At 44.2% G+C, this 144,179-nt stretch overlaps 2 protein-coding genes across 2 annotated transcripts; both read right to left on the reverse strand.

Annotated features, from left to right (window-relative positions):
* Nucleotides 1-4,737: 4,737 nt before the first annotated feature.
* Nucleotides 4,738-41,075, reverse strand: lpcat2 (lysophosphatidylcholine acyltransferase 2). Its single transcript, XM_078400374.1, has 14 exons — nt 40,917-41,075; nt 36,957-37,099; nt 25,933-26,153; nt 23,992-24,104; nt 23,822-23,882; nt 20,660-20,718; nt 18,543-18,577; nt 12,369-12,423; nt 11,636-11,718; nt 11,231-11,356; nt 10,602-10,755; nt 10,159-10,257; nt 9,159-9,300; nt 4,738-7,071 (listed from the first exon to the last, which is right to left on the reverse strand). Exons 1-14 carry the CDS (start codon nt 41,073-41,075, stop codon nt 6,884-6,886), a joined length of 1,638 nt encoding a protein of 545 aa, XP_078256500.1. The 3' UTR covers nt 4,738-6,883.
* A 22,853-nt stretch (nt 41,076-63,928) lies between these two features.
* mmp2 (matrix metallopeptidase 2) lies at nt 63,929-100,409 on the reverse strand. Its single transcript, XM_078400375.1, has 13 exons — nt 100,044-100,409; nt 95,664-95,890; nt 94,303-94,451; nt 92,038-92,166; nt 90,605-90,778; nt 84,293-84,466; nt 75,873-76,046; nt 74,429-74,584; nt 72,821-72,947; nt 71,330-71,466; nt 69,862-70,021; nt 68,549-68,658; nt 63,929-65,849 (listed from the first exon to the last, which is right to left on the reverse strand). Exons 1-13 carry the CDS (start codon nt 100,194-100,196, stop codon nt 65,746-65,748), a joined length of 1,974 nt encoding a protein of 657 aa, XP_078256501.1. The 5' UTR covers nt 100,197-100,409; the 3' UTR covers nt 63,929-65,745.
* Between the last annotated feature and the right edge of the window lie 43,770 nt (nt 100,410-144,179).

Genomic DNA, 144,179 nt, shown 5'->3' on the forward strand with positions numbered 1-144,179 from the left:
TTGGAAAGGATTGGGGATGTGCAAAGATTGGAGGGGTGGGGGGTCAGTCTCAGTCTACCCCATGACAGAAGTTGTGCAGTTTGATAGCCACAGGGAAGAAGGATCTCCTGTTGCGTTCTGTGTTGCATCTTGGTGGGACCAGTCTGTTGCTGAAGGCGCTCCTCAGGTTGACCAGTGTGTGATGGAGGGGGTGAGCTGTATTGTCCAGGATCATCTATATGCACTGTTGTATCTGCCTTAACCTCCACCCCCAGCAGCAGGTTCTGGGCACTTCCACCCACTGTGTAAATAAAGTCGTCCAGCAATGCTAAAAAGCATCCAATGTTAGGAATAACTGTCTCTTTATTGGAGATAATCAGCAACCTGCACTTTTAAAAACTTGTCATTCACCTGCCCGTGCCTGAGTATTGTTGACATTGGATTGATTCATTTGCTGAGCAGATGTGCATGGGATTCAACATCACGCAATCATGAACACAGATACCTGCTTCTGACATTGATGGAAAGCAGATTATTGATGAAGTAGCTGAAGGTGGGCGAAGACACTTTCATGATATTGAATGCCTGCTTTTACATTTGCTTTTAGATTGAATCAATATCTGGATATTCACCAGATTTCATTACAACACAAATCGCAATACAATTGCATATCTGCGCCTGCTTATTACTGTGGTCTTTTCATCTGCTTATATGAATGTTGTAGCGTGGGATTCTGAATTTCGCATTGCAATCTCAGCCTGGGGCTCTTTTAGAACTGTTGGAAAATAACTTATCTTTAAGTCATGTTTTATACCTAAACGGTATAGTGGCATGGAGCGGTCAAATTACTAATCCAAAAACCTGGACTAGTAATCCGGAAACCATAGTTCAAATCCTACCTCCACCCCCAACTCCCCTTCATTGGCTACAGTTTAGTTTAATTTCAGTTAATAATCAGGAATATAGAGAAGGGGGGGGAATTCTAATAATGATAACCATAAAATAGTTCAAAATGTTAATTCATTCATGTTCATCAGGGGTGGATGTCTGAAATCTTTACCTAGTCTAGGATAGATGTTTCCTGAATGCTCTTTGAAATGTGAAGAAGGGAACTGCAGATGCCGGTTTATATGTTTCAGGGCGGGAACCTTCTTCAGACCCGAAACATTACCCATCCTTTTTCTCCGGAGATGCTGCCTGATCCGCTGAGTTACTCCAGCATTTTGTGTCTGTCCGCTCTTTGAAATGGCCAAGCTAGCGTTTGTTGTACCTTGAGGATAGACACAAAATTCTGCAGTAACTCAGCAGGACAGGTTACGTTTCCGGAGAAAAGAAATTGGTGATGTTTCAGATCGAGACCCTTCTTCAGACTGAGAGTCAGGGGAGAGGGTGACTAGGGATATGTAAGAAGGGTAGGTTGCCAAAATGACAGATCAAAGCAGGCGATGATAAGGACATGTAGAATGGTTCATTGTTAGCTGAGGTGAAGGTGACAATGAGGCATACAATGAGTTATATTTATTCACAAAATGCTGGAGTAACTCAGCAGGTCAGGCAGCATCTCAGGAGAGAAGGAATGGGCGACGTTTCGGGTTGAGACCCTTCTTCAGACTGATGTCAGGGGGGCGGGACAAAGGAAGGATATAGGTGGAGACAGGAAGACAGTGGGAGAACTGGGAAGGGTGAGGGGAAGAGAGGGACAGAGGAACTATCTAAAGTTGGAGAAGTCAATGTTCATACCGCTGGGCTGCAAGCTGCCCAGGCGAAATATGAGGTGCTGTTCCTCCAATTTCCAGTGGGACTCACTGTGGCACTGGAGGAATCAGGAGGACAGTAGAACCCGTAGAACCAAGCAAAATATGAGGTGCTGTTCCTCCAATTTGCATTGGGCCCTACTCTGGCAGCAGAGGAGGCCCAGGACAGAAAGGTCAGTGTGAGAATGGGAGGGGGAGATAAAGTGTTTAGCAACCAGGACATCAGGCAGACTGAGCAGAGGTGTTCAGCGAAACGATCACCGAGTGCTTGGTCTCGCCGATATGTGGTGTTCCTTGACCACCATGTTTAATTACCAGGCAGCGACCTTATCCAAGATATTCAATGCCATTGCCATCTGACTTCACCATCATTAATATCATGTAGTTCACCATTGACCAAAAACTCAAATGGATTGGCTACAAAATCATGTACCTGCAAGAGGTCAGAAGATGGACACACTATGGAGTGATTCACTTCCCAATAATTCAAACCTTTCTACCCTCTAGTCACGATTCAGAAGCACGATGGAGTAGGTGACACAATGGCACAGTGGTAGAGTTGCTGCCTTACTGCATCAGAGACTTGGGTTCGATCTTGAACATGGATGCCGTCTTTACGAAGTTTGTGTGTTCTCCCTGTGATCCACGTGGGTTTTCACCGGGTGCTTCGGTTTCCTCCCACACTCCAAAGACGTACAGGTTTGTCGATGAATTGACTTTGGTGAAATTGTAAATTGCCCCGAGTGTGTAGGATAGTGATGGTGCCCCTACTCCATGGGATACAACTGGTGAAGAGGTGATTGATGGCCAGCGCAGACTCGGTGGGCCGAAGGGCTTGCTTCCACAAACAAAAGCATAAACTTGCCAAGATGAGTACAGCATCAGTAACTTTCACAGAGCTTAATACCATTGAGAACAAAGAATCCTACTTGATTATTGACCCCAGTCCCATCCCCCAGTCGAACACGTGCGTATTAATTTCCATTATCACTGCCTAGTGGTTGCAATCGTACAAAACACACAACCCTACTCAACTGAGCTACTCGGGCAGCACCTTCCAAATCCACAACAACCAAATAGGGCAGGAGTAGCTGTTCATGGCAACACAACCACCTCTGGATGCCTTCTCAACCACCTCTGGATGCCTTCTCAACCACCTCTGGATGCCTTCTCAACCACCTCTGGATGCCTTCTCAACCACCTCTGGATGCCTTCCCCTCCCAGTCATATACTACTCTGACTTGAAAATATATTGCTGGTCGTTCATGATCACTGGGCATAAAGGTCATAAGTGACAGGAGCAGAATGAAGCCATTCGGCCTATCAAGTCGACTCCGCCATTCAATCATGACTGATCTATGTCTCCCTCTCAACCCCATTCTCCTGCCTTCTCCCCATAACCTCCCCCACCCGTACTAATCAAGAATCTATCCACTTCAGCCTTAAAAATATCCACTGACTTGGCCTCCACAGCCGTCTGTGGCAAAGAATTCCACCGATTCACCACCGTAAGTACCAGAATTCCCTCCCAGAATTCCAGTGCCTTCACTGGAAGGTCTGCAGCGTTTCAAGAAAGTGGCTCACAAGCACCTTCTCCTGCACAGTAGGAGATGGACAACAATGCTGCCCTGATAAATGACAGCTAGATCCTAAAAATAACTTAAAAAAAATAATAATGTACACAACCGTAAGCACATCAACAGTAGGTAATACTTAACTTTCACAAATATGTTAAAACTTTCACTTTCAAAAATGTCAGTTTGAGTTTGCTCATAGATTTGCATCACATGAAGACTCCTCATGAATGCCCAAAAGTAGCGGTAGATTGAAGATAATAAGGTATTAATTAGGCTGATTACATGCCTATCTTTGATGTCCAATTAAACAAGAAGATTTAAAATCAAACCTAACTCTAAATAAACTAATTTCTGGAGTTAAAGATGAGAGAAAGCTAAGAGGCACAGACGTCTTTGTAGAGTTAGTGTTCATTAAATCCGATCAACATGAAGCAGTTGTTAACAAAATAGAATTTATAATTACACAGCTAAGAGTGTAATATTATTCAGTAGCATTTAGGTTCCTCATTCAGTAAGTTTCTTGCTCTGCTGCAATAATGAACTGACTTTTTTTTCAGACTGTTACAGAGTGTATTTCATTAGATTATACACTGTGACCCAGGTTAACAAAACATACACCTGCAACAATTTAAATGAATACACATCCTCATTTAGTGTCAACTCCCTGTGTTACGAATGAACTGACAATGCAAATTCTCCCATACAATTGAAATACGTCAGAAATAATAATACGTTTTGTGGTATTCATTAATAACCGGATACAGTAAATATTGCATTAGATTGATTATTGGTAGTGTTTGGGCGGTTATGAAATTAAATTATAGAAGATGCAAAAGCTTAAAAACACCACATTCAAGATTAACCTCTTCCCTGCTGTCAATAGACTCTTGAACAGACTTCTCATAAGATAGGATAATCTTTCCCTGATCTTCCAGTCTACCTGTTTTGAGGCCCTTGCGCTTTCTACTTATCTGCGCTTTCTCTAAAGCTGTAACACTATTTTCCCTTTTGCATTACCTGGTGTACTCAAGCAAGGTATGATTTTCCTGGAGAACATGCAGAGCTTTACACTATTTCTCTACAATAACGCACCAATATCATTACCTATGTGTAGAGCGATACGATATGGTTACAACAGAAAATGGACATTTCTTATTCTCAGAGAGATCAATTTATGGGCAGGTCCCAGGACTAGAACCCTTCTGTAACATGGGGACTACCCCTACTGAAGGTTATAATTGAGTTTGTTACCTTTCAGATACTATATCAGATTCCAAATCCTTGTGATTTGCTGACTTTCTTTTCCCACACTGTTGCATTTAACAATTGCCACCATATCTTTAGTAAAACTGAAAATTACATAAGGCTCTGATCCACCAATTCAAAATGCAAGAATCACACAGTGAAAATTTAGAGTAAAATATCCAAAGTATTTATTTACATTTAAAATCATATAATATAGCATTTTTCCCTCAACTTTAAATATGTGCAAAGCAACATCATCACACTTAAAAGCATGGCAAAATCATCCAAAGAGTCGTCAGCTGTGTTAACTTTTCCAGTAAGAAACCTTACATTCTTTGGTAAAAATAGTCCATTATGCATCATTTAATATTGTTGCATTCCTTGAAAAGTCCCCTTGTTAATTATATAGATTCAACATCGCATACAGAAGCTTTCCCATTGATACACAGCGATTTAAAATTGAAATAGAGATACAATCTGCTTTTGCCACACTTTTCCCTTCAAAAACTAGGACAGTAAATTCAGCTTGATTTAACCAAGTATCCAAATTACAAAAGCATTTTGACCAATGTGAAAAGTTCACTCAACATTTCTTCAAGATTAAAAACATAAGAGAAAACAAATGTTGATAAGATAAATGGTTTGGATGTTAAAACTTCCCTTGCTTTAAAATACATTTTTTTCCCTGTCCTTTAATAAGTCTTCTCCAAGTCTGCACAGATAATGGCTTTGTGTCCGAGACTTCTCGGGACTTACAAATCAACTGTTTACCCAAATATCTTTGGAGATGTAGTTACTTGGAGAATCTAGCAGCCCAATTAGCGTTCAATGATGTTGTAACCAGTGTCCACAGGAGAGAAAGCATGTTCTAAATCTGAGACTATTTCAAAAATGAACGAGTCAAGTCAAACATGGTAAACACTATGGGATAGCTTTGTCAATCAGTATCTATGAGAGTTAGATTTTGGAGATTCTCCAAATGACAATGCGATAAGGAAAGCAATGAATCAACAAAAATATTCTTTATAACTTTTCGAATAAGAAAAATTATGGTGTGTTGATGTACAGATTCTGTGTTGCAGCGTTAATTCAGATGCACTAGCAGATTCTTGGAAACTTCACTATTTCTGATCATTTTACTGATCTTAGTAAGACCAGCATTGGATTTTAGTAGCACTATGCTCATTGGAAAATATAAATATACCAGTGATCTGACTTTTGGCAGCTTTTGTGAGAGCCAGGCTGGAGATGTATGCAGATGTAGAAGTCTTTGGTTGCAGTACTCTCCAGATTTGAACAGCTTTTTGACAGAAGACTCCTCTTATCTCCATTTCCCCTGTCCCCACCCTAGTCTGGGTTTTGAAATCCCCCCCCCATCCATGAAGGTAATTATATTTGAAAAAGTGTCAGACAACAGTGTGAGCTACGCCTGGCAAATCTTTTCAGGATGAATCTGAAAGTATGGCCGATATGAAAATAGAAGTTGTCTGCACACAGTTGATCTTTTTAGTCTCCAATCCAAAAAAATATGGAGAACTGAAACAGCTGGCAATGCATATCAAAAGCCACTGTTAGAAATACTTCTGACCTTGACAGTCGACTTTAAACTTACATTGAAATTAGTTTATTGCTCATTTGTGTCATTTACCTACAGTAATTTGACTTTTTTTTTGCAAAGTTAAAGGCACAATATCATTACAACTGAAATACTATCAAATTAAAACATCAGAGAAAAGTACGTACACGTTTCACTTGACTTAGCCTGGCCTACTTTTATTCATGGTATACAATCTGGACTTGTTTTAAGTCATGAAAATGCTGCAAGTCTGCCAAAGCTCAGCAGTAAGAATATTTAATTTGTATGTTGGCTCTTTCCATCTACTGTTGGTCATTTGGAAAGCCTCACATTGCCGCAGCACTAAACAGTAACACCCTCCTGAAACACCTTGCTTTACTTCCCCACCTCTAAAAGCCTGCCAAAATATCGGTGAAGCCATTCATTACTTTTCCTAATTCCCACCCAGCATTTATTTCAGTATTTATTTACTGGCTGAAGCACTTTGGAATTTGTTAAAATTATTGTATAAAATGCTGATTTGTTTTTAATTTAAATACAACAACATTAAAATGCCCAGAATCATTTTATGGACATTTGTTTAAAAAAAAATCAAGATAAGAACAGTATGAAGCATCATCACACACAATGCCTTTATATTTAACAAAAAAAAAAGCTAGCGGATTTCACTCTAAGACTCCATCAATTCTGCCTGGGTATGACAGTGAGTACTTTTGTAACTCTTCTTCGGAATATAACACAGTAATTCAAGCTCAGTCCTCTTTTTTGTCAGAGCTTTCACAGCTATCTTCACAAATGTTTGATCCCATTTTCTGTGGTTTTATCAGATCCATTTCATCATCTGTTACTGACTGCCATGCCTTATAACGTTGAAGGTCTAGGTATGTAGTAAACAATTTGGCATACTCCGGGTGGACCAGAGCAAAGTCGCGGAATATTTCTAGGATTAAAAATAAATATTGCTTTAGCAGATAATGACTTTCAAGTTATTTCACAATCCCTGGCAAACATTTATATGAAGAGGCTTCACACATTTACCACTGCTTTGTCCTCAGAAATCTCACAAACATAGAAAACTGCAATTTGTACTATGTTGATTGTACCTTGCTGAGACGGAACTTCTGCTGTAAAATGAGAGCTATTAAAACAGAAGTATGAATCCAAGCCCCAACTGCATATTTCACCATTAATGAGGCCGATGTTTAGCTTACGACAAAATATTATAGTGGCGGCATGGTGGCGCAGCGGTAGAGTTGCTGCCTTACAGCGAATGCAGCGCCGGAGACTCAGGTTCGATCCTGACTACGGGTGCTGTCTGTATGGAGTTTGTATGTTCTCCCCGTGACCTGCGTGGGTTTTCTCCGAGATCTTCGGTTTCCTCCCACACTCCAAAGACGTACAGGTATGTAGGTTAATTGACTGGGTAAATGTTAAAAAAAAATTGTCCCTAGTGTGTGTAGGACAGTGTTAATGTGCGGGGATCGCTGGGCGGCACGGACCCGGTGGGCCGAGGGGGCCTGTTTCTGCGTTGTATCTCAAAAAAATAAAAATTATTGTAAGAGACTCTGAAAGGCTCGAGAGATGCAATACTATGAGAAAGGTTTATGATTTTCAGAACTTCTTTGAAGCATTGATCTCAGGTGAACATTTTGATGTGCCACAAAACGAGGTGGTTTGGGGGTGGAAGCAAAGATATGCATTCAAGATAATCTTGATATAGCAATGGGACACCCTCGCAAACACTCGGAATCTGCCCCTGACAAAATTTGTCTGCAGGAGATGAATTTGCTTCTTTACATTAAAAACTTTACAAAACAGAATTGAAATTATTTTCCCCAAATGGTTTGGTCAATTCATCATTTGCAATGTTTTCAAAACAATAGTTACATTATTTTTCCAGGTTAGTTTTCCGTTAATCCTGATTTAAAAAAAATTATGACATTATTGTGTAGGAGAATAACTGCAGATGCTGGCACAAATCGAAGGTATCACAAAATGCTGGAGTAACTCAGCGGGACAGGCAGTATCTCTGGAGAGAAGGAATGGGTGACGCTTCGGGTCGAGACCCGAAACGCCACTCATTCCTTCTCTGCAGAGATGCTGCCTGACCCGCTGAGTTACTCCAGCATTTTGTGACATTATTGTTATATTTTGCAATTCAGCTTATATTTGTATTATTAACAGGAAGAACATTTATAGATACCAAGCTAATTGAATTATTTTAATTTCAGGAATTTTTTGTTCATAGAAATCACACTTTCTTTCTGTTTATTTGGAATAAGGGTGATTAGTGGTAAAATAAAATTATATTTAGTTCAGTTTAGAGATACATCATGGAAATAGACCCTTCGGTCTACTGAGTCCACACCGACCATCGATCACCCGGTATTAGTTCTATGTGATCCCACTATCTCATCCACTCCCAACACATCAGGGGCAATTTTAGAGAGGCCGGTTGTTTTTAGTTTCATAGATACAGCATTGAACAGGCCCTACACAATGAGGGAAATTAATCTACAAACAGACACGTCTTTGGGAAGTGGGATGAAAGCAGAACACCTGGAGGAAACCACGTGCTCAGTGGGAGAATGTGCAAACTCCACACAGACAGCACCTGAGGTCAGGATCAAATCTGGGTCTCTGGCGCCCTGAGGCAACATCACTACCAGCAGCATTGCAGTGCTGTCCTGTTTTTTTAAAACAGGTTTCATAAAGTTACGCTTCAGCACTAAGTGAAAGGAACAAGTATACGCCAGTTCTATCAAAGTGATTGAGCGATGTAAAAAATTACACTACCTTTGAATAAAATATGATGAAGTTTGATAAAGATATGGATTAATCCATTTGGCTTAAATAGATAGTAAAACAAAAAAAAAAGCATTGCTGCCACTGCATTTCTCATCGGTGGTTTTAAATCTTGCTGATTGACAGCAAGTATAGTATGCATAGGGGAGAAAGTAAAACTAATCGGAGAGGAATAAAAATATTATCTTAACATTGGAAGATGGAAAATTCACATCCACTCACCATATGAAATTTTTCCACTACCATCTGCATTGATCGTTTTGAACAATTGAGAAACATCAAGATCATGTAAACTGAATGCAGATCGCAAGAGAGAAGAGAACTCATCTTCAGTTATATATCCATCTTCGTCGATGTCAAACATCTGAGATATGAAGAAAGGTCATTCTAAAATATTTATCATGTACACATGAATGAGTTTGCCTTTCTTAACAACAGAGCTGTGAAGATAAATTTTATCCAAATCATGATGAAACCTGACAACATAACTTTATAGAAAAAGGAACAAGAGGGTGGAAAGTAGCACAAATATAGTCAAATTAAGATTTTGCCCTGGGCTTCATAGTGAATGAAAGAAAAATGCTTGCAGTTGAACTCAAAGAAAACTATCTAAAAAGAACTAGTGTTCTATGGAATTTCCTATGGAAAATCAAGATATGATCAGGATGAAGCATCATAGCACACAATGCCTTCATTCAATGGAATGACCTATGGAAAAATGATAAAGAAGTACAAATTGAAGATTGACACATACGTATCAGAGGAAGGTAGAATCTGAACTATTGGATTTGAAGACACAGGAACTGCAGATGCTGGCTGATGAAAAAAGACACAATGTGCTGGTCAGAACATGGTCGAGGAGCAGGTGAACAGCAGGAATCACAGAGGGAGGGCAGTGAGAAAGGTCTCCCTAAAGTCCAGTCAGAGAGAGGAGAACTTCTCCAAAGTAGGCATATCTTGAGAAGATAGACACAAAATGCTGAAGTAACTTAGCGGAACAGAAAGCATCTCTGGATAGAAGGAATGGGCGACGTTTCAGGTCCAGACCCTTCTTCAGACTTCTTCGACCCGCTGAGTTAATCCACCATTTTGTGGTTATCTTCGGTGTATCTGCAGTTCCTTGCTTCAGAGAGAGTCGAGTTGTAAATCTCCTAGACATGTACACGAAGCAAAGCAGCTATCCTAAAGAGATTCGCATCAATATGTGCTCTATTACACCTACCTGAAATGCAAACCGAACAGTCTCCTCTGTGTTGGCAGGACTACAAAGAATCACCAGACCAATCACATATTCTCTGAAATCTATGGTGCCATCCCCGTTCTACAAAGGAAAGAATCAGTGCACAAAGATTATTACCTACTAAATATTATCTACCTTTACAAAATCCAGCCAATTGCGGTTAATTTATGGCTAACTTGCACAGATCGAAGCCATGACTTGGATATGATTGTATATGAAATTGTTTACAAAATTACAGTATTGTGTGAAGAACATAGTCATGTTACAAGTATGATTTTTAACATAGATATGATGGATATTTCATCACATTGATTGAATCACACAGAAAAAATTCCAGTTTAATTACTATCGCACATAATTGTCAAATTACTTAAACTGCTCAGTTATTCTTAAATTATAATCAATCCTTTAAAGTAAACACTTGCCCGATCAAAAAGAGCAAACACCTCCCTCAGTGCAGGCGAAATTGGCAGTTTCAAATGATCCGCAAATTCTTCAATACCAATCCTTCCTCCTTTGGATTTACCGGCAATTGCAGCAAAACTGTCGAGTTGTTTTCTTATATTGTCCCATTTCAGACTGTAACAGAAATATAAATGTTTGTCCATAGTAAGTCAAAACAGTTGAGTAAGCTAAATTTTAAATGCCAAGGATTGCATTCCTTGGTTCAGCAATTGCTTGGAAAAATCGTGTAAGAAGTAACTGCAGATGCTGGTTTAGACCATAGATAGACACAAAAAGCTGGAGTAACTCAACAGGACAGGCAGTATCTCTAGAAAGAATGGGTGACATTTCGGGTCGAGACCCTTCGTCAGACCACAAAAAGCTGGAGAAACTCAGTGGGACAGGCAGCATCTTTGGAGAGAAGGAATGGATGACGTCACCCATTCCTTCTCTCCAGAGGTGCTCTCTGGCCCGCTGAGTTACTCCAGCTTTTTGTGTCTATCCTTGGAAAAATAGGCTTCATCAAAGGATTTGCATTCTTATTTAAAAATTCAACTTTAAACATAAATCAGGTTTCTACACTGCACCATAAAAGTTAATGAATGCATACTTGAGTTTTCTGCTAATTTTGGTAAACTCCACTAAACCAGCTTCCATGGGCAGAGTCAGTTCACCTGCTGAAATCATCAATCTGCAATCTTCAAACGTATGGTCTGTCATTGGCACGTTCAATGCCCTACAAAAATAATAATGGATAATATAACACAGGATCAAAATGAATAATACCATGATACCATAATACCATATTATTCCCTCCACTTAATATATAATGATTAACATCCCCATTATCCCAAAGGGATACTGACAACTATGAAAATAAGAGGGGATTGCTGATAAGACAATAGCATCTTTTTGAAGTTTTATATTTTTCCATTATAGAAAAAGTAATATCCCCTCTGAGAATAAGCACCAAAAAATATTGTGTAGGGAAAACAAGGAGAAGTAACCCACTTACGTTGCCATAGTGCTCCGAACCCTGCTGGCATAAAGGAAGGGATCGCTACGTTCTTCAGCATTCGGTACATACACCGGCAAAAACTGCAAAAGTTAATTATGATCATTTTACATCACCCAACTCTGATTTCAAAGAGACGTCAAATATTCCAAAGACAGACTAAGCAGCAACCATTTATTAAATCAGAGCCATGCAGAAAGCACAGAATTAAGGATTATTGTTGCAGTGATAGCCAAAAGGTAACATTTCACATATTTTCTTCATATACAGTTCAACTTTGACAGGAATTTTATTTTTAAAAGTGACATACGCAAGGCTGGCATTTTAACCTATTATTTATGCTCTGTTCTTCAGTAACCTAAAATTCTGTGTGCCCTTTAAAATTGTCCTTTCATCTGCCGAGCTCCACAAAATAAACTTGTGCACTTTTAACTTTTTTTTAATATGGAAGAAATATTCTTGGCATCTAGAATTTTGACAAATCTGTGCACTACTACCCTTTTACGAAGACATTTTCATGTTAGAAGCCACTTTTGAAATGACTAAATGACTTATGTAGGTTACTGTGATTCACTGACCAGCTACCCGTTTTGGATCAGATTTATCAAACACCTTTCAGCCTTTCAAACATCTTAATCGTATCTTCTCTAATTCTTATCCCTCCTATGAGATGCTTATTCAAATTAATGTTTAATCATTGCAGGCAGATTTGCACAGTAATTTACACTCTTACCTCAACTTCCACATTTGTGTACGGTTGACATAATGTCAAGAACGTAAGCATTGACCTGCAAAATAATAAATTGTGTAATTTGAAATACCAAACATTAAATGATTCTTCAGATATCTTGTCATTTGAGATTTCCCTCAAAAGTGGCAAGGTCGAGGTCACTGGTTAAAAACAATACACTAAGTGGTGGCATCTATGGGACGTACAGGAAGTGGCGGCGCTGCGCAACAGCTGCGGTTCGCCTGCAGTCCGTTTGTCTTTTGTGTTTTTTTGTCATAATTGTAGTGTTTGGATGTGATGTAGTGTTTTTTGTGGTTGTGTGGGGGAGGGGGGGGGAGAAACTATCAAAATTGTCTCATCTGTATGGAGACGCAAACTTTTTTCTGGGTCGTGTCTCCGTTCCCGCTGCGGCCTACCATCGGCCAAACACCTGGAGCTGGCGGCCTCCAGCTGGGGCCACCCGGGGCTCTGGTTCGCAGAGCCCGTGGACTGTACTCACCACCTGCGGAACTGGCTGCCTTTGGAGGCTGTGGTGGCGCTGCGAGTGCGGCTGCGACTCGCCTTCGGAGGCTCCGGAGGCTTCAGCCGCAGGCCGCGTGGACGTTGGAAGCTCGCAGGTCCCTGGGTGGGGGCCGACATCGGGAGCTCTGGCAGCGGCAGTGTCTTCGCCCGCCCCGAATCGCGGGGTTTGGGTCGGCCCGCTGCGGACCTTTCACTGTCCTGCGCGGCCTGGAATAGGTCGCGGGATTTTCTCAGCCTGGCGGGGGCTTCAATGTCGGGAGTCCCGACCGCCCCGACGAGGCAACTTCAATAGCCTGACCGCGGGAGAAGACGGCAGGGAAGAGAAAGACATTCTGGCCTTCCATCACAGTGAGGAGGTGATTGGAGGAGACTCACTGTGATTTTTTTTTGTTTTATGTTGGTTTTGTGATTGTGTGTGTTATTGCTTTATTTTTATTGCTCATTGTTGGACTGTGGGTAACGGAATTTCATCCAAAAACATGTTTTTGGATGACAATAAAGGCTATTCTGATTCTTCTGATTCTATGATGTGACATCTGGTCTTGCGATACATGAATGACAACCAAAAGACTCTTCTGGCAACAAGAAGAACAAAATAAATTTGCAGGAAAAGAGCATAATGGGAAAGACAAATGTCAGAAACATCACTGACAACGGGCACTTTGTATTGTTAGATGGTTACAAGCAAGGTCCAATTGACCATCCTAACTTCAATTTAAAGAGCCCCCTAGTGGAAATTCAATTGTTTTAAAAAAATGATCTTTGCATGATTTTTACTTGGCCTAAAAGCTATAACTTTAGTTTAGTTTAATGAAACAGCGCGGAAACAGGCCCTTTGGCCCACCGAGTCCCAACTGACCAGCAATCCCCGCACTTTCCTACACAAACTAGGGACAATTTAACATTTTTACCAAGCCAATTAACCCTGTTATACATAATGTAAAGTAATACATTAAAAAATTCTTGTAAGAGATTAATCTTATTCATTGCTATTTTCCTACCTGCAGAACTATAATGCATGTCTTTTTTTTAATTCACAGAGTTTGTAAGGTAAAACTGAGATTAAAAAGGTGCTTCCGTGTGAGGCCACACACGTGACCAGTCATATTTGACCTCTGACCCTAAACAAACGTTGTCAGCATAACATATAGAAATTTCACTTGATAAACCTCAATATGTATTTGTCATTATATACAGTATAAAACAATATACCTGTAACGCTTTCAGAATTAGAAGAGATGTATTGCACAATTTTTCATATTTTTGGTCACACACGTGACTAAAAATGGGCCTAAAGTGCACCAATTTAACATTAATGCTGACCATCAGATAATAATGGAATTATTTAACATCTAAATCCCAAGGTTTTTAAAAAGGCCTGTTAATTAGTCCTACTTTATTGCTCTTTCTATTTCGCTTGGTAAATGCATTCTTCCACTACTTATTTAATTACCTTTTGAAAGGTATTACTGGATCTACTTCCGATTATTTTGAAGCCACTGTATTCTCGACCATAGCAATCTCCTAAATAAAAATGATTTTCCATCTGATTGTTTTATCAATTAGTTTAAAGCTGTCCACCCTGGTTATTGACTCTCCTTCCTTGAAACAAAATTATCTCTATTTTTTTTATCATTTCCCACCGAGGTTTCCAACATCTTTCATAAATCTGTCCTTAATTTTCACTTTGTGGCAGAAAACTCAATTTTGCTGACCTCTCCATGTGCAATGGACGAATACACGAGGGGATAATAATGGGAATCGTGCAGAAAGTGCCAGCCAAGATGTGCCAAATGGCCCCTCTCTCTACCATACCTTTCCATGAATCTAGTGGAGTCTTTAATCCCTTGTACAATTCTAGTAAATTGTGAGTCGTGCAAAGAGTCAAATAGTTTAAAATAACAATAACAAGCATGTGAGTGAGGTAAAAAAGAGGAAAAGCTGGGTCAAAAAATCAGATTTTTTTGGAAAATTTACACACAAAATTGCCAGTTTCAAGCCTCAGTGCATTTCAAAGTAAAAACGGACATTACAAAATAATGTGAATATGTCACTGTACACTAATAACACTTTGAAGTAAATTTGCACATTAATTGATAATCAGCCCAAAAAGGTGGTAATTGGCTTTTCTGCTGTGTTTTATATTTTAACCTTAATTAATTTAGTCTTAATTAATTTAGTTATATAATCTTGCACATAAATGTAATATTTACGCATTACAGTTCCATCACTGATTTTCTGGCACTCTTGGTTCCAGAGTTTTGCTGGTTTATCCAGCAGGCCAAGGAAGTCAGCGATGGGGATAGATTTGCTGGCTCCAGCTGGGCTGGAGTTCCAGAGCTCCGGCCGCAGGTTGCAAATTCAACCCACCGATCGGCCGTGGAAGTCCCGATGAGGTCGAGATTGGCTGCCTTGCCCAGCCGAGGTGCCACATTTTCGGGCAGACATCCACGGCGCGGGGGATTTCTCGCGGAACCTCTAGCGACCTCTAGCGGCCAAATTGCCAAATTGGCCATGGATGTCCCGATGAGGTCGAGATTGGCTGCCTTGCCCAGCCTAGGTGCCACATTTTCGGGGAGACTTCCAGGACGCGGGGGGGGGGGGGGGGGGGGATTTCTCGCGGAACCCCTAATGACCTCTAGCAGAACCTAGTGTTCATTACAAGTCTACAAATCGTTTATTATTATTTTTTCTTTCTTTTTTAAAAATCTGATTTCCCCGTTTATTTGGCAGTGAAAAATGCGGAAACCACGCAAAAAGCGCGGAAAATGGATTTTAAAAACGCGGAAATCGTGGAAAATTCACATGTCTGCAGTATAGAAAATTAAGAAACTGCAGATTCTGGAAGTATGAAATAAAAACAAAAAAAAAGCTAGATAAATTTAGTAGGCCGGGTAGCATCTATGGAAAGAGAAACAGTTAATATTTCAGACCTGGAAACCGACATGATAACTGGGAGAGAGGGGGAAACAAATTAATTTTCAGAAAAAGAGAAATGACCCACACCACCCTGGCCACATTATCATCTTTCTGCTACCAGGAGTAAGGTAATACAAGGATCGGTGAACCAATACCCCTTTGTTCAAGAACAGTTTCCCCATGAATTATCAGGCACTTGAACAATTCAATACAACCCTAACAACAACCCTGCTTTAGATTTTACACTATGACTTGAGCTGTCATGGTCTGGTTTACATAGAATAACTAATCATTTATTATATATTTATTTGTTGTGTTGTTGCATTTAACGTTCCTGTAAAGCTGCAGCAAGAAAGAATTACTTTGCTCTGGTACCGCTGCAGATGATAAATACCCACTCTTGACTCTCGGCTTTTTTTTTTTACATTAAATTGCAACTATCATATGTTCTCACAGCAAATCGAAATCTAAGAGTCATATTCAGAGGAATAACTTCCAACTAGTGAATAAATTAAGGAGCATTTTCAGGACAAACAATCTTACTCACAGAGTAACTTAATGCAAAAATACCAAATACCCCCTTTTTCAAAAAAGTGAAAATATAAATGAAAACCATCGCCTTTAGTTTCAACAGGAAATAAAGTAAAGCTTTTGGTTCTTTGGCACTTCCTTTGGTGTAAGATAATCTTAAAATAGGATAGCACTGTATGCTTTCAAGCACTAAAATAACAAAATATCCACATACGTGAAACCAGCTTCATCACACCTCCTTCTTTGTAAACTAGCTTTATAAACTAGCTTTGTAATTTTGCAATACAACTCTCTTGCAAATATAGCTCTTGAGCACTAACCAAAAATGGGACGATTGTTATCTGCAGATCAAATATTTTCCACTCGCCTCAATTAGCAAGATTTTGAATGAGTCATACTTGCATCTATACACTGTACACTCTAAAGGCTGCTTAGAAAATTAGCATTAAAATAACAGATATGCTCGTCTCTAATAAGACATAAGGCAATGCAAGGTGCACTGATTAATCTGCCATTGAGAGAATTTGAATTTAGTTTATTGTCACATGTATCGAGGTACAGTGAAAAGCTTTGATTTGTACCAGCAGATAGGAATGTTGTAAAGAGCAAATGCACCTTAGAGTGGTAAGATGAAGAGTACCACTTTAGGATCTTTAGGGATAATTCTTAATCTCTGTAATGTTGTTTCAAAATCAGCTAGCAGAGACCAAATCCTTAATAAAATAAAACAGAAAGCAAACTGCAATAAATGAAAGTCATTTCTAAAACGTACTAGCATCTGGTTTCAGAAAACCATGAGATCATATCCAATCTGGATATTTTAGGACAAATTAACCTTTAAAAGGTGTGCAAACTGATCTGATTGAATGGTTCTATTGAGTGTTTTATTTTGTAAAATATTTTCTTAATTTTATTGGTATTATTTCATTACTTCAGACTGAAGATGCCCTATTTGGGTTGAGAATAACTTTGTTGTCTAAATTAGTTGCCTTGGTTGATGCGAGGTAACCCATGCTGTTTTATTCCTTCTCTGTTTGAAGAAGTAATAGTACAGAAGGAAAATAACTGTAGATGCTGGTACAAATCAAAGGTATCACAAAATGCTGGAGTAACTCAGCGGGTCAGGCAGCATCTCTGGAGAGAAGGAATGGGTGACGTTTTGGGTCGAGACCCTTCTTCAGACTGATGAAGACATACATCAGTCTGAAGAAGGGTCTCGACCTGAAACGTCACCCATTCCTTCTCTCCAGAGATGCTGCCTGACCCGCTGAGTTACTCCAGCATTTTGTGATACCTTCGAAGTAACAGTGGTTCGCTGGTCCACTTCAGGAAGCATTTAAGATTAACCCACAAGGGGTGGATCTGGTTTGGAATAACAAGTAGGGCTGAAAAGAAATTCTATCCCGTACTATGCAGGGAATTAGTGAAGCAGATGGGTCTTGGTGCTAGGCAGCCATCCTTACTTAGATTTGTTGGTGTTTCATCCCTCCCCCTTCCACATTGCAGACTATCAAACTAGAACTCTGGTCAAGTACCATCACTACAGCCGAGCTAAACTCTGGTCTCTAGATTGTTTACCTAGGTCTCTGGAGTCCTTTGTGGGAAGGAACTGCAGATGCTGGTTACACACCGAAGATAGACACAAAATGCTGGAGTAACTCAGCGGGAGAGGCATCATTTCTAGAGAAAAAGAATGGATGACAGTCTGAAGAAGAGTCTCGACCAGAAACATCACCTATTCCTTCTCTCCAGCGATGCTGCCTGTCCCGCTGAGTTACTCTAGCATTTTGTGCCTGTCTCTTGAGTACTGGTCAGGTAATTTCATCATTGCGCCAATACTGTCTCCTATATACATACATTCTAGGAATCAGGTCAGTGTTCAACAACATATATGCCCACAGTTATAATTTAATGACAATCTCATGACATTTACTGAAGAACCAAATAAAGGGAACAAAGGAAAGGACTTTCTGATAATAGGGTTAGAGGTTTGAATAATCCAGTCCAGAAAGACAGAAGCAGATGTTGTGGAAATGTGGCTTCAGCAATATCGCATTTAAACTGGGCACACAATAACTGAATTCAATGTGCACAGTTGTGCTTTATATATCGCCTTCCTGAATCTTCAATGAAAAAAAAAATTACTGAACAAACCAACAACAGCTTTATTCCTACTTGCAAATTAATAAATGCAAAAGAACTTACATAGTGTGGCCTTGCCATGTCCAAGTAACTGTATCCTGCGAAAAAAGTTGCATAGTTAATTTAAAGTCTGAAATAGCAAGTTTTTCTACATATTTTTACATATTTGTACATTTTTGTATCATCATTTCTGTGGAAAGAAAAGCTTAATTTCCAAAATAGCAATGTTCAAGATGTAACTGATTAAAAATTTAAACACAACTTCTAAAAATATTAAATCTGTCATTAACAATGCCAATTTGTCTAAAATGAGAGAACTATCATTAAACTGAACTGATACAGAATTAGGCCATTCAGCCGATCAAGTCTACTCCGCCATTCAATCATGGCTGATCTATCTCTCCCTTCTAACCCCATTCTCCTGCCTTCTCCCAATAACCCAACACCTGTACGAATCACGAGTCTATCTCTCTGCCTTAAAAATTTCCATTGACTTGAGTGGCAGAGAATTCCACAGATTCACCACCCTCTGACTAAACAAAATCTGTCTCATCTCCTTCCTAAAGGTGTAATTGACAATTCTGAACCTGTTCATTCAGATTAGTCTATGTCCTATACAACAGGGCGCAACAAATGTTTTTGCTTATATGAAGCTTACAGAGTAAACAATATACATACAATAGTGATAATCATGTAAAAATGTTGTGTCAAATCAGGGCAATGCTAAAGAATAATAAAGTACAATAACAGAATGGAGACACAATAAAGATGCTGGAATCTTGAGCAAAAGGGTGCTAGAGGAACTCAGCAGACAAAATGTGTAGGAAGGAACTGAAGATGCTGGTTTAAACCGAAGATAGACACAAAAAGCTGGAGTAACTCAGTGGGACAGGCAGCATCATTGGAGAGGAGGAATGGTTGACGTCTTGGGTCAAGACCCTTCTCCAGGCAGCATCTCTGGAGAGAAAGGATAAGCGAAGTTTCGGGTTGGGACTCGAAACATCGCCTGTCCATTTCCCTCCACAGATATCTTTTTAAATGAAAATGGAATATCCAAATGAGTTAAAAGTTAGAGCCATGGCAGCATGTCTGGGAATGGGCTGTGAAGGAGTCAGTTAGTAGTGGGACAGAACATTATTGATATATTAACTGAAATTCTTCCTTAAGGAAGAACCGGCCTTGTGGATAATCATTGCCCTGGTTTTTCCAGCAGCAGCAGAGTAGACCCAGCACTCAATTAAGGGCAATGCAGACTTTAAATCTGTTTAAAATATGCTTGATTGTTCAAGGCGATTCATAAGCCCTGAAAGGGCAGTAGATTTTTTTTGCACGTTAGCTGTTGACTTACAGATTGATTAGTTTCAATGTGAATCTTCATGCACAGAATCGTGCAGCACTGAATCAGGCCCTGCAGCCCAACATTAAACACCAACCTGCACTCATGCCATTTTATTCTCCCTACATTCCCGTCAACTCCTCCCACATTCTATTGCATCAGTAGATCAGTAGGAGGAGGAACCTGAGACAGCAGAAGGAAATCCAGATCATTACAACAAGAGCATGAAAACTCCATACAATTTTCATTCTTGCTTTATGCTTTTTTATAACAAACATTAAATCATCTTGACAGCTGGGTATGCTTGGGGGGTGGGTGAGGACATGGTTTATCTGGCCAGCATAAAATCGTATGGCAAGGGTTTGCCATTTACAATTGAAAAAGATCTGTGGGCGACATGGTGGTGCAGTGGTAGAGTTGCTGCCTTACAGCGTCGGAGACCTGGGTTCGATGCTGACTATGGGTGAGTTTGTACGTTCTCCCTGTGACCGTGTGGGTTTTCTCTGGGTGTTCCAGTTTCCTTCCACACTCCAAAGATGTACAGGATTGTAGATCAATTGGCTTCCGTAAACTTAAAAATTGTCCCTAGTGTGTAGGATAGTGTTAGTGTGTGGGGATCATTGGTCGCCATGGACATGGTGGGATGAAGAGGAAGTTTCTGCACTGTATCTCTAAACTAAACTAAATCTGCACTATGACAGGCTTTGCAAATCTCTTTGTAGGTATTTACACAAAGAATCTTGTGTTGGGTGTATCTGCTTCGAAGGATGCTCAGGTGAGGCTCAAATCAGTTTTTTTTCTGAAGGAACATAAAATAGAACCATGCAGGCAAAAAAACACTCACCAGCCTATTTGGGTATCGAACGAGTACTGGCTGAACAGGAACTCCTGGAATAAAAGCACCTGCAAGGATACAAGAAAGAGTTCATATTTTGTAACTCAGTCAAATGTTTATACCGTCATCTTGATTTACAGATTAGAGGAAGTATTGGATATAGTTCTTGGAGCTGAGCAATGTACTAAGATTTGAAGCCGATGCAGGAGTAAAGGAAGAAATTAGAAGGGAAAAAAAGGCCATGAGATGAGATATCTCTGGCAGATAAGACAAAAAGAATTCTATAAGATTCTATATGTATATTCAGAGCAGAAAAGGAAGTAGGGTGAGAGTAGGTTCCTCTAAGGATCTGTGTGACAATCTATATGTAAAGCCACAGGAAATGCATAAGCCGTTAAATAAATACCTCTTGTCTGTATTTACCAAGGGGAAGGACATGATAGCTAATGAATTATAGGAAAGGAACAATGATATTCTGGAGTATATCCGGAATAGATGGAGGTGATGTTAAATGTGGAGCAAGGAACTGCAGACTTCTTTACACCAAAGAAATCTGAAGAAGGGTCTCGACCCCAAACGTCATCCATTCCTTCTATCCAGAGATGCTGCCAGTCCTGCTGAGTTACTCCAGCATTTTGTGTCTATCTTAGGTGATGTTAAATGTCACGAAATGCATATAGATTGTTAAATGGACAAAATCTGATCTGGTGTATCCTTGGATGTTATGGGAAGCAAGAGAGGAGATTCCTTGAGTCCTGGCTGAGGTTTTGTATAGTCTTTAGGCACAGGTGAGTTACTCGAAGTCTAGAAGGTAGCTAATATTGAGCCTTTATTTATGCAGGGCAGCAGGGATAAACCAGGGAACCACAGGCCAATGAACCTTACTTCATTGGTGGGAAAGTCATTCAAATGTCAATCGGTAGTAAGCAAGGCAAATTCAATGCTCGCATTTGTATCAAGAGGACTGGAATACAAAAACAGAGATGTAATGCTGAGGTTCTATAAGGCGCTGGTCAGTACTGTGAGCAAATTTGGGCCCCATATCTGAGGAAGGATGTGCTGCTTCTGGAGAGGGTCCAGAGGAGGTTTACAAGAATGATTCCAGGATTGAGTGGGTTAGCATATGATGAACATTTGACAGCACTGGGCCTGTACTCGCTGGAGTTTAGAAGATTGAGCGGGGACCTCATTAAAACTTACAGAATAATGAAAAGCATAGATAGGGTTGGTGTGGAAAGGATGTTTCCATTGTGGGAGAGTCTATGACCAGAGGTTATAGCCTCAGAATTAAAAAGTGCTCTTTTAGAAAGTAGATGAGGAGCAACTTCTTTAGTCAGAGGGTAGTTAATCTGTGGAACTCATTGCCACAAAGGGCTGTGGAGGCCAAGTCAGTGGATATTTTTAAGAGATAGACAAATTCTTGATTAGAACAGGGGTCAAGGGTTATGGGGGGAATGCAGGAAAATTGAATTTGGAGGCAGAGATCAGCCATGATTGAATGCAGTAGACTCGATGGGCCGAATGGTCTAACTCTACTCCTATAACTTGTGAACTTGTGAACAGGATTCTAAGAGACAGGACTTATACACATTTGCAAAGGCAAACACTGATTAGTGCACCTTTGTGTGGGAAATCATGTCTCATAAATTTGATTGAGTTTTTCTTAAGGAGATAATCAAGATGATTGCCAGGGACAGGGTAGTATACATCATCCACATGGACCTTAGCAAAGCCTTTGACAAGTTCAAACATGGTAGACTGGTCCAGAAGATTTGAACAAATAAGAACCAGGATGTGTACAAAATTGGCTTGATGACAGGAGGAAGGAGAGTGATGGGATGTAAAATTATGAGAGTTTTAAATAGGATAGATAGCTAGAGTAATATTTCCCTTAGTAGAGATGACTACAACTAGATGGCATAGGGAAAAGATTTTCTATATACATCAGTTGGCACAGGAAATTCTGCAATAATGCATGTTTTCATAATGTGAATGGGATATAATGCTATTGTTAAATTAATGAACACTATTAGTATTATACAGGCTGAATTGCTTATAATGCAATTTCTATTGGAAACTAGGAAGCCACTTAAAAGTTACCTTGGAAATTGACAAGCAGAAAAAAGCAGTCTTGGAAGGAAGCAGTTGAGGGAAAATAAACTGTTTGCATTTAATCTCCCCCTCCCTGTAGAAATCAGACACCATTGTCCCTTAACATCGTTTCATTATGGGTGGCAGTTGAAATTAACAACCAATCACTTTTATTAACACATGCAATTAAACAATATAACATACAACCTTTAGTAATTTTAGCTTGCAGCGACAAATATAAATTTGTAGCTATGAAGAAACTGGGTCCAGCCTCCCCTACACAGGTTAACCAAGTGAATTCCTTCTTTCTGCTCCTACACCAGACTCAACAGAGGTCAACATTGAAGCAGTCAGCAACCTGCTGCAAACAGTTGCTACACCTTTAAGCCTTGAAAAATTCTCGACTTTAAGAGAAATTATGGAGGAAATTATCATGGAGGAAAGCAGAGGCCAATTAACCTACACGTCTTTGGGATGTGGGAGGAAAATGGAGCTCCCGGAGGAAACCCATGCAGTCACACTGAGAATGTGCAAATTCTACACAGACAGCACCTGTAGTCAGGATTGAACCTGGGTCTCTAGCGCTGTGTGATAACAGCTCTACCATCTGCGTCACTGCGCGCCTGTGAATTTTAAGTTTCATGATTACATTGATCAATTGAATTAATCAGAAATCTGACAAAAACTAATTGAATACATTTGAATTATATTTTCACATTTACAGGAAACTTACTTTTTATCAAGCTGTTGAACTGTGAAAGGGGAGAAGAGTTCCATATCTACTGGCATTCTGTGCCAAACTTTTCAGCAAAGTTCGCCACAGACATTGTGGACACAAGGGCTTGTTCTTGTGCAGGGCCTTTCTACGTCCAATCTTCATTAAATAGACTGACTAACTTACTGAAGTGATGTTTTTAAAAATGCCTCAAAAGACAAGGACATGATCAATTCAGAAAAAGCTCTAATCTAACTAAACTTCACTCAACTAAATTTCCATTTCAAGTTTCAAAGCTTCTTTGGAGAGTGTTTATCAGAAGAAAGACTAAGAGTATAAAAAATCAATTAGGAGAGTTTATTCACCTGATTTGAAAGTGATGAGGCAGGCTCGATTTGTACAGGTCCCTTCTGGAAAGATCATAAGCTTGAAAGAGAAAGAGTGCAATTTCAACAAAACAGACTGCATACTGTACTACAGGTTAATAAGATTGCGGAGCCTAGACAATCACGCCTAGTTAGACAGTTCCAAATACCTGGGGCCATTTCCCTTTGGATGTTGCACGCTTTGTAATCTCTTCAACAGTACTCTTTCTGGACTCTGTATCATCACGATACACCAATACAGGTTGAGCACAACGCAGTAAAGCTAAAACACAAGATGCAGATGTAAATTAATAGCATTACCTGAAAAATGATTGGTGGTTGATAATAGATGGATATTCTCCACAAGGCTTTCACATTAAAAGAATAAAGTTGATTGATACAATCTCAGAACCTCATTTATTAATAAGGCTTGGAAATCTATTCCTTGCTTGCGTTAAAGCATGCTGCACTCAGAGACTACAGGTTTGCCTTGAATTGCTAACTTCTGTGCCATAGATAACTCATTCCACTGAATGCATGCTGCAATGTGCTTTTTATAAAGTGTTTCACAATTTTTTTCAAGTTTGCCTTCATAGTCTAGCTATAAAATACAGTTGTTTCAGAAATGCTTTCTGCTGAGTACTTTATATATCTTTCAAACGTGTAAATTAAAAGAATTACTCAGAGGTAAAAGAATCAAAATTGTGAAAAGAAATACTTTCCATTTGAAGCATCTTGTCTAAGCATCAATAATTCTCATAGATATATCATCAGCCAGGTGCAGAATAAAACAGTTTGTGCATTGATCTGGTGCTTTGCCTTTGAAGAAGCCCCTATAAAGCAACACTTATAATACCTGCCCATACTAACTGATGGAAATTGTAAATCCTTATCAAAAGATTTTAATGCTATAGGCAAATAGAAATAGGAACCAGATAAAGCTCTACAAACTTATTTTATTTGGATCAGCATAACATCACTAAAATTTAAGTATTCATACTACTAATCTATTCTGAATTCAAAACTAAATTATAATACAGGTGGCACAGTGGTGCAGCGGTAGAGTTGCTGCCTTACAACGCCAGAGTCCTGGGTTCAATCCTGAACAGGATTTGAATCTGTACAGAGTTTGAATGTTCTCCCTTTGACTGTGTGTTTTCTCTGGGTGCTCTGGTTTCCACCCACTTTCCAAAGACTTGCAGGGTTGTGGGTTAATTGGTTTCTGTACATTGTCCCTAGTGTGCTGAACTAGCATACGGGTGATCGTTGGTCGGCGTGGACTCAGTGGGCCGAGGGGGTCTGTTTCCACGTTTTATCTCTAATACAAACTATATATTAGCATGGTGATCTTTCATAGTTTAATGAAGTGTTTCTAGCTAAAATTCTTAGAAAAAGGAAAAGGTTACAAGCTGTTGCAGAAGGAACCAGTTACCTCGGTAACATACAAGAGATTGAGATGGTTAGAAAACCTTAGATACTAGATGTCAATTAGATACCATATGCAGCCTCATGCACCCTTCTCAATGTGTTAGAGGGTGTTTCATCTTAGAGTGCAATTCCTAGTGGAATTGGAAACATACCATCCACTCTTTCTTGTCTGCCAAATGCTACACGAGAATATTATTTGTCTTTCTGGAACATGGTGCAATAATCTTGCTAACAACAGTATTTTATGAAGTTTGGGGGATGGGATGGTGGTGAGAAAGATGGAAATGATAAAAATGTAACTGAGATGTGCAATTTGTACAAACAAACACTTCATAGCCACAATGCTATTTGATAAAATACTATTTTTGGGATGCTAATTACCCATATTAAACTTTTAGAGTTAATAAATGAGCTGTCCAGATTAAACATAAATCTGCCACAATATTGATTACTGGAATCTTCAGCTCCCCAATTTTATAAGCCCTCTTCTGGTCTCTCAACGGTTTTAGTATAATTATATGTTTGAAATGTTATATTTCTACATTTTCTCATTTGTTTCAACATTTCAATATACTTAAAATGCTACACATTAATACCTCATTTAACAATTGATACCCCAAAAATTAACAACAGCTTAATGCAAGGAAAACAGTGAAGCAGTAACAATGATAAATAAAACTTACATCCTAACAAAGGGACATTATCATTCTCAGCTCGTGAGACAACTGATGGTACCTCAGCCACGATATTCACAACTGCATCAAAGAAGGTTGAGTGAGGAGCAACAACAAGAATTGGTGCCTCAGTCGTTTCAGCTCTCTTCCCCGTCACTTTAATTTGTATGAAACCCACACAAAAGTAAAAGGCACGTCCCAAGACTTGCAACATAACTTGCGAAACACGGCTGTAAATAAAATTTATAGGCATGTGAAATTAGCAGTTTTCTCCAAGTTTAGAACATAACTTTATTTCACAACAATGGATTGGGGCAGGGGATGACTTAGTTGAAGGTCAGGAATACAATGCAGCTCCATGAAAAGTTGTAATATATTTGATTGCACTGTGCACATCTGCATTAACTGGGAAAAAATAAATACCGGGATTTTTAGGTGGACTTAAAATGATTTTTGAATAGGACCAACAATAGTGATTCTTGAATAGAACCAATATTGATTTTGGAGGTCTCTATGCTACCAGGAGTGGAGCAGAGGCAGCAGAAGTTCACCCACCATTTAGAACCAATAAGATATTAATTCAAATAGTCTCTTCAAATGAAAAATTTAAAAGAATGAAATAATTATCAATAAAATCAATTTGAAATGGAGTAATGCTATCTGATCTCAGAAGCAAACTCAGGCCTGATCAGCAATGAAAAGACCACCTCTTAGAAACTCTATGTGCTGTGGGCTTTGCCTGATATGATGAGCACATTGATATGATAAAAACATCTACAATACAAAAGCATGCTGCAGCGTACAAGTTGTGATAAAACTATAATCACCTCGATATTGAGAGAGAAGCTTTATCATTGAGATTGTTAATTTGCCATGGTGCTTGTTGATCATGCAAGTCAAATGGCTTTCAGCAGACCAAAGGTCCAGGCCTTAAACCTACAAATTATTGTCAAATTACATTTTTGTTTCTTCAAAGTATCACAGAAATGTATCACTCCACAGACCATTGCGCCCGTTTTCAACCTAATCCCACATTTTAGCTTTAAGACTAGGTTCATAGTCTTGGACCTAGTTTGATGAGGATTTCTGCATCACCCTTTCTAGTATGGGTTACCTAATTGCCAAAATCATAGGAGATTGGGTGGCAGTGTCAAAAAAATTCACTCCCTTCCAAACCATATGGTCACTGAAATGAATTGCCTCAATATTGATTCATATCAATATTAACCTGAGAGTGGGGATGAGAGTGCAGAAAATGCAGAAGCTTCCATTCATTTATTCATAATCAAATTCCACATCAGATCACAAAGGTTTGGTCATATCTGGAATTTGAAATCTATGCAAATTATTGACGATGGAGAGTAACCTTCCAGTCTACCCACTGATTGGGTTCTCTGTTTGCCCACCAAGCACCATCGTGATTACTGACTCAACTTCCAATGTTAACATAACCTAAAACATTCGACTCTTTCCTCAATAATGAGGAATTGTGTTGACTAGATTTTCTCTTTCCACTTACAGTGCCCTCCATAATATTTAGGACAAAGACCCATCGTTTATTTATTTGCCTCTGTACTCCACAATTTGAGATTTGTAATAGCAAAAATTCACGTGGTTGAAGTTTGGGGGATGGGGCACTTGGCAGATTTTAATAAAGGCCATTTTTATACATTTTGGTTTCACCATGTAGAAATTACAGCAGTGTTTATACATAGTCCCCCCATTTCAGGGTGCCATAATGTTTGGGACACATGGCTTCATAGATGTCTGTAATTGCTCAGGCATGTTTAATTGCCTCCTTCATGCAGCTATAAGAGAGCTCTCAGCACCTGTTTTTTCTTCCAGTCTTTCCATCGCCTATGGAAACTTTTATTGCTGTTTATCAACATGAGGACCAATGTTGTGCCAATGAAAGTCAAAGAAGCCATTATGAGACTGAGAACAAAGAATACAACTATTAGAGACATCAGCCAAACCATAGGCTTACCAAAATCAACTGTTTGGAACATCATTAAGAAGAACGAGAGCACTGATGAGCTTACTAATCGCAAAGGCTGGCAGGCCAAGGAAGATCTCCACAGCTGATGACAGAAGAATTCTCTCTATAATAAAGAAAAATCCCCAAACACCTGTCCGACAGATCAGAAACACTCTTCAGGAGTCAGGTGCGGATTTGTCAAAGACCACAGTCTGCAGAAGACTTCATGAACAGAAATACAGAAGCTACACTGCAAGATGCACACCACTGGTTAGCCACAAAAATAGTATGGCCAGGTTACAGTTTGCCAAGAAGTACTTAAAAGAACAACCACAGTTCTGGAAAAAGGTCTTGTGGACAGACGAGATGAAGATTAACTTATATCAGAGTGATGGCAAGATCAAGATTATTAAGGGGTTGGACATGTTAGAGGCAGGAAACATGTTCCCAATGTTGGGGGAGTCCAGAACAAGGGGCCACAGTTTAAGAATAAGGGGTAGGCCATTTAGAACTGAGATGAGGAAAAACTTTTTCAGTCAGAGAGTTGTGAATCTGTGGAATTCTCTGCCTCAGAAGGCAGTGGAGGCCAATTCTCTGAATGCATTCAAGAGAGAGCTAGATAGAGCTCTTAAGGATAGCGGAGTCAGGGGGTATGGGGAGAAGGCAGGAACGGGGTACTGATTGAGAATGATCAGCCATGATCACATTGAATAGCAGTGCTGGCTCGAAGGGCCGAATGGCCTCCTCCTGCACCTATTGTCTATTTTCTATCAAACTATGGAGGAGAGAAAGAACTGCCCAAGATCCAAAGCATACCACCTCATCTGTGAAACACGGTGGTGGGGGTGTTATGTCCTGGGCATGTATGGCTGCTGAAGGTACAGGCTCACTAATCTTTATTGATGATATAATTGCTGATGGTAGTAGTATAATGAATTCTGAAGTATATAGACACATCCTATCTGCTCAAGTTCAAACAAATGCCTCAAAACACATTGGCCGGCGGTTCATTCTACAGCAAGACAATGATCCCAAACATAATGCTGAAGCAACAAAGGGGTTTTTCAAAGCTAAAAAATGGTCAATTCTTGAGTGGCCAAGTCAATCACCCGATCTGAACCCAATTGAGCATGCCTTTTCATAGAGTCATAGAGTCCTACAGCACAGAAAGAGGCCCTTCGGCCCATCGTGTCCGCGCCGCCCGTTACCAAACACAGTCTAATTTTAATCCCATTTTCCCACATTTGGACCGTAGCCCCGAATGTTGTAGCATTTCAAGTGCCCATCCAAATGCCTCTTAAACGTTGTGAGTGTTCCCGCCTCCACCACCACCCCAGGCAGTGAGTTCCAGACTCCAACCACCCTCTGGGTGAAAAAGTTCTTTCTCACATCCCCCGAAACCTCCCTCCCCATACCCTGTATCTATATGCTGGAGAAAACTGAATGGGACTAGCGCCAAAACAAGCATAAGCTATAGATGGCTGCAATACAGGCCTGGCAGAGCATCACCAAAGAAGACACACAGCAACTGGTGATGTCCATGAATCGCAGACTTCAAGCAGTCATTGCATGCAAAGGATATGTAACAAAATAGTAAACATGACTACTTTCTTTTACATGACATTGCTGTGTCCCAAACAATATGGTCCCTGAAATGGGGGGACTATGTATAAACACTGCTGTAATTTCTACATGGTGAAACCAAAATTTATAAAAATGTCCCTTATTAAAACCTGACAATGTGCACTTTAACCATGTGATTTCTTTCTATTACAAATCTCAAATTGTGGAGCACAGAGGCAAATAAATAAGTGATGGGTCTTTGTCCTTAACATTAATGGAGGGCACTGTATCTCTCTATTTTTGTTGTCCATGCCCACATCCTTCGTTCCACACCATTCCACCTCAGGCTATAGGTTTCTATGCATTTTTATTACAATAATCCCACAAAATCTATATACTAAAACTCTCGTTTGTTAGTTTGTTTGTGATCGAACTACAGCCAAAACGGTACACGATAGCATGACAATTTTAGCCCCACCTTACTCACCGTCATCGTTTTAATGGTAATGCAAGTAGTTTTATTGAAATTGGTGTTATATTCATTATTAAAAGTTATTCACATTTTAATGTTTAAATCTATCTCCCAGGGAGGGAGGGAGGGGAGGAGGGAGGATAAGGGGGATTGAGGGGATGGAGTGGGGGGAGGGGGAGGGGAAGGGGAGGAGGATGGAGGGAGGGGGAAGGGAAAGGAGGGGGGGAGGAGGGAGGATAAGGGGGATTGAGGGGATGGAGTGGGGGGAGGGGGAGGGGAAGGGGAGGAGGATGGAGGGAGGGGGGAAGGGAAGGGAGGGGGAGGAGGGAGGGAGGGGGGTAGGAGGGGGAGGGACAGGGTGGGGGAGGAGGAGGGAGGGAGGGAGGGAGGGAGGGAGGGGGGAGGGAGGGGGGGAGGGAGGGAGGGAGGGGGGGAGGGAGGGGGGAGGGAGGGAGGGAGGGGGGGAGGGAGGGGGGAGGGGAGGGGGGGAGGGAGGAGGGAGGGGGGAGGGAGGGAGGGAGGGAGGGAGGGAGGGAGGGAGGGAGGGGTGGGAGGGAGGGGGGAGGGAGGGAGGGGGAGGGGGAGGGAGGGGAGAGGGGAGGGGAGAGGGGGAGGGGAGGGAGGGGGAGGGGGGAGGAGGGATGAGGGGAGGAGGGGGAGGAGGGAGAGGGAGGAGGGAGAGGGGGGGGGAGAGGGGAGGAGGGAGAGGGGAGGAGGGAGAGGGGGGGAGGGAGAGGAGGAGAGAGGAGGGGGGAAGGAGAGGGTGCTGCACCAATGCAAAAACGGGTCCACTTGGTCTAGTAAACACTATTCCACAGCACAGTCTAGTTAATTTATCAGAAAATATTAGTGCAGGATCACAAAAGAAGGAACTATGTACAAAACAATGTACTTTATGTTGACAAGTCCAGTATTCACGGAAGTTCTAACCAACATATTTTAATGTTTTAATGCCGGAAATTGGAGGAGCAGCACCTCATATTTCGCCTGGCAGTTTGCGGCCCGGTGGTATGAACGTTCGACTTCTCCAACTTCAGATAGCTCCTCTGTCCCTCCCTTCCCCTCCTCCTTCCCAGATCTCCCTCTATCTTCCTGTCTCCACCTATATCCTTCCTTTGTCCCACCCCCGACATCAGTCTGAAGAAGGGTCTCGACCCGAAACGTCACCCATTCCTTCTCTCCCGAGATGCTGCCTGACCTGCTGAGTTACTCCAGCATTTTGTGAATAAATCGATTTGTACAGCATCTGCAGTTATTTTCTTATTTTAATGTTATTTGTTTATGGTAGAGGAGGGGAGAAGGAAATGAAAAGACGTTGGTCAAAGCAGTATAAATGTAATCAAATTACGTATGTACAACTAAGCAAAATCTTCCAACCCATCATGGTTAATCTGTTAATCACATTCACTGCATGAGCTTTCTAACCATCTGGTGCAACCAGTTGATAAATACTGACCTTCACAACTTCCAGCCAAGGACTGGGAGGCTAGATTTTCAAATCAATGCCGGGTTTAACACTTTGAAATGTGACATAATTTTTCAATGAAAGAAATGGTTAATCTTAAATGCATACTTAAATAAAAGATTAACCCTCTTGATCACTGGAACTTTGAGCGACAATGGTAAATGCAGTCACATTACTAAAATGAATTGATGAACTGTTAACCAATGCACAGTATTGTTCAACATTAAACTTTGTACCATTTCAATAGTACAAGGTGAAATTAAAAATTAAAAATTTGAGGAATTAATCCACTCCATGCAATGAAGAAAACATTTTTTTGTGGTGTTAAAGTGTGTATTTAACAGACAATAGACAATAGACAATAGGTGCAGGAGGATGCCATTCGGCCCTTCGAGCCAGCACCGCCTTTCAATGTGATCATGGCTGATCATTCTCAATCAGTACCCCGTTCCTGCCTTCTCCCCATACCCCCTGACTCCGCTATCCTTAAGAGCTCTATCCAGCTCTCTCTTGAATGCATTCAGAGAATTGGCCTCCACTGCCTTCTGAGGCAGAGAATTCCACAGATTCACAACTCTCTGACTGAAAAAGTTTTTCCTCATCTCAGTTCTAAATGGCCTACCCCTTATTCTTAAACTGTGGCCCCTGGTTCTGGACGCCCCCAACATTGGGAACATGTTTCCTGCCTCTAACGTGTCCAACCCCCTAATAATCTTATACGTTTCGATAAGATCTCCTCTCATCCTTCTAAATTCCAGTGTATACAAGCTTAGTCGCTCCAGTCTTTCAACATATGGTAGTCCCGCCATTCCAGGAATTAACCTAGTAAACCTACGCTGCACGCCCTCAATAGCAAGAATATCCTTCCTCAAATTTGGAGACCAAAACTGCACACAGTACTCCAGGTGCAGTCTCACTAGGGCCCTGTACAACTGCAGAAGGACTCCTTTGCTCCTATACTCAACTCCTGTTGTTATGAAGGCCAACATTCCATTGGCTTTCTTCACTGCCTGCTGTACCTGCACGCTTCCTTTCAGTGACTGATGCACTAGGACACCCAGATCTCGTTGTACGTCCCCTGTTCCTAACTTGACACCATTCAGATAATACTCTGCCTTCCTATTCTTACCACCAAAGTGGATAACCTCACACTTATCCACATTAAACTGCATCTGCCATGCATCCGCCCACTCACACAACCTGTCCAAGTCACCCTGCAACCTCATAGCATCTTCCTCACAGTTCACACTACCACCAAGCTTTGTATCATCTTTGTATCACCTAAATCTACAGGTTAGAGATTCTGAGAAACTTCTCGATCGATCTGATTAATCTTAAGGGTTCTCATGCTGAGTAACATTTTGGTTACAAAAAACAACTATTAGGAATTCCAGTAATCAGACTTTTAATTAATTGAAGTTTTTTTTTAAACTTTCAAAACCAGAGATAATACATCTTGAAGTTGGATCAGTGGTAGTTTGCTTCTCCGAATTATAAGGATGTGGATTAAGTCCAACACCGGAAACATAATTTAGTTTTATACCACAGAACCAAGGAGGAACTGTAACAGTGGGATTTAAAAAAAGAGGTCTGTCTACTCTAGCAAGAACTACAAAAGAACCCCCAAGCTCAGTTTAGAACATAAACTAATACAGATAATTTCAATTGCTGTTTCTAGGATCATTCTGTCCAACATCGTTACTGACAAGTGGACTACATTTCAAAGGTTTGGCAGCAAAGCATATAAAAGCCTCCTCAGCATTCACATAGTTTTATATAAATGTAACTCGTTATTTTATGATTAAAGTTGTTATGAAAATGTTTTGTTATATTACAGTGTGATGTCAATTATTTTAAATTGCTGCTATCTCTGCTTTCATAACATTTCAGAACCAAACATTCAAAAATATTTATCCTATTTTCACATTCTTTTGACTTTGAGTCTAAATTTTGCAAGATAACTTCATTTGCATCATGCACAAAACACAAAATGTTTACAAATTAATCATCCAGAAAAAAAATCATGCCAGGACTTGAGGGCCTGAGCTATAGGGGAAGGTTGAGCAGACTGGACTCTATTCTCAGGAGTACTGAAGGATGAGGAGTGATCTTATAGAGGTGTATAAAATCACAAGAGGAATAGATAGAGTGGAATAGGTTGCCTAGAATCTCTTGCCGAGAGTGGGGGAATTGAGAACAAGAGGGCATACGTTTAAGGTGAAGGGGGGAAAGATTTTATAGGACTCTGAATCTAACTTTTTCACACAAAGGGTGGTGTATGTATGGAATGTGCTGCTGGAGGAGGTAGTTGAGGCAGGGACTATCGCAACGTATAAGCAATAAGACATGGATAGGACAGGATTGGAGGGATATGGGCCAAATGCAGGCAAGTGGGCCTAATGTAGATGAGATGTGTATTGGTTGGTGTGGGCAGGTTGGGCAGAAGGGCCTGATAACACACTGTATGACTTTATGACTAATTCTGTCCCATTTACTAATTTGAGTTCTGTTCAAGTTTTATACACCAGGTAAACTGGAGACCATCTTTGGACTGTGCGTGGCATCATGGTACCACTCATTGTTTTTGCCCACTTTGCCACAGGTAAAGCAAATGAATCTGTGAAATTAACTATTAACTGTGCATCGAAAGATGTTCTGGTGCAAATCCAGTCAAAACCTTCTTAAGAGTTGTGGCTCTATGCACAAGAATATTACAAATTTGATACTTACAATTTTTAAGTTTAGTTAGTAACTATTTTCACATTTAGGTGACCAAAATATTTGTACAGGATTAACCAAGACCTAATATAATAAAATATGCTTATGTTTCCAAAAAGGCATCCATGAGTGTGTGGAAGGGATTGGTGAGTTGGAAAAGTCTGAAGAAGAGTCTCAACCCGAAATGTCCTCCAGAAATGTTGCCTGACCCACTGATTTACTCCAGCTCTTTGTGTCTCTTTAGTGGGTTTGAAAATCATGTTCTTCAGGATGTTGGAGAGAAATCTGATTTAAAAGAATACATTTTCAGAGGATGATTGTGTTGAATTATTGTCTGTAATTTGAGGTGATTACAAAAGCTCAGATGACATCTGGAACCTAAGGCCAGGATTACTGTATTTATGGTTTCAATTTTATTAGTGAAAATGACAATTGGAAAAAAACATACTTTTTTGCATTTAAAATCTTTACTGTTTTTCTTTCCTTTCCCATGCAATTAAAATCTTATCTGCAAGATACAAACAAAACTGAACAGATTACAACAGACCTCAACGTCCTGCTGACTGAAATTACCGGAAGCAGACAACTGAATAGGAACAGCTAGTTCTCTAAAGATAAAATGTGAGGAAGTACAAAAGGTGGTGAAGACTATGATACAAGGGATAGAGGCATTTTACAGCATGCACACACTAATGCTGCAGACATTTTTATTTCATTGTCATGGCTACCACTTCTGTAATTCACGGCAAATGTTTAAAGAAACAAGGCGCACAGAGTGTCACCTCTACAAAGGAGAAATGGGATGGGATGAATACAAAGACATATGATTGTCAATTTAAACACAACAAAAACTATTGTTGTTGCTGAGCGTGATAATACGTTGGAATTCATATCTAATAAATTGGAAATTCACATTTAGAGTTCAAATATATAGCAATATCCAGGTGTGCGTAAATATTGTGTGCCAACCTACTGAAACTGCAGTATCAGTCTACAGGATCAAAATTAGCATGGAAAAGACAGTCAAGCAATCGCACACTGACGGATTAGATCAAAGCTCGGTAGCCGTGCCTCATCTATTTTGGAATTGTAAAAGACAATTAAGCAATTTTGCACACACTGTCCAGCGAATGAAGCAGTCAACACCTGCATGCAAAGGACACGCCAATACATTGACATGGTCAGACAAATGGCATCTCAGTTCCTTTCTACACAGATGGAAAGAAATGTTCACATCACACCAGTCCCAATCAACAACCAGCTACAACAAGTTAGCTACCTACATTTGACATTCAATGGCTTTGCCAATACCCAAATCACATATTGTCAATGTCCTGGAGGGGATGGGATTAGGGGGTGGAGTGGTCTCAGTTGGCCAGAAACTCAACTGATTCAGCCACATAATTACACTGTCAGCAAGAAAAGGTCAAAGGCTGGGTATATTCTGGAAAATGACTCATCTCTTGACACTCTAAAGTCTTTCCACTATCTATTTAGTCTCCAAGCTGCAACATTTTGCCAGCTAATGCATAAACATATCTGTTACAAGGTGTGGTGACATATACACAAAAACATTTACTTGGATCATTCTTAAGATATTTTACATATTTTCCGGACACTCAATAGGCACCTCATGGGAATAGATCACATGAGCGGCATTCAAACAGACAAAACAGAAAGACCCGCCTTCACTCCTGGCTCAATCCACAACCGGAAAAAGATAACTGTAATTACGACACAGTACCAGGCTAACAGAAGAACAGGGACATTGTTTTCCAAAAACTGAGCGAGATTCCCAAGTTTCAATCATTTCAATTGTACACTGGAAATGTGGCTTTACATTTCCATGAGACTGAAGCTCCACTAAGTTACGTCAACCCTAAGGACAGTCTTCAAACAGATTAAGAAATGGAGATTACCCATTCAAGTTAAATTCTATAGATTGGTATAGATTGAGTGTAACCGGGCAGTTCAAATCAGCTGCAGACTCGGAGTGCCGCTTTCCATGCTGCATAATACTGTGACATTAAATGAAGCAAGTCTGAAGAAGGGTCTCGACCCGAAACGTCACCCATTCCTTCTTTCAGAGATGCTGCCTGTCCCCGCTGAGTTACTCCAGCTTTTTGTCTATCTTCGGTTTACACCAGCATCTGCAGTTCCTTCTTACACAAATCATAATTATATATTATATATAGATATAAATTTACAAAGATGACATTGAGTTATGGCTGATTAACGTGAAAAAGCAAGACTGCAACCAGAATTTCAAGTCCCAAATGGCCTTCAAGCAAACTACAAAACAATCCAAGTAGGTGCTTCCAAGAGGAGCTGACCCAGCAGAAGTGCTGGTCAGATGTAATGGCACGCACTGGCCCATGTTGATTACATGGAGGACTAGAATCAATCCATTCGAAAAAAAGAGCTTATGCCGACGCCGCACTTTGAATAATTAAAGCTTAATATCAGAGAATGTTTCAAAACATAATGAACATTGTGCTGCTATAGATTCTCAAATGACAATCTTATTCAAATTAGCCAACTATAAACGAGGTCAAAAGCAGCACATTACAACCAACAGATCCCTGTATCAGATCCTATATCAGATCTCTTTGAAAGACAAAGGTAACATTAAGTTTGCCATCCACCTCTATTCTCATGGGCACTGAATGCATAATGATGGACAGCAAAGGTTTAGAGGGATAATGGGCAACACACGGGCAGGGTGCGACTAACATGGATGGCGAATTGTGGTTGGTAAATGCAGGGTGGGCCAAAGGGTCAGTTTCTGTGCTTTATGACTCTATGTACAGAACAGAACAGAAATAACAAATAATTACCGTTTCCAGTTTGGATATGGCTCCCGATTTCCATAGGTGTAATAGCAGAGTCGTCCAAAAAGTGAGCATGGCCAAGCAAATATAGCAAGGACAAAAATACAGGCGACACGCAAGGGTACAAGGGTAATGCTGGCCAGAACTATCTGTGAAAACAAAACACAACAAAATATAAATGTGACTACCAGCTCACAGCATTCACCACAGTAATGTTTTTTCAAGAAAAAATAACCCACATACTCGCCACTCTCACACTTCTCGCCACCCCCACCCTGCAGTGGAGACACACTACTCCCCCCACTCTACAATGGGGACCCTCCCATTATTTGCCCATCCTGCTAACCATCACATCACTCCCTGCACGTATCGCAGAACAGCAACATTTTGTTTGTTCAGAACCAGGCACAGACCCTGCAACAACGACAATATAACCTTACTATATTGGCAACTCACCCTGATATTAAATCAATACACTGCAGTAATAGCATCACCAGAGCCCTTTACATTTCCTCAGACTCCCACTACCCTCAATCAAGTGCATTTTATTCCTGCCGACAGCCTGCTTCCGATCCTCGACTTGAATTTGCATTTTGTAATGTGCAAATGAAAACAGAATTTTAATTACAGAGGCACACGAGACTGTTGGAATCTTGAGCAAAACAAACACAAACTGCTGGAGGAACTTGTTGGGTCAGGGGGATGGAAATGGACACGAGCCTCTACTCTATCAGTCTGAAGAAGGGTCCCAATCTGAAATGTGATCAAATCATTTCAAGTGTCAAAAGTGTTCAATTGTCATATGTACCAGCAAGGGAACAATAAAATTCTTGCTTGCTGCAACTTTACAGGCCAAATAACAAATAAATACATAAAATAATCAAAAATAATCAGTAATATTAAGTAACCAGACCAAAAGTGTGCAGAATCAAAGTACATATTGCATCCAAAACAAAGTCCATAGTCGATCAAAGTTACTGAGGTAAGGTTGTGGTTAGTGTTTTGCAGCGTTCAAGAGCCTGTTGGTTGTTAGGAGAGGAGCAGTTCTTGAACCACAAAGTCATGGATCTCAGACTCCTGTACCTTCTTCCTGATGGTAGTGGCGATGTAACAGCATGGCCAGAGCAATGTGGGTCTTTGATGATATTAGCTGCCATTTTGAGACAGCGCCTCTTTTAGATCCTTTCGATGGTGTGGAGATCAATAGCTGTGATAGACAAGGCGTTATCTATCACTTTCTGCAGCCTCTTTCATTACTGAGCGTTCGAATTACTAAACCAGGCCACGATGCAACCAGTCAGTATGCTCTATAATGTACATTACTAGAAATTCGACAGCGTATTTGGCACGTACCGAATCTCATTCCCCACTTGGTGAGGTACACTCACTGGAACACCCCACAGCTCTCATGAAGCTCGCACGTCCACCCACCCAGCCCTTCTGAAGCAGAGCAACCTCCATCTCCCTGAAGCCCCCCCCCACCCGCCAACCCTCTGAGCCCAGACCCCCACACCCCCAGTCCCCATGAAGCCCATACGTCCCACATCCTTGAGCTCACACCATACCAATCTCCATGAGGTCCACGTACTCCCACCACACAGAAGATGCCTCACCCTGCCAAAGATGCCTCCACCACCACCGAACTTGTCACCGTCATCCTTGAAGATGATCCCACTACCCCTGAACTTGCCATAACCACTCTTGAAGATGACCCACCACCATGAAAGTAACCACAACACCCCTGAAGATGGCCTCGTCACCCTGAACCTGCCACCGTCACCCTTGAAGATGAGGCCACCACCCTGAAGTTAACCCCAACACCCCTGAACATGACCCCAACTCCCCTGAACTTGCCACAACCACTCTTGAAGATGACCCACCACTGTGAAAGTAACCACAACACCCCTGAAGATGGTCTCATCACCCTGAACTTGTCACCGTCACCCTTGAAGATGAGGCCACCACCCTGAAGTTAACCCCAACACTCCTGAAGGTGCTACCACCACCCTTGAACATGACCCCACCACCCCTGAAGGTGCCACCACCACCTCTGAAAGTGCCCCCACCAGCCCTGAACTAGACCCCACCACCCCTGAACTAGACCCCACCACCCCTGAACTAGACCCCCACCACCCCACCACCCCGAACTAGAACTCACCACCCCTGAAGATACCACCACCACCCTGGAAGTAGACCCCACCACCCCTGAACTAGAACTCACCACCCCTGAAGATACCACCACCACCCTTAAAGTAGACCCCACCACCCCTGAACTAGAACTAGAACCCGCCACCCTTGAACTAAAACCCACCACCACCCCTGAACTAGAACCCCACCATCCCTGAACTAGAACCTACCATCCCTGAAGATAGCACCACCACCCTTGAAGTAGACCTCACCACCACCCTTGAACTAGACCCCATCACCACTGAGGGATGCCACCACCACCCTTGAACTAAAACCCACTACCACTCTTGAACGAGACCCCATCACCCCTGCAGGTGCCACCACCACCCCTGAACTAGACCCCCACCACCCCTGAAGATGCCACCACCACCCTTGAAAGTGCCACGACCTTTGAACTAGACCCACCACCCTTGAACTAGACCCCCGAGCCCCTGAAGGTGCCACCACCACCCCTGAAGGTGCCGCCACCACCCCTGAAGGTGCCGCCACCACTCCCGAAGGTGCCGCCACCACCCCCGAGGGTGCCGCCACCACCCCCGAGGGTGCCGCCACCACCCCCGAGGGTGCCGCCACCACCCCCGAGGGTGCCGCCACCACCCCCGAGGGTGCCTCCACCACCCCCGAGGGTGCCACCACCACCCCCGAGGGTGCCACCACCACCCCCGAGGGTGCCACCACCACCCCCCAAGGTGCCACCACCACCCCCGAGGGTGCCACCACCACCCCCGAAGGTGCCACCACCACCCCCGAAGGTGCCACCACCACCCCGAGGGTGCCACCACCACCCCCGAGGGTGCCACCACCACCCCCGAGGGTGCCACCACCACCCCTGAAGGTGCCACCACCACCTGAACTAGACCCCACCACTTTTGAAGATAACCCCGATCCTGTGCTGTAGATGACCCACCAGCCTTGAGAGTGACCCCCACGTCCACTCTGGTGAAAAACTCCACCCCCCCCCCCACCCGGTCGCCAACGGCTGCCCCGCTCCCTCAGCCGTCGTCCACCGCCTGCTCCCCTCTCCCTCCCTCCCTCCATCCCTCTTCCCTCTTCCCCCTCCCTCGATCGATCCATCCCTCCTCCATCATCCCTCCCTCCATCATCCCTCCCTCCCCTCCACCCCTCCCTCCATCCCCCTCCCTCCATCCCCCCTCCCTCCATCATCCCTCCCTCCATCCCCCTCCCTCCATCCCCTCTCCCTCCATCCCCCTCCCTCCATCATCCCTCCCTCCCCTCCACCCCTCCCTCCATCCCCCTCCCTCCATCCCCTCTCCCTCCATCCCCTCTCCCTCCATCATCCCTCCCTCCATCCCCTCTCCCTCCATCATCCCTCCCTCCATCCCCTCTCCCTCCATCCCCCTCCCTCCATCCCCCCTCCCTCCATCATCCCTCCCTCCATCCCCCTCCCTCCATCCCCTCTCCCTCCATCCCCCTCCCTCCATCATCCCTCCCTCCCCTCCACCCCTCCCTCCATCCCCCTCCCTCCACCCCCTCTCCCTCCATCCCCTCTCCCTCCATCCCCTCTCCCTCCATCATCCCTCCCTCCCCTCCACCCCTCCCTCCATCCCCCTCCCTCCATCCCCCCTCCCTCCATCCCCTCTCCCTCCATCATCCCTCCCTCCCCTCCACCCCCCCTCCCTCCATTCCCTCTCCATTCCTCCCTCGATCGATCCATCCCTCCATCATCCCTTAATCCCTCATCACTCCCTCCATCCCCTCTCCCTCCCTCATCCCTCCCTCATCCCTCCCTCATCCCTCCACCCCTCCCTCACACCTCACCCGCAGCTTGTCGGTGAAGCCGAGATGGACGTGGTAGATGAAGGGGTTGAGGACGGTGGGCTGGTAGAGCGAGGACTGCCTCTCCACGGGGAAGACGCGTCTCCAGCGGCCCCACCGGCTCCACCGACCCTCCTTCAGCGGCCTCGGCACGGACGACATCCCCCCCACCCACCCACCCCCACCCACCCCGCGCTGCCGCCGCCCCCGCCGCCGCTCGCGCCGCTCCCGCTCCCGCCTCGACCCGACCCGCTCCGGACAGCCACGGGCACGCGCGCCTCCACAGCGGCGGGAACGCGCGCAACGCGGGTGGGCGGGGGAGCGGTCTCGCTGAAGGAGGTAGAGTCACTCTGTGTGTGTGTGAGGGAGGGAGTGAGTGTGTGTGAGGGAGGGACTGAGAGTGGGGGGTAAGATAGTGAGTGTGATGGAGTGTGTGTAAGATAGTGAGTGTGAATGAGGGACTGAGTGTGAGACTGAGTGTGAGAGAAGGATTGAATGTGAGGGAGTGACTGTGAGGTAGTGAGGGACAGAGTGAGGGAGTGACTGAAGGAGTGTGAGGGACTGGGTGTGAGGGACTGGGTGTGAGGGACTGGGTGTGAGGGACTGAGTGTGAGGGACTGGGTGTGAGGGACTGGGTGTGAGGGACTGGGTGTGAGGGACTGGGTGAGGGACTGAGTGAGGGGAAGGGTTTGAGGGGAAGGGTTTGAGGGGAAGGGTTTGAGGGGAAGGGTTTGAGGGGAAGGGTTTGAGGGGAAGGGTTTGAGGGGAAGGGTTTGAGGGGAAGGGTTTGAGGGGAAGGGTTTGAGGGGAAGGGTTTGAGGGGAAGGAGTGACTGAGTGTGAGGGAGTGACGGTGCGAGGGAGTAAGATAGTGAGAGTGAGTGTGAGGGAGGGACTGTGTGAGGGAGGGACTGTGAAGTAGGGAGGGACTGAATGTGAGAGAGTGACTGAGTTTGAGGGAGTGACAGTGTGAGGGGGTGACTGTGAAGTAGGGAGGGACTGTGAGACGGTGACTGAGTGAGGGAGGGACTGTGAGGGAGTGAGTGTAAGATAGTGAGAGTGAGTGTGAGGGAGGGACTGAGTGAGAGAGGGATTGAGTGTGAGGGAGGGTCTGAGTGTGAGGGAGGGACTGAGTGTGAGGGAGTGAGTGTAAGATAGTGAGAGTGAGGGAGGGACTGAGTGTGAGAGAGGGATTGAGTGTGAGGAAGGGTCTGAGTGTGAGGGAGGATTTGAATGTGAGGGAGGGACTGAGTGTGAGGGACTGTGTGAAGGACTGAGTGTGAGGGACTGAGTGTGAGGGACTGAGTGTGAAGGACTGAGTGTGAGGGACTGAGTGTGAAGGACTGAGTGTGAGGGACTGAGTGTGAAGGACTGAGTGTGAGGGACTGAGTGTGAGGGAGGGACTGAATGTGAGGGACTGAGTATGAAGGACTGAGTGTGAGGGACTGAGTGTGAGGGAGGGACTGAGTGTAAGGGAGTGAGTGGCTAAGTGTGAGGGGCTCACTCTGTGTGAGGGACCCAGAGAAAGGTCTCTCCCACTGTGAATGAGTGTGAGTTTGAGAGGGAAGGGGGTTGGTCACGGTGTGAGAGTGACCCAGAGAGGGGGGTGATCACACTGAGTGAGTGACACAGCGAACAGGGGTGGTCGTACTGTGTGAGGGATAGTGACACAGAGATGGGGGGGGGGGGGGGTTATCATATAGTATGAGTGACGCAGAGAGGGGTTCACAGTCTGTGAGTGAGTGACCCTAAGTGGGTCTCACACTGTATAACATCATGACCCAGAGAAGGGGTCACATTTTGTTGGGGAACGACCTAGAGAGGGGGCTCTCACTGTGTGAGGGAGTGATCAGGAGAGGGATGCACACTGTTTGAATTTGACTCTGCGAGTGGGCTGTGGGTGACCCAAAGAGTTTAAGTGAAAAGCGGAAATGGATCATGGAAGAGTTTCCATAGTCTGATGTAGTGACTGAGGGATTGGTCCTTTTGGCCTTTGAGTGACTGGGAAAGGACCTGACTCTACTCAACGATGTGACACCGTTAATAACATGAAGATAAACTAGAAGGTTTAAGATGGAGTGGAATAATTTGACCTACTGAGTTGTTTGACAAACAGCCAAAACTGAGTGATGTGCTGAATTGATTCCATGGATCCCTAAACAAGGGATATATTTAGGAAAGAATGGCAGATGCTGGTTTAAATCGAAGGTAGACACAAAATGCTGGAGTAACTTGGCGGGACGGGCAGCATCTCTGGAGAGAAGGAATGGGTGATGTTTCGGGTCGAGACCCTTCTTCAGACTGAAGGGATATATTTATTTATATGTTAGCTAATTATGAATCACTTTTTATTACACAGTGAGGGCAAAGAATGTCAAATTTTGTTATTTAAGGCTAGTCAAAGGTTTCGAATGTCAAAATTTACAAAGGAGTGTTTATGTCAACAGTGCTTTTGGCTTAGGTGTCTTTGTTAGAATTTGGGAGCGGAGAAGTTATTTTGTCAGGCTAAATAAACAGAAATATTAGTTTAATGGTACCCAAGATACCCAAGATAATCATTAACTATGAGCCCGTTATAATTTCCCAAATAAAGTTAGATTAGAATATTGTAAGTACATTACAAGTTCAACTCAAAGGTATTTATTTCACAAAATGCTGGAGTAACTCAGCAGGTCAGGCAGCGTCTCAGGAGAGAAGGAATGGGTGACGCTTCGGGTCGAGACCCTTCAGACTTATAAGTTCAACTGTTACTTTGAAAGACTACTTCTTCCTTTGCTTTAAAAGATTGACTTTGTCAACTTCTCTCATATCCTGGAGGTGCAAATGAATGGTTGCTTCACCTGAAAGTGCTGTTGGAATCTTTGGCTGGTGGGAAGAGATGAAGTGAAATGGCAGATGTTGTACCTCCTTTGGTTGCCTAAGTGCCTTGAGGAGGCAGGAGGGATGAGGGAGGGCAGAAGGTGGTTGGTAGAAGAGTCACACTGGGGGAATTGTCCCTTCATAATGCTGAGGAGGACTAGAAGGATGGTCTGGCGGTGGAATCCTGTACAAATTAAAGACGATGCCCTGTAGATTGTGCAGACCGGTGGGATGGAAGGTGAGGGCCAGAGGGAGTGAGAATAGGTATGTTGGAAATTGAGGAAACACAATTGAGAACTGAAGCAGAGGATAAATAAAAATGAAGACATGACAGAGGAGATATCCGCATAGTGCCCAGTATTCACAAAGGATCGCAAGGGGTAATGGAAAAGAGCTTAAGTGAAATCCATTATTGAGAGTGAATGAAAACAGAAAATATGGTAAGTACCCAACAGGTTAGGTAGCATATGTGGAGAGTTATCATTTAAAGTCAATAATTTCTCATTGGGATTATTGATACTTTATCACAACTGAGAGTATCTAAGAATTGCATAAAGTAAATAGAATGTTATTAATGTACTAGAAGAAGTGTGCCCGTTGGGCCCGTCCTCGTAGGGTTTCCATTGTAACCGGGAGGGGAGTGGGGGTAGGGAAGGGGGAGGGAGGGAGTAGGGAGGTGTGGAGGGGGGAGGGGAGGGGGAGGGAGGGGGGGAGGGGAGGGAGGAAGGGAGGGAGGGAGAGGTGAGGGAAGGGTGTAGGGGGGAGGGGGAGGGGGGAAGGGGAGGGAGGGGGGAAGGGGAGGGGGAGGGAGGGGGGGAGGGAGAAGGGAGTGAGGGGGGAGGGAGGGGGACCTCCCCTTTTCCCAGTACCCCTCTTTCCCCATTGGGCCCGTGCTCGTAGGGTTTCCATTGTAACCGGGAGGAGGGGAGGGAGGGGAGGGGGAGGGAGGGAGGAGGGAGGTGTGGAGGGAGGAGGGGAGGGGAGGGGGAGGGGAGGGGGGGAGGGGGGAAGGGGGAGGAGGGAGGGAGAGGGGAGGGAGGGGGGTAGGGGGGAGGTAAGGGGGAGTGAGGGGGGAGGGAGGGAGGGGGATCTCCCCTTTTCCCAGTACCCCTCTTTCCCCGTTGGGCCCGTCCCTGTAGGGTTTCCATTGTAACCGGGAGGGGTGGAGGGATGGTGGAAGGAGGGGGGAGGGGGAGAGGGATGGAATGGTGGAGGGAGGGGGGAGGGAGTGGGGGAGGGTGGGATGGAGGGAAGGAGGGAGGGGGGGAGTTAGGGGCTGAGTGGTGATGGAGGTTGGGATTGAGGGGGGAGGGAGGGGGGGAGGGAGTGGAGATGGAGGTGGGAAGGAGGGGGGAGGAAGGGGTTGATGGGGGAAGTGGGACCTCCCCTTTTCCCAGTACCCCTCTTTCCCCCACCACCAAGCCCCCTCCGCAACGACCCCTGTTGTCCCCAGTCCCCATTCACAGACCCCCCCCCCCATTCTCTCTCTCCCCATACACACTCTCAGTGCTTTTTTCGAAACACTTGCCCCGGTGGCCCACGAGCATATGGGCCCAATGCTGATCTGTGTATGTTAAGTGACTTGCAATAAAAAAATATACTTTAAAAAGAGATAAGTGCTTTTTAAGTGCTTGTTTTGAAACATTCGCGGTCACATAGTGCTTCTCACTGTAGCACCCATCTCAAGTGTGCCCGTTGGGCCCGTCCTCGTAGGGTTTCCATTGTAACCGGGAGGAGGGGAGGGAGGGAAGGGGGAGGGAGAGAGGTGTGGAGGGAGGAGGGGAGGGGGAGGGAGGGGGTAGGGGAGGGGAGGGGGGGAAGGGGAGGGGGGGAAGGGGGGAGGGAGAGAGGGGGAGGGGGAGGGAGAGAGGGGGAGGGGGAGGGAGGGGGAGGGGAAGGGCGGAGGGAGGGGTCCTCCCCTTTTCCCAGTACCCCTCTTTCCCCATTGTGCCCGTCCTCGTAGGGTTTACATTGTAACCGGGAGAAGGGGAGGGAGGGAAGGGGGAGGGGGGGAGGAGGGAGGTGTGGAGGGAGGAGGGGAGGGGGAAGGGGGAAGGGGAGTGGGGGGAGGGAAGGGGGAGGGGAGGGGAGGGTGGAAGGGGAGGGCGGAAAGGGGGGGAGGGGGGAAAGGGGGGAGGGGGGAGGGGGGAGGGAGAGAGGGGGAGGGTGGAAAGAGCATTCCTCTCCCCATCAGAACTGCCCCCTCCATCGACTCCTTTAAGTCCATGCTCAAAACCTATTTCTACTCCCTAGCGTTTGAGGCTCATTGAGGAGGCGCTAATCAGATGTACAGCACTTTGGTCAACGTGGGTTGTTTTTAAATGTGCTGTACAAATAAAATGGACTTGACTTGACAGCTCTTCGCAACAATGTAGCACAGGGGCATTGTGACATCACACGCTGAATACCGCTGGGGGGGGGAAGGGGGGTCAGCTCGAGTCCATCTCACAGGGGCATTGTGACATCACAATCCGCACCGCAGCGCCCCCCTTCTGTCAAAACTTCGATAAATCAGGGGGGGCAGCACTTTTAAACCTCTGTAACTTAAAAAATATGCGTCCGAATTAAATAAAAATATAATTTTCCAGCAGCGAACCGCATGCTGATTAAGGCGGTACAAAAATCGTGGCGCTACGGTTCACCGTTTTGCCGGAATTGCCGTCTTCAGCCGACATCAGTGGGATATATATATATAGATACAAGATCTGAGTTTTAATAGTATATAGATTGCTGTACCAAAAACTACTGCCAGTAGGGTGCTGATTATCTTAGATAAAAAGCTGTTCTCCATAGTTCCATTCTTGTGGTAATTAGTAATAAACAACACCAAGAGCCAGTAGACTCTAGAATATCAGAAAAGTGATTAATCTAAAATGGAGGTTCTGCTTCTTCTAAACATCCTGACTATTTCCGACTCCTTCTATTTTCAGGAACTCACAAACAGCTTCTTCCCCTCTGTTGTCATACTTCTGAATGGTTCTCCCAAAAACTTTTCCACTCAGACAGTTGTGAAGCTGTGGAACTCTCTGCCTCAGAAGGCAGTGGAGGCAAATTCCCTGGATGCTTTCAACAGAGTTAGATAGAGCTCTTAATGATAGCTGAGTCAAGGGATATGGGGAAAAGGCAGGAACGGGGTACTGATTATGGATGATCAGCCATGATCACGGTGAATGGCGGTGCTGGTTCGAAGGGCCGAATGGCCTTCTCCTGCACCTATTGTCTATTATCTATTGTCTATTGAGTCCCAATCTTCAAACCAACCTCATTGTGAACATTGGACTTTTTCACTCAAACCGTTATGCTACACTGCTGAAAGCTATATTATGCACTTGGTATTATTTTTTCTTTACTTGTTGTATTGTGTATGGCGTGTTTGTTATCATATAAAATATTATCTGATTTAATGAGTAGCTTGCAAACAAAAGCTTTTTGTTGCATCTTGTTACACATGTCAATAATAAACCAATACTAAACCAGTGCCAATACCGATACCATTTTTATTTCAGATTTCAGTAACTACAGTATTTTGCTTTTGCCTTTACAGTGTTAATAATAACATCATTTTCATGATCAAACTGTGGTCAGTTCTGTTTTTAAGCAAATGGTTCCCACTTTTAAATTGCAAACATTAAACAATACTGAGGAAGTGGTCTTAAAGTTTAGCAGAATTTCAGGGAATGCATTTGGTTAGAAGAAATTGAAAATCAGATGGGATGCTTGGAAATTAAAATAGGTTTTGACAAATAGTAATAAGAAAAGCTAATCTCACAGGTTAATTGGCTGGTTTGTAGGTTAATTGACCTATAAACTGACTTCAAGTAACCTGCCTATTTTATTTTGTGTAAATCTCTGAATTTCTGTAAACTCCTTTCTCTTACTTTCAAATGCTTCTGAAGGAAGGGATAATCCCAGCAGAAGAAGTTGCATTGTAATCTCGATATCCTTCACTCTTGATTTCCATCACTCTATCACCAATTTCCCCATTTCCAAACATGGTCATTCTTCTTTACATGGGGAATGCTACATCCAAGTTATCCACAGAAAGGTCCCACTAACTGCAGTGAGAAATCGTTGTCATTAAGCATCAAAATAGTTGCAGATGTTGCCCGGACGTGAGGGCCTGAGCTATTGGGAGAGGTAGGGCAGGCTCGGACTGCATTCCTCGGAGTGTAGGAAGCTGAGGGGTGATCTTACAGAGGTGTGAAGATTAATGAGGGGAATAGATAAGGTGAATGCACAAAATCGTTTAACCAGGGAAGGGGTATCAAGAACCAGAGGACATAGGTTTAAGTTAGGAGGGGAAAGATTTCTCTGCCACAGAAGGCAGTGGAGGCCAATTCACTGCATGTTTTCATGAGAGAGTTAGATTTAGCTCTTAGGGCTAATGGAATCAAGAGATATGGGGGAAAAAGCAGGCACGGGGTTCTGATTTTGGATGATCAGCCATGATCATATTCAATGGCGGTGCTGGCTTGAAGGGTCAAATGGCCTACTCCTGCACCTTTTTTTCTATGTTTCAGTGTAAATCAGCATCTGCAGTTCCTTCCTACACAGACCATTTTAGATGTTAGATATCTGAAATGTAATAGTAAATGTTGGAAATAATTAGAAAATCAGACAGCATCTGCAATGGGAGAAATAGTTAACATTTTGTGTGGATAACTTGCATTTAAATCTCCCTCAAATATTTCTCCTTTGTTGATCAGTTGGATAGACTATTGATTGGATGGGCGGCACTGTGGCACAGCGGGAGCATTGCTGTCTGATGGAGCTGACAGCACCAGAGACCCGGGTTCGATTCTGGCTATGCGTGCTTGTCTGTACGGAGTTTATACGTCCTCCCTGTGACCTGCATGGATTTTCTCCGAGAACCTTGGTTCTCTCCCACACTACAAAGACGTACAGGTTGTAGGTTAATTGGCTTGGTAAATAGGTAAACATTATCCCTAGTGTAGAATAGTGTTAATATGTGGGGATTGCTGGTCGGTGCGGATTTAGATTTAGAGATACAGCACAGAAACAGGCCCTTCGGCCCACCGGGTCCGCACCGCCCAGTGATCCCCGCTCACATTAACACTATCCTACACCGACTAGGGACAATTTTTTACATTTGCCCAGCCAATTAACCTACATACCTGTACGTCTTTGGAGTGTGGGAGGAAACCGAAGATCTCGGAGGGAACCCACGCAGGTCACGGGGAGAACGTACAAACTCCGTACAGACGGCGCCCGTAGTCAGGATCGAACGTGAGTCTCCGGCGCTGCATTCGCTGTAAGGCAGCAACTCTACCGCTGCGCCACCGTGCCGGACTTGGTGGGCCAAAGGACCTGTTTCCACATTGTATCTCTAAACTAAACTAAACGTGCCATTTCTGGACTGTCTTCTTTCCATTGCATTGTAACCAAATAACCTTCTGCAATGATAACCTAGACAGCCACTTTCAGGGCTGGGCTCTCAATGAATAACTTGAATAATTGATGTTACCAGTCAACTTATCTCTGATTTCCATTCACCAATAAACCAACAAGTGTAGAAGGATATGTGGTGGACCTCCTCGACACATACAAAATCCATAGATATCAATTAAGTGGTTTGGAAGGTTTTAGGGAAGAGCATGTTTCAGGTTTAGTGCCTCTTTTTCTTTCTGGAAAGCCTTCAGTTTGCACTGGACTATGCCCAGTAACATCAAAGGGGATCACTGTTAGACTTTCTGTGTGCTTTGGCCTATGTTTGCCTGACATGTCGCGCAATGGCGCAGCGGGTAGAGCTGCTGCCTCATTGTGCCTTAAGACCTGGGTTTGACCTGACAGGCACTGTCTACATGGAGATTGCACATTCCCCCTGTAACTGGATGGGTTTCCTCCAAATGCTCTGGTTTCCTCCACATCCCAAAGATGTCTGGGTTGGTTTGTTAATTAGCCACTGTAACTTGCCTCTAGCTTAGATGGGTGTTAAGAACTGGGGGGAGGGAGGGGATAAGAACGTGGAGAGGATAAAAAAGGATTAATGTAGGATTGGTGTAAATTGAGTAGCTGATGGTGTAAACTCCATGGGCAGAAGGGCTTGCTTCTGTGATGTTTCTCGTTGAATTTATGTGGGATGGATGTTTAAACAAACTGGTCTCATGGAATTAATTACCCCACTGGCTTCCCAGGGCAAAATTGATTGAAAGTGCAATAAGAATTGTCAATTTGTTTCCTTCCTGAAAGCATAATTAACCAGCAGCTGTTGAAGTCAGAGATCAGGACAAGCCTGTGGTGAAAATGTGAAAATAAGGAAGTATACTTTGATGAAAGACTCCTACCATGTACATAATTTTCTTGGTGACATCTTATGCTGGTGCCATGCCTTCCATGCTTGGTAAACCTACTGAGATTTGTAGTGTAATTTCAACTAGAAATTGGTGCTAGACAAATCTTGTGGATCTACGGTTAAACTGGAAGGCCATCAGACAACATTTTTACAACCATCTTTAAATAGTTTCCATTATGAATAGTTAAATTACACAACAGTTATATCCTGTCAGTTGCGTCAATGTCCGGTGCTGAGAAATAATTATGATTCAATCCTTTTTCTATGGAAACGAGTCCCTCGATCCAACTTGCCCACACCGAACAACATGTCCTATCTACACTAGTCCCACCTACCTGCGTTTGGCCCATATCCCCCTAAACCTATCCTATCCATGTATCTGTCTAAATGTTTCTTAAACGTTGCGATAGTATCTGCCTCAACTAAATCTGGCAGCTCGTTCCATACACCCACCACCCTTTGTGTAAAAAAATTACCCGATCTACCAGTGACGCTATTTTCAGGGAACTATATACCTCCACTCCTAGATCCCTCTGCTCTACATCACTCACCCGAGCTCTACCATTCACTGTGCATGTCCTGCCCATGTTAGACTTTCCAAAATGCAACACTTCACATTTCCATCAAATTCCATCAACCATTCCATGGTTAAATGATGTATTACATTCCATCAACCATTCTTCAGCACACCTGCCTAAGCAAACATTATTATTACTTCAGGAAAGGAAAATATCTGCTTTTTTACCCTTTTGAAATCAGGGGAATGATCTGAAAATAAGAAAATAAAGAATTAGTAAGTCCTGGAAAATAGTATAGATAAAATATCCCATTGTGTACAACATCAGTCAGTGATCTCGTCAATTGACATAGATACAAATTTAATTGCCAATATTGCCATTGTTATTCTGTATTATGTTTTGGCTGATCAAATTAGTTTTACTTATTTGTATCTATTCATATCTAATAAGAATACAAAATAAGAAGTGAAGAAAGATCAATTTTAAAAGAACAGTCAGCCAGGGGAATAAAAGTTCTTCATTTAAACATGTTAGATGGATGTACAGTGTCAGTAAGGAAAAGGATGGCCATTTGGTTCATTATTTCCATGCTGATCAACATATATCTATATATGGTTGGCACAGTGGTGCAGCGATAGATCTGTTGCCTCACAGTGCCAGAGACCATGGGTTGATCCTGACTATGGGTGCTGACTGTGTGGAGTTTCAACGTTCTCTCTGTGACCGAGTAGGATTCCTTCGGGTGGTCCAGTTTCCTCCCACATTCCAAAGGCATTCAGGTTTGTACGTTAATTGACCACTATAAATTGCCCCTAGTGTATAGGATGTGAAAGTGGGATATCATAGAACTAGTGTACATTATCAATGGTCATCATGGACTCGGTGAGCCGAAGGGCCTATTTCTACGCTATATTTCTCAAACTAAAACTGAAACTAATATAAGTATAAAAGCACCTGTTTTAAATGCTCATCAAGGTACTCTCTAAATGTGTTGAGAATTTACCACTTTTATATTCAGTAAGTTCTAGACTCCCACTCCTAAATTCTCATATGTTCACTCTCCAATTAATGATGTCTTTGTTGACATAAAGTTTCTTTTAATCTATTAATTTAGTAAACTCAATTTTGCTTGTTAAATGTTTAGAGGAAAAATAACATCTATATTTCCTTAGACTCCTATTTAGATGGAGATTTATGAGGCTAATTTGTAACTAACACTATACATATTTCATTATCAAATTAGTACATGCAAATACAAAAAAAACACTGGCATTTGCATGTTCATTTAAAGCCAAACATATTCTAATTTGACAAAGAAATCCTTGATACAATGGATTGTTTCTGCTGTCTGGAACCAGGACATTAATCTTCCTCCTCTATCATCACACCCAAACAAAAGTAAGCACGCACTGAACATATAAAATCATTTGAACCCTTCAAGGCCAAAAATGTATTTGCTCTTTTCCAATTGTCTTCATGATGAGGCTAAAGCTCTTTTGTTCAATAAGCAATTATTGCACATTATTCTTTTATAATAAACCTTTCAAAGGTGGAGGAAAATGCTCGTTATTCTTTTTTTTTTAAAGCATTATATGTAATTTTCTTTTTCTATTAATAGTGGAATCATGGGGGCAAAAATAAGACCCCTGCCACCAGCCAGAAACTCAACCAGACCAGCTGTGTAAGTACTGTAATTATAAACGCAGGTCAGAACCCAAGGCCTGGGGCTTGCCTGGAATGGGTAACGCTCATAAGATCTATAGCGCGGACTGGACTTTGAAAATGGCGCCAAAATATGGTGCCTCTTGCATGTGGGCTCCGTAGACTATTCCTGTACACTTTCCTGATCAGGAGAATTGTGCATAGATATGGCAATACATTACTGAACGGTATGTAAGAAAGGAATTTCAGGTGTGTTTTCACCATTGAGGTATCTTATACTCAGATCCAAAAAGTGACACAGAACATAACCTTGTTCCTCTAATGCCTCCATGCAATGTAACTGTTGTAGTCCGGCTAAGTCTGGTAAATCTATACTGCAAAGAATGGAAAGTGTGAAACCACACATGTCCAGATTCGGGGACAGTTTCTTCCCAGCTGTTATCAAACAGCTGAACCATCCTACCAACAACTAGAGAGCAATCCTAAACTATTATCTACCTCATTGGAGACCCTCGGACTAACTTTGATCAGACTTCACTGGACTTTATCTTGCACTAAACGTTATTCATGTTATTCCCTTTATCGTGCATCTGTACAATGTGGGTGGCTCGATTATAATCATATATTGTCTATCTGCTGACTGGTTAGCATGCAACAAAAACTTTTCACTGATAATAAACTCAACTCAACTCAACACAACACAATATCTATCCTGACATTCCTGATGTGCCCAGAATTGCCCACTACTCTGGGAATGGTCTGGCCAAAGCTTTTAATTATTGAAACATTAAAAACTCACCTGACACCTTTTAGAGACATGATTTTCTTTGACTATTTGTTTTTTTTCTCTTCCTGCCCATGATATTTAAATTATCAATGCACATAGAGCCACAAGTCTGTTTTAGGTTCTACAGGAAGATTTGCTTATATTGAAATTTATTTGCCACAGTTTTTCCCATTTGTTTAATCTAGTAACAGCTCTTGGTGATTTAATGCTTTCCAATGCACAGCTTACAATGCAACCTTGGTAGACACAAAATGCTGGAGTAACTCGGCGGGTCAGGCAGCATCTCTGGAGAGAAGGAATGGGTGACGTTTCGGGTCGAGACCCTTCTTCAGATTGATGTCAGGGGAGCGGGCGGGACAAAGATAGGATGTAGTCGGAGACAGGAAGGGGTAAAAAGCATCTGCAGTTATTTTTCCTACATTTCTTACAATGGAACCTTTCTTGAATTAATTGTCAAACTTAATTACAGAGCTTTCATCCTCTATCTAAATTATTACTAAATACATTTAATTGTTGTGGCCCCAATGTGAATTTTCAAGGAATAAATTAAATCACAAAGAGCTGGAGTAATTCTGCGGGCCAGGCAGCATCTCTGGAGGACATGGATAGGTGACATTTCGGGTCAAGACCCTTCTTCAGACCCTTCGGAATCTGTCTGAAGAAGGGTCTCGACCCGAAACATTACCAATCAAATGGGCTCAAACTTAGGGCAGGAGTATTGTACAGCCAAGCACTCTGCGGGATGTTTCTAATCAAGAAATATGTGTGTGCAGGATAGTGCTTATTCCCAACCATGTACTCAACAGACAGACTGGGCAATGAGTATTATCCTGGTCTGACAGGATTCCATAAAATTTCAGACAGAGATGTGCATGAAAATGTCTGTTTGTGATTGCAGACAGAGCAACTGAACATTAAAGGAATCTAACAGCCACCAAAATATGAATAAAAAATATCCTATTGTTTTTAAGAATCAGTGGGCTATTCATCACATGTGGTTAGAATAGACTGCTGAATAGCATTGTAAATTTCGATCTGCCATGTTTCAAACAAATGTACACATCCTATTTAACTTTGAATCCATCTTATATCCAACTTCAGATAGCTCCTCTGTCCCTCCCTTCCCCTCCTCCTTCCCAGATCTCCCTCTATCTTCCTGTCTCCACCTATATCCTTCCTTTGTCCCACCCCCGACATCAGTCTGAAGAAGGGTCTCGACCCGAAACGTCACCCATTCCTTCTCTCCCGAGATGCTGCCTGACCTGCTGAGTTACTCCAGCATTTTGTGAATAAATCAAATTATATTATCCTAGAATATGTGCAAAATGTTGACAATTGAAGTGTGAAAATATTGGTCACGTTTCACTTTCTTTCCAATAAGGCTTAATAAATTGTTCACTGACCTTTTCCACTTAGTCTATTCATATCCTTGAGCCATTTTGGCAATTGTATTACATCAAGACCCGAAACGTCACCCATTCCTTCTCTCCAGAGATGCTGCCTGTCCTGCTGACCTACTCCAACTTTTTGTGTCTATCTTCGGTTTAAAGGGCAGCACGGTGGCGCAGCGGTAGAGTTGCTGCCTTACAGCGAATGCAGCGCCGGAGACTCAGGTTCGATCCTGACTACGGGTGCTGTACTGTATGGAGTTTGTACGTTCTCCCCGTGATCTGCGTGGGTTTTCTCCGAGATCTTCGGTTTCCTCCCACACTCCAAAGACGTACAGGTTTGTAGGTTAATTGGCTGGGCAAATGTAAAAATTGTCCCTAGTGGGTATAGGATAGTGTTAGTGTGCGGGGATCGCTGGGTGGCGTGGACCCGGTGGGTCGAAGGGCCTGTTTCTGCGCTGTATCTCTAAATCTGTATCTACATCTAAACCAGCATCTGCAGTTCCTTCTTGCCTATATAATTCAGAGTTGATAGAGCCATACATCATGGAAACAGGCCCTTTAGCCCAACATGCGTTGGCGTATGCCAACCAAGATGCCCCATCCACACTAGTCCCACCTGTCTGCTTTTGGCCTATATCCCTTTAAATCTTTGCTATCCATGCACCTGCCCAAATGTCTTTTAAATCTTGTTATAGCACCTGCCTAACTACCTCCTCAGTCAGCTTGTTCCTCAGGTTTCTATTAAACCTTGCCCCCCTCTCCCCTCTCATCTTAAACTTATGTCCTCTGGTTGTTGATTCCCCATCTCTGCTAAATGACTATTGGCAGCTACCCTATCTCCTCTCTTCATGATCTTGTACACCTATATAAGATCACCTCATTCTCCTGCACTCCAAGGAATAAAGTCCTAGCCTACCCAACCCCTCCATATAGTTCAGGCACTCAAATACAAGCAGGATCCTCGTAGATCTTTTCTGCACTCTTTCCAGCTTAACAACATGGTTCCTCTAGCAGGGTGACCAAATCTGAACACAATGCTCCGAATGTGGCCTCACCAATGTCTTGTACAACTGTAACACAACATTCCAACTTCCAGACTCAATGGCCTGACACGACCAATGTGCCAAAAGCCTTCTTGACCACCCTTTCTACACGTGACTCACTTTCAAGGAACTATGCACCTGCGCTCCGAGATTGCTCTGCTCTACAACACTCCCCAGAGCTCTGCCATCTACTGTGAGGACTGTGGTAACTTAGTGGGACAGGCAGCATCTCTGAACTGAAGGAGCATCAAACTGAAGAAGGGTCTCGACCGGAAAGATCACCCATTCCTTATCTCCAGTGGTGCTGCCTGTCCCACTGAGTTACTGCAGTATTTTGTGTCTACCTTTGGTGCAAACCAGTATCTGCAGTTCCTTCCTACACATTTACTGTGAATTCGACGACACAGAAAAAATCATTCACGCTTTCATTTCCTCCCGCCTAGACTACTGCAACTCCCTATACACTGGGATCAGCCAATCTTCCCTGTCCCGCCTGCAACTGGTCCAAAACGCCGCAGCGAGACTCCTGACGGGTACTCGTAAAAGGGACCACATCACCCCGATTCTGGCCTCTCTCCACTGGCTCCCTGTACGGTACAGAATCAACTTCAAGCTCCTCCTATTCACGTATAAAGCCCTAAATGGACACTCCCCCCCCTACATCAAAAATCTTCTAACCCCCCTCTCTAACTCCAGGTCCCTCAGATCGGCCGACTTGGGGCTATTCACTATCCCACGGTCTAGGCTTAAACTCAGGGGTGACCGCGCTTTTGCGGTTGCAGCTCCTAGACTGTGGAACAGCATCCCTCTCCCGATCAGAACTGCCCCCTCCATCGACTCCTTTAAGTCCAGGCTCAAAACATATTTCTACTCCCTAGCGTTTGAGGCTCATTGAGGAGGCGCTGTGAACTGTTTGCGTGCTACTGTATGTTTTCATTTTTTTTTCTATTGGAACCTAATCAAATGTGCAGCACTTTGGTCAACGTGGGTTGTTTTTAAATGTGCTATACAAATAAAATTGACTTGACTTGACTTGACCAAAATGCAACACCTCGCCCTGATGTTACAATTTTGCACTTTAGCAATTGTGAATGCGAAGCAACAAACTCAGAGAATGCTTCACTGCTCTTTGTTGGTTATGGTACAAATAAATACCTGGCATAAAGAGGATGAAAACAAGAATGTTTTGTGTGAAGCTGTCTGAAGAAGGGCCTCGACCCGGAATGTCACCCATTCCTTCTCTCCAGAGATGCTGCCTGACCCACTTAGTTACTCCAGCATTTTGTGTCTATCTTCTGTACCTCTTGCCTGATGGGTGAGGGGGGAAGAGAGAGTGACCAGGGTGAGACTGGTCCTTTGTTTAGCTGGCTGCCATCATTAGCAAATTTCAATTGCAGGCGGGACAGGGATGATTGGCTGATCCCAGTGTATAGGGAGTTGCAGTAGTCTAGGCGGGAGGAAATGAATGCGTGGATGATTTTTTCAATGTCGTCAAATTGGAGGAATGGTTTAATTTTAGCTATGGTACGAAGCTGGAAGAAGCTGGCTTTTACCACAGGGTTGACTTGCTTGTCAAACTTTAATGCAGAGTCAAATAACCTCCAACAGTCTCGAACAATAGACAATAGACAATAGACAATAGACAATAGGTGCAGGAGTAGGCCATTCAGCCCTTCGAGCCAGCACCGCCATTCTCTTCGGCCCTTCGAGCCAGCACTGCTAACAAGTCCCAACAAGTTCTCAACGCGCCTTAGAAAGCATTTTATTGGGATGCATCACAGCTTGGTTTTGGAACAGCTCCATCCAAGACCACAGGAATTTGCAAAAAATTGTACACGTAGCCCAGCCCATCACACAAACCGCCCTCTCGTCCATTGACTTCCCCACGCTTCACACTGCCTCGACAAGTCCACTGGCATAATCAGAGACGAGTCGCAACCTGGCCACTCCCTCTTCTCATCTCTCCCTTTCAGGCAAGACATACAGAAGTATGAAAACACACACCTCCAGATTCAGGGACAGTTTCTTCCCAGCTGTTGTCAGGCAGCTGAACCATTCTATTGCTAACTAGAGAGTGGCCCTGAACTACCATATACCCATCTACCTCATTGGAGACTGTCTGACAATCTTTACTTGGACTTTACTGGGCATTATCTTGCACTAAACACTATTCCCTTTATCTGTGCAATGTGGACGTCTTGATTGTAATCATGCATTGTCTTTCTGCCGACTGGACAGCATGCAACAAAAAAAGCTTTTCACTGTACCTCGGTACACGTGACAATAAACTACACTAAACTAAGCTAAACTAAACTAAACTAAACTAAACTAAACTAAACTAAACTAAACTAAACTAAACTAAAGTAAACTTTTCTTAGTCTTGAACAGACCAACAGATTTTGCATCGGGAAGAAGGTACAGGAGTCTGAAAACCGTGAACACCAGGTTCAAGAATACTTTCTTCCCTACAACCAACAGGCTCTTGAACACCACACAACACTAACTATCTTTGATTGCACTAAGAACCTTGGGCTTCTGTTTTGCATCAGTATTGGAGTGTTATAGGTCTGCAATGCTGCTGCAAGTAAGAATTTACTTGTTCTGTTGTCGGTAAATATGGCACTCTTCATTCGTGATTCTTGACTGGCAACAATGATCCAGTAGATGGAGCTAACTGCATAACATTGATATTCCTTTATTCCTATAATTCTGCCATTTGTTTCTCGATGTAGAGAATGTTCAAAACAGTTTTAAGAAAGACATTTCTGGAATCGTAGGGCAGCACAGTGGTGCAGCGTTAGATTTACTGCCTTACAGCGCCAGAGACCCAGGTTCAATACGGACTAGGGGTGCCGTCTGGTTTGTACGTTCTCCCTGTGAACGCATGGGTTTTCTCTAGTTGTTCCAGTTTCCTCCCACACTCCAAAGACACACAGGTTTGCAGGCTAATTGGCTTGGTACAATTGTAAATTGTTCCGAGTAAATTATTTCCACGTTGTATCTCTAAAATCTGTGGAATGTCTTCTGTTCATGAAAATTCCACAGAGCAGCAAAGGACTTGAGGAGCAACAGCTACCTCAGTACAAGATGGCGGTGGAGTGTGGAGACTCATTGCGTGCAGGTCCCAGAAGAGTCATCCATTACAATCGTTCCACTCTTTGGAATCTTTATTTCAACAGCAACATTTCTACTCTATCTTGCGCTCAATGTTGTTCTCTTTATCCTTTATCTGTGCTCTGTGATTGTAATCACGTACAGCCTGGATAGCATGCAAACAGAAGCTTTTCACTGTACCTTGTTAGTTTAGTTAGTTTAACTTATTGTCACAGTGAAAAGCTTTAGTTGCATGCTCACCAGTCAGTGGAAAGCCTTTGCTTGATCACAATCGAGCCGTCCACAGCGTACAGATACGTGATAAAGGGAATAATGTTTGGTGCAAGATAAAGAGCAGTAAAGACTGATTAAAGATAGTCCAAGGGTCTCTAGTGAAGTGGCAATAGATCTAAGAGGAGAGTAAGAAGAGAATGTTTAAAATAAAAAATGCAGAGGTTAAAAGAGTCTAGCGATCGTAATGCGTGATTGCAGATCCGCACCTGGGACTAGCACATCGAGACCCTCCTGGATTGGCCACCATCTTGCAATAATAAACTAAACTAAACTAATTGTAAATATAGATGCGTTGTGCATGTTATGACATTGTCTTGTCACCTGTTTTGCATTTGATGTAGGAACATCGGTTTTGAAGTTTACCATTGCTGGCACAAAGTTGTATTTGTGGGCTATTTGAGTTATAATTAAAGTTCTTACTTTAGTTTAGAGATACCGCGTGGAACCAGGCCCTACGGCCCACTGAGATTGCGCTGACCAGCGATCACCCCTGCACTAGTTCGATCCTAGACACTCGGGGACAATTTACAGAAGCCAATTTAACCTACAAACCCGCACGTTTTTGGAATGTGGGAGGAAACCGGAGCTACTCGGAGGAAACTCACGCGGTCCCAGGGAGAACGTACAAACTCCGTACAGACAGCACCAGAGGTCAGGATCGAACCTGGGTCTCCGGCGCTGTGAAGCAGCAACTCCACCGCTGTGCCACTAAACTGCTAGGCATAAATGATGGACTACAGTATATGAAAACTTAAATAGTAACCGGGTTAATGTCAATTATAAAATCTAGGTCAGAGACGTGAAAGACTTGATAATCCAGAGTGACAGTGATAAGACAATAGACAATGGGTGCAGGAGGAGGCCATTCGGCCCTTCGAGCCAGCACCACCATTCAATGTGATCATGGCTGATCATTCTCAATCAGTACCCCGATCCTGCCTTCTCCCCATACCCCCTGACTCCACTATCCTTAAGAGCTCTATCTAGCTCTTAAGCTTGCTTAAAAAAACATTTTGTGCATGTTCTGGCTGAATAAACACTAGATTTTCAGGTGCCTTTTCTTTGAGCTATTTTTGGGCTCTCGATGTTGCCAGCAAGCCCAGCATTTAGTACCTGAATCTTATTGCCCTTGGGAAAGTGGTGTTGAGTTACCTTCCTGAATTGCTGGCGTCCTCGTGAAAGAGCTCCCTTGGTCATAGACCTTTGGGCCCAATCTGATTCTTGGGCACCTTCTGTATTTTAATATTCAATTGTTGAACAAATCTGCTTTTCTTAATGTGTCAGGAGGAACTGCAGATGCTGGAAGAATGGTCTTGACCCAAAAAGTCACCCATTCCCTCTCTTCAGAGATGCTGCCTAACCCACTGAATGACTCCAGCATTTTGTGTCTATCCTCTGCTTTACTTAATCTTCTGTGAAAATAAATATCTGGTTTTGGACTAGGATTAGACAAAAGCATTACAAACTTGTATATGACTGTGTATCACCTCTAACTGTTTATCTATCTATCATGTTAATCTTTGTAACATTCCTGCTATTTAAGGCAGATACATTCCATATTGAGTCATACCCTACCTTCAAAACTTCCCGGTCTCTCGACCCAAAACGTCGCCTGTCAAAAGTTCATTAGTGATAGGAGCAGAATTAGGCCATTCGGCCCATCGTCTACTTCACCAATCAATCATGGCTGATCTATCTCTCCCTTCTAACCCCATTCTCCTGCCTTCTCCCCATAACCGCTGATGCCCGTACTAATCAAGAATCAAGAATCTACCTATCTCAACCTCTCCAGAGATGCTGTCTGACCCACTGAGTTACTCCAGTACTTTGTGTTTTTTACATATGATTCCAGCATCTGCTGTTCCTGCCTATGATGTTCAGCTGTTCATCGAGGATTCGCACCTATATTTTCCAGAACACAAATATGCTGTGGATTAGCCTGTAGCATCAGGGTTGTCTCACTTGTGGCTTTTAGCTTTCTAAAGTACCGTCTTATTTTTCAATCTTTCATCTTGTGTCTCAATCTCTCAAAGTTGAGAGATCATATTGCAGTTGTATAAGATGTTGGTAAGGCCACATTTAGAGTATTGGGTTCAGTTCTGGGCACCGTGTTATAGGAAAGATATTGTCAAACTGGAAAGGGTACAGAGAATATTTATGACGATGTTGCCAGGACTAGAGGGTCTGAACTTTAGGCAGAGGTTGAGTAGGCTGGGACTCTATTCCTTGGAGCACAGGAGGATGAGCGGTGATCTTATAGAGGTGTATAAGATCATGGGTGGAATAGATCAGGTAGAAGCTCAGAGTCTCTTGCCCAGAGTAGGTGAATCGAGGACCAGAAGACATAGGTTTAAGGTGAGGTGGAAAAGATTTAATAAGAATCTGAGGGGTAACTTTTTCACACAAGCGTGTATGGAACGAGCTGTTGGAGGAGGTAGTTGAGGCTCGGATTATCCCAACATTTAAGAAGCAGTTAGACAGGTACATGGAAAGGAGAGGTTTGGAGGGATATGGGCCAAATGCTGGCAGGTGGGACTAGTGCAGCTGGGACATGTTGGCCGGTGTTGGCAAGTTGGGCCGAAGGGCCTGTTTCCACACTGTATCACTCTATGATTCTATGGTAATTCTGATGTCCAGCTTCATAATGAGATGGAGCCATGGAAACAAACACTGTAATTACATGATTTTACCATTAGGTGGCAGAATCTTTCGCTTACTGCCATTACATTTTCTCAGCTGAAAGCTATAGATTTTTAACGTCGGATTCATTTTGACCATCAATTTTAAACTTTAATTTAATTTGTATCGGAAATACATTTGAACAAAAACTGTGCTGTCTGGCATTTGCCCTCTACCATGTTGTTCTGTTGTACCACTTGGCTATCTCTCTAACCACCACTACCAAAACTTCTTTATCTTGAGTACTCTAAGATAATCATAGGCCAGGAGTGGATTTTCATCACGTTTTATTTTAAAGATAAGTTCAACTTTATTAAGTGAATTGATAATAACACACCATTCAACAGACTCTTTACGTGCCAACACTGCCCAGGCTCGGCGACCAAGTCTGAAGAAGCCTGAAGAAGGATCTCGACCCGAAACGTCACCCATTCCTTCTCTCCAGAGATGCTGCCTGTCCCACTGAGTTACTCCAGCATTTTGTGTCTAACTTAGTTTTAGTTTAGTTTAGTTTAGTTTGGTTTAGTTTAGTTTATTGTCACGTGTACCGAGGTGCAGTGAAAAGCTTACTCCGGGTTCATTAAGGAAACATTAAGGAAATGTTTCACAAAAGCAAGGATGTATATATTGAATCTGTTCCAGGCCTGGGACAGTATTATTTTCATAGTTTATACCGAGTACGTATTTTCAGTCACATCTCTTCATAATTCATGTCACTTTCAGATGCCTGGGTCACACATCAAAAGAAAGATAAAAGAATAGAAATATTCATTTGGTACTGGAGCCAGCATCTCTCAAACATCTCTAGGAATTTATCAATTTATGTTTAAGAAAGAGAGTCACTTAAAACAAAGTGAAATATTTATAAGCTCTAAATTCTTCAGCAAATTCAACATTTAAATTCAAAGGAGGGAAAGGCAAGGTTGTGACTTTGTGCTTTCCGACCGGATAAACACTGGTCTTGTCCCGTCTTATCAAGGGTTAGATTTACTGGTCGCAGGTTCACATGAACAGCAGGGTAGTACGGTTGGTGTTATTTACACACCTCCACATTTACACACCTCCACATTTACACACTCCACATTTACACACCTCACCACACCACAGAGAAGATTCACAAGGATGTTGCCAGGGCTCGAGGGTGTGAGCTATAGGGAGAGGTTGAGTAGGCTGGGACTCTATTCCTTGGAGCGCAGGAGGGTGAGGGGTCATGTTATTGAGGTGTATAAAATCATGAGAGGAATAGTTCAGGTAGATGCACAGAGTCTCTTGCCCAGAGTAGGTAAATCGAGGACCAGAGGACATAGGGGAAAAGATTTAATAGGAATCTGAGTGGTAACTTTTTCACACAAAGAGGGGTGGGTGTATGGAACAAGCTTCCAGAGGAGATAGTTGAGGCAGGGACTATCCCAACATTTAACAGGCAGGTACATGGATGGTGTAAGAAGGTACTGCAGAGACTGGTTTAATTCAAAGAGAGACACAATAAGCTAAAGTAATTCAGCGGGACAGGCAGCATCTCTGGGGAGAAGGAATGGGTAACGTTTCCAGTCTGAAGAAGGGTCTCGACCCGAAACGTCACCTATTCCTTCTCTCCAGAGATGCTGCCTGTCCCTCTGAGTTATTCCATCTTTTTGTGTCTATCTCAGGTACATGGATAGGACAGATTTGGAGGGATATGGACTAAACCCGGCAGGTGGGGCCAGTGTAGCTGGGACATGTTGGCCAGTGTGGGCAAGCTGGGCCGAAGGGCCTGTTTCCACACTGTATCACAGTATGACTCCTCTCACAGCCCGGCCTGCTCCAGACTGCAGGAGTACGTGCTGAGGGACGCACTGAGGTTTGGTGCAGCCAACGCCAAGCTCTGAGGAGGAGGACCACAGTCTAGGGCCCTTCCGCTGCTGGACATTAGGGGGACGGGGGGGGGGGGGGGGCAGGCTGTGGTGGAGATGTCCCTCGAACAAGGGAAGAGATAACACCCCAGGGGGCCACATGAGTGGTAAGGGTGCCAGGTATAATGAAGGTTTTTGGAAACCTTCAAATATAACGCTAAGGAATGTGTATATAACCGCAGAGAATGTCGGTGGAATTTGGCACAGTTCTTGTTTTGTTTATAAAATGAATTCATCATGTGTAGGACAGGTTTAGATGGATATGGGCCAAGCGCAGGCAGGTGGGACTAGTATAGATGGGGCATGTAGGTCGGTGTGGGCAAGTTGGGCCGAAAGACCTGTGTCCACGCTGTAAGACTCTCTACACCCCACAGATCCAAAGCTAATTTGGGCAACAAAAGGAAGTTCAGCGGTAACATGAAACAACAACAGAAAAGAGAACTTAATGGTTTGGGAGTTTATTTAGGCATTTGAAAAACTGGGTACGTACAATATTAAGATTTTCCCAGGAGGCCAAAGATGTATACACATTGGCCATAAATAAACAATCACAAGACATTTCTGGCTAATGTATACTTCTGGTTAATTGCCTTTGAATTTCAGCAGAACTTTGTAAAGTCACTGAAGAAGAGAGAGGTTATTATCAGTGTCTCATTGTGCCCGAGGTAATTTAATTTTGTACTTGCAAATTGGAATTTATATTAAGAATGTTCATTCCTAATATGAGGTTATCGCATTTTCACACTTATAACCTATTTTCTTCGGTTTTGAAATAACTATGCCAAACTATCTTGTTAATGAGACGACTTCATTAAAATGCCTAGCCACAGGCAAGGATTTATTTGATTAACAATATATTAATACCTATTATGATGTATGGGTTAAATAATTTCTGGGTAAATTTAATGAGGTAACTTTGTCTGCCTACTGTCCTTTTACTGTTAATTAGTCGCAAGAATTGGAGTCAAACCTCCTTTAAGATAACTTTATTGAATATCAAATTTCTGCAAAAGAAAAACTGAATTAATACAAGAATACTTCCAAAACTCATAGAGCTTCTGCAGATTCATTTAACATTGCAATGCAAAATACCAAAATACTGAAAGAGTGGCGCGGTGGCGCAATGGTGGAGTTGCTGCCTTACAGCTCTTGCTGCGCCGGAGACCCAGGTTCGATCCCGACTACAGGTGCTGTCTGTACGGAGTTTGTACGTTCTCCCCGTTTTCTCTGAGATCTTCGGTTTCCTCCCACACTCCAAAGATGTGCAGGTTTGTAAGTTAATTGACTTGGCATAAGTATAAATTGTCCCTAGTGTACGTAGGATAGTGTTCATGTGTGGGGATCGCTGGTCGGTATGGACTCGGAGGGCCAAAGGGCCTGTTTTCACGCTGTATCTCTGAGCAAAATAACTAAACCTGTGTTTCTTGTGAGATTTTATTTGTAATTAGATTTGTGCATATAACTTTCACTAAGTATACTCTGCAAAAACTGATTTTATTCAGTTCATGTAATTAAATCATTCTGCAAATGCAACCTGATTTTTGTAGAAACGAGGAACTGCAGATGCTGGTTTATCAAGAAAAGACACAAAGTACTGGAGTAACACAGCGGGTCAGGCGGTGGACATGGACAGGTGATGTTTTAGGATGGGTCCCTTCTTCAGACTGGACGATCTCGACACATAACGCCACCTATCCACGCTCTCCTGGGATGCTGCCTGGCCCGCTGAGTTACTCCAGCATTTTGTTTTTCACCTGATTTTCATCTATCTGTCATATTTGCTCAAAACAAAATTAATCTCAATCTCCTTCTGATAGCTAATTGATAATTTTCATGTTTCATGTTTAACATATATCACAGCCAAATATTTCATAATTCAAGACATGAAAAACTCATTTGGATTTGTTTAAAGTATTTCCTATATCTTAAAAGAAAAAAAAACTTAATACGAATATAGCTTGTGTTTAAAAAATTGTGCAGTGAAGTACAGAAAGCATTTTCAAATACTTAAATAATAGTTTCTCATTATTTTTCCATTGCACCACACATATCAATACCAGAGGCAACCTGTGCCTACACCATTTTTTACCATATCAATGAATAATGAAATGACTGAAGCAAAACTATTGTTCCAATACCAAAACTGGATATAATACTGTTGTAGTTGGTTTTGGTATAAAATTCCAAGATGGACTTTGCATCTGTAAGACAAAACTGTACCTGCCATTTTAACGATAATGTACAGCTAAGACTTTCGATTCTTTGAAAGGAAATACCATAAATGATTGGAAACAAGTTTACCCTAACAACCAAGCCAGTCACTTTTCACACTCCCTACTTTGATAATCTTCAAGCTTTCATCTTCCAATTTGAGGTAGTACCAATCCTTGAAGAAGTAGCTGTATCCTGCGGAAAATGTAAGAAAAAAGACTTTCAATGCACATTTAGAAACATAGAAAATAGGTGCAGGAGTAGGCCATTCGGCCCTTCGAGCCTGCACCATGATTCAATATGATCATGGCTGATCATGCAGCTCAGTATCCCGTACCTGCCTTCTCTACATACCCCCTGATCCCTTTAGCCACAAGGGCCACATCTAACTCCACCTTAAATATAGCCAATGAACTGGCCTCAACTACCTTCTGTGGCAGAGAATTCCACAGACTTACCACTCTCTGTGTGAAGAAATGTTTTCTCATCTCGGTCCTAAAAGACTTCCCCCTTATCCTTAAGCTGGACTTCCCCAACTTTTTTGAACAATCTTCCCGCATCTAGCCTCTCCAACCCCTTAAGAATTTTATATGTTTCTATAAGATCCCCCCTCAGTCTTCTAAATTCCAGCGAGTATAAGCCTAGTCTATCCAGTCTTTCTTCATATGAAAGTCCTGCTATCCCAGGGATCAATCTTGTGAACCTTCTCTGTACTCCCTCTAAGGCTAGAATGTCTTTCCTCAGATTAGGAAATTATAAATGACGGCTCATAAACAGGCCCCTTGGCCAACCGAGTCACCGCCGACCCGGTGCATCAGCACTATCCTACACAGGAGGGACAACTTTACAATTTTTACCGAAGCTAATTAACCTACAAACCCGTACGTCTTTGGAGTGTGGGACAAAACCGGAGCTCCCAGAGAAAACCCCGAGCGGTCACGGGGAGAACGTATGAATTCCGCACAGACAGCACCTGGAGTCAGGATCGAACCCGGGTCTCTGGCGCTGAGGCAGCAACTCTACCGCTGCGCCACCGGGCTGCCCTAAATTATGGAAGGGGGAGGGGGATTGGGGGAACAAGTTGGAAGTGAGGAAGGACAGGACAAAGCCTGGCGAGAGATCAGCTGAGTTTGTAGAAGGGCCTCGATCCGAAACATGACCTTTCAGGTCGAAAAATCACCTATCCATATTCTCCAGAGACACTGCCTGAGTTAGTCCAGCACTTTTGTGCCTTTAAAAAAAAACCTTGCGGAACATTGCTGGATTCAGTAGTGATTCCAGGGTCACCACAGGAGCTTGTCTCACCTCAAGCACATTCCTAACATTTGAATGGGAGGCCATAGAAGCCTGGAATCCCCAGCAACTCTATGCGCTGTTACCAGCAGAGTGCTCTCTGTGGAACCAGAGGGCATTCTGACCCGAAACCTCGCCTGTCCATTTGCCTCCACAGATGCTGGCTGATCCACTGTTGAAGCAAACCTAATCCCCAGATTCTGTGGCAACATTAAGCTGCCTTGGCATTAGAACGTGTTGGACTCAGCAACATCTCGTATACCCACAAGATGTTCAAGTAGCCGACTCTTCTGATTGTTTTCTAACTTATCGCGAGAACTGGCACCAACTAATCACCACTTCATCTCTAACCCAGCAGTATATCACACCATTTGTGCTTTGAAAGTAAGCAGAACACTATGCCTCAAACTTTTTCCAATGAACATAGAACAGTACAGCAGAGAAACAGGCCCTTCGGCCCACAATGTTTGTGCTGAACATGATGCCAAGTTAAAATGATCTCATCAGCCTGTCCAAATTCCTTTATTCCCTGCATTTCCATGTGCCTGTCCAAAAGCATCTTAAATACTACTGCAACCCCCCCCCCCCAGTAGTGCGTTCCAGGCCCCTACCACTCTCTGTGTAAAAAACATGCCCTTCACATTAGATTAAACTTTCCCCCTCACACCCTATAGCATTGCCTTCTAGTCTTGAACATTTCCACCCTGACAAAAAAAGGTTCTGACTACCTTCTCAATCTAAGGTATTTATTTCACAAAATGCTGGAGTAACTCAGCAGGTCAGGCAGCATCACAGGAGAGAAGGAATGGGTGACGTTTCGGGTCGAGACCCTTCTTTAGTCTGAAGCTGAGTTGCTGCCTGACCTGCTGAGTTACTCCAGCATTTTGTGAAATAAATACCTTCGATTTGTACCAGCATCTGCAGTTATTTTCTTACACCTTCTCAATCTATGTCACTCAAAGTTTTGTATATATCTATCAGTTTCCCCCTCAACCTCCAACCTTCCAGAGAAAACAATCCAAATCTATCCAACTTCCCCCAGTAGCTGGGACCCTCTAATCCAAGCAGCATTCTGGTAAACCTCTTCTGCATCCTCTCCGAGGCCTCCACATCTTTCCTACAATGGGCTGACCAGAACCACACGCAATATTCCAAACGCAGCCTAACCAATGTACTATAGAGCTTGGAGCTCTCATATAGGGCATTTAGCCAGGATGGAACCCGGGTCTTTGGCACTGTAAGGCAGCAGCTCTACCGCTGTGACCCTCTGGCAATTCTTACTTCCAAAGGTAGCTTAACCTATGCAGAGATTATTTAACCAGATGATGTGTTCCGTGGAGTTTTACGGCTCGTTTGTTTGCCTTTACTATTTCTATAAATCTGAAACAATTGTTGACCCCAGTCCGTTATGTCACCACAAACCCGTTGTTATTGCAACGATTTGTTTAAGTTATGGACATGCCTTGTTCATGGAAAAGTGATGAATTAATAAGCGTGCATGGGGGATCATGCTTTTAGCGATGGGTAACATTGTTTCGCTTCCTGATTTTTAACCAGTAACATCCCAGGGTTTTGTTCTACTGTAAAGACATCAATCTCACCGTTTTCAAGAGACTCTAGGACTGAACCCAAGTTATTTGGGATCCCATTCCAGGCATCTGCAATTAGTTTAGGGAATCCAGCATCCATTTTCTTCTTTGCCTCATTGTATCTGCAAGAATTCAAAATCCAGACCTTTAGTTATAACTAGACCAAGTGGACCCGTTGGGCCCAAACCTCTCCTGCATTGGTGCAGCACCCTCTCCCCTCCCTCCCCTCCCCCTCCCCTCCCCCCTCCCCTCCGCACTTCCCCTTCCCCCTCAACCCCCCTTATCCACCCTCCTCCCCCCTCCCTCCCCCCACCCCTCCCTCCTCCCTCCCTACGAGATAGATTTAAACTTTAAAATGTGAATAACTTAAAAAATATAACACCGATTTCAATAAAGCTACTTGCATTCTCGACCAAGTGGACCCGTTGGGCCCAAACCTCTCCTGCATTGGTGCAGCACCCTCTCCTCCCCCCCTCTCCCCTTCTTCCCCTCCCCTCCCCCTCCCCCTCCCCCCTCTCCTCCCCACTTCCCCTTCCCCCTCAACCCCTTATCCACCCCCCTCCCCCCTCCCTCCCTCCCTCCCTAGGAGATAAATGTAAACTTTAAAATGTGAATAACTTAAAAAATATAACACCGATTTCAATAAAACTACTTGCATTATCACTAAAGTGACAATGGTGAGTAAGGTGGGCCTAAAACTGTCGCGCTATCGTGTACCGTTTTGGCTGAAGTTCAGTCACAAACAAGATAACAAATGAGAGTTTTAGTATATAGATAACGTAACTTACTCCTACAAAGACCAATTATTGAATGTCAGTTTGCCCACACCAATCAACATGTCCCATCTACACTAGAATGTTATTCTTTAGTTTAGTTTAGAGATACAGCATGGAAACAGGCCCTATGGCCTACCGAGTCCGCGCCGACCATCGATCCCCGCACACCAACACTATCCTACAAACACTAGGGACAATTTGCAATTTTAACCAAAACTAATTATCCTACAAAACTGCATGGAGTGTGGGAGAAACCCGGGGAAAACCCACGCAGGTCACGGGGACAACGTACAAACTCCGCACAGACAGCACCCGTAGTCAGGATCGAACCCGGGTCTCTGGCGGTGTAAGGCAGCAACTCTACCGCTGCGCCACCGTGCTGCCCAAAAATTATATTTTATTTTGTGACAACAAAATTAATCTAATCTGCAGCATCGTAAAATCCAACGTTTTAACATTTTGCACATTTGCAAGAATAAAGAATGGTTATTCAAGCTATAATCTGAAAATATAAAACATTGTTCATTGATATTTAGCGCTTCAACTTACCTCCAGAATTTGTCACCTGCGAAGAAATAGGTCTTCTTGTTTTTCTTCCAATTAAAAGCTGCATCGATTCGTGGCAGGTCACTTGGAAGACCAAGCATAGATATTTTCTTGGGGTATCCTTTGTCCAGGTTGCTGGCAGTGTAAATCCAGTACTGATCACCTAAGGAAGGAGAGGCAGTGTTTTCCAGTGATATAGTGTGATTGAACATTGCCGACCTGTGATTTCTTCACGTTATCAGCCATGCACTCGACAAAACCTTTTATTTCTTCCATAATTACTCTCACATTGTGATATTAGTATTGAACTTCTGAATGGCAAGGTGATAAAGTTATTTCTAACATTATTCGAGGAAATTGATTTTATACTGCAATCATGTTCTTTAGGGCGGTCACGGTGGCACAGCGGTAGAGTTGCTGCCTTACAGCGAATGCAATAGACAATAGGTGCAGGAGTAGGCCATTCGGCCCTTCGAGCCAGCACCGCCATTCAATGTGATCATGGCTGATCATTTTCAATCAGTACCCCGTTCCTGCCTTGTCCCCATGCAGCGCCGGAGATCTGGGTTCGATCCCCGACTACGGGCGCCGTCTGTATGGAGTTTGGACGTTCTCCCCATGACCTGCGTGGGTTTTCTGTGAGATCTTCGGTTTCCTCCCACACTCCAAAGACGTACAGATACGTAGGTTAATTGGCTTGGTAAATGTAAAAATTGTCCCTAGTGGGTATAGGATAGTGTTAATGTGCGGGAATCGCTGGTCTGCGCAGACCCAGTGGGCCGAAAGGGCCTGTTTCCGCGCTGTATCTCTAAACTAATCCAACGTCACCACTATTAAGATCAAGCATTTTCTTGTCTTTCACACATGACATAATTCTCACTAATTATTGCTTTCATTGCTGACACATAGTGGCGGTAAAGGTTAAAAATGTGGAAAAGCTGAGTTACTGTCCCCATAGGATTTACCTCAGAGTTTGCATAGAGTGCAAAAATAACGACATTATTGACTTTTAGATTACGTAGGATTTCGTAGCTATGAAGAGTTTTTAAAAAGTTAATGTGTAGGATGAAACTGCAGATGCTGGTTTACTGAAGATGGACACAAGATGCTAGGGTAACTCAGCGGGACAGGCAGCATCTCTGGAGAGAAGGGATGGGTGATGTTTCGGGTCGAGACCCTTCTTCAGACTGAGAGTCAGGGGAGATGGAGTCTAGTGATATAGAAGGGTAAAGGTGTGAAAACGACAGATCAAAGCAGATGCTGACAAGGAAATGTAGAATGGTTCATTGTTAGCTGAGGGGAAGGTGACAAATTAATATTCGTCAAGTTAATATTGTGGCTGAACAAACTGGTTAAAGTTCTGTGCATTGCAGAATTTTGGCTGGGTCCTAGACACTGTATCTGCCAGTTTGTTGAATAAACCATAAATGTGATGTATTTGCTGAACCAGAGTGGATATTAAGAATGATACCTGCAAAGAATACATTCTTTTCCTGAATAGGATCCTCATAGGCAGCGTCAATTGTGTCAGGTAGGTCAACCCAGTAGATAACAACGAGGCTCGGTCCGGTGGGCTTGTTCCGAGGATTTGTGGTCCTCCAGAAAAATCTGAAGGAGCAAAAGGTTTGAGAGAACTCACAATCGACAGATTCCTCGGGATGCCCATTTCTCATCACCCTTTGCACCATGAATCTGCCTACAGCACCATTTACTACACACTTCCCCTTTTTATAGACAATAGACAATAGGTACAGGAGGAGGCCATTCGGCCCTTCGAGCCAGCGCCACCATTCAATGTGATCATGGCTGATCATTCTCAATCAGTACCCCGTTCCTGCCTTCTCCCCATACCTCCTGACTCCGCTATCCTTAAGAGCTCTATCTAGCTCTCTCTTGAATGCATTCAGAGAATTGGCCTCTACTGCCTTCTGAGGCAGAGAATTCCACGGATTTTTGAGATTATTCTCTTTGACAATCGTACACCCGGAAACAGAATAAAATAATAGTTGATAAACCTATTCCGCGTCTTTCTCAAGGAGAAGAATAAATTGGTCTTTGCAAACCGGGATAACTCTACCAAACTTGCTTAAATGCGGGAAATCACAATAACATTACACAGGATTAGCTAAACCTGCCTGAAACAATCGCATTATAACAAAAACTTTCATTTTAAATGGATTGAATTACTTAAAGCACTTCTACATTATCTTTATACTAATATCAGTAATAGGAAAAAAACTAAGTAATTCAAATATTTTGGAAGATCATTTATGATGTCAGATATTAAAGAAATAATTATCATCTCTAGGCATTTAGACAGATTAAAGTTTAAGTAACTACTTTATTGGATAATGAAGACAAGGTTATGTGATTATGGATAGACACAAAATGCTGGAGTAACTCAGCGGGTCAGGCAGCATCTCTGGAGAGAAGGAATGGGTGACGTTTCGGGTCGATGCTGCCTGTCTCGCTGAGTTACTCCAGCTTTTTGTGTCCATCTTCGGTTTAATCCAGCATATCTGTGTATTGCGTTAATGGGGTTGTCAAGCTGCAGAAGCTGTGTGGGGCATGGTGGCGCAGCGGTAGAGTTGCTGCCTTACAGCGCCAGAGACCTGGGTTCGATCCCGACTAAGGGTGCCTTCTGTATAGAGTTTGTACGTTCTCCCCGTGACCTGCGTGGGTTTTCTCCGAGAACTTCGGTTTCCTCCCACACTCCAAAGACTAATTGGCTTGGTATGAATGTAAAATTGTCCCTCGCGTGTGTGGGATAGTGTAAGTGTGCGGGGACCGCTGGTCAGTGCCGACTGGCAGGGCGAAAGGGGCCGTTTCCGCACTGTATTTCAAAACAAAATGAAACTAAGGTAAGAATTTTACTGTTCCATTGCTGGTACAATATGACAATTAAATACTCTTGACTTCTGGTGAATAACAGATAGATATAAAATGGGTAAAGAGTCCATACCGATCTTTAAAGAAGAACATTTCTCCCCTCACGTGTGTAACTGCATCAAAGACCAAGTTCTCCTTACATAGATCCATTGGAGTAACTGGACCCTGTGTTGGTGGCAAAGGCTTACCAGTTGGAGCACCTAAAGTGAATGCAAAGGACCAAAAATGACATGCAGTTGACAGGAGGCAGTAAGAATGTTAATAATTGTTCAATTCATTCAATAAAGTCATAAAGTATTGATAAGACATGTTAACACATCATGGTAATATATAAGTAGGAATGAACTGCAGATGCTCGTTTAAATCAAAGATAGATACGAAAAGCTGGAGTAACTCAGCGGGACAGGCAGCATCTCTGGAGAGAAGGAATGGGTGACGTTTTGGGTCGAGACCCTTCTTCAGTCTCGACCCGAAACCTCGACTCGACCTCGTCTCAAACGTCACACATTCCTTCTCCCCAGAGATGCTGCCTATCATACTAAGTTACTCCAGGTTTTTGTGTCTACTGTTGTAATATATAACATGAATTTACAAACTATGCCTACTTTTTGCATCATCTCAGTTATTCTTGGACTGATACTTAGATTTACCTCTGATGGATAGAACTTTGTTCGATATGCAACTGTTTAACATACAATGAAGACGTTTGAATTACTGAATCGGTTAGTTAATTAGTTTGGTTTATTGTCACGTGTACCGAGGTACAGTGAAAAGGTTTTTTGTTGCGTGCTATCCAGTCAGCGGAAAGACTATATTATTACAATCAAGCCATCAGCAGTGTCCAAATAAAAGCTGGAATAATATTCCCAAGATTTGCTCAAATAAATTTCTCGTCATTATGCATTTTATAATATTTAAATAAGTTGAGGGAAAAGAAGGTGAACTCAGTTTTTCTAGAGACGTGGAATCATACGTGGAATCAGAGGGGATCTTATAGAAACATATAAAATTATAAAAAGACTGGACAAACTAGATGCAGGAAAAATGTTCCCAATGTTGGGCGAGCCCAGAACCAGGGGGCACAGTCTTAGAATAAAGGGGAGGCCATTTAAAACTGAGGCGAGAAGAAACTTTTTCACCCAGAGAGTTGTGAATTTGTGGAATTCTCTGCCACAGAGGGCAGTGGAAGCCAAATCACTGGATGGATTTAAGAGAGAGTTAGAGCTCTAGGGGCTAATGGAATCAAGGGATATGGGGAGAAGTCAGGCACTGGTTATTGATTGGGGACGATCAGCAATGATCACAATGAATGGCGGTGCTGGCTCGAAGGGCCGAATGGCTTCCTCTTGCACCTATTTTCTATGTTTCTATACAGCGTTGAAACTGGCCTGTCAGCCCAACCTACCCACACCGACCAACATGTCCCATTTACACTCGTCCCACCAGCCTGTGTTTGGCCCGTATCCTGTCAAACCTGTCCTATCCATGTACCTGTCGAATTGTTTCTTAAACGTTGCAATTGCCCCTGCCTCAACCACCGCCTTCTGAAGTGAGTCTTCTTCTTTAAGTTGCAGTTTCTTACAACCCATTTAAAGAACATTTTTGTTCGTAACAGTCAAACTGCAGTGTGCAAAACAAATTATTAATTTTCCATTATGAATTGTCTCCGCTGTTACTGTACCATAGAGTTTCTGAATGCCGGAAATGTCATCTTGCGACAGCCTGAAGTTTCTGGTGTAGGTGTAAATTGGAGCCATTAATGCCCCCGGATCCTGGGAGTGCTCTAGCCCGAGTGCGTGGCCAAACTCATGAGCAGCGACAAGGAAGAGACTATAACCTGCAAGAAAAAAGAAACATCAGTATTATTTTAGCCAACTGTTGACAGAGGAAGGCCAGGATTAAACCCGGGTCTCTGGCGCTGCGAGGCAGCAACTCTACCGCCACACCACCATGCCACCCCCTTCTAAAAAGTATAGTTTTTTAACTTTTACTGTCATATGGTCATAAGCGACAGGAGTAGAATTAGGCCATTCAGCCCATCAAGACTACTCCGCCATTCAATCATGGCTGATCTATCTCTCCCTCCTAACCCCATTCTCCTGCCTTCTCCCCATAACCTCCGACACCCGTACTATTCAAGAATCTATCGATCTCTGCCTTAAAGATATCCACTGATTTGGCCACCACAGCCTAATGTGGCAAAGAATTCCACAGATTCACCACCCTCTGATGAAAGAAATTTCTCCTCATCTCCTGCCTAAAAGAACGTCCTTTAATTCTGAGGCTGTGACCACTGGTCCTAGACTCTCCCACAAGTGGAAGCATCCTCTCCACATCCACTCTATCCAAGCCTTTCTCTATTCTGTGTGTTTCAATGAAGTCCCTCCTCATTCTTCTAAACTCCAGCGAGTACAGACCCAGTGTCGACAAACGTTCGTCATAGGTTACCCCACTCATTCCTGGGATCATTCTTGTAAACCTCCTCTGGACCCTCTCCAGAGCCAGCACGTCCTTCCTCAGATATGATCTTAGAAACAAAGAAAATAGGTGCAGGAGGAGGCCATTTTGCCCTTCGCGCCAGCACCACCATTCATTGTGATCATGGCTGATCATCTACAATCAGTAACCTGTGCCTGCCTTCTCCCCATATCCCTTGATTCCACCAGCCCCCAGAGCTTTATCTAACTCTCTTTTAAATTCATCCAGTGAATTGGCTTCCACTGCCCTCTGTGGCAGAGAATTCCACAAATTCACAACTCTCTGGGTGAAAAAGTTTCTTCTCCCATCAGTTTTAAATGGCCTCCCCTTTATTCTTAGACTGTGGCCCCTGGTTCTGGACTCCCCCAACATTGGGAATTTTTTTCCTGCATCGAGCTTGTCTAGCTAGTCCTTTTATAATTTTAGAAGATCCCCTCTCATCCTTCTAAACACCAGTGAATACAAGCCCAGTCTTTCCAATCTTTCCTCACATGACAGCCCCGCCATCTCAGGGATTAACCTCGTGAACCTACGCTGCACTGCCTCAACAGCAAGGACGTCCTTTCCTCAAATTAGGAGTCCAAAACTGCACACAATACTCCAGATGTGGTCTCACCAGGGCCCTGTACAACTCGTCTGCCACTTACCACTGTCAGGGCAGAATCCCCACTTGCTGTCATCATCATAACTCCCAGTGGTGGCACACCACATCTTTCCATCGTTACGTCCATTTGTGGTGCAAGAGTCAAAGGTATTCCGAAGGAAAACGAAAGGAAATGCACAGGGTGCCCCATCCGAATTCCCCCCAATTGTTGCTGAGGCTGAAATGAAGAAATTAGTCCGGTTAAGTAATGTGAAATGAACTATAAATCTGCAGTCTGAAGAGGGGTCTCGACCCAAAAACGTCGCCTATTCCTTTCCTCCAGGGAAACTCTGTCTGGCCCGTTGAGTTACTCCAGCTTTTTGTGTCTATCTTCGGTTCAAACCAGTGTCTGCAGTTCCTTCCATCGCTATAAATCAACAAACTAAGTATTGGGAGAAAAAAGACAAAGTGCCGGAGTAACTCAGCAGGTCAGGCAGCATCTCTGAAGAACATGGAGAGGCGATGTTTTGAGTCGGGACACATCTTCACGAAATGTCGTCGATCCATGTTCTCCCGAAATGCCGCCTGACCCGCTGAGTTACTCCAGCACTTTGTGTGTGTGTTTTTTGTAAACCAGCATCTGCAGTTCCTTGGGTCTATGTACAGGGAAATGTTACAAATGGACAACAGATCTAGAATCAAGGCCCACAAGGATATTTTATTAAAAGCTATCACATTAATTCTGACATGAAGTATAATGTTCAGTAAAGGTAGCTACTATAAAACAAACAGTTCCCTGAATCGTTTGTTGTTGTTATGGTGGACATGCTTGAGGAACAACCCATTGAGAATTATAAGAAAATAACTGCAGATGCTGGTACAAATCGATTTATTCACAAAATGCTGGAGTAACTCAGCAGGTCAGGCAGCATCTCGGGAGAGAAGGAATGGGTGACGTTTCGGGTCGAGACCCTTCTTCAGACTGATGAGATCAGTCTGAAGAAGGGTCTCGACCCGAAACGTCACCCATTCCTTCTCTCCCGAGATGCTGCCTGACCTGCTGAGTTACTCCAGCATTTTGTGAATAGTCAAGTCAAGTCAAGTCAATTTTATTTGTATAGCACATTTAAAAACAACCCACGTTGACCAAAGTGCTGTACATTTGATTAGGTTCCAATAGAAAAAAAAAAATGAAAACATACAGTAGCACGCAAACAGTTCACAGCGCCTCCTCAATGAGCCTCAAACGCTAGGGAGTAGAAATATGTTTTGAGCCTGGACTTAAAGGAGTCGATGGAGGGGGCAGTTCTGATCGGGAGAGGGATGCTGTTCCACAGTCTAGGAGCTGCAACCGCAAAAGCGCGGTCACCCCTGAGTTTAAGCCTAGACCGTGGGATAGTGAATAGCCCCAAGTCGGCCGATCTGAGGGACCTGGAGTTAGAGAGGGGGGTTAGAAGATTGTTGATGTAGGGGGGGGAGTGTCCATTTAGGGCTTTATACGTGAATAGGAGGAGCTTGAAGTTGATTCTGTACCGTACAGGGAACCAGTGGAGAGAGGCCAGAATCGGGGTGATGTGGTCCCTTTTACGGGTACCCGTCAGGAGTCTCGCTGCGGCGTTTTGGACCAGTTGCAGGCGGGACAGGGAAGATTGGCTGATCCCAGTGTATAGGGAGTTCCAGTAGTCTAGGCGGGAGGAAATGAAAGCGTGAATGATTTTTTCTGTGTCGTCGAATTTGAGGAAAGGTTTGATTTTAGCTATGGTTCGAAGTTGGAAGAAGCTGGCTTTTACCACAGCGTTGACTTGCTTATCAAATTTTAATGCAGAGTCAAATATCATGCCGAGGTTTTTGACATGCGGTTTGACTAGGCAGGATAGGCTTCCAAGACTGCCTGTTATCAATTTGATGGAGTCGGGGGGGCCGAATAGGATGACCTCAGACTTGCTCTCATTTAATTGGAGGAAGTTCTGTGCCATCCAACATTTTATGTCCTCAAGGCAGTGTGAGAGGCTGTTTAAATTTGACTGGTTGTTGGGTTTCAGGGGGAGGTAAAGCTGAGTGTCATCGGCATAGCAGTGGAAAGAAATGCCGTGCCTTTGAATGATTTGGCCAAGGGGGAGCATGTATAGAGAAAAGAGAATGGGGCCTAGGATTGAGCCTTGTGGAACTCCGCAGGAGAGGCTAGCTGGAGCAGAGGAATAACTGCCTATGTTAATGGCGAAACTCCTATCTTTGAGGTACGAAGCGAACCAGCTCAGGGCAGTGCCATCAATGCCAACCGCGTACCGGAGACGGTCAATAAGGATGGTGTGGTCCACTGTATCGAATGCTGCGCTGAGGTCGAGAAGGAGCAGGATTGCACAGTCGCCGGTGTCGATGGCGAGAAGCAGGTCGTTGTGTACCTTCAACAAGGCAGACTCTGTGCTGTGGTGGGCTCTGAAACCTGACTGGAAACTTTCCAGGATGGTGTTTTGGTGCAGGTAGGGCACTAATTGGTTAAGGATTGCCTTTTCAAGGACTTTTGACAGGAATGGCAGTTTGGAAATGGGTCTGTAGTTGCTAGGCAAGGTGGGGTCTAGGTTAGGTTTTTAACCTAATAGAATAAACCCATTGAGAATTGTTTGTCCACATTTTGAACAAAGGAACCTTTCCCCAAAAAGTATTTCAACAACATAATCAAATAATCACAACTTGGCTGGATATGTTGAACCTGTTTAGTTTAGTGCAGAAATATAGCGCGGAATCAGGCCCTGGGGCCCACCGAGTCCGCACCGACCAGCGATCCTCATACAATGGCATTATCCTACACTCTCGGGACAACTTACAATTTTCTTTCACCAAAGCCAATGAATCTAAAAATCCTGTCTGTTTTTGGAGTGCGGGAGGAAACCGTCACACCCAGGGAAACTCCACGTGGTCACAGGGAGAGCGTACAAACACTGTACAGACAGCACCTGTAGTCAGGATAGAACCCAGGTCTCTGACTTTGCTAGGCAGTTGTGGTTTTAGTACCATTCAGCATGGAAATGCTCATTGAGTTTGTGACTTTGAGCATAGTTTTTACTTTAAAATCTCGTGGAGTTCATTCCAAAACATTCCAGGCCTTGTATCAATGACGACTGGTAAGAGCCTTTCGCAAGTGGGTGAAGACTCAAAGTGGAGCTGAAATTAATATGCTGGAGGGAACTGCAGATGCTGGTTTAAACCGAAGATAGGAACAAAAAGCTGGAGTAACTCAGCTGGTCAGGCAGCATCTCTGGAGAGAAGGAATAGGTGACGTTTCGGGTCGAGACCCTTCGTCAGGCTGAGAGTCAGGGGAAAGGGAAACAAGAAACATAGATGATGATGTAGAGATATAGAACAAATGAATGAAATATCTGCAAAAAAATAATGATGATAAAGGAGACAGGACATTGTTAGCTGTGGCCCAGGTGGGCGGCACGGTGGCGCAGCGGTAGAGTTGCTGCCTTACAGCGAATGCAGCGCCGGAGACTCAGGTTTGATCCTGACTACGGGCGCCGCCTGTACGGAGTTTGTACGTTCTCCCCGTGACCTGCATGGGTTTTCTCCGAGATCTTCGGTTTCCTCCCACACTCCAAAGACGTACAGGTATGTAGGTTAATTGACTGGGTAAAATGTAAAAATTGTCCCTAGTGTGTGTAAGATAGTGTTAATGTGCGGGGATCGCTGGGCGGCGCGGACTTGGTGGGCCGAAGGGCCTGTTTCCGTGCTGTATCTCTAAATCTAAAAATAAAACGAGTTACTGACAATGAGATCCAACAAGATGACTTTGAAGCTAGTACAATGATGTGGGTAGGAGAGGGATGGAGGATTGCCTGGTTACTCGAAGTTAGAGAAATCAATATTCATACCGCTTGGCTGTAAGCTGCCCAAGCAAAATATGAGGTGCTGTTCCTCCAATTTGTGTTTGGCCTCACTCCGAAAATGGAGGAGGCCCAGGACAAATTAACATGTTCCTTCTGTGGAAGTAACGCACTTTTGTAAATCCACCAGCCACATTGAAATGATTATCCTTAGCAGATAACCTCATCCAAGAATGTTTTTATTAAAAGAGCGTTTGCCAAAATGAATTGTTATTGAACAACCACACTTTGCTAATGTTGCATGACAGAAGTGCACATGAAGCAGAAAATAAATACCAGAGTGATGATCTGTCCCGATTTCATTTCCCAATAACTGCTGCTCTGGGAGCATAAAGAAAGAATCACTGGATTGTTGAGTGTTGCTGAGCTACTCTGAGCACTTATCAAACTTACGAGCGACTGGGCTTATATACAATTGAATTTAGGATGAGAGGAGATCTTATCGAAACATATAAGATTATTAAGGGATTGGACATGCTAGAGGCAGGAAACATGTTCCCAATGTTGGGGGAGTCCAGAACCAGAGGTCACCGTTTAAGAATAAGGGGTAGGCCATTCAGAACGGAGATGAGGAAACATTTTTTCACACAGAGAGTTGTGAATCTGTGAAATTCTCTGCCTCAGAAGGCCAATTCTCTGGATGCTTTCAAGAGGGAGTTAGATAGAGCTCTTAAAGATGGTGAAGTCAAGGGGTATGGGGAGAAGGCAGGAAAGGGGTACTGATTGTGGATGATCAGCCATGATCACAGTGAATGGCGGTGCTGGCTCGAAGGGCCGAATGGCCTCCTCCTGCACCTATTGTCTATAACTTGTCTCAGTAGAAAAAGGTCCATCCATTGGAAATGTAGAACCAAGAAACTGCAGATGCTGGTTTACAAAGAAACCCCTACACAGTTCTGGAGTAACTCAGCAGGTCAGGCAGCATCCCTGGAGAACATGGATAAGTGACCTTTCGGGTTGGGACCATTGAAAATACTGATTGACCATTATGGCACTGATAATGGCATCGCGAGCAATCATGCGGGATCCATTTGTAACATTCGTGGCTAATGTAAGGCCTGGACAGAGTGGATGTGGAGAGGATGTTTCCACTGGTGGGAGAGTCGAGGACTAGAGGTCATAGCCTCAGATTAAAGCACATTCACTGGATGAATTTAAAAGAGAGTTAGATAGAGCTCTTGGGGCTAGTGGAATCAAGGGATATGGGGAGAAAGCAGGCACAGGTTACTGATTGTAGATGATCAGCCATGATCACAATGATTGGTGGTGCTGGCTCAAAGGGCTAAATGGCCTCCTCCTGCACTTATTTTCTATGTTTCTAAGATCATATCTGAGGAAGGACATGCTGGCTCTGGAGAGGGTCCAGAGGAGGTTTATAAGAATGATCCCAGGAATGAGTGGGGTAACCTATGATGAGCGTTTGTCAACACTGGATCTGTACTCGCTGGAGTTTAGAAGAATGAGGAGGGACTTCATTGAAACAGACAGAATAGAGAAAGGCTTGGATAGAGTGGATGTGGAGAGGATGTTTCCACTGGTGGGAGAGTCGAGGACTAGAGGTCATAGCCTCAGAATTAAAGCACATTCCTTTAGGAAGGAGATAAGGAGAAATCCCTTTAGTCAGAAGGTGGTGAATTTGTGGAATTCATTGCCCTAAAAGGCCGTGGAGGTCGTCAGTGGATATCGTTAAGGCAGAGAGAGATAGATTTTTGAATAGTCAGGGTGTCTGGGGTGTGGGGGAGAAGGCAGGATATTTGGTTAAGAGGGAAAGATAGATCAGCTAAGACTGAATGGCGGAATAGACTTGATGGGCCGAATGGCCTAATTCTGTTCCTATCCTGTATGAACTTATGAACATGCCTCACGTGACCATCGGCGCTCTGTATACCGTAAACTTTTCTTAATCTGTTCCCAATTACGGAGTGTTGCAGCACAGAAACAGGCCCTTTGGCCCATCATGTCCATGCCCTCCACCCACCTATACTTGCCCCATTAAATAATGGGGTCTGTCATCTTCTGTACCTTGGAGACTCAAGTGGAGCGCAGCGGTAGAGTTGCTGCCTCACAGCGCCAGAGACCCGGGTTCGATCCCGACTACGGGCGCTGTCTGCACGGAGTTTGTACGTTCTCGCCGTGACCGTGTGGGTTTTCCCCCAGCTGCTTCAGTTTACGTCCACACTCCAAAGACGTGCAGATTTGTTGGTTAATTGGCTTCGGTAAAAGATTGTAAATTGTCTCTTGTTGTGTAGGGTAGTGCCCGTGTACGGGGATCGCTGGTCGATGCGGACTCGGCGGGCTGTCGGTTCTGTTTCCGTGCTGTACTTCTAAACTAAATCATGTGATTGTGTAGAGACTTCTTAAACTATCTGAGAACATATCCCTCCACCATCCATTAAGATTTGTGGAGGAAATGGATGGAAGATGTTTTGGATCAGGACCCCTCTTCTGGTCTGAAAAAGGGTCTCAAACTATCCACTCTTTCCGCGGATGCTGCCTAACCTGTTGGGTTACTCCAGCACTTTGTGTTTGGATCTAGGTTTCAGCATCTGCATTTCCATGTGTCCACACTAAAGACCAAAATTTAGTTTAGTACATTGTCACGTGTATAAACTAACTAATGTTTAGTATATTGTCACCGAGGTACAGTGAAAAGCTTTTTTGCTGCGTGCTATCCAGTCAGTGGAAATACTGTACATAATTACATTCAAGCAGTCCATAGTGAACAGACACAGGGAATAGATAAAAGGAAGAACATTTAGTGCAAGATTAAGTCCAGTAACGTCCGATTAAGGATAGACCGATAGTCTCCAATCGGGTAGATGATAGGTCAGGACCGCTCTAGAGCTGGTGATAGGATGGTTCAGTTGCTTGAATATAGCTGGGAAGAAACTGGCCCTGAATCTGGAGCATTGCATCCTCACGCTACTATACCTCTGTGCCAGATGGGAGAGGGGAGAAGAGGGGTCTCGATTCGAAACGTCACCCATTCCTTCTCCCCAGAGAGGCTGCCTGTCCCGCTGAGTTACTCCAGCATTTTGTGTCTATCACTGTCAGGGTGAGACTGGTTCCTGATTATGCTGGTGGCCTTGCCGAGGCAGCGTGAAGTGTAGTTGGAAGTGACAATGGAAGGGAGATTGATACACTGACTGTCAGAAACGAAACATGCACTGCAAAATATGTTACCCATTTGAAAAGTGCAAGCTTATTATTCCTGGGGCACTTTGCAATGTTGTCAGATAGCCCATTAAATACAGTCAGCAGAGAGCAGTCAGAAGATTCCACAATGACCTTTATATGTACGGGTAAGTCTTTGTTCCAACGCATGCTATTCTAACATTTTCTGACAGGAAATGGCAGCTGATAATTGGACGTTATGAAATGTTGCTATTCTTGACTCCAGAACCCATGGATATTTGGCCGAGAGGCAAAAGAGGAAATCGGGGAGGAATGGTTCAAGGAATCAAAACAAAAACTGCAGACGCTGATTATCTGATGGAAGACAAAAAAACAGAAAATGCTGGAAAAATCACAGTGGGCCAGGCAGCAGCTACTGTTTCAGGTCAAAGATCGTTCATTAGAAGCGAGAACAAGAGAAAACAAATGTATGAAGTCTAGGAAGCAGATATGGTGGGGGAAGACGATGGTTGGAATAAGGTGGCCATTAAATCAGCCATAGGTATCCATAGGTAGGGCGGCACGATGGCGCAGCGGTAGAGTTGCTGCCTTACAGCGAATGCAGCGCCGGAGACTCAGGTTCGATCCTGACTATGGGCGCCGTCTGTACGGAGTTTGTACGTTCTCCCCGTGACCCGCGTGGGTTTTCTCCGAGATCTTCGGTTTCCTCATACACTCCAAAGACGTACAGGTATGTAGGTTAATTGGCTGGGCAAATGTAAAAATTGTTCCTAGTGGGTGTAGGATAGTGGTAGTGTGCGGGGATCGCTGGGCGGCGCGGACCCGGTGGGCAGAAGGGCCTGTTTCTGCGCTGTATCTCTCAATCTAAAAAAAAATCTAAAATGCTGGAGTAACTCAGTAGGTCAGGCAGCATCTAGGAAAGAGGGAATGGGTGACGTTTCGGGTTGAGACCCTTGTTCAGACATAATAAATCAGCCACGATCACATTGAATGGCGGTGATGGCTCAAATGACCTACTCCTGCACCTATTGTCTATTGGCTAAATGGGCAGTCAATCCGTTTGCTTCAGAGATCCCAACACTCCACTTCCACATTGCAGAGCATTTTGCATGTTTGACTGTCCTTTAGACTTTAGACACGGAAACATGCCCTTTGGCCCACAGAGTCCACGCCGACCAGTGACCGCCCCGTACACTAGCACCATCCCACACACCTGGGACAATTTACAATTTTTACCGAAGCCAATTAACCTACAAACCTGGAGCATGGGAGGAAACCAGAACACCCGGAGAAAACCCACGCAGGGCACAGGGAGAACGTACCGTCAGCACCAGTAGTCAGGATCGAACCCGGGTCTCCGGCGCTGTGAGGCAGCAACACTTACCGCTGCGCCACTGTGCTGCCCTCGTGTACGATGATCGCCGGTCGGCGCTGTGTCTCGAACCAAAAAAATAACAAGAAGTACCTTGTACCGGACAAAAGCCATATTTTCTGTCCGTGTCATAGTTGCTGGTCGTACTGCACCATCGATAGCCATCGCTTCTCCCTTCAGTCGTACAGCTATTAAACGGCTTGCTGTCAAAGGTAAAAGGGAACGTGCACGGCGCCCCGTCACTGTTACCGCCCATGGTGAATAGCGCTGCAAAGAAGCAAAACCTGTTACAGACTCACTCCACAACAAAGAATTCCGCGCAATTAGTATGAGAAAGATGTTGTTAAGCCACCAACAACCTCATTGGAGGCCCTCAGACTATCTTTAATCACATTCCACTGGACTTTATCTTGCACCAAACGTTGTTCCCTTTATACCGCATCTGCACACTGCGGACGGCTTGATAGCAATCATGTACAGACACAATTCTGAAGAAGGGTCTCGACCCGAAATGTCACCCATTCCTTCTCTCCTAAGATGCTGCCTGACCTCCTGGGTTACTCCAGCATTTTGTGAATAAATACCTTCGATTTGTACCAGCATCTGCAGTTATTTTCTTATACTATATGTACAGACACAAAATGCTGGAGTAACTCAGCGGGACAGGCAGCATCTCTGGAGAGAAGTAATGGGTGACGTTTCGGGTCGAGACTCTTCTTCAGGCTCAACCCGAAAAACGTCACCCATTTCTTCTCTTCAAAGACAGGGTTGCCTGTCCTGCTGAGTTACTCCAGCATTTTAGACAATAGACAATAGTTGCATGAGTAGACCATTCGGCCCTTCGAACCAGCACCGCTTGTGTCTATCTCTGGTTTAAACCAGCATTTGCAGTTCGTTCATACACTTGTAATCATGTATGGTCTTTCTGCTAACTGGATAACACTCAACAAAAAAAGCTTTTCACTGTAGCTCGGTACACGTTTCAATAAACTAAACCAAACTAAACTAGGCTGGAAAGAGTGCAGAGAAGATTTATGAGGATGTTGCCAGGACTTGAGTGCCTGAACTACAGGGAGAGGCTAGAACTTTATTCCTTGGAGCTCGGTAGACTGAGGAGTGATCTTATAGAGTTGTATAACATCACGAGTGGAACAGATAGGGTAGATGTACAGAGTATTTTACCAGAGTAGGAGAATCAAGAACCAGAAGGACAAAGATTTAATGTGAGAGAGGAGAGAGATTTAATAGAAACTCGAAGGCCATTTTTTTTACTCAGAGGGTGGAGTGTAGAGGGAACGAGCTGCCTGGGGAGTTAGTTGAGGCAGATACTATAACAACATTTAAAACAGGTACATGGACAGGAACACTTTAGTGGGATAGGTCAGATGTATGAATGAGAAAGGTTTCGAGGGACATGGGATAAATGGAGGCAGATGGGGGCAATTCTCTGCCTCAGAGTGGAACTCTCTGCCTCAGAAGGCAGTGGAGGCCAATTCTCTGAATGCATTCAAGAGAGAGCTGGATAGAGCTCTTAAGGATAGTGGAGTCAGGGGGTATGGGGAGAAGGCAGGAACGGGGTACTGATTGAGAATGATCAGCCATGATCACATTGAATGGCGGTGCTGGCTCGAAGGGCCGAATGGCCTCCTCCTGCACCTATTGTCTATTGTCTATTGACTAGTGTAGAATGGGGCATCTTGGTCGACATGAGCAAAGTTGGGCCAAAGGCCAAAGGGCCTGTTTCCATGCTGTTTGACTCTACGACTCTTACGTAAAATCGATCAAACAGATGCCAGGAAAAATAATCTGTCTTGCTTAGTTCATGAACTTAGCTGAAAGCTGGATTTCATTGTTCTAGTTGAAGGAACAGAAACATCTGTTTCATGACTCACTTTTAATAAGCAGCTTCAATTGCAGTCAGCAACTTGGGTGAACTGTCAGCTACAGTATTATGCAGCTCAAGATCTATTGTGGTTTTCATAGTTTGAAGCATGCTGCTGATTCATGTGCCCATGCTGCAACATAAAGGTGCAAGCACAATCCTTAAGTGAAAGCACATGTCTAGGCCGCTGAACAGAAGTACAATCACTGCAGCGGACTGCCGGGGTCATGAGTAAACATTCCAGGACTGCCTTCAGCTAAACGCTGCCTTCAGTTAAATCCAGCTTGTAAAGTTCTTGTGTAACAGCCACAGGAAGATGGCTTACGGTTTATTTACATGAAAGTGCGCCCATTTTTGCCATGTTTACAACTTGATATCCAGTTTTATGTAAGGTGTTGATCCACTCCTGGACAGTGTGTGGGTGTTTGGCTCCTTTCTCAATAGACTTTCAGGAAATGTTTCTTCCCAGCTGTTAACAGGCAAGTGAACAGCCCTCTCTCTAATCAGCTAGAGTTTTAGTCCTGACCTCCCATCCACCTCGTTGGAGACCCATCTTGAATCTGACTTTATTAGATTTCAATGATATTATATCTTTCTTATACCCTCCATTACCTACAGTACATGTTATACCAAAGATAGACACAAAATGCTGGAGTAACTCAGCAGGTCAGGCGGCATCTATTGAGAGAAGGACTGGGTGACGTTTCGGGCCGAGACCCTTCTTCAGACTAGTTAGGGAAAAGGGGAATGAGAGATATAGACGGTGATGTGAGAGATAAAGAGCAATGAATGAAAGATGTGCAAAAAAGTAACGATGATAAAGGAAACAGGCCATTGTTAGCTGTTTGTAGGGTGTAAATGAGAAGCTGGTGCGACTTGGGTGGGGGAGGGGATGGAGAGAGCGGGAATGCCGGGGCTACCTGAAGTGAAAAAAATCAATATTCAGTTTGAAGAAGGGTCTCGACCCGAAACGTCACCCATTCCTTCTCTCCAAGATGCTGCCTGACCTGCTGAGTTACTCCAGCATTTTGTGATACCTTCGAAATCAATATTCAGACCACTGGGCTGTAAGCTGCCCAAGTGAAATATGAGATACCATATTCAGGGAAACTGAACACTTGTGACAGAGATTAATGGGCTGCAGGAGCTGACAGAGACAGTGGTGAGGATAGACACAAAATGCTGGAGTAACTCAGCAGGACAGGCAGCATCTGTGGAGTAAAAGGAAGGGTGATGTTTCGGGTCAGGACCCTGCTCAAGATTTTGTTCTCCAGAGATACTGCCTGACCTGCTGAGTTACTCCAGCACTTTGTGTCTTTGTCCGAAAGATCAAGTTTTCTTTTATGAGAATATGGGGAGGATATTTCCACTTGTGGGAGACATTAGACAATAGGTGCAGGAGTAGGCCATTCAGCCCTTCGAGCCAGCACCGCCATTCAATGCGATCATGGCTGATCACTCTCAATCAGTACCCCGTTCCTGCCTTCTCCCCATACCCCCTCACTCCGCTATCCTTAAGAGCTCTATCCAGCTCTCTCTTGAAAGCATCCAACGAACTGGCCTCCACTGCCTTCTGAGGCAGAGAGATGCCATATTCAGGGAAACTGAACACTTGTGACAGAGATTAATGGGCTGCAGGAGCTGACAGAGACAGTGGTGAGGATAGACACAAAATGCTGGAGTAACTCAGCAGGACAGGCAGCATCTCTGGAGAGAAGAAATGGGCGACGTTTCGGGTCGAGACCCTTCTTCAGACATGATCTGACTGGATAGCATGCAGAACACCCATTTCAATATATCTTCGTGTACATGACAATACATCAGCGTTTCTCAACCGGGGTTCCCAGGAATGCTAGGGTTCCGTGAAAGGTTCCGAGAGAAATAGTGACAAATAGGCTAATCACGTGTAAATGCATTTTTGAGTCAATTTTGTGTTTAATTTCACAAAAAACGAGAAAAACGCAAGTTATCTTTTGGTCAAAACCAGTTATCAGAAAAATATATTACGTCTGCCTCATGAACTTTAAGTTTATGAAAGAGAAAGAAAGAGATTAATAAAGATGTGTCATAATTTTTTATGTAGGGGGTTCCCTGAGACACGACAATTATTTCAAGGGTTCCAAAAGGGTAAAAAGGTTGGGAAACGCTGCAATAGATAAACAAAAACTAAAGTAAAACACTTGCCTCTGCTGCTGCCCATCTGATGCTGAAATTTGCACACATAACCTGGTCCAGTTAACATCTCAACAATTGCTTAACCCTTTTGACTAGACTCCTTTCTCTGTCCAAGGCCAACTTTAATTTATCTCAATTTCTGCTGCTCTAACCTGCTCCTCACCGGTTTATCACCATGAGAGTTCTCTTTGACCTAAATTGGATCCGAGTTCTTCAGCAATATTTAAAGTTTCTATTTTTTTTATTAAACAATAGGGCCGAGGCAACAAAAGGATTTCCTCATCGCTATCGTTGTAGGAAGGAACTGCAGATGCTGGTTTAAACCGAAGATAGACACAAAATGCTCAACGGTTCAGGCAGCATCTCTGGATAGAAGGAATGGGTGAAGTTTCAGGTCGAGACCCTTCTTCAGACTGAGTGGAAACGTCATTCTCAGTCTGAAGAAGGGTCTCAACCCGTAACGTCACCCATTCCTTCTCTCCAGAGATGCTGCCTGTCCCGCTGAGTTACTCCAGCATTTTGAGTCTGTCCTCACCACTGTCTCTGTCAGCCCATTAATCCCTGTCACAAGTATTCAGTTTCCCTGAATTTGGGTTTTAATACAACTTATTCCCATGTTCCCATATTCCCAGTCTGAAGAAGGGTCTCGACCCGAAACGTCATCCATCCCTTCTCTCCAAGATGCTGCCTGACCCGCTGAGTTACTCCAGCATTTTGTGATACCTATTATCTCATGTTCGATCATTTCTCTCTATAAATGCAGCTGCATAATCCCCGTGGCATTTCAATCCTTCCTAAACTACATTCTCTCCATTTCTTTAAAGTGAGAGGAAGAAAGTTGAAAGAAAATGCGCGGGAGGAGAGAGTGGTGGTTGCCTGGAGTGAAGGGTAGTGGTGGCAGCAGATACGATAGTGGCATTTAAGAAGCTTTTAGGTAGGCTCATGGATATGTAGGCATATGGATCATGTTCGTCACAGAGACAATGTGGGCCAAAGGGTCTGTTTCTGTCCTGTACTTTGCTATGTTCTATGTCCAGGCCTCTCTTACCGAGAAGATTTAAGAGAAGGGTGCGGAGAAGATTTACAAGGATGTTGCCAGGACTTGTAAGCTATATATATAAGCTATAGGGGGCGGTTAAGCAGGCTAGGGCTCCATTCCTTGTAGCGCAGGACAATGAGGGGGTGATCTTACAAAGGTGTACAAATTAAAAGGAATAGATCGGGTAGACACATTTTTGCCCAGAGTAGGGAAATCAAGAACTATAGGAGGGGTACTTCTTCAAAGTGTCCTTCCTTCTCTCCCGAGATGCTGCCTGACCTGCTGAGTTACTCCAGCATTTTGTGAATAAGAACTATAGGACATTAGTTTAAGGTGAAGAGGGAGGAAAGATTGAATAGAAACCTGAGGAATAACTTTTACACGCAGAGGGTGTTGGTTGTTTGGAACGAGTTGCCGGAGGAGGTAGTTGAGGCAGGTAAAATCGCAACGTTTAAGAAACATTTGGACAGGTGCATGGATGGGACAGGTTGAGAGGGATATGGGCCAAGTGCAGGCTGCTGGTACTAGTGTAGCTGGGACATGTTGGCTGGTGTGGGAATGTTGGGCCGAAGGGCCTGTTTCCACACTGTATGACACTATGACCTTATAAAATCCCTTCTCTTTGATTTCTCATTTGATCATACGCTCTCTTATCTCAATAGACAATAGGTGCAGGAGTAGGCCATTCGGCCCTTCGAGCCAGCACCGCCATTCAATGTGATCATGGCTGATCATTCTCAATCAGTACCCCGTTCCTGCCTTCTTCCCATACCCCCTGACTCCGCTATCCCTAAGAGCTCTATCTAGCTCTCTCTTAAATGCACTCAGAGAATTGGCCTCCACTGCCTTCTGAGGCAGAGAATTCCACAGATTCACAACTCTCTGACTGAAAAAGCTTTTCCTCATCTCCGTTCTAAATGGCCCACCCCTTATTCTTAAACTGTGACCCCTTGTTCTGGACTCCCCCAACATTGGGAACATGTTTCCTGCCTCTAACGTGTCCACCCCCTTAATAATCTTATACGTTTCGATAAGATCTCCTCTCGTCCTTCTAAATTCCAATGTATACAATCCTAGTCGCTCCAGTCTTTCAACATATGACAGTCCCGCTATTCCAGGAATTAACCTAGTGAACCTACGCTGCACGCCCTCAATAGCAAGAATATCCTTCCTCAAATTTGGAGACCAAAACTGCACACAGTACTCCAGGTGCGGTTTCACTAGGGCCCTGTACAATGGCTCCTTTGGCTCACCGACCACTTTTTGCCTGATGATGTCTCAATGACTTTAGTTCGAATGGAAATCTTACATTCATGAGGACAGAATCCGTATTTTGAATCGGTGTCAAAGTCATAGGTGGTGGAACACCAGGGGTATCCATCACTGCGGCCCTCTATTGTGCAGCTGTTGTATTCCTTCCCGTTGAACGAGAAAGGAAATTTGCAAAAAGCACCTTCGGCATTCCCAAATCTTGCTTTAATAACTGTAAAACACAAATGCGCAGACTCATAAATTCCAATTCAGCATTTCCAATCTACTTCAACACATTTTTTTAGTTTAGTTTAGAGATACAACGCGGAAACAGGCCCTTCGGCCCACCGGGTCCGGGCTGACCAGCGATCCCCGCACACCAACACTATCCTACGCAATTTGCAATTTGACCAATTAGCCAATTAGCCGACAAATCTGTACGTCCTTGGAGTTTGGGAGGAAACAGGAGCTCCCGGGGGAAAACCCGCAGGTCACGGGGTGAACGTGCAAACTCCATACAGACAGCACCCGTAGTCAGGATCGAACCCGGGTCTCCGGCGCTGTGAGGCAGCAACTCTACTGCCGCGCCAAGGTGCCGTGTTCCATAAAATGTGATTTTCATTTTTTATTCCGGTTAGCTCTGAATAAATGAATGAACTAGTAGATAATAACATAATCCGTGATAATTATAGTTTAAATTTCAAGGAAACCTGAAAATCTTGAGGTAACCAAGACCTCCGAACCCCTCAGGAATCAGCGACAGTACTTAAAGTGTCCTGCCATAAATATCTTTGGTGTAAATGGTATAGTCTGCAAACCATTTTGTAAAACAAAATTTCACCTTTAATTTTAGTTTAGAGGTACGGCTTGGAAACAGGCCCTTCGGCCCAGCCAGTCCCTAGCGGCCTGTTGGCGCGGAGACCGGGTCTTTCACATTGGCATCCACTCCCTACACACTCAGGGCAGTTTTACAGAGGCCAATTAACCTACAAAACCGCACGTCCTTGGCACTACATTCAAATCAGGTCAAGAGTCAAGAATCAGGACGTCTCAAACAGAACAATGAAGTTCTTACTTACAGCAGCACAACAGATATGTAAACATATTACTCTGCAAACAATATCATAAACAATGTAATAAAAGTTTAGTATAGAAAAATATAAAAAACACTGAACTTCTTTTATTATATACACAGACATATATATATATATATATATAAATATACACACACATACACACCCACGCACACACACGTGTATGTATATATATAATATATATATATATATTATATGTGTACATACATATACAAAACAAACAAACAAACAAAAATAGTACAAAAAGACAAAACCGATGCCCCAAGTCTACGTAGTTCAGAGCTTATTTGGAGGTTGCAGTGTTTAATAGCCTGATGGCTGGAGGGAATTAATCAAGCGTGAACAACCAATGGGGGACTAAATCGAGCAGATGGCAGGTGAACAGATGACCGCATACCTGGCCCGTCGCCCAGCGTCCAGAACTCGTCGTCATCAAAGTGAGAGTCTCCCCCGAGCCCCTTTGCTGGGGCAAACGCGTGGGCCAGCAGCCCGTCCTTGCCATCGAATGGGTACCCATCGCCATGTTCTGGATGGGGATAACATAACACTGCTAGATTAGATGTGTGTACATGAAGGAAGTGCAGATGCTAGTATCAACCGAAGACAGACACAAAATGCTGCAGTAACTCAGCGGGACAGGCAGCATCTCTGGAGAGAAGGAGTGGGTGACGTTTCGGGGCAATACCTTTCTTCAGACTGATCCCACATTGATCAGGTTTGATTTTTTAATCATTTTAGCCATGTCGTAGAATCATACAGCGTGGAAACAGGCCCTTCGGCCCAACTTGCCCACACCGACCAACATGCCCCATCTACTCTAGTCCCACCTGCCTGCGTTTGGCCCACATTCCCCTAAACCTGTTCTATTCATGTACATGTTTCATTCTTTCTTAAACTTTGAGATAGTCCATGCCTCAACTACCTCCTATGGCAGCTCGTTCCATTCACCCACCACCCTTTGTGTAAACAATTTACCCCTCAGACTCCTATTAAATCTTTTCCCCTTCACCTTACACCTACTGTACATCCTCTGGTTCTCGAATCACCCACTCTGGGCAAGAGACTCTGTGCATCTACCCGATCTATTCCTCTCATGATTTTGTACATCTCTTTAAGATCAGCCTTCATCCTCCTGCGCTCCAAGGAATAGAGTTTCAGCCTGCTCAACCTTTCCCTATATCTCAGACCCTCGAGTCCTGGCAACATCCTCGTAAGTCTTCTCTGTGCCCTTCCCAACTTGACAACATCTGTCCTATAACATGGAACACAATACTCTAAATGCGGCCTCACCAATGTCTTATGTAACTGCAACATGACTTCCCAACTTCTATAACTCATATTTGGAAATAAAGACCCGAAACATTACCTATCAAGAGTCTCGACCCGAAACGTCACCTATCCATGTCCTTCAGATATGCTGCCTGACCTGCTGAGTTATTCCAGCAATTTGTGTCCTGTAGCTTAACTATGTTGCTTAGTTTAGTTTAGATTATTTTTAGAGATACAGCATGGAAACAGGCCCTTCGGCCCACCGAGTCCGCGCCGCCCAGCGATCCCCGCACACTAACACTATCCTACACACGCTAGGGACAATTTTTACATTTACCTAGTCAATTAACCTACAAACCTGCACGTCTTTGGAGTGTGGGAGGAAACCGAAGATCTCGGAGAAAACCCACGCAGGTCACGGGGAGAACGTACAAACTCCGTACAGACGGCGCCCGTAGTTAAGATCGAACCTGAGTCTCCGGCGCATTCGCTGTAAGGCAGCAACTCTACCGCTGCGCCACCGTGCCGCCCCGTTTAGCTTAGGTTGGTTTAGACATACAGCATGGAAACAGGCCCTTTGACCCACCGAGTCCACACCACCCATTGATCACTTGTTCACACTATTTCTACACTATCCCACTTTCAAATCCACTCTCTACACACTCAGGGCAATTTAGAGACACCCCAATGAACCTTCAAACCCACATGTCTGTGGAATGTACAGGAAACCGGGGCACCCGGAGGAGACCCACGTGGTCACAGGGAGAATGTCCAAATTCAACATGGTCAGCACTGTCTGCATCAGCCGCCACTAATTGAACTGGAGTTACTTGCACCTGAAGCGTTTAAACAGAACCTCCCTAATCATATAAAATAACTTTGCTGAATGGATAGTACGCAGCGAAAAAGCTTTTCACTGTACCTCGGTGCACGTGACTGTAATAAACTAAACTAAACTAACATCAATAGACAATAAACAATAGGTGCAGGAGTAGGCCATTCGGCCCTTCGAGCCAGCACCGCCATTCAATGTGATTATGGCTGATCATTCACAATCAGTACCCCGTTCCTGCCTTCTCCCCATACCCCCTGACTCCGCTATCCTTAAGAGCTCTATCTAGCTCTCTCTTGAAAGCATCCAAAGAATTGGCCTCCACTGCCTTCTGAGGCAGAGACTTCCACAGATTTACAACTCTGTGACTGAAAAAGTTTTTCCTCATCTCTGTTCTAAATGGCCCACCCCTTATTCTTAAAATGTGGCCCTGGTTCTGGACTCCCCCTTTAGACATTGGATGTGGCCTTCCAATACCCCTGTGTGGCGTTAATAACGTTTTTTCTGGATTCATCGCCCATCTTTCAAGTGTTGTTTAGGTTTCAATGGAAGCAACGTTACCCCAGCGGCCAAAGTTGATCATGATGTCGGCATCGCCATCTTGGATCCTGGAAAATTTCAGCGGAGTGAAGTTACTCCACACCAGAAAAGCCCGAGCAAAGGCGTCATCCACCGTCTCTTGGTCCAGGTCGTGTGTGTACCCCAAAATCCTGGGAGCAGACAAAAGAAGTTCAGCGGAGAATGCAGAGACAAGCAACTGCAGATGCTGGCTTACACAAAGGGACACAACGTGCTGGAGTAACTCAGCGGGTCAGGCAGCATCTCTGGAGCACATGGATAGATTAGGGCGACACAGTGGCGCAGCGGTAGAGTTGCTGCCTGACAGTGCCAGAGACCCACCTTCGATCCTGACCTCCGGTGCTGTAGGTACCTTCTCCCTGCGACCGAGTGGGTTTTCTCCGGGTGCTCTAAAGACGTGCAAGTTTGTCAATTGACACAAAAAGCTGGAGTAACTTACAGGTCAGACAGCATCTCTGAGTTACTCCAGCATTTTGTGTCTACCTATCCATGCTCTCCAGCCGGGGGTGCTGACTGACCCGCTGAGTTACTCCAGCACTTTGTGTCTAACTTGTTTTGTTTTCTTTCCACTTTGAGAACATGCCAGTAGCTCAAGTAAACTCAACAGACAATAGACAATAGGTGCAGGAGGAGGCCATTCGGCCGTTCGAGCCAGCACCGCCATTCAATGTGATCATGGCTGATCATTCTCAATCAGTACCCCGTTCCTGCCTTCTCCCCATACCCTCTGACTCCGCTATCATTAAGAGTTCTATCTAGCTCTCTCTTGAATGCATTCAGAGAATTGGCCTCCACTGCCTTCTGAGGCAGAGAATTCCACAGATTCACAACTCACTGACTGAACTTTTTTTCCCCTCATCTCAGTTCTAAATGGCCTACCCCTTATTCTTAAACTGTGGCCCCTTGTTCTGGACTCCCCCAACATTGGGAACATGTTTCCTGCCTCTAACGTGTCACACCCCTTAATAATCTTATACGTTTCGATAAGATCCCCTCTCACCCTTCTAAATTCCAGTGTATACAATCCTAGTCGCTCCAGTCTTTCAACATATGACAGTCCCGCTATTCCGGGAATTAACCTAGTAAACCTACGCTGCACGCCCTCAATAGCAAGAATATTCCTTCCTCAAATTTGGATACCAAAACTGCACACAGTACTCCAGGTGCAGTCTCACTAGGGCCCTGTACCACCCCAGAAGGACCTCTTTGCTCCTATACTCAACTCCTCTTGTTATGAAGGCCAACATTCCATTGGCTATGAACTCCAAGCAATGAAAAGCATTTTACAAAGCAGGGGCGTTTGGCCGTTACGATATGTACGATATGTGTAAAGTGACACCTGCCTGTAAGTGATTATATTATCTTCCCATTTTGGTTTCTGTGGGAAGAAGTTGTAATTGGCTAAATCAGGAACTCCACATCGTGGCTTTTTCATCATGTTGACCGTGTCCGTATCCAGCTTTCCAGTTTGGAGCAATCCGAAGAATTTCTGCATTTTCTTCAGTGTGTCTGACAGCACCACAAGGTCACACCTTTCCTTCGGACAGCCATAGAACTTGTTCAAGTATATCTGACGCAAAACGGAAATCGGTGTGTTAGTGCATGTTTATGTTTTAGTTTAGTTTAGAGATACAGCGTGGAAACAGGCCCTTCGGCCCACCGAGTCCGTGCCGGTCAGCGATCCCCAATTGACAATTACGCCAAGCCGATTAACCTACAAAACCTGTACGTCTTTTAGAGTGTGGGAGGAAACCGGAGCCCCTGGTGAAAACCCACACAGGTCACGGGGAGAACGTACAACTCTGCACCCGTAGTCGGGATCGGACCCGGGTCTCTGGCGCTGCAAGTGTTGTAAGGCAGCACTTCTACTGCTGCGCCACCGTGCATGATGAATGGCCTTTTGGCTCTGGACAAAAGGACCGGGAGGGGGTCGTACCTTCCCGCTCCCTGAAGGTCGGCTGGAGGGGGTGCCCCCGGGGGTCAGGAAGGCTGAAGATGGCCGGGCGTGGAGAGGGATGACGGTTCGCGGGATGAGCGGATGGAGGTGACGGCTGCGACAGGCCTTTGTTGCCAACTGCAACTGTGAAATGCGCCAAAACCTGGCGCCTCCTGCTTATAGACTCAGTGGGCTGCTTCTATGTTTTATGAAGTTATAGAGTGATACAGCGGAGAAATAGGTCCTTCAACCCAACTTGCCCACACCGACCAACATGTCCCACCCACACTAGTCCCACCAGCCTGCGTTGGGACCATATCCCTCTAAACCTATCCTACCCGTGTATCCTGTCTAAATGTTTTTTAAACAATAGACAATAGACAATAGGTGCAGGAGTAGGCCATTCAGCCCTTCGAGCCAGCACCGCCATTCAATGCGATCATGGCTGATCACTCTCAATCAGTACCCCGTTCCTGCCTTCTCCCCATACCCCCTCACTCCGCTATCCTTAAGAGCTCTATCCAGCTCTCTCTTGAAAGCATCCAACGAACTGACCTCCACTGCCTTCTGAGGCAGAGAATTCCACACCTTCACCACCCTCTGACTGAAAAAGTTCTTCCTCATCTCCGTTCTAAATGGCCTACCCCTTATTCTTAAACTGTGGCCCCTTGTTCTGGACTCCCCCAACATTGGGAACATGTTATCTGCCTCTAATGTGTCCAATCCCCTAATTATCTTATATGTTTCAATAAGATCCCCCCTCATCCTTCTAAATTCCAGTGTATACAAGCCCAATCGCTCCAGCCTTTCAACATACGACAGTCCCGCCATTCCGGGAATTAACCTAGTGAACCTACGCTGCACGCCCTCCATAGCAAGAATATCCTTCCTCAAATTTGGAGACCAAAACTGCACACAGTACTCCAGGTGCGGTCTCACCAGGGCCCGGTACAACTGTAGAAGGACCTCTTTGCTCCTATACTCAACTCCTCTTGTTACGAAGGCCAACATTCCATTGGCTTTCTTCACTGCCTGCTGTACCTGCATGCTTCCTTTCATGGACTGATGCACTAGGACACCCAGATCTCGTTGAGCTCCCCCTCCTCCTAACTTGACACCATTCAGATAATAATCTGCCTTTCTATTCTTACTTCCAAAGTGAATAACCTCACACTTATCTACATTAAACTGCATCTGCCATGTATCCGCCCACTCACACAACCTGTCCAAGTCACCCTGCAGCCTTATTGCATCTTCCTCACAATTCACACTACCCCCCAACTTAGTATCATCTGCAAATTTGCTAATGGTACTTTTAATCCCTTCGTCTAAGTCATTAATGTATATCGTAAATAGCTGGGGTCCCAGCACCGAACCTTGCGGTACCCCACTGGTCACTGCCTGCCATTCCGAAAGGGACCCATTTATCCCCACTCTTTGCTTTCTGTCTGTCAACCAATTTTCTATCCATGTCAGTACCCTACCCCCCAATACCATGTGCCCTAATTTTGCCCACTAATCTCCTATGTGGGACCTTGTCGAAGGCTTTCTGAAAGTCGAGGTACACTGACTCTCCCTTGTCAATTTTCCTAGTTACATCCTCAAAAAATTCCAGTAGATTTGTCAAGCATGATTTCCCCTTCGTAAATCCATGCTGACTCGGAATGATCCCGTTACTGCTCTCCAAATGCTCAGCAATTTCGCCTTTTATAATTGACTCCAGCATCTTCCCCACCACTGATGTCAGACTAACTGGTCTATAATTACCCGTTTTCTCTCTCCCTCCTTTCTTAAAAAGTGGGATAACATTTGCTATCCTCCAATCCACAGGAACTGATCCTGAATCTATAGAACATTGAAAAATGATCTCCAATGCTTCCACAACGTAGTTATTGTACTGATGTATGGCAATAATTATCTGATCTTTATGCAAAAAAAAGAATTTTACTGTACCTTGGAACAATAGACAATACATATAAGATTATTAAGGGATTGGACACGTTAGGGGCAGGAAACATGATCCCAATGTTGGGGGAGTCCAGAACCAGGGGCCACAGTTTAAGAATAAGGGGTAGGCCATTTAGAACTGAGATGAGGAAAAACTTTTTCAGTCAGAGAGTTGTGAATCTGTGGAATTCTCTGCCTCAGAAGGCAGTGGAGGCCGATTCTCTGAATGCATTCAAGAGAGAGCTAGATAGAGCTCTTAAGGATAGCGGAGTCAGGGGTTATGGGGAGAAGGCAGGAACGGGGTACTGATTGAGAATGATCAGCCATGATCACGATGAATGGCGGTGCTGGCTCGAAGGGCCGAATGGCCTCCTCCTGCACATATTGTCTATGATTGAATGTTCAGTTCAGGTTAGTTTATTGTCACGTGTACCGAGGTACAGTGAAAAGCTTTTGTTGCCTGCTATACAGTCAGCGGAAAGACAACACATGATTATAATCGAGGCATTTGCAGTGTATGGATACATGATAAGGGAATAACGTTTAGTGCAAGGTAAAGCCAGCAAAGTCCGATCAAGGATAGTCTGAGGGTCACCACAGAGGTAGACAGTAGTTCAGCACTGCTCTGTGGCTGGTGGAATGGTGGCGTGGACTTGATGGACCGAATGGCCTAATTCTGCTCCTATAACTTATGAACGTTTGCAAGGAACTAAACTATTCCAAAATTTAGTATGAATCATTTTAGCTGGAAGTACTATGGGTCGCCAGAATTGAGATTGGGAGGAAAGGGAGACCTTTTATAATTCAGACTGATTTGTAATTATTATTTTTTAATCTCTATAGGTATATTTGGCATTTGGAGGTCTAAAAGCTTATTTTCGTTGGCGAATAGAAACATAGAAAAATAGGTGCAGCTTGAGGCCATTTGGCCCTTCAAGCCAGCACCGCCATTCTTTGTGATCATGGCTGATCATCCACATGCCTGCCTTCTCCCCAAATCCCTTGATTCCACTAGCCCCTAGAGCTCTATCTAACTCTCTTTTAAATTGGATTGGACTCCACTGCCTTCTGTGGCAGAGAATTCCACATATTCCCAACTCTCTGGGTGAAAAACTTTCTTCTCACCTCAGTTTTGAATGGCCTCCTCTTTATTCTGTGTGTCCCCTGGTTCTGGACTCCTCCAACATTGGGAACATTTTTCCTACATCTAGCTTTGTCCAGTCCTTTTTATAATTTTACATGCAAAATACGAATACGCCAAAAATCTTATACGAAAAATCTGCAAAAATATTAAACTCGCTGCACACCCAATCGTTGCAAATGCCAGCCTCACCAATGGAACATTGAGTATTAAAAACTCATGAACTCCAATAACGCCAGTTTATTTGAAAGAAAGAAATTGACGTTCAAAACATGTCGACCACATACAGCGTTAATTCTATTTTGATTGATATTTTGAAATGTCTGCAATGGATACGCCAAACAGATTATAGAATAGATGTCACGTCTCAACGAATATTTTTGATCTGTAACTTAACACGGGAGAAAATCTACTGTTAAATATCTTATGCGTAAACAATGCAAGTTCTGGCTGTCTTTTCTTCCTGCTGGAGATGGCATTGATTGTCAAAAACTCAACACCCTGTTAACAGGCTGTGAAGCAAACTCTGACTCAAGAGCAAAGCAGAATTATATATATATATATATATTTTAAAGCCTGCTTATTTTTGGCAGCTATTTGTTTTAGTCTCAGAAAAAAACAGCAGCCCAGTAAACATTAAACGCCATTTGCAGAGCAGGGGTGATAAAGAAAAGTTAGGCAAACCCCGTCCAAACTTACTGTGGCCAGCTCCTTGTCTGTTTTCGTGGTGTTATCACCTGGAAACTTGATAATGCCTGTGGGCGCTGCTCCTGCCTGACGCACGGCGACCATGCAGAACAAAGTCACTTCCAAAAGCAAACGGTGGAAGTTGCCAGTTGCTTTGACAGTCATTTTCTTCCAAAGGGAAGACAACAACTTAAAGAAGAAAGAGGGAGGGAGTGAGAGAGAATCACAGCAGTGGTATCATTGAGTCGAGAACTTTTCAAACTTGCGAATGCTATCATGAGGACCAAAATGCAGACAACGCGCGTCTGTCTCTCTCTCCTCGTTCCTCTCCACTCCAATCCTTTATACTTCCAGATATCTCAGACGCCTTCAAGCTGCTGGGCACAAGACTGGCGGAAGTTGGGAAAAAAAAACCCTCACCGAAGGAAATACATTCACTGGCATCTGGGGAACTGCTTTGACCAGGAATGGTAACACTTGGAAGCCCGGAGTTGCACAAATCTGCCGCTTGAGACCATTTATGCTCAATGCATTCGAGGTCTTCAAAACAACAACCCCCCACCCGTTCGATGTACAGAAACTATGCGGTTAAAAGTCTCAAAACTATTTCACTGTTACAGAACAGCACCTCATATTTATCTTGGGCAGCAGTGTGAGTGAATATTAATTAATCTAACTTCAAGTAACATAAGAAAATAACTGCAGATGCTGGTACAAATTTATTTCACAAAATGCTGGAGTAACTCAGCAGGTCAGGCAACATCTCAGGAGAGAAGGAATGGAGAGAAGGAACTTCAAGTAATCCTTGCTTTCCCCCTCTCTCTCTCTCTCTCTCTGTTCCTCCCCCCATCCTAGTTCTCCGACTGGACTGACTCCCCCCCCCCCATTAAATTTTATCTCTGTATTTATGCTTCGTTGTCATCTTCCCCTCACTAACATTGGTTTTCCTTGACCTGCATCTCCTTTGATGTCTCATTTTCACACCTTGCCCTTCCTTATCTCGGCGTTTCCTTCTCCCCTGGCTCAGACTGAAGATGGGTCTCGACCCGAAATGTCACCTACTCCCCTCCAGAGATGCTGCCTGTCCCGCTGAGTTACTCCAGCATTTTTGTGTTTATCTTCGGTGTAAACCAGCATCTGCAGTTCCTTCCTTCACTAAAACTGTTAACATGGTTTAATTTCATATTAAAGTCCAATGTTCTACTTGTTCGCCAATTTCCTGAAAAAACCCCACTAAATTTTCATCTTATCAACATGGCTGGCTGGCATGCATCACCTTAACTTATTTACAAAAAAAACAAAGAAGACTTCACGACCAGGAATGCAAAAAAAAAAGTCAATTTAACAGTGGAAAATAAATAACACATTGAAGTCATATGCGGATAATATTAGGTTTCAGTTGGTTGAAACGTAAACGAGTCAAAGTCTGTTACAAATTATTTTTAAATGATCTGAGGTTTATGTTAGAGACTTTTTTCTCTGAAGGAAATGTTAAAAGCATTGCAGGCTTCCAACTAGAGGCTGGGAGTGTGTGTTTGTGCGAGTGAGTGCAGTGTTGTGGCTCATCGTACAACACTGCCCTTTTCCTTTAAGGCTTTCTACGTTTGTTTATTACTTGGCACGGACATTCACTGGACAAGGGAGCACTGGGAAAAATTGCATGCCATTCCCCCCCCCCCCCCCCCATTAACTCTTCCCTGTTCTGTAGGAAAATAACTGCAGATGCCGGTACAAATCGAAGTAATCACAAAATGCTGGAGTAACTCAGCAGGTCAGGCAGCATCTCTGGAGAGAAGGAATGGGTGACGTTTCGGGTCGCGACCCTTCTTCAGACTTCTTGCGAACGAGCTGTGGGTTTAGCCAAGGAAGACAAAGGGTTATGTACCCCTGGGACCACAGTCCTTTCCAAACCGCCTCGGTTTTCAGTGGAGCTCAATTACTGGAGGTTTAAGCAGGGGGGAAAAACAAGCCTTTCACAGATGCACCATTTGGCAAACGTGCAACTGTACAAGGCACAAGGGGTGGTGTCAGGAACGCAAAAAGCACAGGGGAATTAGGACGGGGGAGTCACAGGAAGACAAGATCTGTGTGGAGGAAAGGGGATTAGACAGGCATGAAAGAGGTAGCGAGAGAGAGAGAGAGAGAGAGAAAGAGAGAGAGAGAGAGAGAGAGAGAGAATTGTTTGCAGGGCTCTCAGGAAAGTCCTGTGTGGGAAGAAACATAGAAAATAGGTGCAGGAGTAGGCCATTCGGCCCTTCAAGCCTGCACAGCCATTCAATATGATCATGGCTGATCATCCAACTCAGTATCCCGTATCTGCCTTCTCTCCATAACCCCTGGCCCCTTTAGCCACAAGGGCCACATCTAACAAGGAACTGCAGATGCTGGTTTACCTCCATGATAGACACAAAATCCTCACAAAAACCAACCTCCCTTCCATTGACTCCATCTGCACCTCATGCTGCCTCGGCAAGGCCAGCAGCATTATCAAGGACCAGTCGCACCCTGGCCACTTCTCTCTTCTCTCCTCTCCCATTAGGCAAGAGGTGCAGAAGTGTGAAAACGCACACCTCCAGATTCAGGGAGAGTTTCTTCCCAGCCGTTATCAGGCAACTGAATCATCCTACCAACAACTAGAGAGCGGTCCTGAACTGGTATCTACCTCATTGGTGACCCTCGGACTATTTTTTATCAGACCTTACTGGCTTTACCTTGCACTAAATGTTATTCCCTTTACCATCTATCTGTACACAGTGGATGGCACGGTTGTAATCATTTATTGTCTTTTCACTGACTGGTTAGCACGCAACAAAAGCTTTTCACTGTACCTCAGTACGTGTGACAATAAATTAAACAGAACTGAACTGAAATGCTGGAGTAACTCAGCTGGTCAGGCACCATCTCTAGAGAAAAGGAATAGGTGATGTTTCAGTTTGAAACCTTTCTTCAGACCGTCCTCTCATCCTTTGTTTTCAGTGTCAATAGGTAAAGGTGATACATGTCAATGATGTTAATGAGTTGAAAACCTACTGTTTTTTATCAGAAAGGTTCCTAGTTTGGATGAAAAGCCACCTTCTGCAATTTAGGAACGAGGAATTGCAGATGCTGGTTTACAAAACAAAAAAGACACAAAGTGCTGGAGTAAGTCAGTGGGTCAAGCAGCATCTCTGGAGAATATGGATAGGTGATCTATCCATGCTCTCCTGAGATGCTGCCTGACCCGCTGACTTACTCCAGCTCTTTCTGTCCTTCTCTGATGTAACAGCTTAAAGATTCAGTCATTGCCAAAGTGTAGATAAACACAAAGTGTTGGAGTAACTCTGCGGGTCAGGTAGCATGTTTAGGGAGGAACTACAGATGCTGGTTTATACTGAAGATAGTGGAGTAACTCTGTGGGTCAGGCAGCATCTCTGGAGAAAAAGGATGGGTGACGTTTCAGATCGGGACCCTTCTTCAGACTTTGCCAAAGTGTGCTTACTTTAGTTTTATTAGTGTGATGTATACCCAGGTGTGATGAAAAGCTTCGTTTCGCTTGCTTTCCAATCAGATCAGATAATACCACGAATACAATCAAGTCAAACTCAATAGATAGAGCAAAGGGGAAGATACAGTGTGCATAATGTAGTTCTCAGCGTTGTAGCGCATCAGTTCCGTAGACAAAGCACAAAGTGTCACAGCCTGTCACCCAACTTTGCCATCTCTACCTTCCTTCCTAACAACGGCAATGACAGAATATTCATTGCCTTGAACTTTCACCCGTCCCCTGCTTCTCCCGGTTGATTGATTGACAGGTACAGCACGGAAACAGACCCTTCAGCCCATCGAATGCACGCCAACCTTCAGTCACCTGTCCACACTCTCTTCTAGGTTGTCCCACCTTCGCAGCCAGTCCCTGCACACGAGGGGGCAGTTTACAGAGGGCCAGTTAACCCACAAACCCGCGCGTCATTGGGATGTGGGCGGATACCTGAAACCCACCCCCTCCCTGCCACGCTGCAAGCCTTTCCGCGCCCGTGTGGCTTTGCAGAGGGACAACGCGCTGTCTACGGGCACCCTGGGGGATCTCCGGGACCGCTGGGCATCGCGGGGGATAGGATGTATCCTGGATGGGGATTGTAATATAATTGTATACTAGTTTCAAGTGTTATATTTGTTTGTGTAATATTCTGGTGGTGGGTTCTGTTTTGGTTTTATTGTATTGTATATATTATTTTAATATTTGAATAAATATTTTTGATTAAAAAAAAACAACAAAAGAAAAACACGCTGCAAGCCGTTACACAGTAAAAAAAGATGCTCCTCTTTTCTGGTGTTCTTGTGTTGAAGTTGGCATGACACAAAGATTGACATCACTGATCCTGGTAGCAAACCAGAATTTTGTGGAGCCAAAATGCCGATGGTTTGGCCCTAGGTTCACAGTCAAAGTGTTCGGCAGAGAATTGCGACGCCTTCAGCAGCATTTTTAGTGCGGCACGGTGGCCCTTGTGGGTTTTCTCCGGGCGCTCCAGTCTCCTTCCACACTTCAAAAGCGTGCAGGTTTGTAGGCTAATCGTCTACTGTGAAATTGTAAAATGTTCCCAGTGTGCGGGATAGAATTGTGAAACTGTAAAATTGTAAATTATTAAAATTGTAAATTTGTAAGTTGTCAATAGACAATAGACAATAGGTGCAGGAGGAGGCCATTCGGCCCTTCGAGCCAGCACCGCCATTCAATGTGATCATGGCTGGTCATTCTCAATCAGTACCCCGTTCCTGTCTTCTCCCCATACCTCCTGACTCCGCTATCCTTAAGAGCTCTATCTAGCTCTCTCTTGAATGCATTCAGAGAATTGGCCTCCACTGCCTTCTGAGGCAGAGAATTCCACAGATTCACAACTCTCTGACTGAAAAGGTTTTTCCTCATCTCAGTTCTAAATGGCCTACCCCTTATTCTTAAACTATGGCCCCTTGTTCTGGACTCCCCCAAACAGGTACAATTGTAAAATTGTTCCTCGTGTGTAGGACATTGCCTTCTGTAAATTGTACCCGATGTGTCGGCAGCGGATTGAGAAAGTGGGATGATCTAGAACAAGTGTACGGGGTGATTGGTGCTCGGAGTGGACTAGGTGGGCTGGTGGTCCTGTTCCCACACAGTGGGTGTAAGAAAATAACTGCAGATGCTGGTACAAATCGAAGGTATTTATTCACAAAATGCTGGAGTAACTCAGAACAAGGGGCCACAGTTTAAGAATAAGGGGTAGGCCATTTAGAACGGAGATGAGGAAGAACTTTTTCAGTCAGAGGGTGGTGAAGGTGTGGAATTCTCTGCCTCAGAAGGCAGTGGAGGCCAGTTCGTTGGATGCTTTCAAGAGAGAGCTGGATAGAGCTCTTAAGGATAGCGGAGTGAGGGGGTATGGGGAGAAGGCAGGAACGGGGTACTGATTGAGAGTGATCAGCCATGATCGCATTGAATGGCAGTGCTGGCTCGAAGGGCTGAATGGCCTACTCCTGCACCTATTGTCTATTGTCTATTGTCTAGAAGGTCAGGCAGCATCTCAGGAGAGAAGGAATGGGCGACGTTTCGGGTCGAGACCCTTCTTCAGACTGATGTCAGGGAGGCTGGACAAAGGAAGGATATAGGTGGAGACAGGAAGATAGAGGGAGATCTGGGAAGGGGGAGGGGAAGAGAGGGACAGAGGAACTATCTACACACACAGTAGTGTCTCTAAAGTCTTAATGAATCATGTTGTTAATTGGTTAATTTGAACTTGCCCGCATTGCATAAGTGCCTGGCAGAATCTGGGAAGAGACATTGACCATTTTGGATAATAAAATAGTTGCTGGATAGTTGGTGGGTCAAAGGTCTGTTTCTGCGATACCTGATTCTATGCCCAGAACTGCAGGCAAGTGTAAGTGAAATGATTTTCTGAAGGGTGTTGGCTATTATTTTCAATTAACATTTTCTAATGCTTGAATAATAGCAACCATTCCTTCGGTGGCTGTTTACGAGCTCCACGAATGGTTGCTGGTTTTGCCACGTTACATTGTTCAGCTCGAGCTTTGAAATACCCGTTGTGAAGTTAATGACCTGGCGCCTCATGATTCTATTTTAAAAAGAATGTGGTTCGCAGCCAATCTCCGGGTGTCAATGAACATAAAATAACGATGGTTAGATTTTATGGCAAAGACCTCTGCAATTATTGCTTTGCCCAGCGTGGCATGTGCTTGTGCGAGACATGAATCACGAGGTACAATAAACTCTTGGCATTGAGAGTGATCGTCATTACCTCTGTGGAGTGGTGAGAGGTTTGTTTATGTTTGCCATCAGTGAGATCATCAATCATGCCTGCCCCAACAGGGCTGAGAGACGGACACAAGAAGCTGGAGTAGCTCAGCGGGTCAGGCAGCATCTCTGGAGAACATGGCATAGGTGACGTTTCGGGTTCAAGAAGAAGGGTCTCGACCCGGAACGTCACCTGTTCCTTTTCTCCACAGGTGCTGTCTGACCCGCTGAGTTACTCCAGCTTTTTGTGTCTGTCTTCAGTTTAAACCAACATCTGCAGTTACACCCTTAACACAGTTGGGAACGGATTAAGAAAAATGAACAATCTCATCGCTTTTAAGGTAGAAAAGTATTTTGTAAAGAGTGAAGATAGACACAAAACGCTGGAGTAACTCAGCAGGTCGGGCAGCATCTTAATTATTTTTTCAGTTTAATTTAGAGATTCAGTGCACAAATAGGCTCACTGCATCCGTGCTGAACAGCATCCCCCACACTCTAACACCACCCTCACGCACGAGGGACAATTTACAATTACACCAAGCCAATTAACCTAGAAACCTGTACGTCTTTGGAGTGTGGGAGGAAGCTGGAGCACCCGGAGAAAACCCACGCAGGTCATGGGGAGAAGGTACAAGCTCCGTACGGACAGTACCCGAGGTCAGGATCGAGCCCAGATCTCTGGCGCTGTAAGGCAGCAACTCTACCGCTGCACCACCAAAGGAATGTGTGGAGAAAAGGAATAGATGAATTTTGGGTTGAGACCCATCTTCAGACTGAGAATAAGGGGAGAGAAAAACTAGAGGTATGAAAAGGTACAGGACAAATCAGAGCCGGCACCAATGGACAGAGCCCACAATGGTCCAGTGTTCACTGAAGGGCCTGATTCCGTGCTGTATCTCTAAACTAAACTAAACTCAACGGGTCAGATAGCATCTTAGTTTAAATTAGTTTAGTTTAGCGATACAGCATGGAAACAGGCTCCTCAGCCCACCGAGTCTGTGCCGCCCAGCGATCCCCGCACATTAACACTATCCTGCACACGCACTAGGGACAATTTACAATTTACCGTAGCCAATTAACCTACAAACCTGGAATGTGGGAGGAAACCGGAGCACCCAAAGGAAACCCACACATGTCACGGGGAGAAGGTATAATCTCTGTCCAGACAACACCTGTAGGAAGTATTGAACCCGGATCCCTGGCACTGTAAGGCAGCAACTCTACCGCTGCGCCACCGTGCCACTGCTATTTACTTTAACATCTAAGCTGAAATGATTTTGGTGCTGGAAGACAAGGGGGATAAAATCCATGGGCATACAATCAAGCGGTGGAAGAACTCAGAGGGTCAGGCAGCATCCGTGGAGGGAATGGAGGAAGCGGCAGTGATTAATATCCCGTGGTTGGGATGTACACTCCAAAGTGCCAGGACTGCACCCTCTATGTTGCCTGAAGTTTACACTCTTTCTGCACATCTAGTTCCAGCGATGTCGTCGTGAGAACTATTTATTTAGTGTGAGAAAATAGTATTTTCAATGTGAGTGAACCAAAGTATCAGGATGAGTGCCCAAGGTAGTCTGGGCCGATGCTGGGGTCAAGGCCAGGGTTGGAGGACATTAGGAAAGCCTGGTGTTCTTTCTGCTTCCGCAATCATTCCCATGATATCCCCAAATTCCCATCCTGGGCATCCTTTCACTTTTCATCCATGTCTCGGCAACATCATCTGAAAGCACAGCGCAAGTTTGCATTTGTATGCGGTCAGTACCCAACCCCACCCCCAACACTCCCTCCTGGGATGTCCCACGCCCTGAAACTATCTGACCTACTTGTCAAGCATCCAGAGACTGACTTGAACGGCAGTGTATAACGGGCGATCTGAAGCCATTTTACTTGGGCTTGGTACAAACTCCATTCCCTCATTTCTGACCGCAGTAACTGGATGCAGTTGAGCTGTTTGTAAGTAGTGTAGGGAGGAACAGCAGATGCTGCTTTACACTGTGAAGGTCCTGCCCTGGTGTGACCTTCCCAAAATGCAACCTCACACTTACCTACATTAAAATCCATAAGCGCATTTCCTCAGCCCATTTGCCCAGCTAATACAAGATGTTATTTAGTCACTTTATATATTTTTTAAATGACTGGACTATTTTCTGAACAAATTCAGATTATGGATGGTGGTTCTGGGTCTGAACTCGCTGGAGTTTAGAAGGATGGGGGAGGGGGGGTGGATCTCATTGATACCAAAAAGTGAAAGGCCTGGATAGAGTGGATGAGGAGAGGATGTTCCTATCAGTGGGAGAGTCTAGGCCTCAGAATAAAAGGACATAGCTTCAGAAAGGAAATGGGGAGGAATTTCTTTAGCCTGAGGGAGTTGAATCTGTGGAATTCATTGCCACAGACAGCTGTGGAGGCCAAGTCATCGTGTATTTTTAAGGCAGATTTTGAGGTTCTTGGTCAGTGGGGGTGTCAAAGGTAACAGGGAGAAGGCAGGAGAATGGAGTTGAGAGGTAAAGATAGATCAGCCATGATTGAATGGCGGAGTAGACTCGATGGGCCGAATGGCCTAATTCTAATCCTAGGTCTTAAGAAAGAATGAACCTATAAATACACAATAGGTTCATGAATTCTCTTTTCAAAGTGGGAGGAATTAAAATGTACAGCCAATGTTTGATTTTTATTGGAAATTCCGTGTTGGGACAGAGAGGTCAGGGGGTGGGGGGTGGGGAAAGGCGATGGGGAAATTAATGATATTTTGCTAATGCGTTTTGAAAGCCCACAGCATTTCACTTGGTTAGATTTCCTTTAGCACTTAATAATTTGATCTCGGGAGAGATATTTTCTTTAACAAATCAGGGTTGCCTATTATCACCGCACAAAAAAAAAACTGCATCGTACTAATAATTCTGGTTGTCTTGTTACTTTAGTACAAATCCCTATTGACAGCCTGTACGGACTTAATTACTCATTAGTGTTTAAGGTTTGCAGGAATTGAAAGGTCAAATTAATAACACTGGGGACCGAGCATTTTATATTTTATGACAGAATTTAATTATACTAGAGTACTTATCAAAGCAAAGCAGTATCAAGACTTCAAATGTTGAAATTCCAGCAGGAGGGTTTTAAAGACATGCCAAACTCCTAGTAAGCTTCTCAGTGTATAGAATTTGGAGAGGGTGCTGTGGAGGTTTGCCAGAATGCTGCCAGGTTTAGAGAGTTTTAGCTCTAGCACCAGCATATTCAAGGACGAGTCGCACCCCGGTCACTCCCTCTTCACCCCTCTCCCATCAGGCAAGAGGTACAGAAGTGTGAAAACGCACACCTTCAGATTCAAGGACTGCAACCAGGCAACTGAACCAAACTACCAATACCTGTATGAAGTTGGTACGTTCTCCCTGTGACCAGGTGGGTTTTCTCCGGGTGCTCCGGTTTCCTCCCACACTCCGAGGACGTACAGGCTTGTTGGTTAATTGGCATTGGTAAAATTGTAAATTGTCCCTAGTGCGTGTAGGATAGTGTTAGTGTGCAGGGATCGCCGGTCGGCACAGACTCGGTGGGCCGAAGGGCCTGTTTCCATGCTGTATCTCTAAACTAAACCCAACTGAACTAAAATGTTAAAGCCAGAAGAAGTTATAGATGTTGGGAGAAGAAAGGCTGTGGAGAGATAAGCAATGGATGCCTCAACAAAATTTGCACTTAGATGTTAATGTTGTATATTCTTTCCAAGTTTGCATGCAAGGGGTCCAGTGTAGTACTCAATCTGACTGACCTGAGAAATACAGCCTTTAATTCCCAAGCTACAGTTGTACACATGACTCGATAATTGACACAGATTTGTGTTCAGTGTGACTTTCCATAAAACATTCAGGCAGGAAAAATTGCAATGTTAAAACTATTAAATACAAAGCTTTAATACTGATTTATTTTGACACAAAATGCTGGAGTAACTCAGCGGGTCAGGCAGCATCTCGGGAGAGAAGGAATGGGTGACGTTTCGGGTCGAGACCCTTCGGTCTCGACCCGAAACGTCACCCATTCTTTCTCTCCCGAGATGCTGCCTGACCCACTGAGTTACTCCAGCATTTTGTGTCTACCTTCGATTTAAACCAGCATCTGCCTCAGAAGGCAGTGGAGGCCAATTCTCTGAATGCATTCAAGAGATAGCTAGATAGAGCTCTTAAGGATAGCGGAGTCAGGGGGTATGGGGAGAAGGCAGGAACGGGGTACTGATTGAGAATGATCACCCATGATCACATTGAATGGTGGTGCTGGCTCGAAGGGCCGAATGGCCTCCTCCTGCACCTATTGTCTATTGTCTATCTGCAGTTTTGTTTCCTACGATTTATTTTGATAGATCTTCAAGATATGCTATTTCAGTTTCACAAAGGAGATAGAACAGTACAGACAACAAATGCTGGAGTCACTCAGCAGGACAGGCAGCATCTCTGGAGAGAAGGAATAGGTGAGTTTTCGGGGTGGAGACCCTTCTTCAGACTGATCTTCACTTCAGACTGTCTTCGATTTAAACCAGCATCTGCAGTTCTTTCCTACACATACAACCGTGCAGCACAAGAACTGGCCCTTCTGCCTGCAATGTCTGTGCCAAACATAATGCCAAGATAAACTCATCTCCTCTGCCGGCGCATGATTTATGTGCAGCAAAATTTGAATTCACATCGCACATATGAAGATGAGTATTTTCCTCAAGTTCAGTTTAGTTTCGTTTAGAGATACAGCGCGGAAACAGGCCTTTCGGCCCACTGAGTCCACGCCGCCCAGCGATCCCCGCACATTAACACTATCCCACACACACTAGGGACAATTTTTACATTTTACCCAGTCAATTAACCTACATACCTGTACGTTTTTGGAGTGTACATCTTAGTTGATTGTCACGTGCACCGAGGTACAGTGAAAAGCTCTTTGTTGCGTGCCATAAAAACCTATTTCAGTCAGAGTGTTGTGAATCTGTGGAATTCTCTGCCTCAGAAGGCAGTGGAGGCCAATTCTCTGAATGCATTCAAGAGAGAGCTAGATAGAGCTCTTAAGGATAGCGGAGTCAGGGGGTATGGGGAGAAGGCAGGAACGGGGTACTGATTGAGAATGATCAGCCATGATCACATTGAATGGCGGTGGTGGCTCGAAGGGCCGAATGGCCTACTCCTGCACCTATTGTCTATTGTTTATTGTCTAAAGACATTACACGATTACAATCAATCCATTTACCGTGCAGAGATGTGTAGAAAACAAACTGCAGATGCTGGTTTAAATCGAAGGTTGACACAAAATGCTGGAGTAACTCAGCGGGACTGGCAGCATCTCGGGAGACATTCCTTCTCTCCTGAGATGCTGCCTGACCCGCTGAGTTACTCCAGCATTTTGTGTTCACCTACAGTGTATAGATACATGAAAGGGGAAAGGTATGGAAAGCTTTCTGGCGTAACTATAGACATCACCATGAATGCTTGACACAAAATGCTGGAAAAACTCAGTGGGTCAGGCAGCATCTCTGGAGAGAAGGAATGGGCGACGTTTCGAGTCGAGACCCTTCTTCAGACCGAAGCATATCCTCGCTCACCATGAATGCTTGTTCCAGGTAGATATTTTAAAACGCTTGATTTTTTTTTCTCTCTGTGAGCGTGCATTGGTTTTTCTGCTCTGTTGTAAAGAGGAATTTTATGAAAGCCCCTTCTGTAACGGTAAAGGCTTCTCTGAAGACGTTCTATTCAGCAGAGGTTGCTCAGTTTGGAACAGTCTTGTTGTCAGATCTTTGCTTCATGTGCCACCAATATGTTGTCCATGCAGATCTAGATAAATGTGAACTGAAGGCCGCATAATGCTGTCCTTCTTCGTACTTCGGTCAATATGACCGGCCTTCTTTTTACGCACTCCGCTTTAGTTAATATTGTGAACAAGGCAAACTTAAATCTCTCTGGAGAAAAGGAATAGGTGACTTTTTTTGGTCGGAATCCTTTTCTGATTGAAAGATAGAGCATTATTCCAGAATTGAGTGGGTTAGCACATGATGAGCGTTTGACAGCACTGGGCCTGTACTTGCTGGAGTTTAGAAGGTTGAGGGGGGACCTCATTGAAACTTACAGTATAATGAAAAGCATAGATAGAGTGGATGTGGAAAGGATGTTTCCACTGGTGGGAGAGTCCAAGACCAGAGGTCACAGCCTCAGAATTAAAGGGCACTCTTTCAGAAAGTAGGTGAGGAGGAACTTCTTCAGTCAGAGGGTAGTTAATCTGTGGAACTCATTGCCACAGACTTCTGTGGAGTCCAAGTCAGTGGATATTTTTAAGGCAGAGAAAGACAAATTCTTGATCAGAACGGGTGTCAAGGGTTATGGGGAGAAGGCAGGAAAATGGGATTGGGAGGCAGAGATCAGCCATGATTGAACGGCGGAGTGGACTCGATGGGCCGAATGGTCTAATTCTACTTGTGATAGAGAAGGCCACAACAAAACCGGGCCAGCAACAGAAGACCCCAGGAAGGATGGTGTCCATAATGGCCCATTGTTGGCTGGCCATCCCTTTGGCTTTACATCTCACTCCTCTTCTCTCCTCTCCTCATCGAACCCTTTTTGTCTCCCTTTCATCTCTAGTCTTTGCCCTCCCCTTTGTCTATCGATTCCCTCCCCCCCCCCCCCCCCCACCCTCACCTGTATCCACCTATCACTTCCCAGGCTTTGTCCCCGCCCCAACCTCTTTTCCAGCTTCTCGGTCTGAAGCAGGGTCCCGATCCGAAACGCCGCCCATCCATTCCCTCCACAGATGCTGCCTGACCCGCTGATTTACTCCAGCACTCTGTGTCTTACTCAAGATTCCAGCATCTGCAGTTCCTTGCGTCCCCGGTAACGCGGTGCTCAGCTGTTTATTGGCGACGTACACATATTTTTAACCAGAACATAAATATGCTGAGGGTTTAGTCTGGGACACTAGAGTTGACTCATTTGTGGCTTTTAGCTTTCTAAAGTACTGCCTGATTCGCCTATCTTTCATCTTGTTTGTTTTCCAAAGAGCAAATAAATTTACACCCACACTATGAGCTCAGCTAGTAATTTAACTTCAATTTACTGTTCATCCAAGCAGAATTTTGAGTCTTGATCCATTCTGTAGGGATATTTTTCAATGCTGCAAATTTATCTTGCCACTGACAGCCAACCGCAGTGATTTTCCAGATTTACAGACATTGTTGCTGATTTCAGATAAAGTTAAGTGAACATGAAGTTTTATTTTTAAATAAATGTAGTTAAATGGTTGTGAAATATTGAATTGCTAAGAAGGGTTAATTGCTAAGGAGAGCTAAAGAGGTTACTGAAACAAATAGGGTAAACACACGGATTATCGTGCCCCGCCTAGGGGAATCAAGAACCGGAGGACATGGGTTTAATGTGAGGAGGCAAAGATTTAATAGTTTAGTTTGGTTTAGTTTAGTTTAGAGATGCAGCGCGGAAACAGGCCCTTCGGCCCACCGAGTCCACACCGACCAGCGATCCTCGCACACAAACACTACCCTACACACACAATCATTGTTACTGACTTTGATCTGTCTTTTTGTATATTTTTCACTCATTTGTTCTATGTACCTTTTCATATCCCACCTTTCCCTCTCCCCTGACAATCAGCCCGAAGAAGGGTCTTGACCCAAAACATCACCAATTTCTTCTCTCCAGAGCTGCTGCCTGACCCGCTGAGTTACTCCAGCATTTTGTGTCCATCTGAAGAGTTAGACTTTAGACTTTTGAGATACAGCGTGGAGACAGGCCCTTCGGCCCACCGGGTCCGCGCCAACCAGCGATCCCCGTACACGAGCACTATCCGACACACAAGGAACAATTTACAATTTTATTGAATGGAATTTTACTGAAGGGAGAACGTATAAACTCCATACAGACAGCACCCGTAGTCAGGATCGAACCCGTGTCTCTGGCACAGTGATGCAGCAACTCTACCACTCTGCAGTACTTTGCCTCAAACTTAATCTGTGCACTCTCCAAAGATCTTCAGTCATTCTCCGTGGCCCAGTTTATTTTTGTTTCTGCATTGTTTCCCAACATGCCAATTTACCTATTGATTCATTGACTATAAATAAAACATTCGGCCACTCTTAGCTGTTTGCTGGGTGGGAACAAAAAGTCAGAAGGCAGTGGAGGCCAATTCTCTGAATGCATTCAAGAGAAAGCTAGATAGAGCTCTTAAGGATAGCGGAGTCAGGGGGTATGGGGAGAAGGCAGGAACGGGGTACTGATTGAGAATGGTCAGCCATGATCACATTGAATGGCGGTGCTGGCTCGAAGGGCAGAATGGCCTACTCCTGCACCTATTGTCTATTGTCTATTGGTGAGACTAGGGTGGGGGAGGGATAGAGAGAGAGGGAATGCAAGGGTTACTTGAAGATAGAGAAATCAATATTCATGCCCCTGGGTTGTAAGCTGCCCAAACGAAATATGAGATGCTGTTCCCCCAATTTGTCTTCCCCCACCCTAGTCTCTCGAACTTCAAGGCCTGTTTCCTTGATCATTGTTACTTTTTTGCATATTTTCTTTCATTTGTTCTACAACTCTCTCCATCATCATCTACACCTCTCGTTTCCCTTTCCCATGACTTTCAGTCTAAAGAAGGGTCTCGACCCGAAACGTCTCCCATTCCTTCTCTCCGGAGATGCTGCCTGTCCCCACTGAGTTACTCCAGCTTTTGATGTCCGTCCTCCAGTCCATGTTGAGAGAGGCCACCACTCTTTCAACATCATGCTAAGAAGTGCAAGAAATGTTAAGTCCTTTGCTTCTCGTGGGTTTTCCCCCAGGCTGCCCTTTGTTTTTGATGCGGATTTTGTAATGGGAAACAAATTCAGCCGGGACTCATGGGCAAGTTGAATGAAAGCCAACAGCAGTTTAATTTGGCAGCTCTGTTGGCGTAATCTGTTCTGGCTCTTGTGTGCATCAATTTCAATGAGATAATGTTAGTCTCGAAGATGAAAGCTCAAGGCAAGATAACCAATAAGCTCGGCGAAAACAAAAATGAATTGCTGGTTTTGATTCAGTGAACTGATACTGTTTATTCAGAATTGTACCGACGTGAAAACTGTGCATCCCTTACTTCGGGAAAAGGATGAAACCAGGCTATTTTGTTTTTGGCAGGAAACGCTCTGTGCAATGTCTAAGAACAGACAAACCCTGAGATATGTAGAGGACTGGGGCTGTGGTTCATCATTGGTAAATATCGTGATCCCACAGGGGAACGGATGTATTTACATTTTGACAAACAAGTTACATAGAAAGATAGAAACATAGAAAATAGTTGCAGGAGGAGGCCATTTGGCCCTTCGAGCCAGCACCGCCATTCATTGTGATCATAGAAACATAGAAACATAGAAAATAGGTGCAGGAGTAGGCCATTCGGCCCTTCGAGCCTGCACCGCCATTCAATATGATCATGGCTGATCATCCAGCTCAGTAACCTGTACCTGCCTTCTCTCCATACCCCCCTGATCCCTCTAGCCACAAGGGCCACATCTAACTCCCTCTTAAATATAGCCAATGAACTGGCCTCAACTACCTTCTGTGGCAGAGAATTCCACAGACTCACCACTCTCTGTGTGAAGAAATGTTTTCTCATCTCGGTCCTAAAAGACTTCCCCCTTATCCTTAAGCTGTGACCCCTGGTTCTGGACTTCCCCAACATTGGGAACAATCTTCCCGCATCTAACCTCTCCAACCCCTTAAGAATTTTATATGTTTCTATAAGATCCCCCCTCAGTCTTCTAAATTCCAGCGAGTATAAGCCTAGTCTATCCAGTCTTTCTTCATATGAAAGTCCTGCCATCCCAGGGATCAATAGACAATCTGGTGAGCCTTCTCTGTACTCCCTCTAATCATGGATGATCATCCACAATCAGTAACCCGTGCCTGCCTTCTCCCCATATCCCTTGATTCCACTAGCCCCTAGAGCTCTATCTATCTCACCAGAGAACAAAAAATCCTTGCTCCACCACAGGTATTTTCTAATGATACGAGGTGACTGCTAAAGCAAAAGACTGTTAGTGTATGGATGACTAAACTTTATTTTCTTTACCAGTGGCGCAGCGTTAGACTTGCTGCCTTGAAGCGCCGGAGACCCGGGTTCGATCCTGACTACAAGTGCTTGGCTGTACGGAGTTTATACGTTCTCCCCTTGACCCGTGTGGGTTTTCTCCAGGTGCCCCGGTTTCCTCCCACAGTCCAAAGACATGCAGGTTTGTAGGTTAATTGGCTTGCTAAAATTATAGTGTGTGTAGGATGGTGTTAGTGTGTGGGGATTGCTGGTCGGCAGGGACTCGGTAGGCCAAAGGGCCTGTTTCTGCGCTGTATTTCTAAACTAGAAAACTAAACTGTATCTGTACATTATGGGTGGCTTAATTGTAATCATGTGTGGTCTTTCCACTGACTGGATAGCACGCAACAAAAAGGTACATCATTAGGCGTGACAATAGACCAAACTAAACTAAAAGAAACTAACATTGGATAAACTCAACGTTGACCTGCAGACAAATATTGAAAATCTTGATGGAAATATAAATCATTATCCTTTAAAGCACCCAAAGTGCTGGAGTAACTCGAAGATAGACACAAAAAGCTGGAGTAACTCAGCGGGTCAGAACGCACCTCTGGAGAGAAGGAATAGGTGATGTCTCAGGCCGAGACCCTTCTTCAGACCGGTCTTGAAGTCTGAAGAAAGGCCTCGTCTCGAAACATCTCCTATTCCTTTCCTCTAGAGATGCTGTCTGACCCGCTGAGTTACTCCAGCATTTTGTGCCTATCTTTGGCAACAACCCACAAGATGAGTAACAGAGATGGCCTGCATATACTAGGGCTATGTTTTGTTTGGGATTAAACATTCTGTGGTTTGGCACTGTCTTTATAAATTGTCTACTGTTTTTTTTTCAGAGATAGGAATAGTTGATGTTTCGGATCGAGACCTTGACCCGAAATGTCACCTATTCCTTTTCCCCAGAGATGCTGTCTAACCCGCCGACTTACTCCAGCTCTTTGTGTCTTTCTTTGGTTTAAACCGGCATCTGCAGTTCCTTCTTACACATTTCGTCTCTGCTGGAGTAACTCAGCGGGTCAGGCAGCATCGCTGGAGAACGTGGGTAGGTGACGTTTCACAGAGTGCTGGAGTAACTCAGCGGGTCAGGCAGCATCTCTGGAGAACGTGGGGAGGTGACGTTTCACAGAGTGTTGGAGTAACTCAGCGGGTCAGTCAGCATCTCTGGAGAACGTGGGTAGGTGACATTGTTTTGGGTGGAAGAAGAAGGGACTCGATCCGGAACGTCACTCATCCATGTTCTCCAGAGATACTGCCTGACCTGCTGAGCCATGTATCCTATCGTTTATTAACCAGCGTAGGCAGTTCTTTATTTCTACCTAATCCCATTTTGAGTCTCACACACTAATTCTGATCTGTACTAAAATGCACCCAGTAAATTAGAAATGTATCCAATTTTGTGCAAAATTAATTGCGTTAATTAATGGTTGTCCTTCAAACTAAATTAGTGAAATAGTGGATTTTGATACGAAGCTTTGTACAGGTTTGTAGGTTATTTGGCTTCAGTAAATTGTCCGTAGTGTCTAAGATAGAAATGGTGTATGGGTGGTCAGTGGTCGGTGTGGACTCAGTGGACAAAGGGCCTGTTTCCACGTTGTATCTCTAGACTAAACCAAACTAAACTAACGTCCCTCTGGATGCAATTGTTGGTAGGATGTATCAAGGGTGTTTTTATTCCAGGATGATATAGAGGGGCTGGGTAAATGGATGAGGACATAGCAGACAGAACATAATATGTAGAAACAAGGAACTGCAGATGCTGGCTTATTTTTTTTAAAAGGCACAAAGTGCTGGAGCAACTCAACGGGTCAAGCAGCATCTGAGGAGAACATGGATCTATTGATCAACTATCTGAGGGGCAACTTTTTCACACGGAGGGCGGGGGGTATATGGAATGAGCTGCCAGAGGAGCTAGGGTACTATAACTACATCTGGACAGGTAGATGGGTAGACAAGGTTTAGCAGGGTATGGGCCAAATGCGGGCAGGGGGTACTAGTGTAGATCGGGCAGGTTGGTTGGCATGGGGATGTTGGGCTGAGGGGCTTCCATCCATGCCGTAGGACTCAATGACCTGCTGAGCTTGCTATTCTTGCTATTGAGGGCATGCAGCGTAGGTTTACTAGGTTAATTCCCGGAATGGCGGGACTGTCGTATGTTGAAAGACTGTAGCGACTAGGCTTGTATACACTGGAATTTAGAAGGATGAGAGGAGATCTTATCGAAACGTATAAGATTATTAACGGGTTGGACACGTTAGAGGTAGGAAACATGTTCCCAATGTTGGGGGAGACCAGAACCAGGGGCCACAGTTTAAGAATAAGGGGTAGGCCATTTAGAACGGAGATGAGGAAAAACTTTTTCAGTCAGAGAGTTGTGAATCTGTGGAATTCTCTGCCTCAGAAGGCAGTGGAGGCCAATTCTCTGAATGCATTCAAGAGAGAACTAGATAGAGCTCTTAAGGATAGCGGAGTCAGGGAGTATGGGGGGAAGGCAGGAACGGGGTACTGATTGAGAATGATCAGCCATGATCACATTGAATGGCAGTGCTGGCTCGAAGGGCCGAATGGCCTACTCCTGCACCTATTGTCTATTGTCTATTGTCTATTGAGCTATCCCAGCACACTATGAAAAGTTGTGCTAGATCCTGCGGATTTAGAATGAATTGTTAACAGCAACCTCTGGATGTGGCTGCTTGCCAGAGCTTGGGTCGAAATCCTTACGTTGTGGTCAACTTTGTAGAATGAGACGCCAAACCCCTGCAGTCCCTCTGTCACCTAAAATCTGGGTTCGGCAACTTGAACGCCCAGGAACGAAGAAGACGGCAAACAGTTGTGAACACTGCCCGGTCCATCATGGGTTCCGACCTCCCCACCATCGAAGGGATTTACAGGAGTTGCTGCCTCAAACAGGCAGCCAGCATCATCAGAGACCCACACCACCCTGGCCACGCTCTCATCTCACCCCTGCCATCGGGAAGAAGGCACAGGAGCCTGAAAACTGTAACGTCCAGGTTCAGGAACAGCTTCTTCCCTGCAGCCATTCAGCTACTAAACACTACAACCTCCAATTGTACCAACCTCAATTGTAATCATGTGTTGTCTTTCCGCTGACTGGTTAGCACACAACAAAAGCTTTTCACTGTACCTCGGTACACGTGACAATAATAAACTAAACTAAATAAGCTCTGAACTACATAGACTATTATTGTTATGATTCAGCTATTATTGTTTGTCTGTTTTTTATGCATATGTATGTGTATATGTGTGCATGTGTGCTTGTGTGCCCAGCTTCAATGTTGTCTTGTTCACTCTCATTGTCTGTAACTCGTTTTCATCCAGCAGACAGGTACCAATGGCCTAGTTCCTTTATCATCGTTATTCTTTTGCTCTCTGCTTCTCTACATCACCGTCTATATCTCTTGTTTCCCTTTCCCCTGACTCTGTCTAAAGAAGGGTCTCAACCCGAAACGTCGCCTGTTCCTTTTCTCCAGAGATGGTGTCTGACCCACTGAGTTACTCCAGTTATTTGTGTCTATCTTATATATATATATACACGCGTGTGTGTATAGATATATATACATGTGTGTGTATATATATATATACATGTGTATATATATATATACATGTGTATATATATATCTATATATCTATACACACACACACACACGTATATATATCTATACATACACACATGTATATATATCTATACACACACACATGTATAGATATATATATATATGGATATATATATGTGGATATATATATATGTGGATATATATATGTGGATATATATATATATATATATATATATATATATATATATATATATACACACACACACACAAACCCACACATATATATATAATATAATATTTTATATATATATATATATATGTACATGTGTATATATGAGCATGTGTAAATATACACTCTGTACTTCTTTTCTCGTTTATTGTATTGTTTACAGTGCACTATGTTAACATGTTCTGTTGTGCTGCTGCAAGTAAGAATGTCATTGTTCTATCTGGGACACACGACAATAAAACACTCTTGACTCTTGATGCACAGGGACTTTTTAAAATGATAAAACCCGATTGCATAATAGAAACTTCCTTTCTAATTACATACACCAGTGACAATATTACATTACATCTGCCTCCAGGACACAGCTAATTAAAACATGGCAAATTTACTTAGGATTTGACCACTGGTGGTTTAGATTCAGCAGTTAAAAATGAACTAAAATTACACAAAGCATCCTTACAAGTAATGCTAATAGAATCTTTCTTAGAGCTAGATAACTCTACTTCGCGAGTAGCACAATCATTAGTCAAATATTTAATTTTATAATCCATCCGCAGAACAACTACATTCGATGCGGAATATAATTAAAATTTTAAACATACGAAAAAGAATTACACAGTGGGTAAAGTAATGCTGCTGGTGCTTATTGAGTAGTTTTTTTGGTTCATTATGGTTCAAAAGATGTACATTATGGTGATTAAATATTTTACTTAGCTGGATGGTCTTTTCCCTGAGGGTGTTACATCTTTCTGCAAGGCTCGCATGTATATTATTACGTGGGGGATCTCGTGTGAAATTTGTTTGCTAGTAGTTTAGCCTCTGGCTGAGTAGGATCACAAATTTGCTTTCCTCGTTGTCTAACAAAACAAAAAGGTTCTCAGGGGCCTGTTCAATTAACTTATCTTTGAGTTTTAATTGTCGTGAAAAATTAACGGCAAAAAGATTCCTCTTAAATTCCACAGGTTTATTTGTGCAGTATATGTGTGCACTGAAAGGCAGGGCAGGAGCACTGGATTAACACTTTAGACTTTAGAGGTACAGTGTGGAAACTGTCCCTTCGGCCCACCGAGTCCGCTCCGACCAGCGTTCACCCCATACACTAACACTATCTTTGTACCTGTCTGTACGGAGTTTGTACGTTCTCCCTGTGACCACGTGGGTTTCTTCCTGGTGCTCCGGTTTCCTTCCACACTCCAAAGGCGTGCAGGTTTGTAGGTTAATTGGCTTTGGTAAAAATTGTGAATTGTTTCTAGTGTGTCCCTTGTTCCTTGTTCCTAATTGTTCCTTGTCCCTGTGAATATGTGGGTTTTCTCCGGGTGCTCCGGTTTCCTCCCACACTTCAGACGTACTGGCTTCTAGGTTAATTGCCTTGTGTAAAGTGTAAATTGTCCCCCGTTTGTGTTGGTACACGTGGTGATTGCTGGGCGGCGACGACTCAGTGGGCCGAAGGGCCTGTTTTAGATTTTTTTTAGATTTAGAGATACAGTGCGGAAACAGGCCCTTCGGCCCACTGGGTCCGCGCCGCCCAGCAATCCCCGCACACTAACACTATCCTACACACACTAGGGACAATTTTTACATTTGCCCAGCCAATTAACCTACATACCTGTATGTCTTTGGAGTGTGGGAGGAAACCGAAGATCTCGGAGAAAACCCACGTAGGTCACGGGGAGAACGTACAAACTACGTACAGATGACGCCCGTAGTCAGGATCGAACCTGAGTCTCCGGTGCTGCATTCGCTGTAAGGCGGCAACTCTACCGCTGCGCCACCGTGCCGCCCTTTAGTTCAGTTGTCTGTTTCCGCGCTGCATCTCCGAAGTCTAAAAGTCTGCACCGTGCCTTGTCATAATGGATATACGTTTATAAATCTCTCTCTCCGGGACATGGAGGTGGCTGCGACGATCTATAGATCAGCTTCCCTGTCTACAGATGCCCCTCAGAAAGCATATTCCCCACCATTGCCTCCGTCTACACTACGCTGTCTTGGAAAATGGAATGGAATGCTTTATTGTCACATGTGACATGGCACAGTGAAATTCTTTGTTTGCACAACCAAGGTACACTAACAGCGGCCACCTACGGCACTGACAAAGTTACAAAGCACGCCTGCTCCTCCTTTGTTCTCCTCTACAGCGGCCCCCCGTGCCACTCTGAAGTGTTCAATATATATAGTCTGATGTATCCACTGCCAAGGCTGAAGCTTCCCTTTTCACCAACTAGTCTTTAGTTCAGTTGTCTGATGCTATTCTCCCCCCCAGGGCTCAGTTCCTCCACTGAGTCACCAGACATCATGTCTGGTGTTGAAGGCGTGCCCATACCCACCGCATATCAGAACGCTGCGCCCAGACTAACACCACCATCATTACTGACGATGAGAGGGGGTCAGGAGAGGGTGAAATGAGGGTGGGCAGAGAGAGCAGACGCGGAGAACGCACACAGACGTTTGGCCCGCATCTGAGGAAAGGGAAGCGCGGCCAATGTTTAAAGTCCAGGACCCTTCCTCTTGTAGAAACACAATGCTGGAGTGACTCAGTGGGACAGGCAGCATCTCTGGAGAGAAGGGATGGGTGACGTTTTGGGGACGAGACCCTTCTTCTGTCTTGACCTGGAACGTCACCTATTCCTTCTCTCCAGAGATGCTGCCTGTCCCAATAGACAATAGACAATAGACAATAGACAATAGACAATAGACAATAGACAATAGGTGCAGGAGTAGGCCATTCAGCCCTTCGAGCCAGCACCGCCATTCAAAGCGATCATGGCTGATCACTCTCAATCAGTACCCCGTTCCTGCCTTCTCCCCATACCCCCTCACTCCGCTATCCTTAAGAGCTCTATCCAGCTCTCTCTTGAAAGCATCCAACGAACTGGCCTCCACTGCCTTCTGAGGCAGAGAATTCCACACCTTCACCACTCTCTGACTGAAAAAGTTCTTCCTCATCTCCGTTCTAAATGGCCTACCCCTTATTCTTAAACTGTGGCCCCTTGTTCTGGACTCCCCCAACATTGGGAACATGTTTCCTGCCTCTAATGTGTCCAATCCCCTAATTATCTTATATGTTTCAATAAGATCCCCCCTCATCCTTCTAAATTCCAGTGTGTACAAGCCTAATTGCTCCAGCCTTTCAACATACGACAGTACCGCCATTCCGGGAATTAACCTAGTGAACCTACGCTGCACACCCTCAATAGCAAGAATATCCTTCCTCAAATTTGGAGACCAAAACTGCACACAGTACTCCAGGTGCGGTCTCACCAGGGCCCGGTACAACTGTAGAAGGACCTCTTTGCTCCTATACTCAACTCCTCTTGTTACGAAGGACAGCATTCCATTGGCTTTCTTCACTGCCTGCTGTACCTGCATGCTCCCGCTGAGTTACTCCAGCATTTTGTGTCGAGATTCAGTGGAATCGCCTGACCGCAGGAGAAGACGGCAGGGGAAGTGAAAAAGACAATCTGGCCTTCCATCAGAGTGAGGAGGGGACTGGAGGAGACTCACTGTGATGGATGTTTCTTTTTTTTGGTGTTAGTTTATGATTGTATGTGTTATTGCATTTTTATAGATTATTCTTATTGGTCTTATTGTTGAACTGCGGGTAATTTTTCATTTCACCACACATTTATGTGTATGTGACAAATAAATGACTATTGACTATTGACTATTGATTGAAACCAGAATCTGCAGTTCCTTCCCCTTAGTTTCACATCCAACCTAAAGATGAGATCTGGGAAGTGTTCCAAAATGGCGGCAGCAGAGGAGGATCAGGGCCCGTGTGACCCGTGTAAAGGCCCGTTATCCTGGCAACGGCACTGGGTCAGGGTGGCAGGGGTCGGCCTGGCCTGGCCTGGCCTGGCCTGGTGATGTTGCTGGTGTCCTCCACCGCTGCTCCACCACTCTGTGCCACTGGAAGCCGCGTCCAATCCACGCGCTCGGCCTCTTGGAGCAGCTCCCAATCTGTTTGAACCTTTTGAGAGGAACCTATTATGAATTCTAAGGCCACAAATCCCTTTGTCCTGTCTCCAACATTCCCCCTCCTCTTGGATCCCTCCTGATGGTCTTCTACCCTCTCTAGACTTTTATGAGGAGCCTGAGGAAGAGTCAAGAGTCAAGAGTGTGTTATTGCCGTACGTCCCAGATAGTACAATGAAATTCTTTCTTGCAGCAGCACAACAGAATATGTAAACATGGTACTCTGTAAACAATATAATAAATGAGAAAAAAAAAGTTTTGTGTGTATATTAGGGGTTGCCAACCATCTCACTCCCAAATAAGGGACAAGGTGACGTCACCGCCCCACGCCCCACGTGACCTCACCCAGCCAGCGGCCATGTGCTCCTGCTCTACCAATGGCGGCCGCCCGGGCCGGAGACGGGTTGCTACGCAACCTCCGTTAGACGGCGCCCAGGCCTCTGGACCTACACTGGCCGACCTACACTGTCCGGACCTACACTGTCCGGACCTACACTGTCCGGACCTACACTGTCCAGACCAACACTGTCCGGACCTACACTGTCCGGACTTACACTATCCGGGCCTACACTGTCCGGGCCTACAGCGCCCCCTGGGCCTAATATGGGACAAGGGCGGTCCCATATGGGACAAACCAATTTAGGCCAAATTACGGGATGTCCCAGCAAATACGGGACAGTTGGCAACCATAGTGTATATGTATACATATACACATATGTCCACACGTACACACACGCGCACACACACACACACACACACACAAAAACACACACACACACACACACATTATATATACCAGTGTTTCTGTAAATACAGCACTCAGTAGTGAAACTTAAGGTCTCCAATCTTCCAGGTTATTTTCCTGTTTTTTGTGTAATATTCCCATTGTTTCATATCCTGTATTCTAAGTAGTGTAGATCATGGTGTGTAGCCAAAATAATGAGATGAAGGAAAAATAAATAAACCTGTTTTTGCAAAATAAAATATCAGATATGTCCCTGTGTTTTCTTGCCTTTTATTGGTGACATTTTTCAAGCAGGATTTCATCAAATGCTTAGGCTAATTTATACCAGAAAGATTACATTAATTTTGCAATTAAATAACTGTATATAAGCAAAATTCTGATTATGCTTGATTTTTATGATTTATCATCCGATTAGATGGTTTTCTGATGCCTCAAGTTTCTGCAGCACAACGTGAGTAGTAATGTCCATTTGGTCACGTGTGCAATGTGTGAATTAAAAGCAGAGTAACCGTTTTTATATTTATTGTTTCTTTTTTATTGTTTATATTTTGTGATTAAGCATTCTATTGAAATACTTAATAATGAATAGAACTTAAAACCATGAAATAAAAATCTAGTTTGCTCACCTATGTTATCGATGTCACATTCTGTCACCCCTGCCGTTGTCTGATGTCGTCAATAGACAATAGGTGCAGGAGGAGGCCATTCGGCCCTTCGAGCCAGCACCGCCATTCAATGTGATCATGGCTGATCATTCTCAATCAGTACCCCGTTCCTGCCTTCTCCCCATACCCCCTGACTCCACTATCCTTAAGAGCTCTATCCAGCTCTCTCTTGAATGCATTCAGAGAATTGGTCTCCACTGCCTTCTGAGGCAGAGAATTCCACAGATTCACAACTCTCTGACTGAAAAAGTTTTTCCTCATCTCAGTTCTAAATGGCCTACCCCTTATTCTTAAACTGTGGCCCCTGGTTCTGGACTCCCCCAACATTGGGAACATGTTTCCTGCCTCTAACGTGTCCAACCCCTTAATAATCTTATACGTTTCGATAAGATCCCCTCTCATCCTTCTAAATTCCAGTGTATACAAGCCTAGTCGCTCCAGTCTTTCAACATATGACAGTCCCGCCATTCCGGGAATTAACCTACTTCTATAGCTATATGCTATATATGCTATAGCTTCTATGTTATAACTGTTTTTTTGCACTCGTCGTGACTTAAAAAACAATTCAAACAACGCGATTATAATGACCCTCGTGTGAACTACGGGCCTCGTGTTGGGTTACCTGCTGACATTTTGTAAGGGAGCTTCGAAATCAGTATAAGAGACAGTGTCCCCTATGTGTTATACACCGATCAGCCAAAACATTATGTCCACTGACAGGCGAAGTGAATAACATTGATTATCTTGTTACAATGGCACCTGTCAAGGGGTGGGACATATTAGGCAGCAAGTGAACAGTCAGTTCTTGAAGTTGACGTGTTGGATGCAGGAGAAATGGGCAGGAGTAAAGACCTGAGCGACTTTGACACCGGTCAAATTGTTATGGCCAGACGACTGGGTCAGAGCATCTCTGAAACGGCGAGGCTTGTGGGGTGCTCCCGGTCAGCAGTGGTGAGTACCTACCGACCTTGGTCCGAGGAGGGATAAACCACAAACCAGCGACAGACAGGGTGTTGGGCGCCCAAGGCTCATCGATGCGTGAGGGCAACGAAGGCTATCCCGTCTGGTCCGAACCGACAGAAGGTCGACTGTGGCACAAGTCACATAAGATTTTAAAGATGGTCATGGGAGGAATGTGTCACAATACACAGTGCATCGCACCCTGCTGCGTATGGGGCTGCACACGGAGGACCAACAGCATATTAGGCAGGCGGTCATAATGTTTTTGTTCATCAGGTCATAATGTTTTGGCTGATCGGTGTATGTCTTATAAACTTTTTTTTTTTTGTTTGTTTTTTTTCCCCAAATTTTGAAAGTATTACATTTTGGTCAAATTTTGGTCGATTTTAATTACAAATTGTCTCAAGAGGATCATAGGTCGGCCCGTTTCTAATGCTGCGGTGTTTCGTTATGATTTAATAACTTTCATATTTGGCCACCCACGTCACAAGTTGGTGCCCTTATTTACAGAAACACCTACACATGCACACAGGCTCTCCTCTGCTTACGATGGCGTTACCTTCCGAGAAACCCATCGGAAACCGAAAATATATGGTAGTGTAAGAAAATAACTGCAGATGCTGGTACAAATCAAAGGTATTTATTCACAAAATGCTGGAGTAACTCAGCAGGTCAGGCAGCATCTCAGGAGAGAAGGAATGGGTGACGTTTTGGGTCGAGACCCTTCTTCAATTCAGACTGAAGAAGGGTCTCGACCCGAAACGTCACCCATTCCTTCTCTCCTGAGATGCTGCCTGACCTGCTGAGTTACTCCAGCATTTTGTGTATATATATATATATATATGCATGTGTGTGTGTGCATATGCAGATACCAACATACACGTAAAAAATAAACAATCAGAGTATAGCAAGACAAAACCAATGTCCCCAAGTCTAGTTTATTTGGAGGTTGTAGTGTTTAATAACCTGATGTCTGCAGGGAAGAAGCTGTTTCTGAAACTGGACGTTACAGTTTTTAGGCTCTGATATCTTCTCCCTGGAATGAAAGGAGAGTGTGGCCAGGGTGGTGTGGGTCTCTGAAGATGCCGGCTGCCTTATTGAGGCAGCGACACCTGTAGTTCACTTGACCCGAAACATTACCTGTTCATGTTCTCCAGAGATGCTGTCTGTCCTGCTGAGTTAGTCCAGTACTTTGTGTCCATTTGTTATCTTGTTACAATGGCACCTGTCAAGGGGTGGGACATATTAGGCGGCAAGCGAACAGTCAGTTCTTGAAGTTGATGTGTTGGATGCAGGAGAAATGGCAGGAGTAAAGACCTGAGCGACTTTGACAAGGGCCAAATTGTTATGGCCAGACGACTGGGTCAGAGCATCTCTGAAACGGCAAGGCTTGTGGGGTGCTCCCGGTCAGCAGTGGTGAGTACCTACCGACAGTGGTCCGAGGAGGGACAAACCACAAACCGGCGACAGACAGGGTGTTGGGCGCCCAAGGCTCATCGATGCGTGAGGGCAACGAAGGCTATCCCGTCTGGTCCGAACCAACAGAAGGTCGACTGTGGCGCAAGTCATTTGTGTATTAACCAGCATCTGCAGTTCCTTGTTTCTACATTGTGAATTCTGCGTATCTTGCACCATCTGCTGGCTGCTTATTGCTTAATAAATACCGGCGGAGATTTTCAAGTTCAGTGCAGAAGGAGACTTTCCGGACTGCAGAAAATGAAGACAAATTGGCATTGCAAAGAGACCTTTATTCCTTGGAGCGCAGGAGGCTGAGGGGTGATCTTATAGAGGTGTATGAAACCACGAAGGGGGTGTGTAGGTGAATGCACAATCTTGTAAGGGAGGGTAAGGGAATCAAAAACAACAGGACCTAGGTTCAAGGTGTGAGGGACAAGATTTAATAGGAATCTGAGGGGAAACCCAAGCAGAGGATGATGAGTATGTGGAACAAGGTGCCATTAGGAGGTAGTTAAGGCAGCTACGATAACAGCATTTAAAAGACACTTGGGCAGGGGCATGGACAGGAAAGACTGAGAGGGGTGTCATCAGTCAGTGCATTGTGAAGTTGGGATTTATTCACAAAATGCAGGAGTAACTCAGTGGGGCAGGCAGCATCTCAGGAGAGAAGGAATGGGTGACGTTTCGGGTCGACGTACAGGTTTGTAGGTTGCCTGAGATGCTGCCTGACCTGCTGAATTACTCCAGCATTTTGTGAATAAATACCTTCAATTTGTACCAGCATCTGCAGCTATTTTCTTACACTTATGAAGTTGGTCAGTCATTTTACAGTTAAATGCACTTGGCCATTAGTGAGGCCACATTTTGAGTATGGCATTTAGTTTTGGTAACCATGTTATAGGAAAGCTGTTGTTGAGCTGGGAGGAGTGCAGCGAAGATTTATGAGAATGTTGCCAGGGCTCGGAGTCAATGTTTCGTGTGACGGTCTGGGCGATGTGCACAATTCTCTGCAATTTCTTGCGGTCTTGGATGGAGCTGTTCCTAAGCCACGCTGGATACAAAATTGGCTGAGAGGCAGAAGTTGGAGGGTGGTATGGGTGGGCTGATTTTCACATTGGAGACTTGTGACTAGTGGTGTGCCCATGGTTCCACGCTGGGTCCCCCGCCCCTTCTCACATACGTTAATGCTTTGGATGAGAATGGGGACAACATGAAGGGTAAGTTTCTACATGCCGTCAAAATTAGCATCGAGAGTGGACAGCGAAGAGGATTACAAGATGACAACAGGTTCTAAATCAACTGGGAAAACCAGCAAAGGAATGGCAGGTGGAAATCTATTTGGATACAGAGCAGAAACAAGCCCTTTGGCCCACCGAGTCCGCGCTGACCAGCTATCCCCACACATTAACACTATCCTATACACACTAGGGACAATTTTACATTCATACTAAGCCAATTAACCTAAAGTCTGTACACCTTGGTGTGGGGGAAAAACAGAGATCCGAGGGAAAACGCACGCAGGTCACGGGGAGAACGTACAAACTCCGTACAGCCAAGCACCTGTAGGCAAGATTGAACCCGGGTCTCTGGCAGTAAATCTACCGCTGCGCCATTTTATAGCATCAGAGACCCAGGTTCGATCCTGACCTCAGGTGCCGATGCCTGTGTGTGGAGTCTACACATTCTCCCTGCGATGGTGTGGGTTTCCTCCAGGTGCTCCGATTTCCTCTCACATCCAAAAGAGGCGTGGGTCTGTAGATTAATTGGTTTCTGTAAATTACCCCCAGTGTGTCGGGAATGGATGAAAAGGTGGGATAACATAGAACTAGTTTGAATGGTAATAGATGATCGGCATGGACTCGGTGGGTTGAAAGGCCTGTTTCCATGCTGTATTTTTAAACTAAACTAAACTAAACTAAACTAAACACTGAAGAAGGTTCACAACCTGAAACAGCACCTATTCGTTTTTGCTACAGATGCTGCCTGACCCGCTGAGTTACTCCAGCATTTTGTGTCTATCTTCTGTTGAATCCATCATCTGCAGTTCATTCCTACACTAAGCGTCACCTTTTCTCTGCTTTCGAATATGCTGCAGTAGGTTGTATCATGTCACCGAATACCAACTTCCTCCCCCTCTGTTGTCAGCCTGTTGAACAGTTCTGTTGTACTTGTGTTCAGCTTGATTGTATTCATGTACCCTAACCCTAACCCTAACCCTAATCATGGGGTCCAGTCCCTTGAGATCATGGGTCTGGAAACAAACATAAATTGGTCAACCGGGCGTAGGAAGAGGACAGAGAGGCTATGGACCAAAGCGTTACAGACGAAAGAACCCAATGGCCTGAACCTAGCATAAACTCAAACTTAGGGTGGAACCTGACTGACTCCTAAAAATCGACAGAAGGGCAAGTGAAAAGGCGAATAGATTTGGACAAGGGTGATGAGACCGTGGGCCAGACTAAATTGGCAGTATATGGTGAAAAGGAATCTCCAGGGGGAGATCATTAAGCGCCACCAGAGGGGATTTTGGCCCACTGTCCGACAAATCACGACCTAACCAACATGATTGTATTCATGTTGAGTCTCATTGTCTGTAACTCATTTTCACCTAGCCCACAACTGACAATGGCCTATATCCTTTATCATCGTTATTTTTTCTTTGCTTGTCTTTCATTCATTTGTTCTATATACCTCTCTACATCATCGTCTGTATCTCTCATTTCCCTTTCCCCTGACTCACTATTTGGTAACTTTCAATGAAGACCCCCCCTAATCCTCCTGAACTCCAGTGAGTACAGTGCCTTCAAAAGCTCATTATAGGTTAACCCAATCTTCAGAGTGATCAAGGCGCAAGAAATGTAGAATTAAGAAATCTTAGAAAGTGTCAGGGTTGGAGGAGAATATAAATACGGAGACGTTGGTGGCCATGAGAAATTGGAAATAGGATGGAGAATTTTAATGTCAAGATTTTTGCTTAATGAGCTCGAGGATGAATGGAAATTGTGTGAATTGGGCCAGGCGGGAACCAAGAGGAGCAAGGTTTTTACACAAAGGGGGATAGGTACACGGAACGAGCTGCCAGAGGAGGCGGCTGAGGCAGGTACTACCGCAACATTTAAAAAGACATTTGGACAGGTAGACACAAAATATTGGAGTAACTCAACGGGATAGGCAGCATCTCTGGAGAGAAGGAATGGGTGATGTTTTGGGTCCAGACCCTTCTTCTGGGTTCTGGGTTGTAAACTGATTTCTCTAATTTCAAGTAACCCTTACATTCCCTCTCTCTCTCTCCATTCCTTCCCAGCCCTAGGAGTCCTGCTAGTTTCACTGTTCATAGGCCTTTGTTATCACCTCCACCACAGCCAGCAATGGACCATTGTGGGCTCCCTGGCCATCGGTGCCGACTCTGATTTGTTCTGTACCTTTTCATACCTCTTGTTTCCCTCTCCCCCTAACTCTCAGTCTGAAGAAGGGTCTGGACCCAAAACATCACCCGTCCCTTCTCTCCAGAGACGCTGCCTGTCCTGCTGAGTTACTCCAACATAATGTGTCTATCTTCAGTGCCTAACCAACTTCTGCAGTTCCTTCCTACACATTTGGGCAGGTGCATGGATGGGAAAGATTTAGACGGATACAGACCGAACGCGGGTTGATGGGACTGGAGTAGATGGGGTGTGTTGGTTGGTGTGGGCAATTGGGTCGAAGGACCTATTTCCACGCTGTATGACTCTATGAATCTAGTCTATGGAAGAAGGGTTTTCGATGATCATGGTTTACCATGTGCAGATATTCAGTTCTTATCCTTCTGCATCTTGCATGACAACTCATCGTTCAACATCTTGGTATCAATCTTTATTGAACAATAATGTGCTGGGATCATTAATCGTTTGGAATTACATTGTAACAATTAAGAGTTGACATATTTAATAACACTTTATCATTTTCCAGATATCAATTGTGTCCCAAATATCTCACGACACAAAGATTAACCCCATAGGAATCAGTTTATGTTTTTCTCTAAGTACAGAAGCACTCCAACATATAACATTGGCTATTTTTGAATAATATCTTGATCTTGTGCAAAGATTTTTGATTTAAAAATTTTTTTAACCATCTGGCTAAATTTGTTATGTACCGAGTAAGATTAATGACAGGATAATATTTGAAAAACCAGGCAGGTGTTTTGTGTTAGTACATGTAAGGATGAATAGTTGGTCTGGTATCAAAATATAATCCGAGATTTATTTTTATATTACAGTAATATATCAGGTGATTTTTTTTTTCAAAGGGGATAATGGTTGACCTCTTCGAACGATGATGACAATGTAACATGGAGTGAAAATTGCACAAGAATCCAGGGACTGGATACCACTGACGTATGAAATTACTTTCTGTGCCTCGAGATCAGAGTGCTAAATCATTTAAGAAGTGGTACACATTCAAAATGCATCTGTTGACCCATATTCAATCTCTGAGTAACAAGGCAGAAGCGATTATTATTTTTTTTCCCAAGAATCAGCTACATTTTATCTCTCTCTCTGTGTGTTAGCTCATAAGCCAATATAGCTTTTGATCTATGAAATTGTGTCAGAACAAGGTAAACGCAAAATGCCTCCCCATGTGCAATAACTTACCATTTCATCTCCGATCCAACATCTTCACCCTGCCCCGTACAATATAGTGTTTTCCAGCGTAAATGTTCCCCTTTCCTTGTGAAATTACACAACGCGGTTGTACGCTTAATCTCCTTGAAAATAAATAAAAACATGAAAGCATTTGGGTGATTTGCCGAAGCGAGTTAGCAATTTCCTTTTATAATGAAACCTTTGTGTGGTTCATTTCAGATTGCACGTTATTGATATGTAGCACCCCTCAAATGTCCGCTGGCCGTCTCGTAGAAGCCGAACCTGAAGGCAACAGTGTCTCCAATGGCAGCATTGGTCTCTTTTTTTTGTTTTGGAAATATGGCACGTTGATGCGAGATAACCCCAGTCAGAAAATGAAGATGAATTTATCAAGCTGCAGAAAGGTGTCATTGTTAATATGGATGGGTCGAGCTGGGGTTGAGTGTATATGCAAAGTGATTCCTCTGAAATGATTGCAATGATGATATATATTGGACGACACACATCGAGCCATTTGTAACCCTGTTTTAAAAATACAGCAAACTTCAGGATGTAATTTGGATCATGTGAAACCAATTAGCCTGAAAACCCCCAACGAACTCTTGTTCATTGTTGCAGTGTGAGCAAGTTTAATTTGAATAAGGAAAACTGTGTTTAAAAAATGTGGGAATCACCATGGAATACAGTTTTCCACATCCATTAACGCATATAAGAAGGCACTTGTCATTTCAAATTGTTTTAATTTGAAACGATATGCAGGGGGATATTGAAATGCAAAGTCTACTTCACACAGTTTGTACCTTATTTTGTATTGACTGGAAAATACGCAATAATGTTATGTATAGGTTTCAAAGGAGGAAGATTCATAACTATTTGCCATTGATCTTTGAACATATACTACAGTTTGGTTACTGCTTTATCATTTCTTTTTTTCCTCTATTCCTTAAATTTATGCCTTAACATTTTCCCAACATAAATCAATTTCACCACCCGATCATTTTCAAAAAATAGGGGTTGTCTCATCAGTTTTGGCAGGTCATTAAGATGATGTATGCCCGGAATTTTTGCATGCTAACACTAATATAGTTTTCTTATATTTACATTAGTTGAATATTACATGCAGCTGTTTTATATTTGTATGCTAATACTCCAAATCCCATTCAGGTCTGGCTACAAAGATTTGACTAAATCTCACAATCTGTTCTCCTGTTGTGGTAAATACTTTTGTCTATAAATCCATCTCCTTATACTTAGCTCTGTGGTAGAGGATGAATGCTCTATTTTACTTGTAAAATTCAGTTGCTTTTTATTCCATTGATGATTATTTGGGACAAAATTTTGGAAAATGTTCAATTTTCACTGGTGCTTTAATGAAACCTGTGCAAATACACATCCCCGTTAGCAAAGGGCACAGAAGTAGTCCACCGAGCCCGCAGGGAAAAATGCACCAAGTTTGGGCGCCATTATCAGAGTCCAGTCCGCGCTCTAGTTCTTATGAGCGGTGCCTTGTCCAGGCGAGCCCCAGGCTGCTGTGGGGCCTCCAGCCATCGCCTTCTTGGGATCGCCCTGCAAACCGACGCCCATGCCCTTGCCCGTCTAACTTGGTTTGCCTGGGGGAGTCTCTCACAGCCAACCTCGCAGGACGTGGTAGTCCAGACCCCGGTTCCCTCTCCTCTCTGACCAGTCTCGATCCTCGCCCGCCGCTTCCGTCGGCGTTGCCGGCTCCATCCCTCCCGGTCTCTGGTCTTTGGGGAAGGGCAGGGCTTGCTCGGTCCCTTCCCCCCCAATGACCGTGGCCCACCGGGTCTTAGTGCGTCCGGCCGCTGGGGATGAGAAGGGACCGGCTCGGCGGATTCCCACCAACAGGCCACGCCCCGCTGAGACCTTACTCTCTGCTTTGTAGGGAGGTCCACGTGTGCTCTCAAACATGTTCACCATCGGCGGATGTTCAACTACCCACGTACAGTGTTCAAGCTCAGCCTAAGTGCAGGTGAAATAATTTACAAACAATGTCCACTTTGAAGTCTGGAATGGGAGGGGATCTTATAGAAACATATAAAATTCTTAAGGGATTGGACAGGCTAGATGCAGGATAAATGTTCCCGATATTGGGGGAGTCCAGAACCAGGGGGTCACAGTGTAAAAATAAGGGGTAGGCCATTTGGGACTGAGATGAGGAAAAACGTTTTCAGCCAGAGAGTTGTGAATCTGTGGAATTCTCTGCCACAGAAGGCAGGGGAAGCCAATTCACTGGATGTATTCAAGGGAGAGTTAGATTTAGCTGTAAGGGCTAACGGAATCAAGGGATGTGGGGAAAAAGCAGGAACGGGGTACTGATTCTGGATAATCAGCCATGATCATATTGAATGGCGGTGCTGGCTCGAAGGCCCAATGGCCTGCTCCTGCATCTATTTCTCTATGTTTCTCTGTAACTTTTATTTACCTCTTGCACATATAATTAAGCATATTTTTCGCATTTGTTTTAAACATCATGGCTTAGCAAGTTCATAAGTTCATAGGTTCTAGGGGCAGAATTAGGCCATTCGGCCCATCGAGTCTACTCCGCCATTCATTAATGGCTGATCTACCTTTCCCTCTCAACCCCATTATCCTGCCTTCGCCCCATAACCCCTGACATCAAGCTATTGCGTCTTTATTTTATGTGTCCTTAGATCACCTTATCAGTATTGTTTTGTAAAAAATTGTTCTGAATAAATAATTAAAGAAGCAATGTGAAAATCAAAAGACCTGACATAATTATTTAATTGCTTCCTCCTTCCACCCAGTTGACCATTTTCTGTTTTGTTCCTTCTTCCTCATTCTGCGCCTTAAAACCTGCTTTATTCCATTTGTACTGTTCTGATAAACCAGAGAACCTGGAGGAAACCCACGCTGTTACAGGGAGAACGAACGTACAAACTCCACACAGACACCACCCATTGTCAGGATCGAACCCGGGTAAGGCATCAACTCTATCGCTGCACCACCGTGCTGCCTACAGTTTCTCTCTCCACGTACTGAGCGATCATCTCTGTGCTTCCTGCACTTTCCGTTTTTTTTTAGATTTCCATTATTGCCGGTATTTTTGCATTAATAGTTTCAACGTTTTCTTGTTCACTTTTCAACATTATATTGATTGATCCATTAATTTATTGAAATTCTGAAAGGGCTATGGATGTTTACAGTTCGAGGCATGCACCCATTTATACAGAGTGCATATTGATTTTGTTTTTTAACATCATCTGGTTAAGTAACTGCAGTTGGTTCTACAAGTATTTATGTTTAAACTGTTTCAGGAACATACTGACAAAGGTTTGCTAAAAATTCATAAGTTCAGACTGTCAACTCAACTGTCAACTTGAAGGGTCTCGACTCGAAACGTCAGCGATCCATTTTCTCCAGAGATGTTGTCTGACCCGCTGAGTTACTCCAGCATTTTGTGCCTATCTTTGGCATCAACCCACAAGATGAGTAACAGAGATGGCCTGCATATACTAAGAGCTATGTTTTGTATAATTTCACTGCTGGTCCAGGAAGAGAAACCCGATGGGAAAGTATCAAAAAGACACAATGTGCTGGAGTAACTCAGCGGGTCAGGCAGCATCTCTGGAGAACATGGATAGGTGACGTTTCACAGAGTGCTAGAGTAACTCAGCGGGTCAGGCAGCATCTCTGGAGAACATGGATAGGTGACGTTTCACAGAGTGCTGGAGTAACTCAGCGACTCAGGCAGCATCTCTGGAGAACATGGATAGGTGACGTTTCACAGAGTGCTGGAGTAACTCAGCGGGTCAGGCAGCATTTCTGGAGAACATGGATAGGTGATGCTTCAGGTAGTCAGGGTCGAACCCCAGGTCTCTGGCATTGTCAGGCAGAAGCTCTACTGCTGCGCTACCTTACTTCTGCCAAGCCGCATTGAACAAGATGTTGTTTGATTGGCAATGCTGCGGCCAAAAGACAAAATAATGTCTTTGTGTGGCATAGAGAACACAAAAGGATTTTGGCAGCACCAACTATTATTTTGTTCTATTATTGCGACCAACTCAATAAAGTTTTAAATGACATGGTACTTGGGAAAGCAAACAACTTCTTGAATATGGCTTTGTGAACTAAATATTCCTCTGCACAGTTGCATGAAAAGGCTTAGGCATATTAATCTTCCAGTAGTGTAAGAAAATAACTGCAGATGCTGGTACAAATCGAGGTATTTATTCACAAAATGCTGGAGTAACTCAGCGGGTCAGGCAGCATCTCAGGAGAGAAGGAATGGGTGACGTTTCGGGTCGAGACCCTTCTTCAGACTGATGTCAGGGGGGCGGGACAAAGGAAGGATGTAGGTGGAGACAGGAAGATAGAGGGAGAACTGGGAAGGGGGAGGGGAAGAGAGGGACAGAGGAACTATTAAGAAAATAACTGCAGATGTTCTCTCAGTAAGGTTTTAATGCTAAAAAGAGGCAGCACGCTATAAAATGGCGCAGCGGTAGATTTACTGCCTTACAGCGCCAGAGACCCGTGTTCCATACTGACTACAGGTGTTGTCTGCACGGAGTATGTACTGTACGTTCTCCCCGTGGCTTGCGTGGGTTTTCCCGGGTGATCCGGTTTCCTCCCACACTCCAAAGGCGTACAGGTTTGTAGGTTAATTGGCTTCAGTAAAATTGTAAATTATGCCGAGTGTGTTGGACAGTGTTAGCGTGTGGGGATTGCTGGTCGGTGCGGTCTCAGAGGGCCAAAGGACCTATTTCCACGCTGTATCTCTAAACTAATTTAAACTAAACTAAAGCTAAAGGATGGCGGTGATGGTGGTGGAGATGGTGGGGAGGACAAGTTCATCTTCTTGACCTGAGTCTATTCTGAATGTTTCTATGTTCTGTTTGAGTGGATCCACATAACGCGCTACCTTCATCGGAATGTAAACCAGGATGGCAAGATCGTTAGATGGATGTAATGTGGAGACATAGAACAGAGAACAGTACAGTACAGGAACAGGCCCTTCAGCCCACAATGTCTGTGCCGAACATGCTACCAAGATAAACTAATCTTATCTGCCTGCACGTGGTCATCTCCCTCCATTTTTGCATTCTCTGCATTTCTATGTGCCAATCTAAAAGCCTCTTAAACACAACTATGGTATCTGCCTCCACCACCACCCCTGGCAGCTTGGTCCAGACACCCACCACCCTCTGTGTAAAAAAACTTGCCCCGCACATCTTCTTTAAACCTTGCCTCGCCCACCTTAAAACTAAACCTCTGGGCTTTGATATTCCCACTCTTACAAAAAAAAGGTTCTGACTGTCTACCCTGTCTATGCCTGTTTAAGCTTGTGAGGTTGGGTGGACAGAGAAATATTTGAAAGCGCGGAGAGTTGAGGGTGGTGGGGAACTGGCAGGGAAGAGGAATTGAGGCTAGCATTTGATGTATTGAAATGCAGGGCAGCCTTGAAGGACCAGGTGGGCCCACTCCTGCTCATTAGGTTATAAGGTCATGAGTGATAGGAGCAGAATTCGGACATTCGGCCCATCAAGTCTACTCCGCCATTCAATCACGGCTGATCCCTCTGAACCCCTTTCTCCTGCCTTCTCCTCACAACCTTTGACACCCATGCTATTCAAGAATCTATCCATCTCTGCCTTAAAAATATCAATTGACTCGGCCACAGTGCTCTGATCTTCTGGTAATGGTACCTTGTGGTGCTTTTTTTGTAACATCTAACAAGGTACACTGAAATTTGTTCTTGTACATATTTCATACAAGTATCCCTTATTTTCTTATCTTCTTGCGAAATGTAAACTAAATTTAATTGACACCAAAACCAAATTTGGAGTTTTATATTTTTCACTCAGGGTATCAGACACCCCTGATACGAAATTACTTCAGTCCTTTGAACCTCCCACTTTGAGGTGATCATGCAAAACCCTACAAGTGTTAAGATTTACCCAACACCAGGATTGGAAATAGAATTGGTACATTAAATTATATAACAACCAGGCAAGACAACAATAAATGGCAACCTGGAGACCCATTTTTAACAAAGATAAATGACAATATAGAGTCATAGGTCCGCGTTGGCCAAACTGATCTCTCGGTGGCCGAGCACTTCAACTCCCCCTCCCATTCCCAGTCTGACCTTTCTGTCATGGGCCTCCTCCAGTGCCATCGTGAGGCCCACCGGAAATTGGAGGAACAGCACCTCATATTTTGCCTGGGCAGTGGTATGAACATTGACTTCTCCAACTTTAGATAGTTCCTCTGTCCCTCTCTTCCCCTCCCCCTTCCCAGATCTCCCTCTATCTTCCTGTCCACCTATATCCTTCCTTTGTCCCGCCCCCCTGACATCAGTCTGAAGAAGGGTCTCGACCCGAAACGTCACCCATTCCTTCTCTCCTCAGATGCTGCCTGACCTGCTGAGTTACTCCAGCATTTTGTGAATAAATACCTTCGATTTGTACCAGCATCTGCAGTTATTTTCTTATATAGAGTCATAGAGTCACAGTCATAGATAGAGTGGTGGAAACAGTCCTACGGCCTAACTTGCCCACACCGACCAACATGTCCCATCTGCACTATTCCCACTTGCCTGCATTTGGTCCATATCCCTCTAAACCTGTCCTATCCATGTACCTGTCTAATTGCTTCCTTAATGTTGCAAGAGTCCCAGCCTCAACTATCGCCTCCAGCAGCTCGTTCCATACACCCACCGTCCTTCGTATGAAAAGGTTACCCCTCAGATTCCTATAGAATCCTGTCCCCTTCACCTTAAACCTATGTCCTCGGGTTCTCGGTTCCCCCATACTGGACAAGAAACTGTGCCACCACCCGATCTATTCCTCTGTTGATTTTCAAGAGAGAGTCATATTTAGCCCTTAGGGCTAAAGGAATCAAGGGACATGGAGAAAAAGCAGGAACGGGAACTGGTTTTAGATGATCAGCCATGACCATATTGAATGGCAGTGCCGGCTCGAAGGGCCGAAAGGCCTACTCCTGCACCTGCTTCCGTTTCTATGTATTAACCTGACCAACTGATTATTATTACATTTCTATTTGTTTATAACTGAAACGAGTTTATTACAATTTTTGAATGTGGTCAGGTTAATACAACTTTATAAGTGAAATTTTTGTTGTGAAATTCTTCACCGAAGTATCTACCAATCAATATAAAAAACATAGCACAAAAAGTAAGGAAATTTGTGTTTGGTAGATTATTTCTTTGTTGTAACAATGCTTCTTGGCAATAAATCATATACCGTTGGAAAGCCTGTTTATTTCCCTTTTAAATGGTGCCACATTTGTAAGGAACATGCATTTGTGGGATGAGCAGCAGAGCTGAGTATGTGGGTTGCGCCCATGAAAAATCTGCCAAATCTTCTCTGCCAATGCCAAACAGCTTATTCTGCCATTGACTCTTGTTCGGTGTTGTTTGGTAGATTGGATGATTGAAGTCTGAAGAAACAAGACATATTGGCAATTTAACAATTTATTCATTTAATAAACAGGAGCCTCAGTAGCGTGTGGAAGAACCATACACAGCCACAACAGCCTGGCACCTCCTCCTCATGCTGGTCACCAGCCTGGTCACACACTGTTGTGGGATGGCATCCCATTCTTCAACCAGCATTTGTCGCAAGTCAGCCAACGTGGTTGTGTTGGTCACTCTGGCACGAACAGCACGCCCAAGCTGATCCCACAAGTGTTCAATGGGGTTGAGGTCAGGACTGCTGGCAGGCCATTCCATCCTCTCCACTCCCAAATTCTGGAGGTAGTCTCTGAGAAACCCTGCTCTGTGGGGGCGAGCATTGTCATCATGGAGGATAGAGTTCGGTCCCAGACTGTGGAGATATGGGATTGCCACTGGTTGCAGAATCTCATCTCGATATCTCTCTGCATTGAGATTGCCTCCAATGATGACAAGCCTTGTTTTTCCAGTGAGGGAGATGCCGCCCCACACCATCACACTGCCTCCACCAAAAGATGTTACTCTATCGGTGCAGCAATCAGCATAGCGTTCTCCGCGTCTTCTCCACACTTTGACCCTATGATCCAACTGCCGTAGGCAGAATCTGGACTCATCGCTGAACATAACATTCCTCCACATGTTCAGGTTCCAGTGCACGTGTTGCCGACACCAGCGCAAATGGGCCTGACGGTGAAGGGCAGTCATGGCAGGCCTCCTGGCAGCCCTATGAGACCGGAGATCGGCTGCGTGCAGTCTGTTCCGAATTGTCTGGGCAGAGAGCCGTCGGCCATATTGTCCTGCAAATCTTGACTGCAAATCTGTAGAAGACAGCCTACGGTTCCTAAGTGCTGACAGGGTGAGGAAATGGTCTTCTTCGGGTGTCGTCTTCTTGGGACGCCCACTTCGCGGCCTGTCCATAACCTGGCCCCATCCTACCTGACCGACCTCCTCCACAGGCACACTCCCACCTGCACCCTCCGCTCTGCTGCTGCCAATCTCCTATCCCCCCACATCCGGACCAAACTCAGATCCTGGGGGGGACAGGGCTTTCTCCATCGCTGCTCCCTCCCTATGGAACTCACTACCTCAAACCGTCAGAGACTCCTCCACACTCACCACATTCAAAACATCACTGAAGTCTCACCTATTCAGTACTGCCTTCAACCACTGAAGGTCACCCCACCCTCTGTCTCCTTTCTCTGTTCGTTTACTTATTTATCTATTTATTCACTTCCCTATGTTCTCCAAATCCCTGTAAAGCATCTTTGAGTATATGAAAAGCGCTATATAAATGTAATGTATTATTATTATTATTATTATTATTATTATATGGAACTTGGCCTTCACTTTGGAGATGGTACTAGGGCTCACTCCAAATAATGCCGCAACTTGGTTTTGCGGAACACCAGCTTGAAGTTGCCCTATCGCACGGGCCCTATCCAGATCAGTCAAACGTGGCATGCCGATTCTTGGAGCAGACACCTACTGACCACTGTAGCAGGGCCCATGCTCACAGATGCTGCCAATCAGGTGCCAATCAGGCACCTGATTGTCAGCACCTGGGGGTACCAGAAGCTCAAAACAAGAGTCAATAGCAACAGCAGAATAAGCTGCTTTGCATTGGCAGAGAAGATTTGGCAAATTTTTCATGGGCGCAACCCATATACTCAGCTCTGCTGCTCATCCCACAAATGCATGTTCCTTACAAATGTGGCACCATTTAAAAGGGAAATAAACAGGCTTTCCATCGGTATAAGATTTATTGCCAAGAAGCATTGTTACAACAAAGAAATAATCTACCAAACACAAATTTCCTTACTTTTTGTGCTATGTTTATGTTAAAAGGACGGCAAAATTAAATAAGAAAATTAGGGGCATGGTGGTGCAGCGATAGAGCTGCTGCCTTATGGCATCAGAGACCCAGGTTCGATCCTGACTACGGGTGCTGTCTGTACGGAGTTTGTACGTTCACCCCGTGACCTGCGTGGGTTTTCTCCGGGTGCTCCATTTTTCTCCCACATTCCAAAGACGTACAGGTTTGTAGGTTAATTGGTTTTGGTAAAATTGTAAATTGTCCCTAGTGTGTGTAGGATAGTGTTAGTGTGCAGGGATCGCTAGTTTGCGGGAACTCGGTGGGCCGAAGGGCCTGTTTCCTCACTGTATCTCCGAAATCTAAAACTGAACTGAAATTTAAAAAGTGGGACCATTTCATTTCTGAGTTATACCTCAGCAAATAAGTCAACATAATTACTGACTGCGGGAAGATCTACCACAATAGCATGATTGGAAATTAAGGACACATGCTGATATAAAAGCAAAAGAAAAGCCTCTACAAATGAAATCAGTCAAGATGACTACTCCTGGAGAGGGCTTGAGCTGTTTATTGAACTTACAGGTTCTTTCTTCCTCAGAAATAATATCCATACTGTTCTGAGAAATGTTCCAGAGAATTGCATTGAACATCGAAGACAGAAAATGAATAAAGCATCCCCTTCGTCAAAAATACATGTTTTTCATTTTGCAACCACGGATCCTATTTTTGGCCACTAATCATACTTCAGTACCACACACAAGCTTCAATTTTTCATGTGTGTTGCCGACATAAAGTATTCATGAGGATAGACACAAAACGCTGGAGTAACTCAGCGGGACAGGCGACATCTCTGGAGAGAAGGAATGGGTGACGTTTTCGGCTCGAGACATCATCTTCAGACCAGAAAACGTCCCGAAACGTCACCCGTCCCTTCTCTCCGGAGATGCTGCCTGTCCCGCTGAGTTACACCAGCATTTTGGGTCTACTGTTTGTTAAACCGGCATTTGCAGTTCCTTCCTACACATAAAGTATTCACGACTCAAGCCTCTCGGACTCTCGCGTGCTGCTTTTTGTGCCATTCCCTCAGTTGGTCGGGTTCATTTGGGCTGCCGGCAGAATTGGCCTCAGAACCCGATTTGGTGTCATGGGCGAAGCTAGATAATGTAGGAGGCACAAGCAACCGCAGTTTGCTGATTCACAAAAAAAAGTCACAAAGTGCTGGAATAACTCAGCGGGTCAGCCAACATCTCATGTTCAGTTCAATTCGGTTTATTGTCACGTGTACCGAGGTACAGTGAATGTAAGAAAATAACTGCAGATGCTGGTACAAATAGAAGGTTTTTATTTCACAAAATGATTTTTAGATTTTAGATTTAGATTCAGAGATACAGCGTGGAAAAAAGGCCCTTCGGCCCACCGAGTCCGCGCCGCCCAGCGATCCCCGCGCATTAACATTATCCTACACACACTAGGGACAATTTTTTACATATTACCCAGTCAATTAACCTACATACCTGTACGTCTTTGGAGTGTGGGAGGAAACCGAAGATCTCGGAGAAAACCCGCGCAGGTCACGGGGGGAACGTCCAAACTCCGTACAGACGGCGCCCGTAGTCAGGATCGAACTTGAGTCTCCGGCGCTGTATATGCTGTAAGGCAGCAACTCTATGCTGGAGTAACCAGCTGTACCTCAAAAATGCTGGAATAACTCCAGCATTTTGTGAGGTACAGTGAAAAGCTTTTGTAAAGTGCTAACCAGTCAGCGGAAAGACTGTACGTGATTACAATCAAGCCGTCCACTGTGTACAGATACAGGAGACGGGAATAACGTGGAAATCAATAAATCTTGATATATAATTTCCTGCACAGATGCTTGACCCTGGCTGCTCCTGTTGGAAGTAGAAACAATGAATTGCAGAAGCCGGTTAATACACAAAACAACCAAAGTGCAGGAGTAACTCAGCAGGGCAGGGAGCCTCTCTGGAGAACCTGGATAGGTTCCTTTCTCAAGTATCGGCCTGAAACGTCACCTATCCATGTTCTCCACAGATGCAGCCTGACCTGCTGAGTTACTCCAGTGCTTTGTGTTATGGAGCCATACAGTGATACAGTGTGGAAACAGGCCTTTCGGCCCAACTTGCCCACACTGACCCACATGTCCCATCTACCACTAGTCCCATCTGCCCGTGTTTGGCCCATATCCCTCTAAACCTGTCCTATCCATGTACCTGTCTAGAAGTTTCTTAAACATTGCAATCAATTATCTCCTCTGGCAGCTTGTTCCATACACCCATCACCCTCTGTGTAA

The sequence above is a fragment of the Rhinoraja longicauda genome, chromosome 6 (assembly GCF_053455715.1).
Source record: "Rhinoraja longicauda isolate Sanriku21f chromosome 6, sRhiLon1.1, whole genome shotgun sequence".
NCBI classification, from domain to species: domain Eukaryota; kingdom Metazoa; phylum Chordata; class Chondrichthyes; order Rajiformes; family Arhynchobatidae; genus Rhinoraja; species Rhinoraja longicauda.

Excerpts from the sequence above, each read along its gene's own strand:
- lpcat2 (XM_078400374.1), bottom strand. The coding sequence starts at position 41,075 with ATGTCGTCCGTGCCGAGGCCGCTGAAGGAGGGTCGGTGGAGCCGGTGG. Across the intron at positions 26,154-36,956 it reads CCATATCCAAACTGGAAACG|CCGTGTTTCGCAAGTTATGT; the intron begins GTAATTATTTGT and ends TTTTATTTACAG. Across the intron at positions 24,105-25,932 it reads TAATGTCCCTTTGTTAGGAT|CTTTACTGCGTTGTGCTCAA; the intron begins GTAAGTTTTATT and ends CTTGTGTTTTAG.
- mmp2 (XM_078400375.1), bottom strand. The coding sequence starts at position 100,196 with ATGACTGTCAAAGCAACTGGCAACTTCCACCGTTTGCTTTTGGAAGTG. Across the intron at positions 68,659-69,861 it reads GCAGGTGACAAATTCTGGAG|ATACAATGAGGCAAAGAAGA; the intron begins GTAAGTTGAAGC and ends GAATTCTTGCAG. Across the intron at positions 65,850-68,548 it reads CCTAGAGTCTCTTGAAAACG|GATACAGCTACTTCTTCAAG; the intron begins GTGAGATTGATG and ends CATTTTCCGCAG.